The 112964-nt window shown below is 40.9% G+C and overlaps 2 protein-coding genes across 5 annotated transcripts; one reads left to right on the top strand and one right to left on the bottom strand.

Moving 5' to 3' along the window:
- Window positions 1-4638: 4638 nt before the first annotated feature.
- SLC35F6 (solute carrier family 35 member F6) lies at window positions 4639-23145 on the bottom strand. The gene is made up of 6 exons (XM_034421214.3): window positions 22559-23145; window positions 12384-12456; window positions 10791-10962; window positions 9556-9768; window positions 7979-8089; window positions 4639-6942 (listed from the first exon to the last, which is right to left on the bottom strand). Exons 1-6 carry the CDS (start codon window positions 22633-22635, stop codon window positions 6461-6463), a joined length of 1128 nt encoding a protein of 375 aa, XP_034277105.2. The 5' UTR covers window positions 22636-23145; the 3' UTR covers window positions 4639-6460.
- On the top strand, window positions 22745-74836 carry STMN4 (stathmin 4). 4 transcript variants are annotated; one of them, XM_087883351.1, is made up of 7 exons: window positions 22745-23538; window positions 25473-25600; window positions 64948-65045; window positions 68043-68138; window positions 68617-68825; window positions 73243-73434; window positions 74073-74836. In XM_087883351.1, exons 3-7 carry the CDS (start codon window positions 65033-65035, stop codon window positions 74130-74132), a joined length of 570 nt encoding a protein of 189 aa, XP_087739477.1. In that variant the 5' UTR covers window positions 22745-23538; window positions 25473-25600; window positions 64948-65032; the 3' UTR covers window positions 74133-74836. The 4 variants fall into 4 exon arrangements, with proteins under 4 accessions (XP_087739477.1, XP_034277106.1, XP_087739476.1 ...); XM_034421215.2 differs by lacking the exons at window positions 22745-23538; window positions 25473-25600 and adding an exon at window positions 55332-55445 and having other exon boundaries at window positions 68620-68825; XM_087883350.1 differs by lacking the exons at window positions 22745-23538; window positions 25473-25600 and adding an exon at window positions 55332-55445.
- The last annotated feature ends 38128 nt before the right edge of the window (window positions 74837-112964 follow it).

Below are 112964 nucleotides of genomic sequence, written 5' to 3'. Positions count from 1 at the left end.
CTGTAGCTATGAAGGGCAACCAGTTTGGTGTAGTGGGTAAGGCGCCAGCTAGAAACTGGAGAGCACAAGTTCTAGTTCTTCATTAGCATAAAGGCAATTGATGACTTTGGGCCAGCCACTCTCTCTCAGCCCTAGTCAGGGGGCAACAGCAAATCACTTCCAAAATATCTTGCCAAGAAAACAGCAGGGACTAATCCAGGCAGTTGGCAGGAATCTGACTGACTTGACGGTAGAAACTGACTTGAAGGTGAATACGCACACACACACACAGAGGGGGGGAGGAGAGAGAGAGAGAGAGAGAGCGAGCACTATGATTGCCCTTGGCCCTGCCTTTCAAGGCCACTTATTTTGGGGTGCAGAATTCCTCCTATTGATTTCCAAACAGTTGACATTGGGGCAGAAGAAAGATGGTGGCCCTCACAGAAGTGGGACACAAATATCAGGTAAGAAAAATACTCAGCCCATCATGCTTAAGGCATTTCAGCTGTCAAGGGGTCAGGAAAGTCCCCTTAACAAAAATAGCTGTTAGGTTGACTGCAGATGAGAGCTAGAGCTGTGCTTCAACACATCCTAAAAGGGAAAGTGACTTTACCTGTTGAAGCAGCCCCCACCCCCATCCCAAACACTCTTAGTGGCAACTGGTCAAGGGTGGGTTCTACTTACTTTTACTACTGGTTCGCAGCGGGGCTGCGCTTTGCTCGTGCATGCACACTCTTCTGCACAAGCGCAGAAGCTTCTGTGCATGTGCAAAAGCGTTTTGATGATGTCAGGGTCGGTGGGTGGAGCCTCCCGCCAGTTTTACTACCGGTTCTATAGAACTGGTGTGAACCAGGGGCAACCCACCACTGCAACTGGGGTATTTGTGTCCAATTCTCAATGTTTTAAACTCCCACAGTCATAGTTTTTAAATTTTTTGCTTAAGAAAAATCCTTTTTCCATACATGGTAAAACAGCAAAAGGAAAATTAGTGCACTCTCTTAATCCAGAAATCTTTGTGTATGCTTCAAAGGACACATTCCAGTCTTGTTTTCATTGCTCGGATATGGGGAGCAACATTAAAGACAGATTTCTGAGAAGTCAAGTCAAGTCTTCTTTGAATTGCACTCAACTCCTGGGTCATCTTAGCTATAATACAGAAGTGATTTTTCATTACCTTCTTGCATGATTCTTTTTGAATTACCAGTGGAGATTATAGCATTGGGATTTTCTGCTAGTCTCCTATCCAAGTATTAACCAGGTCTGGCACTGCATAAGTTTGGAGCCCAAACACAACTTTGCCCTGATTCCATCACACTACAGAAATCAGGAAAACATCCCTTTTGGCGCAGGAAAAACTGCAAGATAAGCCTGCTCTCACATCCATTTAATTGATCACAGCTCCTATTTGCTTGTGATTTCAAAGAATCCCATAGGAGAAAATTATTCTAGAGGTAATGAGTGTGTCCTTCTAGAATTATGAAATAGCTGTGATTTTAATCTGTGAACAAATCTGGTTCCAGTCTGCCTTCCTAATTGGACCTGGTTAATTCTGCCTGCCTAGATCCTACTCCCTGGTGCTTCTGATTGGGATCCAGTTAAGCCTGGAGTTCATAGGGGACTTGAATGAGTACTGTCTCTTTTTCCTCTGTGTGGAGTTCCCCTGGCCCCAGGTTTCCTCCTGACTTTGGCCATTTTCTCATTACTATAGTAATTTATCCTGTCTTAGAATGCCAACATGTATGGAAGATGTCTATAGACATCTTATATAGATGTCTATAGGAAGATGTCTAATGCACCTTCCATTGCAGTGGAAAAGAAAAACCATTTTTCCCAGAGAGGCCTCTGCAGATCAACAGCCCCCTCATTCTCTGCAGACATGTTGCAACACCCCACATCTTACCTTGGCTTGCAACCTATAAATAAAGGCCCTGAACATGTGTAGAGTTTTATCTCTGGGTGATAGAACTCTACACGTGCTCAGGAGCAAAGCAAGACTATTGGCAAGAGTGTCCAGAATATTGCTTGTTTCATACAGGAACCATTTCTTCACTCCTTTTTAGCATGCTGTGGAAATACAGGCCATCTTAGAATAGAATGGAATAGGAATAGGAATAGGAATAGAAAGAGAAGAGTAGAGAAGGGAAGAGTAGGAATGAATAGAGTAGAGTAGAGTAGAGTAGAGTAGAGTAGAGTAGACTAGAACAGAACAGAACAGAACAGAACAGAACAGAACAGAACAGAACAGAATACTTTATTGGCCAAGTGTGATTGGACACACAAGGAATTTGTCTCTAGTGCATAAATTCTCAATGTACATACAAATAACAAAGTAATGTAATCATAAGGTTTCAATAAGAGAAATAGAAAAGAGAATAATCTTATAGGCCAGCTTATTAAATCATAACAAAGTTTATTTGGGCACTGCATCTCATATATACGCAGAAACTTGGCTTTAGGCTTTATTGTATTTGGATAGAATGTTATCTTTGGGCAATGACCTAAAAATGTGTAATAGCAGACCCTGAGACAGTATGATTAAATAACAGTACACAATTTTGTGGAGGATCTTCCCAAAGAAACATTAGTATACATTTTCTTCTATATCTTTTGCCCTATAGGGATGGTTGGGCGACTACTCTCTAAAGTCCAGAAATAACACGTTTTCCCTGTTGTGTGCAATCATTGCAGAAATATTTCTAAAATACAATGTTTACTTCTAAGATGTTTACTTTTCTAAAAGAAACCTTTTGGCAAATCAGCTCAAATCACCAATTTATAAAAAGAAAGAACAGGAAATAAAACATAAATGCCACTTCTTTTTAAGAATCTCTCCCACGTTTCTGGAAATCACCCTGTTTTCCCTGCTCCATTGTAAAAGGTCAGAAATGATTCTTCCTTCCAAAATAAATTAGAGATATTGGGTGGCTAAGGCAATTAAGGTTTCTAAACCTTCTTTTTCTGCCTCCTGCACTACAATCTGACTATGATTACTGAACTCTGCTATCAATTTGAAGTGAAAAGCTTCTCCAAGTGTAGTACAGGTAGTCCTCGACTTACGGCCACAATTGAGCTCCAAATTTCTAAAACAATTAGTCCCTTTTAATAATTTAAACAATACAGCCAAAAGACGAAGAGGTAGATGCAAGCATTTCGTATTGACATCAGTACCTACATTACATGCACCTAATAACATGGTTAAAATCAGCCTCAAATATAAGATCCCCAATTTTCTGTTGTTAAGTGAGTTTTGCCCCATTTTACGACCTTTCTTGGCATAGTTGTTAACTGAATCATTGCAGTAACACGATTGTTAAGTGAATCTAGCTTTCCCCTTTGATTTTGCTTGTTAAAATGGTGCAAAAGATGATCACAAGATCTTGGGGATACTACAAAAGTCGTGTGAAAAATGGTCATGTCATTTTTTTAATACCATTATAACTTTGAAAGGTTACCAAATGAACTGTTGTAAGTCAAGGACTACCTGTATTTATCTTATAACTCAGGAAAAAAGAACCAATAGTTATTTCACATTAGAGACCCCATCTATATTAAAAGATTGCCCGAATCATGCAACTCTCAGAAATATAGAAATTAATTAGTTATGTCCAGGCTGACACAAAAGCGTTACAAGTTCAGACTGTTATAGTCAGGCATTTGCCCCATTCAGCTCAGCTGAAGAAGCTTCTTGGATGAGAAGCGAAATGTCTCCAAAGAAAAACCAGAAAGTCCAGTTGCCTATTGGAAAAATCACCTTTGGAACAACCCATCAGGAACTTGTGTACCAAACCTTATGCTGACTTACATCCAGAAATCCAGACCAGGGGTGAAATGCTCCCGGTTTGGATCGGATCACCCGATCCGGTAGCGATGGAGGTCGGTGTTTTGGAGAACCGGTAGCAAAAATCCCTGCCCCCCGCCCCCCATGCCCAGCTGAGCCGCACGATCATCAGAGGCTTTTAAAAAAAAATTTAAAAGCATTTTTTCTACAACTTCTTCGGCTGAAAAAATGCTTTTAAAAGTAAAAAAGAAAAAGCCTCTGATGATTGTGCGGCTCAGCTGGGATCGTCAAAGGCTTTCAAAAACATTTTTTCTACAACCTCTTCAGAGGTTGTAGAAAAAAATACTTTTAAAAGCCTCTGACGATCCCAGTTGAGTTGCCTGATCGGCAGAGGCTTTTTTTCTTTTAAAAGCCTCTGACGATCCAAGCTGAGTTGCCTGATCGGCAGAGGCTTTTAAAAGAAAAAGAGCCTCTGCCGATCAGGCAACTCAGCTGGGATCGTCAGAGCCTTTTGAAAGCATATTTTACAACCTCTTCGCTGAAGAGGTTGTAGAAAAAATGGTTTTAAAAGTTTTGTTTTAAAAAATGGCCACGCCCACATTATCCCCCTACCAAGCCACGCCCACAGAACCGGTAGTAACAAATTTTATATTTCACCACTGATCCAGACCCTATTGCATGTGAACATGTTCATGTATTGCCATTTGATTATTGCTGTCCGATGCCTAGTTATCTTTTCATATTGTAGTTTTATTCATTTAGGTACCGCTTTGAGACCCATTCCCCAGCCATTCCTGCAGAGACTTCAGGACAGCTGCGCTGATAAAACATTATTTAAAAACCCCACATAAAAATGAATTTCAACTGAACAGACATAAAAGGACTTCAAATCAGAAAGTATTTTATTGATTACAAAAATTGCATTCTTTTTAGTATCTCCCAACCAGGAGAAACCCAACTGTTACCTCCATTCCCTGCCCCAACTCCATTCCCTGCTCCAACAGTGTCATTAGCTACCAAGGGCACATGGGCAAGATCTGCTCAGCACTTAAGGAAACTGTCAAGCAAAGAGAGGTTGCTCATACCTGGACAATTGATCTCAAGTATTTCGGATGTCCTTCAAAAGAAGACACCTTCTGTGCACCCTTAAAACCCATTGACAGGCCACATCTTATCAGGATGTCTGTTCTACAATGGGCTTTCTTTTGGATGGCAGCCCAGTAGCATCTATGGAAATAGCAATTGTCTGGAAATGAGTCACTATTTTCCTAAAAGTCCCTATTTCCTTATTGCTGCTCAGACATGTGTGGAGAAGTAAACAGACATCAAAGGAGTATATCAACTGTGCCAACTGTTGGCCTGTTTCAGAAAAAAAAATACTTGGCACTTGGCCTTTAAACTCTAGGCCTTTTGAGTATAAATAGCAAAAAAATAGCACATATATGTAACTCTTATGCTCCCTCCTTCCAAACTGTGTAACTGCATGATCCAGGACCAGCTATTCTCTTTAGCAGCCAGAACAGCTTTATTAAATCCCAGATCCTGGGTATAGGCAAAAAATGCTGGACTGTAATTCCAGACTATAAACTGTTGCACGCCATGCCTTTGACTTGAGGTTGCTCAATAAAGCAGCTCCTATCTTACTACTCAACAGCCAGCTTTGACCCAGGTCAGCAGTAAACTTCTCACATTATGAAAGGGAAACAGAAAGCACTTCATTAGACCTCACTAGAGCAGCTCTTACTTAAAAGATCAAGAAAAAGGCAAGGTATATAGTAAACAGGCAGATTAGGGTAACCTTTCCTAGTCTGCTGTTCCTTCTTGCATGTGTTGAATTGCCCCTCTTGCCCATCATCTGGTTGGGGAAGGCCACTTTGGAGAAAGGAGAGAGAGGCAAATATATATGTTCCAGGATAATGTTGCAGGATCTGATCTGAGTTAGTCATCGGGACTACAGGTTTAGTCTTCCAAGCTTTTGGACTCATACTGGAGCCCATACTCAGGGAACTTCTCTCTTTCCAGAATGGGCTCCAGCACGAGTCCAAAAGTTTGGAAGACAAAACCTCCGGTGACCAACTCAGATTGGATCCTGCAGAGTAATGAGAATGAGAAATTATGAAAATTGCATTTCAGGGAAAGATGGTTGCACTTGTCTTTTTAAAATAGTAGACAGAAGCATGAGAATATCCTTTATGCAAGTTGGACTACTGGGGACAAGCAAAGGTCCTCCTCCAATTGCTTTGTGATGTTATTTTAACAGAAGATAAACAATGAAGTGACAGGTACCCACAAGGCAGATGGTACAGCTTAGGAACTATAAGGTTTCCAGGAAATCTTTTCAATTACGTCCACTGTCCCCATCCCAAAATGCTGATGAAGAAAGATAGAGCAAGGCTTTAGATGGCTTCCAAGCAACCCCAGGAGAGAGCCCATAACCACTTGAGGGCTGCTTAGCAGCAGATCGCTACTCTGTGGTTGCTAGAGAAGGGGTAACAAACCCCCTCTGCTTCCTTCAGTAAAAGGCAGAAGAATGAAATAATGGATAGCCATCCAGATGTTTAACGTTAAGCAAAGCATCCCCAGAGCTACAAAGCAGATCTTGAAACCAGTTGAGTGTTTTTAGCCCGATCTCCCAGCAATACAGGCCAATTCATTCAATAAAAGGTCCAAAGTTGTGATGCAGAAGTAAGAGTTCCATTGACATCAACTATCTCCATTAATGGAAAGCTCCTCTGTGGCCAGCAGACCTTCTCTATCAGCATCTCTCACTGCAACCCCTGCTGGTGGCCTCCCCCAGGGCAGACGAGCAAGGAGGGGCTGGTGCAGTTCATTATAAAGGGCAGCTCCAACGAGAAGGATGAGGAAACCCAGGATCTGCAGTCCATGAAAGACCTCCCAGCCAATGGCCAGGCTGACAACCCAGATGACAATGGTGCGCAGGCTATCGAGTACCATCCGGGTGGTGGCGCTGATCTCTTTCGTGACACTGATGCCAGCAAAGTTGAAGAAGGCAATGCTGCTGATATTGCCCAGCAGGGCTACAGCAATAAGTGGCAGATTGCCAATTTGGCAGAAGGCATCTATAGCATCTTCCAGTACCTGCCGTGGGCTACCGCTGAAACTGCCCCCAGGTATGAAGTACATGGGCACCAGGATGATGGAGAGTATGACGAACCCAAAGAAACCTGTTAAAAAGGAAGAAGAAATGAAGATGATTGAAACCCAGGAGGATCATAATCTCCTCCAACTGGTTCTGTCAAAAAGGTAAAGACAGCTTTGAGTTGTGCTCAAGACCTAGTGATCACACTGACATAGTCCTGGCAAGAGTAAAAACGTTGCTTGCCATTGTCTTCTTCAGGATGTTTTTCTAATGTCCCAATCTGAATATATCTCTGGATGTTCCTGCTAGTCTCCCACCAGTACCTTACTTAACTTCCAAGGCCAGGCAAGATTGGTCAGGTACTTTTACCTGCTGAATCTCCAGGAGACATTCAATGTAAAATACTTCCAGTAGTTACAAAGCTGCCTTCTCCAACCTGCCAGTTTCTAAATATGTTGAGTTTATTACCCTCAGTATCCTCAGCTTTACTGTCTGGTTATACTAGAAGCTGTAGCCCCTACACAGCTGTTATAAAACCTCAAGAAAAGTTGACTGCTAAAAGAAGGGGATATTTTTTTCCAAGTAAGAAAGGAAGAAAATTGGTCACTTTAGGAACTGTAGAATTATGCCATGCCTTGTACACCAAGGAAATAGAAATAATCTTTTGGGGAACATTCTTTCAGCCATTTTTTTTTTTTTTTTTTAAATTTGATTTATATGCCGCCCTTCTCCGGAGACTCAGGGCGGCTTACAGTGCGTTAAGCAATAGCCTTCATACTTTTGTATATTTATACAAAGTCAGTTTATTGCCCCCACAAACTGGGTCCTCAATTTACCTACCTTAAGAAAGGATGGAAGGCTGAGTCAACCTTGAGCCTGGCGAGATTCGATCTTACTTTAATTGCAGACAGCTGGTATTAAATTACAGTGCTCTGTCTGTTGAGCTATCCAGGCTCCTCCTAATTTGCGGCTGTTCATGATGATCTTCAAAGAGCATAGAAGCTACCCAATTGTAGCAGCAAATTATTTATAAATCATATTTCCATTTTGTCAGAGATGGTAGCTGTTGATCCATGGAACCCAGGCTCCATCTGTGAACATTCTCAAGATTGCTTACATACCTTCAGTGCCAACAGCCTGCAGAGGGTGAACATTGTGCTTGTAGATAAACTTCTCCTCCAGCACCATCTGAATGGCCACAATAACTTGGGCCATAATGATGAGAAGGTCACCTATGGAGAAGTAAGAAGCTGAGCACTCCATAAACAATACACTCCCTCAACCACTTATTTACTCTGTCAAATCTTGAAAGGAAAAATGTGTGAAATAGTCATCTATTCTATTATATATGCAGATAGACGCCCTATGCTTCTTTTTCTCCATAAACAATTTTATTTTTTATTACATTGTTAATCAGTTTTATGAAAGTCACTTAATTTAATAGAAATGCATATTATAAAATAAGAAACTAGACACTTAGATTCCATTTATTTATAACCTTAATAGATAATAATCATTATACCATTACTTGTTTAATATAAATAACCTAAGCCAGTTGCAATAACGTGTGACATAGAATGCTCTAACTGTGAATTGAAGGAAGAAATTGTTCCTGAGCTCCTTGCCAGTCCATTTCATCAGAGAGCTCCAAGCTTTAAATATCTATCCTACTATAGCACTGATCCTTTAGAGCACGGGTGTCAAACTTGATTGTGTCACATGATGCATCGTGACGTATCATAACATTTTTTGCCTTTGTGGAGCTGGGGTGGGCGTGGCCTGTGTGTGACGCATCTGGCCCGTGGGTCACCAATTTGACAGGCCTGCTTTAGAGATTGTACCTTTGTTAAAATCAATGATGTGGATGCAGCCCATGAATGGAGAGGATGGCTTACTCTCTGGAAATCTCATTAAAATCTATTTTGGAACTACATGAATGCTCTTTTACTCTAGAGCAGGGGTGTCAAAATCAAGGCCCATGGGCCGGATTTGGCCTGCAGAGCCATCCTGGTCTACCCAAAGAGAAGAGGAAAGATCAGGCCAGCATGGCTTCGGCCTGGTCTACCCCGTGCGAAGAGGAAAGATCAGGCCAATATAGCTTCGGCCTGGTCTACCCAGTGTGAAGAGAAAAGATCAGGCCAACATAGCTTCGGGCCAGACTACCCAATGCAAAGAGGAAACATGCCAGCAGTTTGGGGAGTGGTGTCAAGCTGGCCACACCCACCCAGTCAGCTATGCCCCCCCCCCCAACGAGGTCAACCACAGCCCTGATGCAGCCCTCAATGAAATTGAGTTTGACACCCCCGCCCTAGACAGACCATTTGTAGTTAATGATTAATAACATACTGGATAAAGTATTGATTTTATCTTTTCCTATTATATAAATACAAATTGTAAGAGGTGCAATATATTTATGTTATTTTTGGAATGCTATTTACAACATATAAACATGGAACAGCTTTCCAAATGTGCTAGACAACATTGAACATTGGTAGTTCTTCGTAGGTTATCCCATAGGTTGGAAATTCTGGGGGATGGACTCCCACACTGAATCAGAGCGATGAAATCTAAAACAGAAAACACGGGGATGCTGCTTTCTGAACTAAGGTATCTGGGATTGGAGAAGAAGAGAAATGTTTTTAAGCTAATCATCACAATGATTTCAGGCCACTGGTTTTAGAACACCCTCTTTACATACCTGTGATGATCTCACTGAGTTTGTGGCTTTCATCATGACTGCTCAGCAAATCCGCCAGGCCAACCACCACCAGCCCTACAATGGTGATCAGGATGCCCAGCCATTGGCTCAGTACCAGCTTCCTCCCCAGGAAAGCTACTGAGAGCAGACCAGTAAAGATGACCACAGCTCCACGCAACATCTGAAAGCTAGAAGCGCTGGTCATGTTCAGAGCTGGAATCGCAAAAATGGGTAGTGGGGAAAGAGGGAAAAATGATGATTAGAGAAAAATTGGGACGAGGAGAGATGAAGAACAATTAGAAATTGGGCTACGATGGTAGGAACCGATGCTTAAAATAGAAGCGCTTATGTTGGCCCCCCTATTTTTTCCAGATGTTATGGAGTGCTAAGACTCAGGTTTTTTTCCCCCCCTCCCGAGGCAGGAGAAAAAAAAATGATAATAAAGGATTGTATACTACAAAATAAAGAGTGCTTCCATAAGTGAAATCTTTTTATTCTGTCTCCCCCAACTTGGTAGGTGGTTATATCAACAGTTGTTATTTGGCACTCTTTACGTACTCAGTTTCGTCAGATGTAAACTATTTACTTATTCTGAATGGCTTGCTTTTCCTATTATGTTAAGAACAGCTGTTCTTATGGAAGTACTGTATGGTTGCATTTTTAAAACAGACAGAGGGAGAGGGAGGTGTTTCTCAGCCCTTCCAGAAAGGCAAGCAGCAACTTTAGAGATCATACTTTATTTCTGTAGGCTATAATAAACAAACCTGAAAATCTGTCCATTGTCTTTTGACCCCTCTTAAGGACGAGGTCAAGGCAAGGTCATTCTGAGCCTCCTTCTCATACTTTCTACTTTCCCAGGGCTGATCAATTGTTTTTCCTCTCCCTCCTCTTTCTCAAGGCCAGAGCTAAATTCCTCCAAAGTGCCATATTCTTAGCAAAACTCCCTCTCCCCCACTCTTTTACTGGATTTTTTTTTTCTGGGCCATGGTAGCACAGTGTAAGAATGCAGTATTGGAGGCTAACTCTGCCCACAGCCAGAAGTTCGATCCTGATCGGCTCAAGGTAGACTCAGCCTTCTATCCTTCCAAGGTCGGTAAAATGAGGACCCAGGCTGAGGGGGGCAATATGTTTTGTAAATTGCTCAGAGAGTGCTGTAAAGCTATTGAGCGGTATATAAGTCTAAGTGCTATCGCTATGGATATTTTATGAACAAGCAGCCATCTGTAAACACTTACCCACATACATGAGGCTAGTCCCTGTCATATCACATAGTGCTGGAGGCAAGAAAAGCAATCGGTTAAAGGGCTGAGGTGGTGTCATAGTGGGTTCTGCCCTCCTCCGGTCAGTGCAGAGCAGGAGGTAGAAGACAGCCAGGCAGGAAAATTCCCCCAGAAACATGCCCACTGCCTGAAATGCAAACCGAAAGGTTGACAAAGTTTTGGACTGACATGGATAGCAAATCCCCAATAAAAGCCACCAATGTCTCTCAACCTCCTGGCAGAACTTGGACAGATTACCAAATTAGTTTGATTCAACGATTCAGACTTTTCATTGTATATTCATGAATGTGTTTTTTCTGAAAGCCTCAGTAGATGGCAGCATTTCTTCAATTCTAATTGGCTTTGGAGGCTAAACAGGATTAGACCTAGTTATAAGATGGATGGGAGACCAGTAGGAAATCCCAGGCCTGTAGGTGACTTGAAAGAATATCCAAGAAGACAATGGTCCATCATTTGTATTGTTGCCAGGAAAACTGTACTGATGTGCTGAAATAGTCAGCAGAATGAACTTAACTCAATATGATGTTTTATTCTTTTCCTCCCATGATTGTGGAAATCTGCAAGAGGGATCTAAAGGCTTTGGGAATGGACATTAACAACTGGGAAACCTTGACCTCCGATCGTTCAGCTTGGAGGCTAAAGACGCAGCATGGCCTTCTCCAATTCGAAGAGACACTTGTTCGGCAGGCTGAGGCAAAGAGGCAGTCCCGGAACCAGTGAAATCTGGGGGCTGGGCAGGGGACGGAATGTATCTACCCTCAGTGTGGAAGGGATTGCCACTCTCGAATTGGCCTTTTTAGTCACACTAGATGCTGTTTTAGGACTTCTTTCCAGAGCAAGGAACTATGCTCCAGACTATGGTCTTTTGAGACTGAAGGATGCCAATGAAAATGTGAACACTATGAAGAATTTTGCAGATTCGGCACAAAAATGGAAAAGCAAAGCAAAGAGGAATTTTCAATACAGGTAGTCCCCAATTTATGACCAAAATTTCTGTTGTTAAATGAGACATTTGTTAAGTGATTTTTGCCCCATTTTGCTACCTGTTTTGCCACAGTTGTTAAGTGAATCACTGCACTTCTTAAAATTAATAACACGGTTAAGTGAATCTGGCTTCCCCATTGACTTTGCTTGTCAGATGGTCGCAAAAGGTGATCACATGACCCAAGGACACTGCAACCGTCATAAATATGAGTCAATTGCCAAGCATCTGAATTTTAATCACGTGACCATGGGGATGCTGCAATGGTTGTAAGTGTGAAAAATGGCCGTAAGTCACTTTTTTCAATGCCGTTGTAATTTTGAATGGTCACTAAATGAACTGTTGTAAGTCGAGGACTACCTGTACAGAGATTTTGTGAGTCTGAAGAACCTATGCTCTTAGCATCACAGAAATGAGTTTGGCCCAGTGTTTCTTAACCTCAGCAATTTTAAATTGTGTGGAATTCAATTCCCAGAATTCCCCAGTCATCATGTGAGGTGGTTTAGACATAATGAGGTGGTTAAGATATAATGAAACAAAGTAGTGCGGAATCTTGCCAATGTTACCTGTACAAAGGGATGCTGGAAATTGTGTGGTTCTGTCCCATGGCAGCCTGGTGCCTTCAGCTTGTCAGCCCACCTGGAATGAAGGAGTGAGGTGTCAGTTAAAAAACGTGTCCCAAAGCTTTGCATTTACATCATATTTTGGCATTTGGGTATGTGAAACATTATTACAAAAGCTTGTACAAAATGGTAATAGAGGCTAATCCATTCATCACATGGAGAACACAATCTGCTGGAAATCACTGATGTATCAGATTTCTACCTCTCATTCTTGTCATTCACATCTCTTAAACTAGGATAAACCCTACCTGTGGAAGCCACACTGGGGATCTGAGAGTTTAAATATACAGATACCTGTGCTACAGCTGAGTATCTTATGTAAGTAAGGTCTTAGAAGAAGCCAACTTGGAAGTGGAGATCTAATAAACCAATATTTGCCAAATCTTTTCCATAATATTGCTTGGATGGCTCTCAGCTCCTGAAATTGCCATTTGAGAACGCCCCTCTCTTCCTCGCTTCAAGTCGAAGCTGCCTTTTTAATAGATGAGATGGTGGCAGTTGCAAATAGCCATTTTCATTCAGACGCTGAAGAAGATACATACTCTGCTAGGAAGGCCAAGTTGAAAGACAAGAGAAGAACTATTCCTTAAACCCATGTTAGCGCTGCAAACAGCCTTCTCCAACCAGAGCTCGACACATCTGAAGAAAAAGACTGGGGAAAGCATAACCATAAATTAAGCATAGCCAGTTTATTGGCTTCACTCATCTTCTAGGGAAAAAAAATGCTCTGTGACACATTCCTTTGCCTGGACCTGTCCTCAGCTTAGATATCTATCTGCAAACAAAAACTGCAAAGAGTTTATTTGCTGACACCAGGCCAAATCTCTCCCCGGCTGCTGCAATTGGAAACTCTGATATGGCAGACAAAGTAACACAAGAACAGATCTTTCACAGCTCAGGTGTCAAGGCTGCTATTCCCCCTATGCCAAAAGTAACATTTGGTGAAAAAGAAAGACACCCAATACTTACATAATATATAGTAAATTGCTAAAAGTATATTGATGGGGATTAGGCCTGTGGACAAATGGGAGGGGGGGGGAGGGAGCTAGGTTTTTTACATTACAACTTTTCAGTAATGCCAATGGAAGGTAGGGCTGAATTGGAGGGTGTTTTTTCCTCTTTTGATAGGGATTTTTAAAAAATCTTTTTGCCAAACATGGGTGAGAAACAGTGCTGCCACTATTAGGTTGCTTGCAAAATATAGCAACAGGCTCTTGTTAAGCTTTAGAAGCTCCAAGAGCCTGTAGTTAGAAGAGCCTGTAGTACAGTGGACTAAAGCACTGTTATTAACATCTGCTGCTTGCAATTACTGCAAGTTCAAATCTCACCAGGCTTAAGGTTGACTCAGCCTTCCATCCTTTCAAAGGTAGGTAAAATGAGGACCCAGATTGTGGGGGCAATAAGCTGACGTTGTATAAATATACAAAAGTATGAAGGCTATTGCTTAATGTGTTGTAAGCCGCCCTGAGTCTCCGGAGAAGGGCGGCATATAAATTAAAGCAAAAAGAAAAGAGGGATCATAATACAAAGAGCCCTCTTCCCAGAGAATTGGTGCAATATTATTAATTAATAACCCAAGACAAAGTGGATGGAATAAAGAATGCTACGCTACAACTGAGTAGGTGACGGGTCAGCCATTATCTGTGCAGCTTGCAAGCAAAACCACATCTGAAAAGAGTATTTGTGGCATGCTGAGATTAGAAAGTCTTCATATCAGACGGAGTAGCTATAAGAGCCTTTAGTTCCCAACAGGAAAGCTAGATCAGAGGAAAGAGCATAGCTTAGTAGCATAGCTACTCTGCATGTAAAATAAATCCTCAGAAGCTCCAGGATGAGTAGCGAAAATTTTATGTCTGGAAATGTGAAAAGACTCTCTGCCAGTCAGCACCGACATCATTTTAGATAGTTCTAGATTCTAGATAAGTTCTAGATAGTTCTAGTTCTAGATAAGGCAGATTCCTGGCAACATTTGTGCAACAATGCATTGATCAGGTTTTTCCACTAACACTGGGCACAGAGAAAGGGCCCAGCATATATTGTGGGGTGCACATCCCATAAATCCTTATGACTGACCGTGTTGATGGGACTTACTGTGCATCACATCGGGAGGGCCTAAAGTTCCTCTCATTGGCAGAGAGGCCCGCCTCAATTTGGTTGGGAATACAGCTGCTTTATGGGGTATACTTTTTCCCCCTAACCCTTCAAATTCCAGACACACCAATATTTCCCCTTCCTCTTTCAGTCACCATTGGCAGAGCACAGTCATTTCACCATAGAATATGACTCTAAAATGAGTTATGAGGATTCAATTCTATTTTTCACTGAAATCAGAAATCATCTTTAGGAATATGGGAAGGGGCAATTTCAAAGTAAAAAGAGATAAACAATTACTACCAAAAGAGTAAAAACAGACATCATCAAGTGCATAAAAATGTAGGTGTAACATCCACTTATCAAAATGTTGCTGAAAAAATAATATATGCTTTAACAGTCTTGGAATAAAAATGCAGAAACAAAACGTTGACTAAGCCAATTAAATATTGCAGAGCTACTGAAAAGCAAGGGTGATTCCAATTGTGTCATTCAGACCAACGAATCAGTGGTTGAGGTAACAGCCTTTATAAAGCAGCAGCAAATCTGGTGCCCTTCAGATGTGTTGAATAATTCCCAAAATCTTTGTTGTTGTCGTGGATGCTGGGAATCACAGTGCTACAGATATGGTGAGTCCCAGTTTTAAACATTTGGACAGCTTCAAGAATTTAGTTCTCTGAAGGTGGTGTGTTCCAATTATTAAACTAGTTTTTAATTTAAAGCAAGTTTTTAATTTTTTTAATTTATTAAGCAAATTTATATGGCCACCCAAATCATAGATGACTCCAGATGGCTTGCAACATTTAAAAATCCACAACATAAAACTCATTACCACCCCCTCTCCCCATGGCAGCAGAAACACCATCAAATCAAATACTTGATCGACTCCATCTCCATTTATGGCCCCCAGGCCCTGACAAAACCATCCTTTTAGGTCCTTTTGGAAACACAATGGGGTGAATCCCAAAGATGTTTTTTTCACGGACAATCATGACCTGGATGAATGAGAAAATCCATAGACAAGAGGGTGAGGACCAACCATATCTTGTGGGGAATTATGTTCCGTAGAGAAGAGGTTACCACCAAGAAGGCCCTTTTTGTGGTCAAACTGAAGCAAGCAGAAGATGGGCGGGGGAGGTAAGATTTACCCATTTTATTTTTCTCCTCAGGGAGCAGGAAGTTCTGAATGGAAAGACAGAATTTATCAGAGGGACTCATAATGTTAGTCTGAAGGCCGTAGATAGTTAAATCTGGTTTGGTTCACAAAACTCAATGAGAAATTTGTGGTTCAATGTCCTGTGGAATCACTGCCCTTTTTTTAGTTTGTTGTGTGAATTAGGCCATAGTATCAAGCAAAATGGCTGGATTTTTGTGGTACCATTTCAAACTTCTTCTGAATTGGGACTTTAAGGGTGAGGAAGGGATCAAATCTCATTCACCCTACCTAATACCCACTTCCCACAGAAGTTCAAAAACCTCTGATGATATTACCAGAAAGAGACTTAATAGCTGTTCAAAACCTTGATACCTCGCCCATTTCTATATCAACCACAATATGACTTGCTTGGGCATTTCAACATGTAGAAGACAAGAAAATGAGATACAGAATGCAGTAACATGAGAATTAAGGAATGATGGCAAAGGCTACATTCAGAATTTTATTATGAGGAGGGACCAGAAAAAGTTGGGAATAAGAGCCAATATGACTGTTGGGAACTGCTGAAGATTTGAGAACTTGTAAATGCAAAGTCCCTGAATCATCAGCTCTCTCTAGCTTGCGAGTATGTACTAGCAAGCTTATGGAGTACAGACAAAACCAAATCTGGCCAATTATTTATTATTGATTACAGCTTTATATGCCACCCATTTCCAAATTCAGACATAATTGTCCTGCTCTTCCTACTACCACTTCCATCTAAGCTCTTAATAACACTTGGAAAAGGCTATGTAATCATTCAAAAATCATATGAGACTGAGGTACTATAGCACAACATGTGCAAACAAGTTTAAGGCAACTACACCCACAGGTTTCTTTCAGTAAATTAGGAAAATTTCAGAGCACTGGTAAGCTCCCCAAAAATGTCACGACTTGTCATCTTTCAAGATGATTGCTTACTCAGCAACTAGAACTTGCAAAAGGACAAAAAAAAAATCCTGTGGCAGAAATTTAGCTGATGAGATTTGTAAGAATCAGGAAAATAGATACAACTTCTAACAGTTACACAGATTCTTCAATGTTTAAACCAGTGCTGAAATGTAAAATTTGTTACTACCGGTTCTGTGGGCGTGGCTTGGTGGTGGTGGGGTAATGTGACTGGGTGGGCGTGGCCAACTTTTTTTTTTTACTTTTAAAAGCATTTTTTCTACAACCTTAAGAGGTTGCAGAAAAAAAATGCTTTTAAAAGCCTCTGATGATCCCAGCTGAGCCGCGTGATCATCGGAGACTTTTTTTTTTACTTTTAAAAGTATTTTTTTGGCCGAAGAGGTTGTAGAAAAAATGCTTTTAAAAGTAAAAAAAAAAGCCTCTGATGATCGCGCGGCTCAGCTGGGCATGGGGGGGGCAGAGATTTTTGCTACTGGTTCTCTGAACCACCCGCCCCCCATCGCTACTGGATCGGGCAATCCGGTCCGAACTGGGAGCATTTTATCCCTGGTTTAAACCCATCAGAGGAAACCTACAGGTAGAAGAAATGCAACCAGGTGGGGTAGATTTAAGAAGAACAGAAGACTCGGACTCAAAACAATCTTTCCTGAATGGATGGCTCCAAGTAGCTAGATTTGGCCAGATTGGCTGATTTATACAAATTTAAACCCAATCCATTTGGAGGACAGTAGGCTGGGGAATCCAACTATATAGTATGTTGGTCCCAAGCTGAGATCAATAGGGAGATCTGGAGAAAACATTACGATGTACTCTAATGTTTATGGAAAAGTAGGCAAAGAAAAGTTCAGAAATGATACAGTACTAGAAACCATTTTTGCCCAGTATTCCCAGGCTACTTGGGAAGAAGAAGAAGAAGAACAACGACAATGTAGTATGAGCAATCTAGGAAATTATAATGCAGAAAGGGAAATCTTTGAGGAACATGAATACTGAAAGACTATGACAAAAGAAACCACTTAGACTGGAAGAAAGTGAACAGAATTGATATGTGGAATGTCTCAGACATGAACCATGCAAAGCTAAATACCAAGAAAGAAATGACAATGACCAAATAGGCATTCCTGGCATCACTGAGATCATTTTTGGGCAGATGAGTTTATGCAGTATTATTCTGGAAGTGACACCATCAGAAGGAATGCATTGGCACTGATAACGAATGAAAATCACCAATCAGTTGACAGCTTTCAAGCACTAAATGCAAAAATAATGGCTGATCAAATCCAAGCTAAATATCTGAATGTCTCATTTGTCTAAATTTATGCACCACCAACAAAAGTACTGAAGAATAGCTCTATGCTGACATTTAAGAAGTGCTATAAAAAAGCTGAAAAGAGATAGAAACACAGTTATCTCTGTTCAAACTTTACCTGCTGCAGACTATGATTTGGATTATCAACTACTTGTAGCCAAAAATGATTTTAATTGAAATTCTGTAACACACACATACACACAAAAGGATATGGTACTGTACCTAGGAATGTGATAGTGGTAAGATTTCATCTCTATACAGTGTGTAGTTGAAATAAAAAAGAGTTAATTAACCATGGAAAAACAACCTAATAAACTATGGAAAGAAACAACAATTAAAAAATCCCATTTCAAATAAACAGCCCAGAAACATGTCCCATACAAAAATCTAACAAAGATAATCAAATGGCTTTCAGTGGAAATCATCCGAAGAAAAACTAAAGGTATCGCACAAATGATAAGAAGCAAATAAAATATAAATAGAAGGAATACACTGTATTATGGCCAGGGTGGATTTGATTTAAATCGAGTTGATTTAAATCACAATTTAAATCATGAATTAAATCACTAGTAAAAAGGCTTGATTTAAATCAACTCGATTTAAATCATAATTTTTAAAGAGCAACTGTCATCTCTGCTACTCCTTTGACCCACTGTTGACTCACCGATAGTCCCAGTGTTGCAGAATATACAGCCTCATGCTACATAACTAAGCTCCATTTCATGCTGAATAAACTAAATTATTTATGTATCTTAAATAGGAAACTATCTTACGATAGATTTTTACCCCAAAAGTTTTTTATTAAAATAAATTCGATAAAAATAAAAAAACCCGATTTAAATAAAAAAAAATCTGATTTCATACTTTAGCAAAAATTAGTTGAAAATCCTACAAATGGGTCAAACCATGAAAAAAGAGCTGCCCAACACATAGAAGAGGAAGAGGTACGTGAGACCACATTGCAAATGTTGGGACAAGCATGCAGATTTCAAAAGGATGTATATTTATTCTTCATTGACAATATCAAACCTTTTCAAGTATACTAAAATTTTATCCAAGTATTTGTAAGAAATGAATGTTCCTGGATGCTTGATTAAATCAATAAAATCATTATGCAACAACAAAGAAGGTGCTGTCAGAACACAGATTAATTCAAGACTAGAAAAGATGTCTGGCAGAGCTGTATTGTATTCTCTTTGATATATACATAGAGGCAGTTTTAACTACGATGAATCAGAATTGGAAGAAAGATTGGCGGCAGGAATATTAACAATTTAAGAGATGCGGGTGACACCATATTATTGGTAGAAAATGCTGCAGAACAAATTATTCTAAAGGTCAAGGCAGAAAGTGAAAAAGCTGGATTGCAGCTAAATACCAAGAAGTTTAAGGTTATAAAAACAGCTGGAAATTGTGACATCAAGACAAAAATTGACTGAATCAGTCCTGGACTTTTATTAGATCATTTGGTTCCAACAATGATTGAAGACATTTCAAACCAAAATTAAATGTAGAATATCACTTAGCCATGCTACAGTGAGTAGAAGGAAGATCCACAAGGCCATCGGTCTTAATATGAAGTGCAGAATAGTAAATATGATTGCTTTTTATAACTACTTAGGATGATGAAAACTAGACAATAAAAAAGTGGATGGGAGAAATGAAGACTCCTTTAATTTATGGGTTTAGAGATGTCTACTGTGTGTATTTTGGACAATGAAAATAACAAACATGGAGATTTTAGATTGCATCATTCCAGAAATAACACTGAAAGCTAAGATTTCCTAGCTAAGGCCATCTTATTTTATTTATTTATTTATTTATTTATTTATTGCGATTTATATGCCGCCTTTCTCCCTAGGGACTCAAGGCGGCTTACAAAATGACAACTTCATTTTTGACCATGTCATGTGATCAAAGTCCTTAGAAAAATCGCTAATGCTGAGAATAGTGAAAGACTGACAAACGAGGCTGGTGAAGAAAATGCTGAATTGATATTATCAAGCAAGATACTGGTTTAAAGCTTAAAAACTTAAAATAGTAAGATATTGGAAAGAATGAAGAGAGTTGATCTTAAAGGGTCTGCAAGTTGGATGAGACTGAATGCAACAGTTCATTTAGTGACCGTTCAAAGTTACAACGGCATTGAAAAAAGTGACTTATGACCATTTTTCACACTTATGTCCATTGCAGCATCCCCATGGTCACATGATCAAAATTCAGATGGTTTGCAAGTGGTTCATATTTATGATGATTGCAGCGTCTTGGGGTGATCAACTTTTGTGACCTTCTGACAAGCAAAGTCAATGGGGAATCCAGATTCACTTAACCATGTTACTAACTTAAAAAAAAATGTAATGATTCACTTAACAACTGTGGCGTAAAATGGGGCAAACTCAACAAATGTTTCACTTAGCAACATACATTTTAGACTCAATTGTGGTCGTAACTCGAGGACTACCTGCAGATAAAGGGTTGGGGTTGGGGAAGGCTACCTAAACATTATTACTCTCACTTGTCAGGCACAATTAGCATGCTTTCTCTCTTCTTGATAATAAGGTACAGAAATATATATTCATTTCTATTCAGAATTCACCACAATATTGGTGGATCCTCCAAATAAATAAGGCTTTGTTACATTCTTCTTCATTCAAAGAAGTGTTAATTCAGTGTATTCTTCTTTTTCTACTGCAATTCTGATAACAAACTTGAAGGACTATAAACAAGTGATAAGAATGGTCGTTGATCAACAGTTGGCTACCTTCTCAGTCTCAAGAGCCGCTCTTTGTTATCTGCAGCAGCAATCCCCTTGTTTACCAGAAAATCAAGTTTCAGACAGAATAGGTAAAGCAAAGAGAAAAATAGGTGATGAAGTTGAAAGAGAAATCCTTTCAGGAAACTGGAGACTCTTAATATGTGGAGCAGCTTTTTACCTCCAGGATATTTCCCTCATGTCCAATAAATGGAAACAGAAAGACGAAAATTGGCATCTCCACAAACTGATCTCCCCACCTTCTCCTATTTGCACACACACACTGACATAGCTTATGTAGTTATTATTTGCACGTGCTAAAATATCCTTTGGCCAGTTAAAGCAGATACCACAGTAAGTTTAGGTAGAAGGGCTTATGTATCACCTTGAATTTGCTTCTAGTCTGATATCTTTAATTTAACAGGAATGGAGTTGGAAGGGACCTTAGAGGTCATCTAGTCCAACTCCCTGCTCACTCAGGAAACCTGTACCAGGGATTCGAGCCACCAAATTCAGTGTCTTAGCCACTGAGCCACCTAATATATCTAATTTGTAAATAAAGGTCAGTGGTGGGCTGCTCCCGGTTCGCACCGGTTCTATAGAGCCAGTAGTAAAACTGGCAGGAGGCTCCGCCCACCGACCCTGACGTTATCAAAACACTTCTGCGCATGCGCACGGCCCTGCTACAAACCGGTAGTAAAGGTAAGTAGAACCCACCCCTGATCAAGGTGTATACCAAAACATGCGGTGTGAACCCAACTGATGTGGATTATTCAATTAGCCAAGGTGAGAGGCCTGACTTTAGCACAATGTGTAAAATGTGTCTCCAGACAACTTCACTATGTGACAGGACCCTCAGAAGAACTGTGCAGGATCAAATCCTTCTTATTTCACATTCAGTTTCACAATGAGCAAAAATCACCTCTCAGAAGCTACTAAACAGGATGTAATTACCGAAGCTTTATTTTATATATTTATTCATCAGATTTCTACACGCCCACCTCACCTAAATGACTCTGGGCAGCTTACAATAAAACGGTCTCCTGTTGACATTTCCCAGCAACTGGGAACAAACTGTCTCAGTTCATATATTGGCCTATATACCCTGTTTCCCCCAAAATAAGACATCCCCTGATTATAAGCCCAACCGGGTTTTTGAACACATGGCAATAAGGCCAAGTGCTTATTTCAGGGTTCAAAAAAATATAAGACAGGGTCTTATTTTCGGGGAAGCATGCTAGTAATGGGGTTGAGTAACTATAATTCAATGTGAATCCATACAGTACCAGTATGGTAACCATCACATTAAGCCATAACGTAATTTATTTTAGGGGTGTATCAAGTAGATGAACCTAGCAACTTGATAATCTGGATTAATCGGAACTCACCCCAACTCTGAAAACTGCAATTCATGTCTAGCTAACTTGCCCAACAGACACCCCCCCCCAATCATTCTGAAACGAATGGCATTCAAGCAAGTACACACGGCCATGGCAAGAGACCCTTAAAAGAATATTTATAGCTCAGGATTAAAATGAGGGACCCTTAGCATCCTGTGATCTTCGTTGTTTTCTTGCAGACGTTTCATTACCCAGACTAGGTAAACATCATCAGAGAGAGAGAGAGACCTTTTCCCCTCCATGTTTTGGAAGAATGGAGGATCTCGGTGATCTCATCACAGACTATCCCCCCCTCCCCAATTCCTTACACGTCGGTCGATCTTCGGGATCTCTCTCTCTCTCTTTAACGGCAGCTGCTCTTCCCAAACCCCACCTCGCCCCATTATTCCCACTCCGAGTCAACGCGGGCAGAGTGGACGAGACGCTGTCGGGGCTGCCTTCCCCAACGTCCCCCCAACTTACTTGGCGGAAAGCGTGTTGATGGAGCCGGTGATCAGCATCAGCGCCGCCAAGCAGAGCTGGTACCTCGTCCAGGCCATCGCTGCTCTTTGCCGCTCTCAGTAAGCAGCCGGCCCCGAGTATCCCCCGCAGTGGCTCGGGTGCATTTCCTCCTCGGCACGTCACATGACCGCCATCGATCAGCTGACCGTCGGCTGCGCTGGCGAGGGCGCCCGCGGTTCGCAAGCCGCCTTCTCAGCAGCGATCGTGGGGGAGAAGCTCGTGATCGTGTCCTCCTCTCCCCCTCCTTCCCTCCCTCCCTCATTGGAAGTCGAGGGATGCTTTGTGAGCAGGGTTAGGCGGCACTCTTCGGAAGAGAAGCGGAGCCTATGCGCTTTAACCGAAAGCAGGCAGGAGTTCAGCCGGTGAAGCCTCCTCCGCAGTTCAGCTTGTTAATGTCAAGAAGGGGGTTTTTTTTGCCCTTGGTTGCTGGCCTCCCTAACGATCGCAGCGTGCCTTGTTTGTGCTGCAATCCTAAGGAGCGACGGTTGAAAAACTAGTTTGAGCCAAGCATTTTAGGGAAAGGCGCAGATTTTGCTGCTTGTGCGAAGTGACGAATAGCAGAGCTGGGCAGAAATTAGACTTGCTAGTATACAGATACGGAATTGAAACTGCAGGGAAGAAGGAAGTGTTTCTGCTTATCCCATCTTAAATTACTCATCTTAAAAAAAAATAATAATAAAGAGAATTAGACTTGGTTAATGGCCAAACTGAAAAGTTGAAAAAACATCTTGAAAGAAAGCAATGGCAAGCTATAGCAATACTATTGCAAAGAAAGTTCCTTGGATATGCCCACGTAATCCGGAGAAATCCAACACAATTTGTCTTTACTTTACTTGACATGCCATGCTTCCTGATGGTGAGATCAAATCTCTGATTTACCTCAGACTGGAGATTCTAATTCTGAATTTTTAAAAAATTGGCAGCATGAATGAGAGCAAAAGGTAAAATTAATTGCTTTTTTGAGGTTGGTTGATCATCAAGAGGTTTGCATTTTTTGAATGTACAAGGAGATGGTCCAGGAAAGTGTTCAAATAAATTATTTGGATTCAAAAGTCTCTTAAATTACATAACATTCTATGTGTAATTACTATCTATATGCCGTCATCTTTGGCTACTCTCCTACAATTTAATTTTACCAATCATCTCCTTTTACTATTTTCTTCTCGGCTCTAACAAATCTGACATAGCAGTGTATTCTCTTGCAAGGATAATGCTGCACAAATTCAAATGAAGTGATTCAAATGTAGCCAATTTTAATGTTAATATTTATTTTAATATTTTAATCTTGTCTTACTTGGTTGTAAGCTGCATGGAGTTGCCTCTTGATGAGATGGATGAATACATATTTAACAAATATAAATTTGTACTCCAGGAAAAACTATGCTAAATCACTGTTATTTTACCAAATGTCACAAGATTTTTTATTGTTTTCACTGTTTAGTCAATTAACTTGTTTAGTTTAATTATGTTGAATTTAAGGACAAAGATCTGCTTGGGCTTCTTTTTTGAGGGAAGCACACTAGGCCAGTGATGAGTTCTGGAACACCATATTTGGGAACAATAGCAAGGCAAGTGTGTAATGTTTGACCACACTTCAATGTGCTGAGGCCACATATCTGGGAGTCACTTGGGACTTCACAGTTTCTAGAAATCTAACCCAAATATTTCCAGGCACTTGCCTTGCTACTGTTCCAAAGTGCATTGCTATGTTATGGAAAGTCAAAATGTGACCCTCACTTTCCTTTGCATTTGCACTTAGGCTGGAACTAAGAACATTAAGAGTTGACAACATCTGAAACGGCCATCATATTCCTTCTAACAGAAACTGCTGTTTTGATTAATATCCTGAATATAGTTGATTTGCTTGCAGAACTGCGGGCATCTCGGCATGTTTTCTGTTCTGCAGGGTCTAAAGAAAGATAGTGGCAATAAAGGGGTGAAGACAAAGCAAAAAAAAAAAAAAAGTCCATTGGAAGCCTAAGTTAGCAATGCTTGACTAAATATATGATTCTTTTAGTAGATAATATCTATCAAGCATGGTGAAAAAGAAGCGGAAAAATAAAATCCAACAGAATAACAGTGTCTCAGCCCAATTTGCTTCATAGCTTGGTGAAAACACATCCATTGGTGTACACAAGATTTTTAAAACTGCCTTCAAACTTAAAAACATTACATGTGAGAATTTAGATTTTATTGTATTATAGTTGTTCGGATATACAAACATTGAAAGCTCTTTTAGTCTGTTGAGCTTGATGATTCATCTTGAAATTAAAAAAGCTTTCAAAGCATATGCCTAGCTTCTCATAAGAGATTTACCATACCCAAGACAACATAAAAACCATAACTAACATTCCTTCTGGCATTTTGAATTACTGTATGTCTCATTAGGCAACTGAGGAATTTGGCTGTACAGTTGACTTGCCACATCTTCTTAAGTTGAGAACCAGATTCAATACCTGGCACCTTTATTTTTAAAAGTGAAGAAGCTATTATTGGCTTATTACTCCTGAGTAATGGAGTAATGGAGCTGCTTTGCCTGGAATACATGCTGTGCATTAATTTTCCCGCTACAGTATACAATGCATTATATACAGATTGGTGCCCTCTATTTTTTGGGTTTAAAAAAATATTTTTTTTTTTACTAACTGTAGCACTATTTCTGAAATCTCATATAATGTAAGATTTTTGGCTTGGTGTTAAATTTTGGACTGTGCTCTAAAATTGCCTGGGCAGCAGAATAGGCCAAAGCAACTTTCAGAGCTGTCTTCACAGCTGACCAGTCTAAATGCAAGCTAGCTGAAGTAGGTTTCCAACAATATCTGATGTGGACTTTGTCACATATTGAATCAAATCCTCTAATTCTTCTCTGCCACAGCAAATCTCTGGGAGAACAGAGAGAAGGAGTAACCGCTGACCAAGGAAGAAAGAACTGGCTTTTAAGAGGTAAAGGAGAAGCAGAGGCAATTCTTGTTTCAGGAGTCTTGTTTATTTCTATAGAAATAGGTAAGCGTTTAGATAAAAATTTGCTATTAGCATTTTGGTTTGATATGAGTGAGCTAAATCTTTATTGTAATCTTGTGTTTATGTCTCTAAATAAAATGATTAATGTATAATTCCCACAGTTGTCATGTATTTTGGATTGTGTTCAAGAATCTAACTTTACAGGCGTTAAATGATCACCATGTAAACCTGCAGCTGAAGGATAGAAGAGAATATTTGTAGCCCAGAATTGAACCGTGGGATCCTTGGGGCTCTCTGAGCTTAGTTGTTTTCTCACAGATGTTTCATTACCAAACAGTGCCTGATGATGTTACCTAGTTTGGTAATGAAATATCTGCAAGAAAATAATCAAACTCAGGACCCAGGATCCTGCAGCTGAACAGCGAAGTGCTCAACCCTAACAGATAATCTGATAGGAGCAATTGTCTTGTTTCCCTTGAAATTTGGGAGCTCTGTAAGTTATCTTTTTTCTCAGAACTGTTAATATTTAAAGTTTAAAAGGGCTGCTTCATTGGAGTTTTTTCTTTTTCTTTTTTAAATAAAGTTTAATTTTGTCTATACCCCATGAGATTGGTCTATCTCCAAAGATAGAAGGGTTAAACCTCTGGTTATTTGGGTGGCAGATGCCCAGGAGATTATGTTATAGCAATTATACTTTAAAAAAAAAACCTTTTACCTAGTAATTGTCACGAAGTCAGACAAGATATAGAAGCACTGTATTTCTCATATGCCAAGGTTAAGGGGAATAATAACAAGTGAGACACTGTCTAGAAAATAGTTTGTGGCAATGAGAACTAATCCAAGGACAGGAAGCCAGGTCTGAGCGTGAAGAATCAAAGGGCTTTTAGAAGGGGAAGTTCTGTCTAGGTGTTCAGCTGAGTTGCCACAGTGTCACAAGATACTTATTTGGTTTTAGATCAGCTTGTTGTATGATCCCAATAACAGTAATTGGCTTCATACAGCATCAGGTCAATTGAGGACCTAGCAACTGCACTAGCCAAAACATGCTAGGCTTGTTAGGTTTATCTGGTTTTTAATGGCATGTTATATTGTGCAAATTCAGCTTGAAGGCTCAGTGTAGAATGGAATGAGAAAAAATGACTGATCTAGTAACCAAGGTAAATGTGTTGTGTGGTATAAATCTGTTTATTATGGTTTAGAAGGTTCTGTGAATTAGGCATGTACTTCTAAACCTGAGGACCTTTATTCCCATAAAACTTTTTGAGGCTTTTGCCTCAGTCTAAGATTACCTCTTCATTTGTCAAGATCTACTGTACATATCTAAGAACTCTTTTTCATACCAAGAAACCTGAATAGACATTGATGAAACAGCTACATTTTCCCTCTCTTCATCCCTCCCCATTTCACCTCTATGGTTGAATAATTTTATCTACATACAGAATTCTTGCACCAATTATCAATTTTATACCAATTATAAATTTTATAATTGGCTGGTGTTGCTTCAGCATGGATTTTGATCTTTTCTTAATTTGAACACATCAACTATCCCCTAACCCCACCAGTGCTGTGTCTGTCTAATCCTGTTAGAACTCCTAATTTAATCTTAGGAGGGGAGTGAAACCTTATTAGAATTGCTGGCAGGCAGCAATATCTGACTGCTGCCATATTTTGAAACCCCAAATTACAGAATATGAGAATTAAATGCAAAACCGCCGGAGGATCTGAGTTGTGCCAAGTAGTTTGTTTAGCTGATAAAGTATTTGTTCTTCAAGTAGCCTGGTCCAAAACATGTAGAACTTTATGGATCAATCTCAGAATGGTGAACGGAAATACAGATAGTTCTTGACTTACATGAAATACTGATAGTCCTTGATTTACAACAGTTCATTTAGTGACCATTCAGAGTTACAATGGCACTGACTTTTGACTGTTTTTCACAGTCAAATGCTGCAACATCCCTGTTGTCACATGGTCAAAATTTGGATGCTTGGCAACTGGTTCATATGTATGACAGTTGCAGTATCCAGGAGTATGATAATCTTTTGCAACCTTCTGACCAGCAAAATCAATGGGGAAGGCAGCTTCACTTAACAGCCATGTTACTAACGTAACAACTGCAATGATCCACTTAACAACTATGGCAAATAGTGAGGCAAAACTCACTTAACAAATGTCTCAATTAAGAACATAAATTTTGGGCTCAGTTATGGTCGTAAGTCAAGGACTATTGTACATTGACAGTCACCACAGTTGCAGAATGCAGCACTTTGATCTCTATTTCCTACCAATTCAGGTGGCTGCATTCTGTCACAGATAACGGATTCTTGATTTAGCAATTTACAGATGACCATGACAGCATCAACTGAGATAAATCAGATGTCTTGTAGCTTCACTATAGAAAAACTACAGAAAAACCAGGAAGGAAGGAGATGGAAATGGAGGGCTGAGGTGGAGTTGGGAGGGAGGACAGCTAGAGGCTTTCTTCATGTAATCATCTAGTAGAATTCCTCCTTCTCTCTAAAATAGCAGAAAAGATATAGCAATTAAACTCCCATCACCAACTCATCTCCTCCTCCTGATGCACCAGCACAGAAGGAGATTTATGGGGCTAGAAATAGACCCAGTAGTTCTCATTGGCTCTGATCGGAGAATATTATGTCATCGTTACCCAGTCAGGATAGTTCACCTTCCTATCGGACAGATGTCGAAGGCTAGCTGAGAATTAATTCCTTTGTGCTTCTGGAACCTGCTTTGGGTATTTCTAAAATGTATAATTCAGTATCTTATGCAAAACTAGAAAATTTTGGAAAATTCAAATTAAGGACCTTGTATAATTGAACTCTTTTTCTGACACTACTGGTGGAGAAAATTTTTTGGAATGTTGAAACTGGGAAAACAAAGAATTATTCTGCAATAAGGTCTCCTTTGTGTACTGATTTTATGTGGTGTTCTATACCCCCTTTCAGGCGGTTCATTTTCTGATTTATGGTTATGCAATAATTAAATACAGTTCTAAATTCTCCATTTCAGTTAAACTGTCTAACAACCACTCCTTTTAATGCCTTTTTCTTCCTTTCTTTCCTGAAAAGAGGTTCAACCGTATTGGTTCGTGCAGTGGCACTGCCTGTGCTCTTTACTGACACCTTGGCTTTTGTGATATAAATCCCAACAAAGGAAAACCGAACACGTGTTGTGGGCTTGCGGTTTTAACTGCAAAGGGGCCGCAACTAGTGCTGAATTCTAACAATGCAGAAATGTTGGTCCTGTTGTGCACAAACGTCCATCCATTTTCAATGACATTTAAAATATTTTTATAGTCTGGCGATATTTGAATTCTCATAGATGTGAAAAAGTAATTAAGAAATATTAGATGAATGAAATCCTCATCTAAAGCTAAACCTTTGACAGCTAAGATCTGTGCTGGATTGATCAAAGATCTTTCTCAATCAACTTTCCATTCCCACACTGTCGGCTGTACCAGTGGGAAATTCCCAAACAGAAAACGAGAGCCAGTGAGGTGTAATAGTAAATAGTTGAGATTGAGACAGGAGAAACTAAAGGTCAATTTTATCATCAATTATGAAAGCTGGCTGAATTTAGACCAGTCGCTATTATGCAACCCAATCTACTTTATAGGATTCTTGTGACAAAACATGGGAGGAGGGAGTGGATCCCTTAGGATCTTGGAGGAAAGACAGGATATACTGTAAAGTAAGTCAAATGATTAATGACAATAATAGCGACCTCATACTTCAGTAAGAGTGGCCTCATGTCTTCTGCTCTCCAATAACCAGAATTGAGAAAAAATATTCAGCCACTGATATCCCTTATGAGTTTATAAATTTGTGTGGTTTTGGGGTTACACAAACCAACAGCTTTTTGGGCAGTTGTGCTACTATCATTATTCCTTCTTGGCTGCTGCTAGAGAAAAGTGCATGCAATTTATACAATTGGGGAGAATCATGTGGGAATTTTCCATTGGTTCTGTGAAATTGCATAGTTATGAAATCACTAAAGTTGGATTATCTTTGGGTGGGACAATGTCCCAATGTAGAGAGCAGAGGGAATGAACCTGAAGACAGAAAGAAGAGCTACCGCCAAAACATGGTCAGATAATAGGAGCTTGAGCTCGGGCCAAGAAAGAAACAGACAAGCCCCTTGTCAGCTTCTTGAGGTAGTCCAAAAAGAAGCAGAAACCATGGGTACTAAGACTACCTTCATTGTGAAGTTACAGTGACAGAATCCTCCTACAAGTCTGAAAGTATTTCTCCCATCCTTTACTTTTACTTTCCAGAAAATTAGGGAGGGTCTCTTCTGAGGAGCTTCCACATATCCTCCTATTTCTGCAGGCTGAGATGCCTTTTGCATGATGTTGTCTAGTCTGCAGCTCTTCCTCCTGTCTCCCAAGGTTATTCCTACATAGCATCACAAAGATAAAGTGAGGGAATGGGAAGCACATTCAGACTTGAAAGTTACTATAAAAAAAGGCAAAGGTTTCCCCTGTCCAGTCATGGCTTTAGAAGGGGGTGCTTATCTCAGTTTCCTAGGCAAGGGAGCCAGCGTTGTCCAAAGACACTTCCATAGCCATGTGGCTGGCGTATACGATGTTATTACCTTCCCACCAAAGTGGTACATATTTATTTTAGTTGCATTTGCTGTTGAACTGCAGGAGAAGATTGGCAGGAGCTGGAGCAAGTAATGGGACCTCACCCCATCACGCTGTACTTGAGTCTCAAACTGCCAACCTTCCAGTCAACGAGCCCAGTGTCTTAACCACTAGGCTACCATACCCCATTCTGTTACTATTACAATAAAAGTACTTCTGACCTACATGGCATCAGTTTCTAAGTCAGGCCTACCTTGTTTGGCTGACGCCCAGTCGTGTTCCCAGGGAGGTGTGAAAGTTGGCCATATGGTAGATGGAGAATCACAATATATGCTGACATTACATGCATGTTTAAAAAACGCTGTGGTTTTTAATGCAATGCTCCATGATTTAAAATAAAAAAAAATCGCTGCTGATTTTGTTTACCTCCCTATTTCTTCTTGTGTACACTTCATATACGGTTGATATTCCATCCCTCCTTAGGAACAATCCCTTTGTAAAGTTGACCAGGTGTCAAAAGCAACACATTGAAATTTTTCCAAGAGAAATTCTCACACTTACAAAGGTTTGTCAAACTGAGCATTCCACTATTTGCCTCTACTGTATATTCTGCATAAACTATTAGGGAGGGGTTGACTTCGACCTTTTTCTCTATTATGTGAAAATATTATTTTGACATAATATCCAGACTAAGTTTTACTCCTCTGGAATGCACCCTTCCCTCTTGGGAATCCACCTCCTCATTCCATTCCATTGCATCTAGCAAAGTGCTGAAGTGCTAAAGAAATACACATTTGATGTATTTAAAAAAAAAAAAACACACAGAAAAGCAATTCCTTTCTTAACCAGCAGTTCTTCAGAGGAAAAGAGGAGCTCAGAAATGCTGGTTAAGAAATCAATTATTTTTCTATGTTTTTTTTAAAAAATACATCAAATGTGTAGAAATGAAAGTGAACCATGGTCATTGTTCAAAACCAGTCCAGATTTATAAAGGGAAAATGTCAGTGGTGAAATACAAATTTTTTTACTACTGGTTTTGTGGGCGTGGCTTGGTGGGCATGGTGTGGCTTGGTGGGCGTGGCAGGGAAGGATGCTGCAAAATCCCCATTCCCACCCAACTCCAGGGGAAGGATACTGCAAAATCCCCATTCCCTCCCCATTCCTGGGGGAAGGATATTGCAAAATCTCCATTCCCACCCCACTCTGGGGCCACCCAGAGATGGTATTTGCCGATTCTCTGAACTGCTCAAAATTTCTACTACTGGTTCTCCAGAACTTGTCAGAACCTGCTGGATTTCACCCCTGGAAAATGTGCTAAATAACAATCCTGGAATCCTGTTTACCAAAGGATGTGAGCCTTCCTCCATTCTAGGTCTCAATTTCCTCTTGAATATCCCAAAAAAGTGTTGAACTTTTTGACCCCGCCAAAGAGTGCAGAATATAAATATAGAAAAATATTGCTTTAGGGGTAAATGTTCTCAAAAAAGAAAGCAAAGGAACACATATTGTACAGCTAGGACAAATGCTAAGGTTTAAAAATACTCATAAATCCTGGTATGATATCTATATTAACTGTAATTCTGTTAGAAAAGAATAACAGAGTTGGAAGGGACCTTGGAGGTCTTCTAGTCCAACTCACTGCTTAGGCAGGAAACCCTACACCACTTCAGACAAATGGTTATCCAACATCTTCTTAAAAACTTCCAGTGTTGGAGCATTCACAACTTCTGGAGGCAAGTTGTTCCACTGATTAATTGTTCTAACTGTCGGAAAATTTCTCCTTAGTTCTAAGTTGCTTCTCTCCTTGATTAGTTTCCACCCATTGCTTCTTGTCCTGCCTTCAGGTGTTTTGGAGAATAGCTTGACTCCCTCTTCTTTGTGGCAGCCCCTGAGATATTGGAACACTGCTATCATGTCTCCCCTAGTCTTTCTTTTCTTTAAATTAGACATGCCCAGTTCCTGCAACCGTTCTTCATATGTTTTAGCCTCCAGTCCCCTAATCATCTTTGTTGCTCTAAAGTCAATAGATGGGATATCTTATTGGGACCTTTCTTGGTCAATAAAAATGAAAAAGCAAACATCGGAATAGAATAAAAGAAGTTCATTATAAGCGCATATATTTTATAATAAATCTAAAAATGATACCTCTAAAGGAAATCCACCTTGACATCCTTAGGAAGAACAAATGCTGAAGATGAAACTCAAATATTTTGGCCACCAAATGAGAAGAGGATTCATTGGAAAAGCCCTAGATGTTGGGAAAGATTGAAAGCAAAAGGGGAAGGAGAGGCAGAGGATGAGATGGTTAAATGGTGTCATCGACGAAATGAACATGAATTTGGGCAATTCCGGGAGACAGTGGAGGGCAGGGAGTCCTGGCGTGCTGTGGTCCATGGGGTCACGAAGAGTTGGACACAGTTTAACAACTGAACAACAACAAAAATGATACACATTGCCATTTTTCTTTTTATATCCAAATCTTTATAGCCATAGCACTTAGACTTATATACCACTTTACAGTGCTCTACAGCCCTCTCTAAGTGGTTTACAAAGTCAGCATATTACCCCCAACACTCTGGGTCCTCATTTTATCGACCTTGGAAGGATGAGTCAACCTTGAGCCTGGTGAGATTTGAACTGCCAAATTGCAGACAGCTGGCAGCCAGGAGAAATACTGCAGTACTGCACTCTAACCACTGCGCCACCACGGCTCATATAATATAATGTGCAGTGGTGGGTTTCAAAATTTTTTACTACCGGTTCTGTGGGTGTGGCTTGGTGGACGTGGCTTGGTGGGCATGGCAGGGGAAGGTTACTGCAAAATCCCCATTTCCTCCTGGTTAGCTGGGACTTGGGAGGCAGAGAATAGATGGGGGCGTGGCCAGTCAGAATTTTTACTATCGGTTCTCCGAACTACTCAAAATTTCCGCTACCGGTTCTCCAGAACTGGTCAGAACCTGCTGAAACCCACCTCTGATAATGTGCCCATTTATAAATAAAAAATAACTAGAAACCTTGATCTCTAATCATGCTGGGATGGTATTAGTTTTTATGCAAATAATGAAAAAACAACTGGTTAATCTTATTAGTGTTTCTTAGGTTGTATGTTTATATATGTGCCTGTGTGTGAACCAGATAGTTACATAAACCAATTTCTTGGGCAGAAAATTAAATGTTTTTCAAAGGAAAAAAATTCTATTAAGATTCTCAGTCATCCAGATCATGGTTGTCCCAAAGCTGCTTTTTTCAAGAGGCAACTGGACTTTTCTTTGAAGACATTTCGCTTCTCATCCAAGAAGCTTCTTCAGCTTCTTCTTCAGAAAAAAGCACCTTTGGGACAAAAGGAAAGAAAAATTTCTGATAGAAGATATGGTATTAAGACCTATCTAATGTTTATTTTAGTTTTAATATTGCAATAGAGGAAAGATAAATATTTGAATAAATTATTAATACAAGAAAAAATGCAATGGCAGAAGGCTTTCTAGATTAATCACATTAGAGGACACAGTTAACAGTAATCAATCCAATAATGAGCAACTACACTGTTAAAAACCACAATTGCTCAGCAGATCTGATAATTTATACTAAAACATGCAAGAATATAATTCATTAATTTATGGCAAGAGGCCAATAAAACAATGCACAAAAAAAGCAGGATACAGGGGATTAGTAATAAATCTCTAAAGATGCAAAAAATAGAATAACATAAAAATTATTTAAAAAGACAAATAAAAGATAGATGTGAAAGTTCAGTGCGCCCTTAACCTGCATAAGAATGAAATGCATTGCAACTGAGCAGATTCCTCATTTGCCTCATTCCTGGGAATTGCAGTGGAGAAGTCAGCAGGTAAAAAGTAAATAACTTTTAATTTCATATCAGCTTGATCTCTTCACACTGAGCACAACACAGAAAGCAGTAAAACATGGCTTACTGATTTGTTATTGCAGAGTTGGAAAACATGCAGAAACATTGTGCATTGGGCATATTGTGTTGTATCTCCCAGCATTTGGGATAAAGCATTAAACTTTGCTTTTCTCTTCTCCGAGTAGCAGAAATATAGCGGTAATTGGGGTGTGTGAAAGTAGTATGGAAGAAGTCCCTGAGACAGTAGGGTGGACTTTCAGATTTGTCTTTATCTAGTTCAAGGATGCTTTACTCAAGTTTTTGCATGGATTTGCCTTTTCCAAATCGTAGTAGGACCAGAGCAGAAAAGCCACAGAAGGACAAATTGTTGGCAATAATCTTCCAAGTAGAAGTATCCTTATTTATGAAAACCAGTCGGGCCAGCAATTCACCCCAATTGCTGTATTTTAGCCAGTATTTCAGATGACAGATCCTCATTTGAGGCGCTAGAAAGGGGCATCCACGTTTTAGCCAAAAAAATCACATTCTGATTGGATTGAGAGACCCATAATAAACTTCTGATGAGTTTAGATCAAGAATAGAATAGAATAACAGAATTGGAAGGGACCTTGGAGGTCTTCTAGTCCAACCCCCTGCTTAGGCAGGAAACCCTATAACCGTGATGGCGAACCTATGGCATATGTGCCAGAGGTGGCACGCAGCACCCTCTTTGTGGACATGTGAGCCGTCACCCCAGTTCAGCTCCGCCATGCATGCACACATGCCTCCTTCTGGCCAGCTGGTCTTTGGATCTCTGCTGCACATGCGCGGGGGGCAGGGCGTGTGCAGGGGGCTGCGAACGCATGCGTAGGGTGGAGCGCATGTGCGCATGCATTGCATTTTGGGGGCTTTGGACACTCGGTCCAGAAAAGGTTAGCCATCACTGCCCTATACCATTTCAGACAAATGGTTATCCAATCTCTTAAAAACTTTCAGTGTTGGAGCATTTACAACTTCTGGAGGCAACTTGTTCCACTGATTAATTGTTCTAACTGTCAGAAAATTTCTCCTTAGTTCTAAGTTGCTTCTCTCCTTGATTAGTTTCCACCCATCGCTTCTTGTCCTGCCCTCAGGTGCTTTGGAGAATAGCTTGACTACCTCTTCTTTGTGGCAGCCCCTGAGATATTGGAACACTGCTATCATGTCTCCCCTAATCCTTCTTTTCCTTAAACTAGACATACCCAGTTCCTGCAACTGTTCTTCATATGTTTTACCACCAGTCCACTAGATCAGATGGCTTTCAAAATGCAAATACAGGTAGTCCTTGATTTGCAACCATTTGTTTAGTGACTGTTCTACAATGGGTCCTTGCAGTTACTACTGTCACTGCGTCCCCACAGTGAGATTATGAAAATTCAGGTGTTTGGTAGACACTACGTATTTACAATAATTGCAGCTTTCTGGGGTCATGTAATTGCCATCTACAATTTGTTTTCGACAAGCAGAGTCAATGGGGAAAGCCAGATTCATTTAACACATGTGTGATTTACTTAACACCTGCAGTGATTCACTTAACAATTGTTTTAAAAAGGTTGTAAAATTGGGGATGACTCACTTAATAACCGTCTTGTTAAGCAACAGAAATTCTGATCCTAATTATGGTTGTAAATTGAAGTATGCACTAAATTGGACACCAAGGAACAGTAGGCTCAACACCTTAGCACTGAAGATATTAATGGCTACCTGGAGCAATATATTCCCATTGCAGCCGGCTAATCTCATGACTACCAAGGCAGTTTTGTAAGATCAGACTGTGAGCTGTCAGGTTTGCCATATTCAGAAAGTGGAAATAGATGCCGAGATATTTAAATACTTTCATTAGCTCAGTGGGACAGCTACCAATTTCACATACCTGCTGGCTATGTTGCTTGGGGAAAATCAACACTTTCATTTTTGAATAATTTGTTTGAAGTCTCCTGATTTGGCAATGTGCAACTAAGCCCTGATGGCTATGTTGGAGTCCAGTTTGGTTGAGGGAAGAGAATAGTTATTTTTTCAGCATAGAACAGTGAAGGCTAACTTTTTACAGACTGAGTGCTGAAAGCGCATGCATGCGTGCGCGAATGCACTCACGCGTGCCCGAACCCCCAAAATACATGCGCAGCCCCCATGCATGTGCCCCGCCCCTGCGCATGCACGTATGGCCCCCTGCATGTGCCCTACACATGCACCCTGCTGCCCTGCATTCGCATGTGCCCCCTGCATGCGCCCTGCCCCTGTACATGTGTGCCATGCCCCTGCACACGTCCTGTCCCCCGCGCATGCACAGCAGAGACCTGAAGACCAAATGGCTGGCGGAAGGCATGTGCGCATGCACAGCAGAGCTGAACTGGGGCAACGGCTCACGTGACATCAGAGAGGTCACTGCGTGCCACTTCTGGCACATGTGCCATTGGTTCGCCATCACAGGAATAGAGTATAGAATTAGTCTTCAATTTGGGGCTGATAAAAGTCTTATTTGAAAAGCCCGAACTATCACAATAATGTACACGTGATTTTTTTTTTAAAGGGAAGGATGCATTCTTCTTGAAACCTCCCTGTTGTGTGGAGACTGGTGCTGTCAAAATACTGCTGCTATTACTTTAACTTTCATGGAACTACCTTCATCTGTAGGCAGCAGAAGGAATGACTTTGAAGGATAGGAGGAAAAGCTGCTACCAAGGCAGTGGTCAGATAAAAGGGGCCTGAGACTGGGCCAGGATAGTAATATGAATACATGCCTCAAACAAGCCATCTTAAAAGTAGCCACTTTGGCCTTCATATGGTACATTCTTTACTTATGCAGAATTTTGAGGGTTTGGCTGTAAGAGTCCTTAGTACAGGAATAGCATTATCTTTAAGCAGTGGTGAAATCCAGTAGGTTCTGAATGGTTCTGGAGAACCGGTAGCAGAAATTTTGAGTAGTTCGGAGAACCGGCAAATATTACCTCTGACTAGTCCCAGAGTGGGATGGAAATTGAGATTTTGCAGTATCCTTCCCCTGCGACACCCAACAAGCCATGCCCAATAAGCCATGCCCAACAAGCCACGCCCACAGAACAGGTAGTAAAAAATTCGGATTTCACCACTGTCTTTAAGTGATTCTTGAGCAAGTTGCAGTAATTTGAATAGCTAAAAGAGTCTATCCCCAAACTCCTCTTGTTATGCCTTTATCTTCCATATAATAATGGCAAGATGAAGTAGGTTGTTAGATACATTTTATGCATTATAATATAGGAATTTGTCATAAAGTCCCTCATTTGTCTAGCATTAAAACTATCAGCTAAAATCAAAGCTCAAATCCTATATAAAATCCCAAAATAAGTTCTAGGAGGTACTGTTTTGAAAAATTAGCTAGGAGGGTGCTTTGGAAGGGAATATTGACATTAATCAATGGAAGACAAACCCCAATTACTCAGGTAATATCCAGGAAGGTACACATTGTTGGCTTAGAAGTAATTGCTTAAGGTTTGGATGAGATCAAGATAGTTATGCCCTCTAGGAATGCCCTTCTTCAAATTACAGGAAGTGAAAGGGAATAAAACAATTCAGAGTCACAAATTCTTGCTTCTATATTTCCTGAAGAAAAAAAACAGGCTGCTGGCTGTTGAAACTGGCTACATTCCAGTTTGTCAGTACAAGTAGTCCTCGACTTATGACTGTAATGAAACCTTGTCCATCATAGTCATAAGTCATAACAGTTGTAAAATGAGTCAACCATGTGACCAACCCTATTTTATTGCAGTCATTAAATCAAACCAGTGGTTCTGTATAAGCCAGTTTTGCCAAAACCCAGAAATAAATGTTGGCTTTGGGAGAACCATCATTAAACACAGTCACGTGGCCATGGGATGCTGTAAACAGGCATAAATATGGGCTGGTTGCCTAGCACCCGACATACAGTCATGTGACCTTGGGGGACGGGGTTGGGGCAGCCTTTAGAACTTAGAAACTGGGCCGTAAGTAATCCCAGGGAGGTCCATCATAACTTCAAACGATTGCTAAGTGGTTGGTTGTAAATTGAGGACTATCTATAGAGTGTGATCAGGAACTGGTTGGGAGGATATACATATTGCTATACCTGAGTTGGAAAACTTGGAATGGACTTCTTGAGGTATAAAGGAAGCATCCCCAGCTGAATTGCTGCTGAACTGTGGCCCAGAGCAGCTGTTGGAATAGCAGCTAATATTATTTGAATTTTTGCAGAGGAAATGTGATGTTTGTGGGTCAGTGGCTCCTGTAGTCCAGCGAGGATGCACGATCAGGCAAAGTAGGAGAAGAATGAGGTAGAGGTACAAGTGTGAATGTTGGCAGATAGGAATTTCGCAAGCAATTCATCATCAGAGTTTACAGTAATAGAACTTATATTAGGTCATCTATTCTACTCATGAAAGAGTGGGTGTGCGATGGCTCAGCAGTTAAAAATGCTGAGCTTGTCAGCTGGAAAGCTGACAACCCGGGTTCGAGTCCTGAGTGTTGCGCAATGGGGTGAGCTCCCATTCCTGCCCCAGCTCCTACCTACTTAGCAATTTGAAAGCATGAAAATCTTCACTCTGTCAAGGACCTTGGAGTACTCATCTCAAATGATATAAGTGCCAGAGCTCACTGTAGTAGCATTGCCAAAAAGGCATTAAGAGTTGTTAGCCTAATTTTGCGTATCTTCTTCTCCGGTAACATTGAACTGCAAACTAGGGCATACAAATCTTTTGCTAGACCAATTCTTGAATACAGCTCATCTGTCTGGAACCCGCACTGCATATCGGACATTAATACAGTTGAACAAGTCCAGAGATATTTCACGTGAAGAGTCCTCCATTCTTCTGATCGCAACAGAATACCTTATGCCACCAGATTTGAAATTTTGGGCTTAGACAATTTAGAACTTTGCCTTCTTCAGTCTGACCTAAGCGTAATACATAAAATCATCTGCTACAATGTCCTACATGTCAATGACTACTTCAGCTTCAACCACAACAACAATACACAAGCACACAATAGATACAAACTTAAGGTAAACTGCTCCAAACTTGATTGCAGAAAATACAACTTCAGTAACAGAGCTGTCAATGCCTGGAATTCACTACCTGACTCTGTGGTTTCTTCCACAAACCCCCCAAAATTTAACCTTAGACTGTCTACTGTCAACATCACCACATTTCTAAGAGGTCTTTAAGGGGCGTGCATAAGCGCACCAGCGTGCCTACCATCCCTGTCCTAATGTCCCCTTTTATTTATATCCATTTCATGTATTCATATAATGTTTATACTTATATCTGTCATCTAATACATGCTTGATGAAAATAAATAAATAAAAATAAAATAAATAAAAATAAAATGCAAGTAAATTAATAGATACCCCCTTGGTTGGAAGGTAACAGTTTTCCATGCACCTTTGATGTATAGCCATGAGCTGGCCACATGACCACGGAAAATGTCTTCAGACAACATTGGCTCACTCAGTCAAGAAACGGAGACGAGCTCTAGAGTCAGACATAACTGGACCGAGAATCTTACTCATGAAGCAGAATTCCTTTGGTAGCTGGGTAACTTTGCAAGTTTTCTTTAGGGAGGACACTGGAGCTGAGAGAGTTAAATGGTCCTTGAGCAAGTCACTGATATCTGTGTTCAAGGTTAGCTTATCTTCTGATTGATATTTTGGAAAGTAATTGTGTTTGAATAAGAGATTTGGTACAGCACCTTTGTTTTATGTTAGATAGCCAACTTTGATGTTCAAGTCACAAAAAACATGCTTCGGGTAAGTTTAAAAGGACTCCAGATATTTTGAGTAGCAGAAGCAGGATAATTGAAGTTTTGAATTTAATTAAAATTTTGCAATTAATGAATTTAGGAAACCATTCTGTTGTTTCTGAGTCTCTATGGAGACTAGTGCTCATAGCAACTGCCACAAAGCGAGAATGGCTGACTATCGGTGTCGGTTGCTAATGTTGTTTCTAAGAAGAAGTTTGATCCGAGTTGGTTGTAGAGAAATTAGATGAAATGTCAGACAGGATGGAGTAAGTGTGTTTCATTGTGATCTGTGGTCACTTTAGTTTCTCCAAGGAGCAATAAATTGCCCCTTCCCCATCTATAAAAATAGCCTTTCAGTTGTCCAGAAGTCAGGAGAGTAACTTAAAAGGTTGTATATAGCATCATATTTTTTTGTCAATGGCTATAAGACTCAGATAGATCGAAAACACACTGTCAGCTTTAAAAAGAAAAAAAAACCCACCATTTAACCAGCAATTCAGGTTGAGTGGCTGTTAAATTCTTGGTCAGATCTTCTGTGATGGAGCTGTTCAGTAGGTTATTTGACAAAGGGTCTACTTTCCAAGGAGAGGGTTCATTTTTTATAGCTCTATAGGTCTTCAGGTTCATTTTCTGTTAAACTTAGAAGGACAGGTGGGTTATTTGGGGTGAATAAATCATCCCCACATACTGAGATTCAACCCACAGTTGGTATTTACTTCTCAGTCTTATAGTAGTTGTTTTGAGGTTTTCCTGGGATTTGGGTGGCTGGAATTTGTTCAAGCTGTTTCTCCTTTAAAAACTCAAGTTTTTTAAGAGATTAGTTTCCTAGGATAAAGTTAATTCTAAAAAAATGGGATGAAGGAAAATGAAAACAATAAAATGAAACAAAATGAAGCTTATTGATGATAATAACTAGGGGGATATAAAGGAGTAGAACAATAACCATCCCATAAAAACAATATTAAAAGAATGGAAGAGCAGAGAGAACTAAAGCAGCTGTATAGTTCCTGTGCCATCATGAAAAACGAAATAAATAATATAAACATTCCTCCTCCAGTAAAAGCAAAATATGCTTAGTTGAATGGCACAACATGAAGGAGGAGGTAAGGCAAAACGGTGATGTCCCTTTGATTGTTTAATGTAGTTTATGGATAAATGTAGAAATAATTATTGTGGCAACGATAGTCGGGAGTTGGTTGGGGATGCAAACATTTGTGTTCTTTTGTATGTAGTTTCAATTTGTTGCTGGAATATCCAAATGATTTACAGATAAATTACATGATGCAATGAAAATGGACCTGAAAACTAAGAACAAAGGTTTTGGCAGCAAAAAATAAAATGTTGGTAAAATATTGACAAAAGATGAAACAAATTGAGAAATATTAAGATGTGGGCAGAAAGATAGTAGGTAACGTGCTTAGTTGCAAGAAATGTTTGTTGGAAGATGTCATTTTGTTATCTAAATTTATTGTTCATGCTTTAATCCTTGTTTTAAAAATGTAAATTTGTTTGATGCTGTAATTTGGAAAAAAACCCATATAAATCAATATTCTAATCCAATATGAAGGCCTTGACTTTTCACAACGAGCCTGCAAAAATACCTTTGGACAAAGGACTTTGACCAGGAAATCCCATTGTCTTGGGAACCATACAGAAAAGCACCCATCCCACTCTTATTGAAGGTGAGGAAGAGACACTGAGATCATCTCAACAGCTAATGTTTGCATAATACCGGTAGTGAGTCATATGATAGTGGCACTGGGTCCTTTCTCATTTTAAAGGCACCCTCCCCCAAACTCTTTTAATTCCTTCCAGCAAGAAATGATGTAATCAGTGCAGTATCCTCAACACTGCATTTACAGTCTGCCAGATCCAGAAAACACCCTAGCATCTCATTCTAGACAGTGGTGGGTTTCTACTGGTTTGCCCCAGTTTGGGCAAATCGGTAGCCACGGGAGGCTCTGCCCACCCATCCGGATGTCATCACGGATGCTCTATGTATGCGCAGAAGGGCCATGCGCGAGCAAAGCAAGCACGTGTATGCGCGCTCCCAGTTCCGAACTGGTAGCGAAGGTAAGTGGAACCCACTTCTGATTCTAGATCAGTTGTTACCGTATTTTTCGGACTATAAGACGCACCGGGTGTATAAGACGCACCAAGATTTCGAAGAGGTAAGTAAGAAAAAAAGGTTTTGCCCCCCCGGCCCCCAGGAGCACTCCTCAGGCCTCCCAAACCCTGTGCATGCCCCATGTTTTGCAAAAACGGGCCCGTTTTTTGCAAAAACAGGCCTGTTTTTAGCAAAAATGGGACAAGCGAGGCAGGGCTTTGGGAGGCCAAAAATGGCTGTATTCGGTGTATAAGACGCACCAACATTTCCACCCTCTTTTAGAAGGGGAAAAAATGTGTTTTATAGTCTGAAAAATACAGTTATTCTCTTTGAAATAACCATTCGTATGAAAGCAACCAGTATCTTGCTGTCCAGTATCTTAAAGAAAGCATACGATTCTATATCAATCAGTTGCAAAAAATAACAATAAGAATCTAAGAGGGTTTTTCAATGAGCACTTAGAGGGTTTCTCCATTGGTGAGTTGAAATGCTATCCACCCAATTTTGTGTTGGCAGGTAACTGGATTGGCATAAAAATGGTGCTTCCTGCCATTGATCCCTATTCTGCCTCTATCGTATCTATTCCAAATCACTGCCAGTCCCCTAGCTCCCTTCCAAGTAGTGGCATCCGCAGAGAGGAGTTAAAGTCAGGATTTGCATCATGACTCTTTCCCTCTCTCAGCCCTTTGAGGTAGTCTAGACAAGAAGCACCAACCACGAGTACTAACACTACCTTTATTGTAATCTTGCAGCAATAATCTTGCAACTCTGAAAGTATCTCTTCCCTCCCTTACTTTGACTCTCCTGAAAACAAAGGAGGGTCACTTCTGAGATGCTTTCTTCACTCCCAACCCTCTTTCAGACTCAAATTTTGCTTATTAGACCAGTGCCCCCCAATCTTTTGAGCACCGGGGACTGGTTCTGTGGAGAGAGGCTTTTTTGTGGACTAGAAGGGGTGTGGTTTCGCATGCTGCCTGCATCCCACGGATGGGGCTTCGGCATGATTTCTGCCATGCTGTGGCCTGGTGCCGGTCCACGGACTGGGGGTTGGGGACCCCTGCATTAGACCATTAGCAATGCGAGGTCTCTTCTTCCTCCCTCCCAAGGTCATTCCCACATACCATTACATCATCTGCTAACTTGCCGAACAGGACCACCCTTAACACTGCAGTAATAGGTGAACAACTTAACAAATTTTACCCATCTCGAGACTGCCTTGAATGTTAGAATAAGAGGAGAAATGCTACTTTAACACAGGTGTGGTTAAGGATGATTTATAGTTTGTCCTATTTGTTGGATAGAGTTGAGGGAACTATGGGACTACCACAAAGACAAAGATATTGCCAGGGCATCTGAACGTTGTGGTTAAACGCATGCAAGGAAAGGTCTGAAAAGTTATAAGCCAAAAGATCTTGGCAGTATTCCATTATTTCCTTCCTATCGGCTTTTCTGCATCAGGAACAGCACAGCAAAAGATGGGTGGAGACAGAAGGTTTTAAAAGAAAGACAACATAATAAGGATTCTGTATAGGAGGGTTTGGCAGCGGCTGACAGACTGGGTGGTGATGCAGCTCAACCTCCCAACTTTCCAAGGCTGGTTTTTCACCTTTTTATCATCCTCTTCTTCCTCTTCTTCTCAGTTTTTAGCTGCCATGATACATCAAGTTACACAATCTGGATCTTTTGGCAGAACATTTGTGAAAAGAAGATAATCTATTAAGGGAAAGGACTTCTGTTCCTAATGTCTAGTTTCTTGCTGTAGGAGGGCTATTCAGTTATATAATGTACAATGTCAAGATGATACGTTCAGCACAGAGAGGATGAATTCACACTTTACAGTACACTTACAGTCTGCTTAGCTCTGACTTAGCTAAGCCCAGGCAGTTTTGATGCATTCAATAAAACATCCTTAAAAAACCATGCTTAAAGTGTTGTAATGTGGTTGACCATATACTCCTGAAAGAGATTTGATTATTTTATAAAATGACATTCAAGTGGGGAGCCCTTCAAAGTGGAACTACTAGGCTAAAATCAGTGGTGGGATTCAAGTAATTTAACAACCGGTTCTCTGCCCTAATGATTTCTTCCAACAACCAGTTTGCCAAACTGCTCAGAAAGTTAACAACCGGTTCTCCCGAAGTGGTGCGAACTGGCTGAATCCCACCACTGGCTAAAATCCTTATAACTGGATAATTAAGATCTTCCCTTTTGAACAAATATTGCCCTTTGTCTGGATTTATTGCTGATCAGCTGACAGCACTGAAGGAGCTAAAGGTGATATCCACTGAAGCTACCATGCATTTGACCTTCACAACAAATGTGTCCTGTGAAGTAGGCTGGACTAGACAGAGAGATCAGACCAAAGTCATCCAGCAAGCACTATACAGGTAGTGTCAACCCCAAAGCTCTTCTGGCTGTGAAGTTTTTTTTTTCCTTTTCTATAGTTTTCTATTAGGGATTCTTTCACGTGGCTTCGGGCTTGACAAAGCTTGGAGCCGAAGGTGGGGGTGGGGTGGGGATTTGTAACTAAAACAAACTACTTCATTCTTGGGTCAAGGACATTCCAACTGCTGGCTGGCTGGAGGTGGAGGAAGGAGTTGCCAGGTAACCAGCCAGTGCCCGGATTGGACAATGTGATTTATTGTTTTGGAGGAAAGTGAAACTTTCAGTTTTATTGAGGTGGAAAGCCCGGGAAAATTCAGAGTTGGCTTTCCACCAGTTAATGCCAAGATGATGTCTCCTAAATAAAAACTGTTCTTTGAGAATCTGCCTCGGAGTTCTGTTTTGAAATGGGCTCATCACTTGGAATCCTGACAGGTAGTCCACGATTTACAACAGTTTGTTTAGTGACCATTCAAAAGTTACAACGGCATTGAAAAATGTGACTTATGACTGTTTTTTCTTCATACTTATGACCATAGCTGTGTCCCAGGGTCATGTGACCACCTTTTGCGAACTTCTGACAAGCAAAGTCAATGGGGAAGCCAGATTCACTTAACAACCAGGTTACTAATTTATCAATTGAAGTGGTTTACTTAACAACTGTGGCAAGAAAGGTCATAAAATTGGGCAAACCTCACAAATGTTTTACTTAGCAACAGAAATTTTGGGCTCAATTGTGATCATAAGTCAAGGACTGCCTATCATTGAGTGAGGATTTGCCTTGGATCTCCCCAGACTCATTAACATTTTAACCATTAAGCCCCCTGATCTCTCTGAGTTGTAGCATTCATATTGAGTTGCAATAACAAGACAGAGTTTTTCCTGGCTCCCATAGATCATGGGACAGAATCAAGTTTCCACACTGCTTAAGACTGAAAAGAAGAAAAATAAACAATGATTAGTAGAGTTACAATTAAGCACAGATGTTCCAGCTGGGTTTGCAGAACATTTTAGAATTGGCTAAAATGGAATTGAGCAATTTGTGTACTTTTTGTGAATTAGATAATTACATTAAGATGGAGTGTGGTTGATTTCTTTTGACATAGCAGGGAATGTGAACAGAACAATTGTGTTTAACTCAAAGAGTTTAGCTTTCAATTTGTTTGTGAATCAAGTGCTTAAGTTGGAGTCTAAGCCTGAGCATTGCCTACATCCTTGTCAGTGTTAACAATGCCATGGAATGATTATCTTCAGCGTAGCTTTTCAATACAGGCTGATATCAGAACAACTTCACAAAATGTTCTTAATGATCAGAAATGTTTTGATGAACAGACAGATATATTGGCAGTGCAGCTGCTCTAGAGAGATAATAAAAAAACCCACAAATGGCTCCCCATTTGGTGTTATGTATTGAATCTTGTATAAAGACCTGGGGGGGAAAAGGGATGCATAGTGTATCCTTGTGTGTAAAATAGGAGTAGCTATGGTAGCTAAAGACTACATGAACTTTGCTAGATGATTAGATCCATCTAGTTCATTGCTCGATTTCCAGAAACAGCCCTTTAAATAGTTTTGAGAAGTTAAATAGAGCATGAAAGGAAATAATCTTCCTCTACGTTTTTAATCTGGTCCTCTGCCTTTGAACATGAACATTCCCATTATTCTGGAAGGCAATCTTGACTTGGTAAATTAAGAAGGGAAAAATGAGTGAGGTCAAAGAGGAACTGGAATTTAAACAGCATATGTTTCTGTCCAAATCTCACAAAAGTTCTCAAAGATCTTACAGAGAACCTCTGAATCACTGACTAGATGGCTGGAGTTGCTGAAGTCAAAACAAAACTGTTGGCAATAAATTCCCCATAAATAATTTTTTTCTTCCATTCAATTATGTTCAGTTGTTGGAGACTACTTGGACAATTTTCCCTACAATTTTCTTGGCAAAAATTTTCAGAGGTGGTTAGGCATTGCCTCCTTCTTAGGGCTGAGAGAAAGTGACTGGCCCTGTGATGACCTGGGGCATGGCACAGCACAAGGCAACACACTCAGCTGATAGTTCAAACTGCCCCTATATTGCTCAAAATGTTCCCCAAACACTCCCACGTTTCTAGCAAGTCCCAGAGCAAAGTGATCACACCCACCCATCCACCCACCCACCCACACAAACACACCTCCAGCAGCCTCTGGCTGCATGTAATCCAGCACAACACTGTGAGCACAACAGCTGCAAACAAGAAATCCAGCAGGGCAAGGGAATAAGTCAATTAGTCCAGGAAGCAAAGGAACAAGTCAATTAATCCAGGAAGCAAAGGAACAAAGCAAGAAGTCCAGGAAACATCCAACATCGGTAACAGCACACAACACTCTATGAATTCAGTGTTTGTTCCTGACAAATGCCCCTCCCCACAGCATCTCCTTAAATCTCAGTTCCCCAAGTGTGCCTTGTGGAGAGGGGAGGGGTGGTCTCCTGCCAAATAGTTGGGTCAGCCTGTGCTGTTCCGACCTTTTCCACTCTCCGTGTTCGAGGATCAGGAGGAGGTGGTCGTTGCTCATCGCCTGGGCTCTGTCTCTCATGTTCACTGCTTAGCCTCTCTTGGTCATCCTGCCCCCATCCCTCCCTTCCATCCATCCCAATCCTGAAAGGCCCTGGCCTGACTTGGTCTGCTCCTCCCCATATTCCTCTGAAGCCAACGAAGCCACGCCCTTGATCTCCATGGGTTCCAGTTCTGGCTCATCTTCCTCCACAGATCCAGGCACCAACACGGGCATGACAGGCCCAAGATCACCCAGCTGGCTTTGTGCCTAAGGTGGGACTAGAATTAGCAGTTTCCCAGTTTCTAGCCTGATACCTTAACCACTACACCAAACTGGCTGTTATGAATAAGGTATTCTGCAATATATTGCCTCTATTCATTGAAGCTGAAGACACCAGCCTGAAGATGACGAGTGGGACCTCGTCGAAACATCGCCAAGATACTCTCAATCTTACACGGGAAAAGACCCGAATACACCAAAACTTGCACATACACACACACACACACACACACACACACACACACATACACACATATATACACACATATATATACATATATACATATACATATACATATACATATACATATACATACATACATACATACATACATACATACATACATACATATGCATATTCTTTCTAGCCAGGTTTTACCTACGTAAACTAAGTTGTTCTACAGCCCTGGTTCTGTGAAATCTCATTCACAAGTTTCTGGGCCTTTTTTCTGCTGACAAATGGCAACTCTGTGTTGCTCTCTGGGAGACTCAGATAGCTATTTCTGCCTTTTAAGGCGTCATCGTTGAGCCACACCCACTTCTCAGATATCCTCCCTGTAAAGGTACAATGTGTCTTTTTCTTTTTTGTAGGCTTTTATGTGCATATTCTTTCTAGCCAGGTTTTACCTACGTAAACTAAGTTGTTCTACAGCCCTGGTTCTGTGAAATCTCATTCACAAGTTTCTGGGCCTTTTTTCTGCTGACAAACGGCAACTCTGTGTTGCTCTCTGGGAGACTCAGATAGCTATTTCTGCCTTTTAAGGCGTCATCGGTGAGCCACACCCACTTCTCAGATATCCTCCCTGTAAAGGTACAATGTGTCTTTTTCTTTTTCGTAGGCTTTTATGTGCATATTCTTTCTATATATATATACCTAAACTTAGCCTTATTTTATGGACAGCAGCAATTGATAATATAGTTAAATAATACAATGGTATATCAGTCTGATTTATTAGCTGGTAAATGTATTTTACAAAAGAAAGAAACCAGATGCCCCTTAAACACTAGGCCTATAAATGTTGTCTTCCTTAGGTAGTATAGTTAGAGAATTCTTTCCAAAGAGATAAAGGAACTGTTGTCCAGAACCTCTGGAAGGCATCAAATGACTTAATCTTGATTTTTATTTTACAACCAATAAATATGATTGGTTGTAAATTATGGTTATGAGTTTAGGCTGAATTTCTTGAATTGTGGAAAGGCAGAAGGGAAGGACAAATTTGATTACCCTTCCTTCCGGGTAGCAGACCAATATGGCGACTCTTTATTGAATGCCAAGGACGAAGGGGCGATGTCCAGCATTTTCGAGGGTGTTGGGGGGGCAGCTGACCATCTTACAACCCCCGCCCAGCAAGCTGAAGCATAGCCGGCTCGATTGAGCCGTAGATGGAGCCGGAAGAACACCCGGCCGCCGTGGAGATAGTTAGGGATGGCGCGGCGGGCGGTAAACGGCGGCGAACGTTGAAACCGAGGCCCAGCTGACTGTCATAATTCAAACGGCTGCAGGGCTGGAGCGGTTGAAGCAACGGTCAGCGATGTTGCTGTGGCGGTGGCGGCGCAGGCAGCGCCGGCGGCGGTCCCTGGGCTGCTGTAAACTTGATTTGCAGCGTACTGGGCGCTGCGGGCGGCGACGCGGGGCGGCAGCCATGGATACGGAGGCAGAGCCGACTAAAATGACACTTGCAACTACGATGTTGACAGCAACAGCAGCAGCAACACCGGGAGGCTAGGCTATGAGGATGCCCTCTCTAGACAATGGAGAGGGCTTTGCTGCAAGCAGTTACCCCCCCCTCGATGTAATGGGGAGGGGGCCTGGACATTCACTTAATCACCTGAATTCAACTTAATCACCTGAATGGCCCTATCTGAAAGAGCATGGTAGTGGTGGGGGCTGAGAACTGAAGACATTTTTTGATCTTCCCCTGTCTGCTTCTCCCCCCCCACTTACTAGACCTAGGCCTAGTTTGGCCATTCAGCGAAAAACAAACAAACAAACAAACAAATAAACAAACAAACTTGCAGCTGTTTTGATCAATTTATAGCCTTTTTAAAATATCTTTTCCTCCTTGACTATCCTAATTATCCTGATTATTTGATTTCATCTCTTCCACCTGGATGCTCCACTTTTGCTTTTTTCGACCTTATCTTCGGATTTTTGCTGGTATCAGAAAGGGAGGAAGCATAGACATCAAGAGTCTTGAACAATTTATTTGTAATATTTATACAAGTGGATGGGACGGACCATCTTCTCCTTTGTTTCTGTAACTCTGGACTGGTCGCCGTGAGAGGGCGGTCATTGTGACTCTCATCCCCCTTTTTATGACTAACTTATTTTAATCACAAGACTTTCCCATCATTGTAAGAGGGAGATGGTATTCCGATGTTCTATTATATTAGCTTCCTTGTACAATTATCTACTTTGCCCTTTTTGTCTTAACCATCTGTTTTAAACCATCTTTAACACCTTAAGAAGAAAATGGCCTTTCATCGCCTCCAATTCTATCTCACCTCCGATGTATTCAATAACAGAACTCCTAGCACTGCGAGATTCCCCCCTCTCGCAAGTTTGGCCCTCCCAGTTATCTAGGGCCACCCTCAAGGATGGGTTTTGGAACCCCGAGAGGTGGTATGCTAAGAACCGGAAGCTTTGGGGTTTTTTAGATAGTTTTTCAAATTCTATTTTAAGGGGATCTGGGAGGAGGGTGGTTTCCAATGTAAATAATGAGGCTGGGGAGCCTCCCGGGAGGGGGGTGGGTTGTATGGGTTCAGGGATTAACCCGCGAGGGACGGGGTCTAGTCCATCTGAAGAGCATGGCGGAGGAGATGCAGAATCTGGGGCCAAGGAGAGGGTTAGAACTTGTGCTGTTGATAGACATTACATCAGTACTGTAGGTGGGAGGGGCAGATATGGCGGGAGTAGGGGGCCACATCAAGTTGCGGGAGTGCGCGCTCGCTGTCTTCAAGCGGTGGCACGCTCCGGCCCCCAATGCTCTTCTCGTTCCCCAGGTGGCACAGACCCTCAGGCCCTGGGCCTTCGGCTGATGCTATGCAATGCCAGGTCCGTGGTAAATAAAGCCCCCCTCATTTGTGATCTTGTTCAGGAGGGGCGAGCGGACCTGGTGGGTATTACGGAGACCTGGTTGGGCCAGGAGGGTGGAGTCCCTCTCATAGAGATGTGCCCACCCGGTTTCTGGGCATTTCATCAGCCAAGGTCACAGGGAAGGGGCGGGGGGGGGGTGGCAGTTATCATTAAAGAGGGTCTTAGTCCGAGGGAGGCCACTGTTCCTCAGACGGCCGGATGTGAGTCCCTCCTTGTGAAGTGGGGTCATGGGGTGCAGATGGGCCTGCTGGTTACGTACCTGGCTCCCTGCCACGTGGCAGCGGCCTTGCCTGAACTACTCAACGTTATAGCCGCGGTGGCAATTGATACCCCTAGACTTATGGTCATGGGGGACTTCAACTTGCCATCCGTCGGTGAGGCGTCTGAGGTGGCTCAGGAGTTCATGGCTTCCATGACGGCCATGGACCTGACCCAGTTAGTTCATGGCCCTACTCACACGGGGGGAAACACGCTGGACCTGGTTTTTGTCTCTGGTCAGTGGCTGAGTGGTCTCGAGATAGGGGATATAGCGATCGAGCCCTTGTCATGGTCAGATCACTCCCTCCTTCGCTTTGACCTTCGAACCGCCACACCCCGCCGCAGGGAGGCGGAACCGATGAGGTGGTTCCGCCCCAGGCACCTGATGGACCCGGATAGGTTCCAGACGGAGCTTGGGCCATTTCCTGAGGCTCTGGCACACGGCTCGACTGAAGACCTAGTGGCTGCCTGGGATAGGGCGGCCGCTGGAGCTTTGGACCGGGTCGTGCCTTTGCGGCCTCTGACCCGGCGTCGATCTCACCTGGCTCCCTGGTTCACCGAGGAGCTGAGGGAGATGAAACGCCGGAAAAGACGCCTGGAGAGCAGTTGGAGGGCCAGCCGTTCTGAATCTGACCGAACACTGGTAAGGTCTCATATTAAGACCTACCTGGTGGCAATAAAAGCGGCAAAGTGTAACTATTTTTCCGCTCTTATTGCGTCATCAGATAATCACCCGGCCGCCCTGTTTAGGGTGACCCGCTCCCTGCTCCACCAGGAAGCGTGGAAGGACCCCTTGGAGGGTAGAGCCGAGGACTTTGTACAATATTTGTATGACAAAATCGCTCAGATTCGGGAAAATTTGGACTCTGACTGGGTAGATTCGGGAGGGAGGATGGAGGCAAGTCTTGAGAATATTATCTGGGAAGAGTTTGATTCTGTGACTCTGGAAAACGTGGACAAGATACTGGGCAGACTAAGCGCGGCCACATGTTTATTGGACCCGTGTCCCTCCTGGCTGGTGCTGGCCTCTCGGGAGGTTACACAAGGCTGGCTCCAGGGGATTATAAATGCTTCCTTGAGAGAGGGTGTCTTCCCTGCTGCCTTGAAGGAGGCGGTGGTGAGGCCTCTCCTCAAGAAGCCTTCTCTGGACCCAGCAGTGTTGGCTAATTACCGTCCAGTCTCCAACCTTCGCTTCATTGCGAAGGTTGTTGAGAGTGTGGTAGCGCGACAGCTTCCTCAGTACTTGGATGAATCGGCTTATCTAGATCCGTTCCAGTCGGGCTTCAGGCCTGGATACAGCACGGAAACGGCATTGGTCGCATTGGTAGATGATCTCTGGAGGGCCCAGGACAGGGGTTGCTCCTCTATCCTGGTCCTATTAGACCTCTCAGCAGCTTTTGATACCATCGACCATGGTATCATGCTGCACCGGTTGGAAGAGTTAGGGGTGGGAGGCACCGTGTTGCAGTGGTTCTCCTCCTTTCTATCTGATCGGTCGCAGTCTGTGTTGACAGGGGGGCAGAGGTCGACCCCGAGGCCCCTTGTATGTGGGGTGCTACAGGGGTCGGTTCTCTCACCCCTTCTGTTCAACATTTATGTGAAGCCGCTGGGTGAGATCATCCGTGGTTTTGGGGTGAAGTATCATCAGTATGCTGATGATACTCAGCTATACATCTCCACCCCGGACCACCCCAATGATGCCCTTAAAGTGATGTCCCAGTGCCTGGAGGCTGTACGGATCTGGATGGGGAGGAACAGACTCAGGCTCAACCCATCCAAGACCGAGTGGCTGTGGTTTCCGACGTCCCGATATAGTCAATTGGTGCCATCACTGACTATTGGGGATGAGTCATTGCCCCCCACGGAGAGGGTTCGCAACTTAGGCGTCCTCTTGGACTCACGGCTGTCTTTAGAAGAACACTTGACAGCTGTGGCCGGGAGGTCTTTTTATCAGGTTCGCCTGATTCGCCAGTTGCGTCCCTTTCTGGATCGGGACTCGTTAAAAACGGTCACTCATGCCCTCGTCACTTCACGCCTGGACTACTGTAATGCTCTCTACATGGGGCTCCCCTTGAAGAGCACCCGGAGGCTCCAGCTGGTCCAGAATGCGGCCGCGCCGGTAGTTATGGGAGCAGCATGGCGCTCCCATGTGGCTCCCCTCCTGCGCGAGCTGCACTGGCTCCCTGTGGTCTTCCGGGTGCGCTTCAAGGTCTTAGTTACCACCTTTAGAGCGCTCCATGGCTTAGGACCGGGGTACTTACGAGACTGCCTTCTGCCACCAATAGCCTCTCACCGCCCAGTACGCTCCCATAGAGAGGGGCTTCTCAGGGTGCCGTCAGCCAAACAATGTCGACTGGCGGCCCCCAGGGGGAGAGCCTTTTCTGTGGGGGCACCCACCATCTGGAACGAGCTCCCCCCATAGATACAGAAGATTCCGGATCTGCGCACTTTCCGCCGTGCCCTCAAAACATTCCTGTTTCAGCAGGCCGGCCTGGCCTAACTTTCCCTTTATATTGCTTTTTGATTTTATTTTAAACTGGGATGTCTTGAATTATCTAGGACCAGAATGTTTAGTATATTTTAATTGGTTTTTTATTATTAACGTTTGTATTACATGTATTTTTATTGTTCGCTGTTCACCGCCCTGAGTCCCTTAGGAATAGGGCGGTATATAAATTTAATAAATAAATAAATAAATAAATAAATAATTTAAAAAAATCATGTTTAACATTTACCAATAAAAGCCATTTTTTTCTGAGATTGACTGACAAATACTATGTTTTCAGAATTTTGACATTTTGTACCAGTGCTCTGTATTTTACACAATTATGCTTAAGTTCTTAAACAATAAGAACTAACAAAAACTGTGAATATCCCCCCAATATCTCTTTCATATAATGGTATTGGTCGCAATTGTGGAATGTGGGACCAGGATGGGATAATGTACTAATTCTTGCTGTCCTTAATCTTTCAGCAGCTTTTAATGCCATCAACTATGCTATCCGTCTGGATCAATTCTGGGGCTTAGGAGAACAGTATTATGCTGATTCTTTTCCTTCCTCTGGGCTCCATTAAGGTCAGTGTTGGATGAGGGCAGCTAGATCTGTTTCACAGGCTCTCTTATGTGAGATGCCTCGGGGTTTAACTTTCCCCACTTACGTTTAGCATCTATATGAAATTAGTGATGAGATGTTATTCCCAGCTGTATATTCTGTCCCATTTGACCAAGTGATGGTGTGGAAGCTCAGTGTGTGAAGAATATGGGATCCTGGATGGGGAAGAACAGGTTTCACCTCAGCTCTAGCAAGGTGGAGTTACTTTGGATGTTAGAACTTCCTGGATTGGGAATTTTTCCACCCTTAGCTCTGGATAGTGTTGCACTACCCCAGACAACATTGGTGTCCAATTTGTGGGTCCTTCTGGATTCAAAGCTCTTGTCCTTTGCATAATTTCATTCTGTATACCAATTGTGCCCCTTCTTGGAGCAGGAGCCAATGTGCTCCATCATTCGTGTTTGGTCACCTCCCAAATGGATTATTACACTGCACTCTACATGGGGCTGTTCTTGAAGAACATCCAGAACCTTCATTTGCTCCAGAATCCAGTGACACAAACAATTATGGGGCTATCTCACTTTGCCCTTGTTTCTACTTTTGCTCCATGTTCTGCACTGGATGAGATTCAAATGACCGATTGATCCAGCCCTACATAGCATGAGACCAGAGTATCTGAGGGACCATCTTACTCCCATGGCTTCTACTCTTCCCATTAAGCTGGGCTGGAGGTGCATGCATTGAGTTTCATCTATTAGTGATTATCATCTAACGGGACCCAGGAGGTGTACCTTTTCTGTAGCTGCTCCTGCTGTCTGGAACACCATATCACCTGAAGTTCACCTGGCCCTAACTCAGCTCATCTTCTGAAAAACCTCGAAGACTTGCTGAAACAGTGTTTTTTATTTCTTTAATATATTTTGTATTTTTATTATGTTTTAGTTCCTGTTAGCTGTCTGGAGTCACATTGATGAGTTGGGCAGTCATATAAATTGATATACGTAAAAAATAAATAACCATATTTAGCAGGTATGCAAATCATGTTACAGAAACTCATATACTGTATGTAGCAATTCTGACAAATGCTCTTAAAATAGATCTGCTGTGGAGCTGTGATTATTGAGATGTCCTTCACCCAGAATTTCCTATGCTCTCATCCTGCAATACATATAATGTTACATACTAGGGCTGGGTGGGTTCAGCCTTTAATCAAAAAAATTAAAAGCCAAACTCAGATTAATTTATTATGGCTGATTTGGTTTGGCTCATTCAACTTGATAAGACAAAGGATGGATTTCCATAAGATGCTGAATAATTAATTACCCAAGCCCATTTTAGTTTAATATAGCAACTGGGGTGAATTCAGTCATTAAATGTATTTAAAAAAAATCTCCACTCCCACTTCAGCCAATTTCCCCCTAAATTGTAAAATAAAATTCATTTTTTTTCTCCAAACATCCAAACAATCTTGATTTTGTAGAGATTCTTCCTGGATAAAGATGTAGAAATGCAAATTTCTGGTCCAAGCTTCACTCCCCCTCCCTTGTAATTAGCTTGGATAACAATAGCTAGGTTGCCATAGAGGATGGAGGCTTGTCTTGACAGCTGTGGTGTGGGTGGCTTAGATTTCCTATGATGCATCCTTTTGAAGGAGGGCTACTGCGTTTCCTTCTTCATCTGAAGAAAATCACATCTTTTGTGTGACATCATCCTTAACCCACCTGGCTCATCAAGAGATTACTCAGGCAATTCCTTCTTCCCAAGAAGATGCTGCCCAATCAGCTGCCTCATTACCTTAGCCAATCAGCTGGCTCAGAGATGATGTCATGGTGTGAACTTGGCAGCCTGGTGGATGCTAAGTGGATCTTTTAGCATCACTCCCTGAACAGAAGCAAACGAGACGCTGGGAGCGGCTGAACCAAGCATTGGACTTAAAAAAAAGGTAAGTACAGCAGGATTAAGAAAGGGTCCCATTAGGAACTGGGGCTGGGCAGATGGAGGAAAGAATAAATTTTTTACCAAGTGCAGAAATGCTGTCTTGAGAGCTGGATTTTCCAAATGAGAATGTTAATAAGAGACTAGGTATAGACAAGACTGTGATGGGCAGGATCCATGAATTTTACTCTTGACTTTTGGAAAACATCACTTAAGACTCTGGTTTCTTCTGGTCTTCCCATCCCATTCAGATCTTCAATTGCCTTTGCATATTTTACATAATAATGTCTGTTTTAGTACTTTCATAAACACATTCTGTCTCTGTCTCTTGCTTTCCTTTTATCGGTGACCTCATTCTTCCAACTCTGAATATTTAGTACTGTTTTCTTTTTCTTTCTGTGCTGACACTGAATATGTCATCAAAACAGATTTATTTTCTTTTTTCTCCCTTGTCTTCAAAGTCCCTTGTCCTTCCCCTTCCTTCTTAATACTTCCTTGTTTTATATCATTGCATTTCTAACAATCTCCATACCAAGAAATAGCTGCTTCCTATTACTTGTAATTTGTGTAATACACTTCACATAACCTGTTTAGTGTCCTGTGAAGCAATATAAAATCTGAAGCCCTTGGGATGTTGGGCTGTGAGAGATCAGTAATTTTAGATCAGCGACATTGTGGAAAACAGCTCCCAGACCGTAACAAGTAAAGTCTGGTGACATCTTAAAGACAAACATTTATATGACAGCAGCTTTCATGAAATAGAGTTCATTTAGAGACAATGCCCCCATTCTCTGTGAGGTTATATTTTAATCTTAAATGCCACAAGTTTTCCTCAAAAGGAGAACATGGGTATTATCACAGGGACAAATAGAGTTGCTTTGGAGATCTTTTGCATCTAGCCATTTTTGCTCTGGATGGAGGCACTTTTTTGTGGGGGGGGGCAGTGGATAGTTACAGAACATTTCTTTCTTCCTCTTCGCAGCTGTTTCTTCTCTTGCAAATTTGCAACGAACTCACCATGATCCAGACAAACTAACAATGGGCAAGGCTGCTTTTATGGCAGAATGCTTTCAGGGGGCAGGAAAGAATAGCCAAGTTAATTGGATGTGGAATTCAGGTTTCTGAAACATCCTGGCTTTCTCTCTTTATTATTTTTATGTTGATAGAAAGTTTCTTGTCTTCAACCTGGGCTACTTATTGCTGAAACTTGAGAAACCAGAGGAGGAATGGCTGCATAAATTTCCTGTGGTCAAAGGGAGGGTCAGTTTAGTAGTTTTCTAAGCCTGTTCTTACCCAGCAAATCCAATATTAATTTCACCCCACCCCCCTGAAAGAGAAAAGCATTTGGACTTCTTTGTGTCTAAAAAAAAACCACAATTTTTTAAAAAGTAGGAATGGTCAAATTTGGTTTTGTTGGTAGACAACCTAGCGGATTTTTTCCCCAAAGGGAGAATTGTGGAGTTTTTATAGTCTTCTAATATCGGTACAAAGTTAGCACTATTAATTTGGAAATGCTCTTTCTGTGCATTTCCTTCGGCTAAATGTTAATATTCATTGGCTGAATCTTTCTATAGCAATTGTTTTAGTTTTTTTCTCTGCCTACTGCCCCCAATCCCAAAAAATACCTCCAACTGCCTACGGACATCCTCAGACTCTTCCAAAGCCTTTTGATTCCATTTCTGGCTGGAACTTTCCCAATTCATGACATGATCCCTTTTTCACCCCAGATTTCACTGATGCCGATCAGCCCACTTCTATTTTATGCTTTTCATATCTTGAAGTTGCTCTGATTTAGGATAAAAGATGAGAGGGCATCAGAGCTTAATATCAGTCAACCGTCAGAGGGGTTTTCTTCCCGAGGACTCTGTTTTAATCATCATCAGACAACCTTGGTAAATGTGAAGCATTACAATGATAAACCCTGGGATCATGTGCAGAGTGCTTTCCAAATAGCTCCAGGGCAGAAAAGAATGATTGGAAATGACAAGTGCACACATGGGATGCTTTGATTGGTATAGGTTTCCCAACAAGTCACATGTTACCAAATGCAGGTGGACTGCAAATGTAACCTTTCCTGCCTGCACTGAAATTCCTCCCATGTAGGTAAAAGCAATAAAATCAGATTTCTGTGGCATGAGGTAAGTAAGCATAACATGTTCAACAGCACCAACCCTTTGCTCTCTTCCCCTTTCCTTTATATTTTCAGATAATGTCTTTGCTACAGGTAACCTCATGGCAGGAGAGCCATCTTCCTTCCATCACTGCTTCCTTCCTTTTGATTTCATTGGTGGTATCCAAAGGAAGGCCAGCCCTCCATCTTTTCTCCCTCCTAGTCAGTTCTTCAAATGCCGAACAAAAACTGCAATTATTTGTCAGGGGTGGGCAGTGTCTTACCTGGAAAAGGGAGAGGTGCCAAGTTATTGGTAAAAATAGAAACAGAAATGTTTAAAGGAGAGAAAACAGATATTCATACCTGTGTGATGAGCCTGTGGTATATATTAGTAATGGTGGATTTTATTTTATATTTTTAGAAAAATAGGAATCAGCATGTGAGCTTTTCTCTCTCTCTCTTTCTCTCCCACATCTGGAGATGAAGGCTGAGAGGCCTCTCCCACTTCCATGGCATTTATCTTAAATGGGTGTGGGATGGAATAGTTACTGAAGGGGGAGCAACAGCTGTTTTCTCTTTAAATTTTTTAAAATCACTTTTGTGTGGAAATCGATTCGCTTCTTTATTACCTAACCCTGCGGTCTAGCCACCACAGCTCTTGAGAAGGTTTGTACAATCACCAAATGAAAGAACAAAGTCAAAGATAAAAGAAAAGGCACAGAGCAAAATCAAAATAAAGACAAAGTAAAGGGAAATATTTCAGTGAAGGGAATAGCAGCATAAAGATCTAAAAAGTACGAATGCAAGGTTGTTGGGTTAAAAAAAGAAAGAAATTTAAAAGATCACGAAAGGGAAGAAATATATAGGATTTATATATATGACATTAAAAATGTCACAGCGGAGATAGCAGGGTCCTTCTGGGTTATGTCTCTGTGTTTGGAAATATATGAGCACTTAGTTTTAGGAGAGTGAAAGGTGTCCGATAGTTAATGAAATAAGCCCATTTTGTACAGATGCAAAATGTCTGTAAGTTCTCCAGCTTGTCCTTTTTGGACAAGGCTGCAGTGTCAGGTCCTTATCGTGCCCTCCTCTTTCTCCTCCTCCCTGCCTGCTTTCAGCTGCTGTGAGCTCATCCCACATTATACAGTACAGGGCTGTGGCTTCCGCCTCCCTCCCTCCCTTATCGACCAAAGCGCCACAGCATGCCTGGTGGAGCCATTGGTAAGACAGCAGCATTTCAAAAGCCTAGGGCTCACTCACTCTGTGGGTTCGCCTCCCAGCCAGCCCCACACCTCCCAAGCCGGCTTCTTGATCCAAAGCTCTTTCCCAGGAACCAAAGCAGGGGGGCTTAGCAATAAAGGGATAGTGATGAAGAGAGACTGGGGGCAGATCGCAGCCAGTGCCCAGAGCTGCCGGTGAAAACGCTGAGCGCATGATCTCCTAACAAAGGAAAGAAGAGCCATGGATCTTGGGGACTGAATCATGTCCGCTCATAGGTCTTGGATGAAAAGGAAGGGGGCTGCTGCGATGACTCCATTTGTAGAAACAGAGATTTCCTTTACATGAAGGAAGAAGAGGTTTTTGAGGCTAGAAGGAGGTGGGGACAGAGACAGAGAGGCTTGGGATGCTGTCAGAGGAATGAAGTTTTGCATGAAGAACATGTCTTCCAAGCGGAGCAGCAGGAATTTTTCTGAGGTGGTGTGCAAACTCCACTTTTTTCACCTGGAGGAATCCCCAGTCAAATTCTAGAGGCTTAAGATTTAGCAAGAGGACTTTTGGGTGTTGTATTTGTTAGCTGTTGTAATTCAAGCAGGTAAAAACAAAACAAAAAAAAAACATTTTTAAACTAGCATCAATCCTAAGAGGCATCCTTGTCTTTCTCAGTGTCATGGCCCACTCCTGGGAAGTTATCATGGGGAGAGGGGAGGAAGCGATTTGGAACATGTGCTTCCTTTCGCAAGAGCAATCCTCATTGGTTTTGGGAAATAAATACAGCATTGTTCCTATACTCAGGTCTAAAACTGACTTACACAATGTTTTTTGGGAGCAAGCAAGCAGTCCTGGAAATGCCCCCCCCCGCCCACTCCGGTTTAGCAAATTTGAGTTTTTGAATTGATGAGCTAAAATCTAACTACCTTTTTTGGATCTCTACTTCTGTACTCCATCATTCTTTTGTACTTACCCGCTGCAAATATTCTGTCCTCAACGACAGTAGCCCCCAACCTTTTGGGCACCAGGGGCCGTTTCCATGGAGAGAGGTTTTTCCGTGGACCGGAGGGGGCGTGGTTTCACATGCTGCCCTGCATCCCATGGATTTCGTGCGGCCCCATTTCTGGCATGCCACGGACCAGAGGTCGGGGACCCCTGCTCAAGGAGACTTAGCTGAGAATTCCAGGCAAATGGAATTTTTTCACAAATGGGATTACTAAAGATTTTTATTTTTTTTTGAAAGACTGAAAATTACATATCTTCTAATGGTTGAGAAAAAGCCATCTAATAATAAGTAATGGTAAGTTTTTATTGCAGTTCTAGTTTTATTGTAATTTTATTGTAGCCTTGTAGTTCAATGCCCTTGTAGTTCAAAGTCCAATTTATGTGTTGCTTATAGAAATGAATTAAGAGTTCATTTTCCAACCTACACTCACTGTAAACTGGAAAGTTTCTTCTTCACTGCTGCAACCTATTGCGTCTTGTAATTAGTGGGATGATCCTTATGGTTTCACAAAATCTGGGTCAAATCAAATGAACAAAGAATGAACGTATGGAACACTGCTTTTTTCCAGAGTTTCTTGTAGCAGCATCTGGAAGTATCCATGCATATACGATCAAACTAGTCATTGCTGGAAGCAGGGCATTAGTCTACATCAGGGGTGTCAAACTCAAGGCCCAGGGGTCGGATCTGGCCCAGAGGGTGCTTCAATCTGGCCTGCGGGGTCACCCTAGAAACAGCAAAGGACCGGTCTACGGTGCATCTGCCAGCAAAAATGGAGTTCAGGAGGGCCGCGTGCAGCCCTCCCAGGTTCCATTTTCAGCTGTGATAACCTCCTGCTGCCCTCTGCCAGTGAAAACAGAGCTGGGGGGGCTGTGCTGCCCCAAACTTTGTTTTCACTGGCAGAGGGCGGCAGGAGGCCGTCGCAGCTGAAAATGGATCTCTGGAGCCCGTTTTCGCTGGCAGAGCGCTCGGGCCACCACAGATGCCCCCTGATACAAGTGGCATCAAGCTGGCCACACCCACCCTGGCCACGCCCACCCTGGCCCCCAAGGTCGAATACAATCCTGAAGCGGCCCTCAATGAAATCAAGTTTGACACCCCTGGTCTACATTATATGAGAAGGACTGAATCTAAAACATCTCTTGTGTTCACACAGAACTGAATGATTCTTTCAGCTGAAAATTTAAGTACTCCAACATCTTAAACTGGCTTACTGTTAAAAAAAATGTGTTTCCAATTTTCTTGTTATTCCTCCTCCCTGTCTCATTATGATCTGATTCATGTAACCATGGTTTGATGAATAAATTACAACCATCTGAATTTGCATATATACTAGGCCATTTAATGGCTCAGCACCATATCTGTATCCAATGGGCTTTGTTTGCCAGTCCCTTTTCAAGATCACTACAACTTTCTTAAAAGGCAGAAGCATCTTAAATTGCTTCTGGGTGGAGCAGTTCCATCTGTTATTTCTTCTATTGAAAAAGTCTTTTTGTTTGAGCTGCCTTCTCCCTCCCTGCTGTGAGAGCTGTGTTCATGCACTGGAGTCACCCCAGACACGGTGCCAATGTGTTCCAAGACTGATTCAAACTCTCAAATGGCCCCGAGTCAGCATTGCTTAGTGTGCTTCTTCGACTTCTTTAAAAAGGATCTCTGCCACTGAATGAAATCCAGATACCTAATCTTGATAGTTCACATGAGTTTTATTGATTTACAGAATTTGTACGGCTGCCTCTTGAACATAGCCATGGCTGGCTAATAAAAATCCAGAAAAGTATATTATAAAGCCTCTAATCACAAAAAGGAAACAATATTAAAGTAACCATAACACAATAGCCAGGGCAGCATTACAGACTCATGACGCAACTACACTTATATTGGCTCAATATCCCATCCGAGCACCTGAAACATCACATGTCGGTCATCGCAGCCTTCCAGAAGGCCAAGAGAGTTGTGGCCCTCTAGATCTCAGAGGTCAGGATGCTCCATACCAAATGTCACAACAGTGAAGACACATCTCCTAGGTCCCACCAAATAATATTGGGCAGAGGGGACCTGGAATACCCATATTCTATTGTGCCTGGTGGGATGGACAGAAACCCTCAGAGAGAGGCCATCCTGCAAGTTATCTATCCCTTTTCTTCACCACGGACTCCCTTTAAATACCTTTTGTGGCCACAGGCCATGGCAACGGACCACCAAGACTTAATTCAAGATTTAAATCACTTTCACCCTCATTTAAATCATAACATTTCTTCAAGCCTTCATGGACCCCCTATGACAGTGGTTGGCAACCTTAAACACTCAAAGAGCCACAAAGCTCCTAACCAGAAGTCCCCCGTTCAATTCTGGAGCCAACTGGAAGTTCGGTTCTCCACCTAGCATGGTGTCCTTTCCCTCACTATAGAGTCTCCTCCTAGAGCGGTGTCCTTTTTCCTCCACCTGTCCTAACCGAAAGCCCTATCAATTGTGGAGCTGACCGGTGGCAGGGAGCTGTAGCAGAGGGATGAAAGAGCCAATGTGGCTCCAGAGCCGCGGGTTGCTGACCCCTGCCTTATGATGACATCATGGCCCCCCAGGGGTCTGCGGACCACAGGTTGAGAATCACTGATATAGGGTTTTAAACATGATAATTAGAACCTCGAATTGCACCCAGAAGCACCCAGAGAACCATTTCAGTTGGCACAGTAGCGGTGTAGCACAAGAGAACCTTGGTATACCTGGAACAGTGCATGCCACTGCATTCTGAACCAGCAGAAACTTCTGAGTGTTTTTCAAGGACAGATACTCCTAGAGCAGCAGCAGTCCAATTGGGAAGTGACCAAGGCATGAGTGACTATGAACAGAGCCTCCCAGTCCACGAATGGGTGCAGTTGCCACATAAGATGGATTGGTGCAAAAGCCCTTCCAGCCACAGTTGCCACATGTTTTTTGATAGGAGCCATCAGTCCAGGAAGACTCCCTTGATGCACGCTACATTTATCAGGAGATGTGCTACCCTGGGAAGTCACTCTTGTTTTGCTCAGATTGAGTCATGGCCTGTTGTTCACCATCTAGACACTCATTGGTTCCAGACTCTGGTGATGGAATGATGGCATGATAAAAGAAAGAGAAAACTACACTGCTGATGATTGAGGCGACGAGAAGTGTGTCTAAACATATGCCAAAGGCATTTAATTTATTTAATTAATTAATTTATTATTTACATTTTTACACCGCCCTTCTCCCGAGGGACTCAGGGTGGTGTACAGCCATACTAAAACATGTATATCTATAAAATTTAAAAAACAGTTTAAAACAGATTAAATGATTTGGCCCTATATTAAACACTAAAACACCCATTAAAATCCGTTCTTAAGCCAGCCCAGCCTGTTGAAACAGTAGAGTCTTAAGGGCACGGCGAAAGTTACATAGGTCAGGGATCATACGAATCTCCGGGGGCAGTTCATTCCAGAGGGCAGGTGCCCCCACAGAGAAGGCTCTCCCCCTGGGGGTCACCAGTTGGCATTGTTTGACTGATGGCACCCTGAGGAGTCCCTCTCTGTGGGAGCGTATTGGCCGGTAGGAGGCTGTCGGTGGCAGAAGGCGATCTCGTAAGTAATTTAATGCTACCTTTATGAGTGGTGCGGTGGCCTAGAGGTGGAGCTCTTGCCTCACAATCAGGAGACTGTGAGTTCGCTCCTAGGTAGAGGCAGATATTTCTGTCTCTGGGCACACTGAGAATATATCTGCTGAACAAAACACTGCATTGGTAACAGGAAGGGCATCTGACCAATAAACATTCTGCTAGCTCCATTCAGTTGCCCACTCTCCACCCCACAAAGGATTATGGGGTGGTTAAAAGAAGATGATTTAATGCTACCTTTATGAAATATGTTGTGTTTCTCCATGGAACAGAAAAAAGATTGATCTTCAACTGGCCAAATAGGCAGAAATTAAAAGATTAAAGAGACCTTTTTACGCTTGACTTGTTGATCTTTAAATGCATCAAGTAACAACTAGGGAAACAAGTCAAAGAGTTTTGAAATGCATGTAATTTTGGTTTGCATCTAAGAGTTGAAGACGGTTAGCACTTCCACATCAAAAGCCCTGCATTTCTGGGTCCTGTGTCTTTCTGGCCATCCCTCAACTGGAGGTTATCAGTTATTGAAACTTAGTCTTAGCAACTTTAAGATATGTGGACTTCAACAGCTTCAAATGCTGACAGAGGAATTCTGGGCATTGAGAAACATGGAGTTAAACTATTCATATTCCAGCAGACCAATACTGGGCCATTTCACAACATGTTATACTAGACAAAAATAGGATTGGGTCCTTTGTTGTTCAGAGTTAAAATGAGGAATCTATGCTTAAATGGAACATAGGAAAATTGGGGAGATGATACAGAGCTGAACTGAATCTAATGCCAGCTGGAAGGATCGTGAAGCTGCTGAGGTGAACAGCTTGAGATCTAGTTCTAGGTTAGGACACAGTTCTAGATTGTGTAAAGAGAGGGATAGAATCAAGATCACGTGAAGTGTTAATAGCACTTTATAATGCCTTAGTAAGGCCACACTTGGAATATTGTATTCAGTTTTGGTCGCCACGATGTAAAAAAGATGTTGAGACTCTAGAAAGAGTGCAGAGAAGAGCAACCAAGATGATTAGGGGACTGGAGGCTAAAACATATGAAGGACGATTGCATGAACTGGGCATGTCTAGTTTAATAAAAAGAAGGACTAGGGGAGACATGATAGCAGTGTTCCAATATCTCAGGGGCTGCAACAAAGAAGAGGGAGTCAAACTATTGATTATTGTAGGATAAGAAGCAATGGGTGGAAACTAATCAAGGAGAGAAGCAACCTAGAACTAAGAGAAGTTTCCTGACAGTTAGAACAATTAACCAGAGGAACAACTTGCCTCCAGAAGTTGTGAATGTTCCAACACTGAAAGTTTTTAAGAAGATGTTGGATAACCATTTGTCTGAAGTGGTGTAGGATTTCCTGCCTAAACGGGGTTGGACTAGAAGAACTCCAAGATCCCTTCCAACTCTGTTATTCTATTCTATTCTATCTTTGTGGGAAATTCCCTTTTGACCTGTAGTGTCTTGCAGATTGTATCCCCTTGCAAATCCCTTGTTTCCTTAAAAGGACAGAAGCAAACTGAAATTCACTCATGTGTCGCTTTCTCTTTTGCTTGTCTCCTCAGGTTGCTGGTAGGCTCTTCTCCACCGGTTGCGATCTTCCCCCTTGACAGCCATCAAAGCAGCAGGATACTAAGAACAGCAGAAACCATGACACTGGCAGGTATGGGAATGCTCCCTTTTCAGGGCTTTCCTCCATTGGCCTTTGAACATAGTATATATCCCCAATAACACCTTTACTCTGCTATATCCTTATAATGTTGCCGTATGTCACTCTTAGTTCTGCAGGTGTTAGAGTAGCATGACCTTTTAGTAGGGTAACCCTTTAGACCATGGGTCTCCAACCTTGGCAACTTTAAGACTTGTGGACTTCAACTCCCAGAATTCCTCAGCCAGCTTCAATTCTGGGAGTTGAAGTCCACAAGTCTTAAAGTTGCCAAGGTTGGAGAGCCCTGCTTTAGACTGACTTCAATGCCCATGCTTTCAGTGGCACAGGAAAATGGGGTCAGCTCAGTGTCCATTGGCCAATTAAGACTTGTTTTGGCACCACTCTTCCATCTCTGGTTTTTCTTCTATATTATTATTTCCACTCTTTTCCCTATAGGAACACTGTAGCTGGAGATTGTGATTATTGGGTTTTTGGACTTTTGCATGACTATTGGCCATGTAAGACTACTGGACAGCCATTCAGCAGATTTACTGGATCAGCAAAGAGAACCAACCTTTTTGGTTCCATATAACAGGGAAAGTTGCTACCTCTCCAACCACATGGCCATCTTATCTCTGCATTGTTTGTGGGATGGGAGGAAGGTTTCCCACTGGATGGTGACATTTGGAAAGGGAGAAGACACAGAGCCTAACAGGATAGGGGCAGCAGATTTCACATGGATGCAGTTTTCTGTTATCAGATAATACCTAAATTTGGCGGTTGGGAAATTTAAAAAGAATTCATATGAGAGAAAATGGCTCTGTTTACACCAGGGGTGAAATCCAGCAGGTTCTGACAGGTTCTGGAGAACCGGTAGTGGAAATTTTGAGTAGTACGGAGAACCGGCAAATACCACCTCTGGCTGGCCCCAGAGTGGGGTGGAACTGTAGATTTTGCAATATCCTTCCCCCAGGAGTGGGGTGGGAATGGAGATTTTGCAGTATCCTTCCTCTGCCACGCCTACCAAGCCACGCCCACAGAACCAGTAGTAAAAAAATTTGGATTTCACCACTGGTTTACACACTGTGCCCACACAAAGGGCCATTAATCTAGTGTTTAGAGTAGAGTAGAGTAGAGTAGAGTAGAGTAGAGTAGAGTAGAGTAGAGTAGAGTAGAGTACAATAGAATAGAATAGAATAGAATAGAATAGAATAGAACGACTTTATTGTCATTTTGAATGTACACTATTGGCATACATTAAAATGAAATTTCATTGCATACAGCTTTCAAAGGGTTACCACCTCCAATATACAGTATACAAACATGACAACATAAACAAACAAACAAACACAAAATTATGCATATACCCACATATATTATACGACACAGAGAAACAACACAGTCTAGTCCAGATGGCGAGAAAAATGAATCTTGCGAGTTTACCGGATGGGTGGCATAGAGAACAAAGCTGTTACAGAATCTGGTAGTCCTGCTAGAAATACTTCAAAACCTCCTCCCAGAGGGGAGCAACAGAAACAGAGCATAAAGTGGGTGTGTGGGGTCTCTGACAATGCTTTGAGCTCTAAGCATATAGTGCTTATAAACAGTATTCTTCTTGGTTGTCCTTACCACTCTCTGTATGGACTTTCTATCTGAGGCACTGCTGCCACCAAACCAAACAGTGGTGCAGCTTGTTAAAATGTTCTCAATCGTGCCTCTGTAAAAAGTGACTAAGACAGAAGGAGACAGATGTGCTGCCCTCATCTTGAAGTTACTTGAAGATGCATGAACTTTAATTCCCAAAATTTCCCAACCAGCCACTGCACTAAACTAATTAGAGAGCAATCAGATCGACACTAGCTGGCAGCAAAGAATTCTTTTCTGTATCTTTTTTTTTTGACTTTCATTGAAAAATTGTCTCGACAGAGAAATTCTCCAATTTCCTCTACCAGTTCTTATTTAATTTGATGCTGGCAAATTTGCTTCTGCAAATCCTTGCAAAGGAAAAGAGAATCCTAGTGAAATTCTCTCAGCTGGAGTATAGTGCTCATGCACTGGTTTAGTTGTAAAGTAGCCAAAAAAGGAGACAGCACGCCTTAGTGTCGTGTCTTTCACTCTTCCATACTCACATCAGAGATCTGCTGTCTCCCTGGCTTCCCATGCTTTAGTTAAATCCCCAAGGAAGATATCAAGAGTAAATGTTCCCCATGGGATATTTTAGCAGTAATAAAATTGGCATAGCTCAGAGGAAATGGAGAAATCATTCAGGGATTTTTTCCTCCTCCCATGCCTAGAGGAATTCAGATCAATCATCTATTTAAATTCTCTCCTTGCAAATTTGCTGGAAAACTTCTAAACACCATGGGGCACCAAATCAGTGGTGGGCTGCGGCCGGTTTGGACCGGTTCAGATGAACCGGTAGTTCCAACGATCAGCTGGCTCCACCCACCTTCCCCTGCCCTATCCTCTCCTATATTTCCTTCTTTTTGGATCAGCTGATTCGCGCGACACAGCTGATTTCTGCCCCTCCGCTGTTCTACTTACCGGGGCTGCCTTAGAAGGTAAGCAACTGAGTTTCAAATTGCTGTATTTTGAACTCTGTGGGCACGCGAAGTGCACGCTTACAGAACCGGTCGTTAAATCAGTTGCAGCCCACCACTGCACCAAATTAACTAATAGATTTGTCTACTGTCTATATGGGTGCATGTTTCCTGTCTTTCCCCAGTTCCAGAACTTCCTTTTGAGATGCAATCACCAGGCGTGGACACACAGCATTTCAAGTTCAACTGTACTATGAATTTTGTATAGAAGCATTAGGAGAACTCAGCATCTGAAAATGAAGCCAATAACAGCTCTCCCTCTCCCCCACCTCCTCCATTACTTTTCATGTCTGCCATGAGATGAGCAAGAAAGCGGGGAAAAACTCCCCACAGGCCAGGAACAAATGCCAGGGAAATTGCTAATAAAGCCTCCTTTTTTGTAATTGTGTTTTAATGTTCTTGTTTCACACAGCCTACAAAGAAAAAATGAAAGAGCTCCCCCTGGTGTCCCTCTTCTGTTCCTGCTTTCTCTCAGATCCTTTAAATAAACCGTCATATAAATATGAAGGTAAGTGGAAACTAATATTCTTGCTAAGAAAGTTATTATTTTGGGGTTTTTTTGGTGTGTGGCAAAAACAGCTAAGCTAACCAACTTTCATGTAGCTCTAGTGCAGCTGCTAGATTTCTAGCTGAGCCAATAAAGTGAGCTATGTGAATTCAGTTTTTAAGAAGAAATATACTGCTTCATTTTTATCTCTGGCTCAGTGTCGTTTGCCGGCATGATGGAAGAATAGGCACCAAAGAAGGGATTTTGCACACACTGATTTCCAAACTTAGAAACCTTTTCCTTTCATGCCAGTTCTTTGCTGATGAATCCCATCATGTCTGTACCAAAGGACCTCAATGTTGCAGGAGAAACTTCAGATCCCCTGAGAGATACAGATTTCCCTGTAGTTTTCTCTGTGGCCTAGAGTAATTAAGGCCATTGCTAGTTTAACAGCTTCTTGGCACATTGATTCTTCAGCTTTTCTCCCCCTTTTGTTTAGTAGACACTGTAGACCTGACCTGGTGTGTCATATCTGACATGGAGGTCATTGAACTCAACAAGCGCACCTCAGGACAATCCTTTGAGGTTATCCTTAAGCCACCGTCCTTCGATGGAATCCCTGAATTCAATGCCTCCCTGCCTCGGCGGCGTGACCCTTCATTGGAGGAGATCCAGAAGAAGCTAGAAGCTGCTGAGGAACGACGTAAGGTGAGAAATAATTTGCACCTGCATGATATCCACAGTGCGGTTAAGAAATTTAATGGGCTTTATGGTAACAGCAGGCCACCTCTTTGGATAGTAAAGCATATTATTCACTCATTCAAAATCCATTGAACTAACTGTCCTGTTTTGAGGATTCTCCCTGTCATTCTGTAGAGTAGGGCTTTAGTCTTTGCCTTTCCCAATGGCATCAACCTTGGTAAATAGTTTAGACATTGTAGAGGACAAATTGATTATGTGAATAAACCAACAGGGAATCTGCCCACTCTTTTTAATGCCAGGAAAAATGTGAAGTGTTGTTCTAGAAAAATAAAGATGGTTCTCAGGATTATATCAAATTACTCCAGAAAAAAAATCTCCCCTGTTTGGATGTCTTCAGAATTATGGACATCAATTTATAGAATTCTTCACAGAGCCATAGTGGTTGGGAATTGTGGAACTAAGCCCAACACCTGGAAGGGTCCCAAGTTGGGGAACTCTGCTGTAGAAGACAATATATAGTTTCTAATTTCCTGTGTTCTAACTAAACATTACAATGAATTTGAAAAAGTGACAATTTTGCATTCCCTGGCTGAGTTCACTCAATGTACTAGATGGATCAGGTAAGGGCTTAGTGTTTCCATTAATACAGTGGTTCTCAACCTTCCTAATGCCGCGACCCTTTAATACAGTTCCTCATGTTGTGGTGACCCCCAACCATAAAATTATTCCTAAAACCATTGAAAATATGTGTTTTCCGATGGTCTTAGGTGACCCCTGTGAAAGGGTCATTCGACCCCCAAAGGGATCGTGACCCACAGGTTGAGAACCACTGCATTAATAGAATGTGCAAAAACTGATTAATTTTAATCTTGATTAGAGGATTCCCACCCACCCCCATAAAGTGTTGTATAAACCCAGCTTCTTTGGTTAGTTTAGGGTTCAATATATTGTCCCTCTGTGAAGGAGATGGGCAGTTCCAAAATGTGAAAAATAAATTATGCAAACCAGATTAAGTATATTGTACAAATTCAACCTCTCTCTTAATTGATACTATTCATATACACGTTTTATTACAGTTGAGATATTTAAGCATTTGCTTAATCTAATCATTGAAAAGTTACCCTGTAGAAGGCTGCTCCTAGTTCAGTGCCTTAAGCTCTCCAGTTCGGCACTACAGCAGCTTAGCTTTCCAATATTGGCTAAATATTTGGCTAAATTTGGCTACATTTCCCCATTGAGTGGGGAAATGTGCTCTTAAAGCACACTTGCCTTGTTTTATTAATATTCAATAGTCACTAAAATAATAAAATAATAGAAGAAAATCATGTCTAATTCAAATGAATGTCATTCATGGGTGAAGTATAAAAGAAATAATTCCATTTGTTCATAACATGAAATATAATACAGTCTTGTAAATAAGCATAATAATCGAAGTCTTAGGCATGAGCTTTACATAAATGTATATAGAAGGGAGCCATTTTTAGCTTCTCCTGTGAACAATGAGGAGGAAAGAAATTCAAGCAAAATGTTAGCTAGCTCTTCAACTGCTTACAAAGCAGTTCTGGGGAATGGGCTGATCTCAGGAAGAAAGAAAGTGGCGGTGCTTTCCTGTTTACAAATTATTGATAATCCATTAGGAGGCATTATTCATTCATCCTTGTTCCTGCCTGACCTTGATAGGTAGTCATGAATAGCTTCTGGACTACAACTGTGGGGGAAAGAAATGAATGAATTCCTTTTCTTGGCTCAGCTTAGATCCCTAGTTAACTCTTTCCCTTTCCCCTTGATCATAAGAAGTGATCTTATCCACTCTTTTCCTCTTGGAAATGCTTTAGGAAATATTTTGTTAGAGCCCTGGGTTCCTTCCAATATATCTACTGTTTAGGCTGGAAATTACATCCAGGTTTACACATTTGAAGTTTGGAGTGACTTCCCAAGAAAGGGGCTTTTCTATGGTAGCTGTTAAGTCACAGGAGGCTTCTCAGATTACTGTTAACAGGCATTTTTGATAACCCCATTCTCAACAAAGCTTATGCATAATGTAATGTTCCCCTAAAAGGGACGCAGTGGCTCGGCAGTTCAGTGGTTCAAATCCCTAGTGCTGCATAATGGGGTGAGCTCCTGTTAGTTGCCCCAGCTTCTGCCAATCTAGCAGTTCGAAAACACGTAAAAAATGCAAGTAGAAAAATAGGGACCACCTTTGATGGGAAGGTAACAGCGTTCCATGCGCCTCTGGCGTTTAATCATGCCGGCCACATGACCATGGAGATGTCTTCGGACAGCGCTGGCTCTTCGGCTTTGAAACGGAAATGAGCACCGCCCCCTAGAGTCAGGAATGACTAGCACATATGTGCGAGGGGAACCTTTACCTTTACCTTTAATGTTCCCCTGTAAAGACAGGCCTTGTTTGGATCATCATGAATGAAACCAGAGGTGATCAAGTCAATCTCCTGAAAACTGAGTAGAAAAATCAATTTGCCCAAAGGAGAAATGGCTAAAATAAATTAAAGTATTCATATTTGGGTGTCTTTGACTGATAAACCCCTCTGTGTCTCTGCGTTACCCATGTAACAGATTCATTCATGTAGTTGATACGTTCAGATAGCAATAAATAAACCTCTCTTTTGCCAGCCTCTAGGTGTAGCTTTATTTGGCAAGACACAAACAAATAATACCTTCAAGTATCTTTCCCTGATCTTCTCTTGAAAACTTTTGCAAGGTTACATAAGCATAGAATTTATCAGGAAAAGGACAAGAACAGGAAAAGTTTCAAGTATGTGAGGCAGGAATATAAATATACATGGGAACTGTAGACCCATGACAAATTAAAGTTTGGATTTCAGAGAAGATTCAAATATAGGGCCAAACTTAACCCATGACACCAAGTTTGCAATGGCTTCTTTGGTGAGATACCCTTTGTGCCATTTTTGTTATATTTTTGGCACTGGGCAAAGGCATTCTTCTTCTTCTTCTTCTTCTTCTTCTTCTTCTTCTTCTTCTTCTTCTTCTTCTTCTTCTTCTTCTTCTTCTTCTTCTTCTTCTTCTTCTTCTTCTTCTTCTTCTTCCTCTTCTTTTGAATTATTTTGTAAACCACTTTGAGATTTTTTAAAAAATGTACAAATAAAACATGCAGATATTTTGTATCAATGAATCGGGTGCCGTGGTTTGCCACTGATTTCTAGTAGGAATTGAAAGAAATGAGGTTCTTTCAGATCTAGTTTTCACATAGACTTGCTATATTGACAGAAGCAGAAAACAAAACTCTGGGCAAATTTTCTTTAAAAAAAACCCAAAAAACTAGGGGAAGCAATCTATCCCAAGTGTTATCATGAGGTCACAGACAATATTTTTTTTAAAAAAAATCCTGTGCTGCTGTGAATAGGTTACTTGTTTTTGCACTATGTGATCTTTGAAAGGTCATATCTGATCCATCTCATTACAATTACTTGACATTTTACAAATTAAAAGCCAGGCTAGCCTGTCTGAGCTGCTGGTTAATAGTATTCTATAAAGTAGCCCTTAGGATACTTAGAGGGAAGTGAGATCCTGACCTGCAAGGGAAACTGGTATAAGTTAAATTGAAAGATTTTGTCCCAACAGTGTTACTTTGACCAAAGAGAAGAAGACTTGGGATATAAAAAAATCAGCATACGTGACACTGAACAGGTTTCCTGCTGTATTTAAGCATTCAGCAGGTGAAAGAAGACTTCCCGAATGTATCTTGATAAACACAGATTACAAAAAAGAAATGTGGTTGGAAAATTGAGATTAACAAATGTCAAAATCCCTATAATGCAATTGGAAATCCGTCTTCTTAGCCATTTATCAATTTAGCTATGTACTGTTGGACTACAGTTCACATAATCCTAAACCACCATAGTCAGGTTGAACAAAAGATTTTAGAAAAGGAAAAGAAGGAAATAGCGATACAACATTTGGGAATGCCATCTATCCCCAATTTTAAACCAGGTAAAACAGAAAGTTTCTTATAAAAGGAATGATGCATACTTCACACACATATATATTGATATTTGTGCCATGACATATTCCAGCTGTGTTCATCTAGCTAAGCTCTTAGCAATAAACATCTCCAATTTTGGTTTTGGGCCAGGGCAGGAGGCAACGGTGCAGAATTTAGCCAACTCTGACATACACAGCAAACAGACTACTGAAACCCACTACTGATTTTTGACTTTTTAACACTGTCTTTGTATCATCAGTCATTTAGGTGCTGGAATTTCTTTCTTTATCAAGTCATCAGATCCAGTCTTGTTATCAATGCAAAATAGCCCAGTAAAGCATAGATTTTATTAGCAGAGTTTTATTTGGAGCCTACTGTATCTAATCTAGGATCTGCTGCATTGTCCTTCGGCCAATGCACCCTATATATGTATATCATTCTCATATTATTCTATGGGTGCAGTACCAGGAAGCAGAACTCCTGAAGCATTTGGCAGGAAAACGGGAACATGAACGGGAGGTCATCCAGAAAGCCATTGAGGAGAACAACAATTTCATCAAAACTGCCAAGGAGAGGCTGATACAGAAAATGGAGTCCAACAAGGAGAACCGAGAGGCACATTTAGCTGCTATGTTGGAACGTCTTCAGGAGAAGGTGAGAGGTCAACACTAGTAAGGATGGAGATGGAAGCTGTGAGTTGCACCGGATCAAGACACGTGTGCTAGACTACAATGCGTGTGAAGAAAAACAGGATCACTCCTTTTTCAGGATTTTTATCTTCAGTTCAAAGAGCTAATAGCTGCTAAAGGCCCATCAGATATATCTTGCGTGAATCCAGGAATTGTGCTTCTATGGTAGCCAACTAGCTGTCTCTAGGGACATGAGAGTCATGACCCTATTTTTCTTTCATGGTTATTGATATACAGAGATATTCAGCTTCTCAAGAAGATTAATGGAAGCCACGTGAGTCCTATGCATGAGCAGCATGGTGGCCTAGAGGTGGAGCTCTCACCTCACAATCAGAAGGCTCCGAGTTTGATCCTAGCAATAGATATTCTCTCTGGGTGCAGAGAAAATATCTGCTGTGAGGTCTGCATAGGTGTCAGGAAGGGCATTCGGCTAGTAAACACTCAGCTCCTTTCAATCACCCTGACTCCACCCCAATGCAAGGGATTACAGGGTAGTTAAAAGGAAAAAAATGGGAGTCTCATGCATGAATTTGCCTATCCCACTAAATTGATGACTCTAGCTAGCCACATCTTGTGATGTCTTTTTTTTTTTTTTTTTTAAAGGATAAGCATGCTGAGGAGGTCCGGAAGAACAAGGAATTAAAGGAAGAGGCCTCAAGGTAAAGAGGCCCTCAGGCAGATAACAATTTGGACTGACAGCTCCAAGGAAAGATGGCAGCAGGCGGCAGTACATGGTGGAGGCTGCCTTAATGCAAAGTGTTGACTGAGGAACTGGGATTGTCCTCTGCTTTCGTTGTTTGTGAATGTAAAGAATTGATGGGAGAAGCCATCTCGTGTGTTTCAGGGAGGGAGGGGGACATCAGGGGAAAAGGAAGTTGTGAAGAAGAAATGTGCTGTATCTGGGGAGGGAAGAGGGTGGGCATGGATGAGAAGACACCCCCCAAACAATGAGACAATTTGTTTTTTGTTCCCACATGGGTCCTTGATTCTGAAGATGGAATCCAAATCCTGGAGGGGTGGTAAGAATACCAATTTTGGAGGGAAGTATTCAAGAAGGGGTGGGGGTGGGCTGGGGCGATGAAGAAGAAGGAAAGGTAATCTAATTTGGTGATGAGCCCAGAGCAAGCAGAGGAAGTAAAATCACCTCTGGGGTGAGTGTTGTCTTGTGTGTTTTGCCATTGTTAGTCCCCCGTGTGATAAAAACAGTCCTCATTTCTGTGTCCCTTTGTAACTTTCCATCGTGTCTCTTAACTCCAAGGTATTACAAGCCTGGTATTGCTTAACTAAAAGTGGCTGGGGTGCTGATTTTGACCCCACAGGCCTCTGTTTTAAAAATAACTGTAACAATAAATGCCTTTTGCCAGAGATTCACTATGTTCAGCTATGGATATAATTTCCCCTGCTTTTCCATTCAGACCTGTAGTGGAGAACCAGGTTCTTTGAAGGATTATAAATTTAGGACAATTGAAACATTATTATGGATACGTTCTCAAGTAGAAGCTATGAAACTATGTGATAAAACAAGCAGAAGCATGATTTAAACATATACACATACACACTTGACTTCAGAACATAAACCTATAGATCTTTATACTGCTAAGAATCTGAGGAATTTATTCTTAAAATAAGACTTTGAGATTTAAGAGTTCTTTCCAATGGTGAAATCTGAACTGGTTTGCCACTGGTTTTCTGTGCGTGCATTCGCAGTGCATACCAAATGGCAGAAAAAGGAGGCTTGGGAAAGTAAGTAGAACAGTGAGGAGGGAGGGATCAGCTGTGCCGCGCTATCTAGGTTCACTAGAAAGCAGGATTATCTGCTTTCTAGCTATTTTAAATTGTGCGGCACAGCTGATTGTTGGAAATACTGGTTCGGAGGAACCGGTAGCTTTTTTTTACTACCGGTTCCCCCAAACCGGTAGTTTTTATCACTATCGGTTCGCCCGGTAGCATTTCACCATTGGTTCTTTCATATATTCCCCTCACGTCTACACATTGGTTAGCCTTTTCTTCAGCTTTACAACATTCCTCTTTAAGAAACTTGTTTGATAAACTGCTTTTAGAAAGGAAAGCCATCTCTTGAAGAACATGTTGCATTTGATAATGTAATATTTAACATCATTTTAAGGAATACACTAATAAGGCAGGGTTAATAAGGCACTAAGTGTGAACAAATGATTTTAAAGCCATACAGCTGATTTGGCTGTGGGAAAACAATGTTAACAGAGAGGAATATATGAGTGACAAAATGGTAGGACTAAATAGGGTGTTTAATTCCTTATTGCTTTTCATTGAGGAGTTAAACACCCTATCTCTACTTTCCATTCTTAAGAAAGAAAGAAGTCACTCATCTTTCTTTCTGATGCGAACTCAGCTCGCCCCCATGTGGCACACCTTGAAAAGCACATGAGTGTGTCCTACAATAGGGGTCTCCAACCTTGGCAACTTTAAGACTGGTGGACTTCAACTCCCAGAATTCCTCAGCCAGTGGCTGAGGAATTCTGGGAGTTGAAGTCCACCAGTCTTAGAGTTGCCAAGGTTGGAGAAACCTATCCTACAACACAGCTGGTAAATTGGCAGCCAAACTACTATTCTGCAATAGCATTGTGGTCTCCTGGCTAATTTAACAATGCCATATGCTAACAACAACAAAAACAGCAAAAAGAACCAGCGTTGATAAATACTACGTTACACATTTCCCCCAAATGGTGCTCTTTTGTTTGGAATAGTGTAGGTGTTCCTGTTTGTGCAATGCTGGGTTCCTGCACATTCTGAAGCATAATTTCTGGGGGAAAAAAATCTGAAGTATGGACAATCCTAATGTTTTATACTACAGTATAGGCTCCCAGTTTTTGTGGTCCTCAAACAAGAGAACCAGTGTACAAATAAAATAAGAAAAGAAGCTAAGTTGGTGAACGTAATGCTTATGTCTTCTCTAAATCTTAGAGTAGAAAGAACATAGGCTGATGTTTTCTCTCAATTTTCAAGTAGAAAGGATGATTCTGTACAACATAACTTGACTAAAATACTGTCTAATTTGTAACTCAAGGTCTGAGTGTAGTCACATTTATCTTTCCTAATGTAAATATAGTACACAATGTACAGATAACAGCAACCAAACGGATTATGTTGTGCAAATGCAACAGCTAAAATGTAAACTGACCTCCTCAAGCATGTTGTATGAACCCACATAATTGGATTATTTTATTAAACCTTAATTCAGTGAAGTCAGTATGTTGTGCAAATACAGCCATAGAGGTTTTTACAGCAGCTCCTTTCTGGGATGTTGTATACAAGCCATTTATATTTGCAATGTTTGCTGAGTTAAAGACTGTATTTTGGGCCGAGTGCCCTGTTAATTTCATTCATTGACATATCAGCTAATTAAAATGTAATCAATTTAATGTGATTAGTCGGCAGTCCTTCAGCCCTTTCATCATTAGGGCGCATTTAAAGTTATAATCTGATAAAATCTTTTAAAAGTCTTGGGAGGAAAAGAACACCAAAGAACTTTTTGGGAAGCACATGGAGCCCTCTGTGCACTTTTAACCAATTCTTATGGAACAGATATCAGAATACACTAAGGGGAATACCGCCTATCCCAAACTTGCAAAACCAGAGAACAATCTTCAGGAAATGTATTTTAAGTGAATAAAATTCCAAAAACCATATAATGAACATTAAACTTGCTGTAATGCAAGAGAAAACTGACAGTTATTGTAGTGAATAACTATACGTTAGTGACTTGGTGGATGCTCTATATTGAATTAAAAACTTTGGTATACCACCAGGGAACACTAAGCAATGACCAATGATTACTGAAAGGTAATAGCAATAGCAATAGCAATAGCACTTAGACTTATATATTGCTTTACAGTGGTTTACAGCTCTCTCTAAGCAGTTTACAGAGTCAGCATATTGCCCCCAACAATTTGGGCCCTCATTTTACCCACCTCAGAAGGCTGGAAACCTGAGTTAACCTTGAACCTGGTGAGATTTGAACTGCCAAATTGCAGGTAGCCAGCAGCCAGGAGAAATACTGCAGTACTGCACTCTAACTACTGCGCCACCGTGGCTCATGCATATTTTGCTGGAATTCCAAAGGCATGGGGGAATGCTTCTTTAAAGACATGTCAGAGCAATTCACATAGTCATTCCTAGTGCTAGAGCTCTCGGTGGGAATACCATCCCTAATAACTTTGAGAGTGTCCACCTGCTTTGAGAGTTCCCTACCACCCTTCCAGCCCCCTTGGTCTGATCAAACTTGCCTCCAGAAGTTGTTAATACTCTAACGCTGGAAGTTTTAAAGAAGAGATTGGCAGCTATTTATCTGAAATGGTATACAATTTTCTGCCTGAGCAGAGGGTTGGACTAGAAGACCTCAAAGATCCCATTCTATTCTATTCTATTCTATTCTATTCTATTCTATTCTATTCTATTCTATTCTATTCTATTCTATTCTATTCTATTCTATTCCATTCCATTCCATTCCATTCTTCTAGGTCAGCTGTCAGTCTGCCATTACTCTCCCCTGTGAAGCAATTCCCCTTGCTTGGCAGCAGATGGCACTGTAAGCAAGCCAGATCTGCATTTGCACTTTTCCTTAAGGGAGATGAATTGTTTTTTCCCAGCTTTCTCCCCAGTCTGTCAATGCTTACTTCAATCTAACAGCACTGGATGTAATAATTCCCTAGAAATCTCAACATCCAGTGGACCATTGATAGTGTTCTTCTTGACTCTAGGCCACCACAACCTCCAATCATGCAACCTCCAGTTACCTCCGCTAGCGAGACTAGCCTTGCTAATAAGACAACAATAAAATAAAACAATAAACCCTTATCCTAGAAACTGCCACACCTTGCAGATGTCTATAAGAAGCTATAATTGAATTGCATACATCATTACATTATTGCATGGGTGTACTGTCATCAAGGGTTCTTAGCAGTGGTGAAATGTAAAATTCTGTGGGCGTGGCTTGGTGTGTGTGTGTGTAATATGACTGAGTGGGCATGGCCAACTTTTTTTTTTTTTTACTTTTAAAACCATTTTTTCTACAACCTCTTCGGCTGAAGAGGTTGTAAAAAAAACTGCCTTTAAAAGCCTCTGACTATCCCAGCTGATTTGCCTGATCGGCAGAGGCTTTCTTTTTTTTTTTAAAGCCTCTGACAATTCCAGCTGACTTCCTGATCGGCAGAGGCTTTTTTTCCTTTTAAAACCATTTTTTCTATAACCTCTTTGGCTGAAGAGGTTATAGAAAAAATGCTTTTAAAAGCCTCTGATGATCCCAGCTGAGCTGCGTGGTCATCAGAGGCTTTTTTTTACTTTTAAAAGTATTTTTTTGGCCAAAGAAGTTGTAGAAAAAATGCTTTTAAAAATAATTAAAAAAAGCCTCTGATGATTGCGTGCCTCAGTTGGGAAATGTGGGGGGGGGCAGGGATTTTTGCTACCGGTTCTCTGAACCACCTGCCTCCATCGCTACCGGATCGTGCGATCCGGTCCAAACCGGGAGCATTTCACCCCTGGTTCTTAGGGACACTTATGATGAACATGGCTAAAAATGATGGCCACATCTCAATAGGGGGAGACTGTAGTGGTAGCCATCTGATGCTGGAGTTTGTCATTAGTTGAGATGAAATCTCAGTTTCTTCAAGAGAAGAGGGTGGAAATGTAAGGTAGATCTTCTAGAGCAGAGGTGTCAAACTCAAGGTCTGCGGGCTGGAATCTGGCCCATAGTCACTGAAAACAGTGAAGGACCAGCCTGTGGTGCCTCTGCCAGTGAAAACAGAGCTTGGGAGGGCCACTTGTGGGCCTTCCAGGCTCTGTTTTTGGCCATGACGGCCTCCTGCAGCCTTCTGCCAGCGAAAACAGAGCCAGGGAGGACCGTTTGGCCATGCTGCAAGAGGCCGTCATGGCCAAAAACGGAGCCTTGATGAGTGACATTGAGCTGGCCACGCCCCCCCACGTTCCCCCCCACCCCCCCGAGGTCAAACACAACCCTGATGTGGCCCTCAATGAAATTGAGTTTGACACCCCTGTTCTAGAGGGTGTAATGATTCCTACCTTTCCAGGAATATGAAACTACCCCATCACATCTCGTGATGTTAGAGTTCTTCAAATAATACCAGCCATTCTGTGATTATCACTGAAAAAAGAGAGATGAGGGGAAAATGTACTTCTCCTTAGTGGCCTTGTCCAAAGCATAGATTTGAATAGTATGCCATGATGGTTGAGAACTGACTAAAGTTGAGTTCTTATACTTAACCTGGTTATTGAATTTTCTGGCCAACTGAACCATAAATTAAACAAATAGGTTGTGTTTGCACAATATGCCACGACACAAAAATCTAAAGTTAACATAACCTAAATTAGTTGAGTTGGATGAACATAGGAGAAACAGACAAAATCTCCATCTTCTCCTAGATCTCATGGGTGAATACTGGTCAATGCATAGCACTGACTCTAACCTACAGTATACCCAGGGTGAAAGTGGCACAGGGCATGCTTTTCTCATGGAAGATTCTTGATTCAATCTGTCCTAGAAAACTTACTAGGTATGACTAGAGATCACGTAGAACAGTGTTTCTTAACCTTGGCAACTTTAAGATGGGTGGACTTCAACACTCAGAATTCCCCATCCAGCCTTGAAGTCCTTACATCTTAAAGTTGCCAAGGTTGAGAAACAGTGACTTACATTGTCATTGTAGCACCTCAAACCTTCAGTGGTGAAGAGATGTATAGGTGAAAATAACTGAGAAGTTCTGGGAATTGCTTTCTACCCAGATGCAGCTTTTAACCTAGAGCTCTCCAGATGTAATGAACTACATGTCCCATCACTGCAATCAAAAATACCAGATAACATGCATACTGATGCTTATGGGACTTAAAAATGAAGGCATTTGGAAGGTACTATACTGGAGAAGAGTATTTTCATTCTTGTTTGAACAAAAAGTAGCACTCTCTGGTGACTTCCAGGGTTCATTTTCCCTAACAAGGGTCATCTTGGAAGTGCCCACAAACTCCCTAAATGCTGCTCCATTTGATGCCCTGGTGGCCATGGAGGCAAGGGTCAGTTATGTAGGACTAAGGCCTATTCAAGCTTGGCTTTGCATTATTATCAACCCATAGGCTACACAGCATTGCTATTCTTAAAAGATGGGGAAAATAGAGTTGTTGGACATGACATAGAAGATGGGAAAAATAATTCTTTCAGAATGGATAAAATTACTGGGGGGAAAAACCCACTTTGCTTCAACAAATCAATGTGGCACATTCCCTGAGCAAAAACTAGGGCTCAAGTCTTCTGACCAACTCCCTTAAAAGCTGCTGCCGGGCTAATTGTGCATTGGCAGCCTGAAGTTTGATGGATCCTGAGTTGTTCCCCTTTTAGGCAACAGGGTAAGCTTTTAGTGAAAGCTTACCTAAAACACTGCCAAGAATTTCTGCAGAGAATACAAGGACAGTTGTGATGCTCTGATCTTGCAATTAGATGCTTCTGATAGTGAGAAGCTGGGCAAAAGGAAAAAAAGAGAAAAGAAACAAAAGAAAATAGCAGAATCTAAGAATAGCATTTTAAGGAGAAAGTATAAATTAGGGGAATTAATAAAAAAGGGATATAATCTCCAGTGAAATCTGGCTATCCCGGATCTGTAGTACATCATGGTACAGATGGACCTGTTGCTTAATGACTGAAGTTATGATGGACCCCCCCTCCCAAAAGTAGTTATTATAACCCAGATTTGAAGTTGCGATGGTTGCTTCCCTTCCTGATCATGTGATCATATTTTGGTCACTTGGCAACTGGCCTGGATTTACAACTATTTGCAAGATCCCATGGTTATGTGACCATGATTTATTTATTTGCATCCCACCTTTACTATTTGTACAAATAACTCAGGGCAGCAAACATATCCAAATATACCTTATTTCTCCTATTTTCCCCATAACAACAACCCTGCAAGGTAGGGAGCTTGAACTGAGAGAGAGTGACTGGCCCAAGGGCTTTCATGCAGTGGTGAGTTTCAAAGTCTTATTGCTGCTGGTTCTGTGGGTGTGGTTTGGTGAGCGTGGCTTGGTGGGCGTGGCAGGGGAAGGATACTGCATAAAATCTCCATTCCCACCCCACTCCAGGGGAAGGTTACTGCAAAATCCCCATTTCCTCCCGATCAGCTGGGACTTGGGAGGCAGAGAATAGATGGGGGCAGGGCCAGTCAGAATTTTTACAATCGGTTCTCCGAACTACTCAAAATTTCTGCTACTGGTTCTCCAGAACTGGTCAGAACCTGCTGAAACCCACCTCTGCTTTCATGGCTAAGACCTGAACTAGAACTCACAGTTTCCTGGTTTCTTGCCTACTGCTTTAACCACAAGACCAAACTGGCTTTTTAAATGACGTTTTCTGCCAGAAACCAGTGTTTACTTCCAGTTTTTTTGGGGAAAAAGTGCCCATGCATTTTACAATTGTGATGTTTGCTTTATGACCTTGGCTTTCACTATATGAGCGTTGCAGAAAAGAATATAAAATTGGGTGTGGTTAGATGATGACCTGCTTAACAACCAGCATACTGATGGCTGTAATTCTGGGCTCAATTATAGTCATAAGTCACTTCTATCAGTGGTATTCCAGATCACCTGTATGAGTGGAAATTAGGAACATCCAAATCCCATTTATTTTAGGGATCTAGTGTGGTAGAATGAAGCTGGGTGAAGGATTATGCTCAGATTTATTCCTGGCAATTCTGAGATCAGTGGTGCCTTTATGCTTGGATAGAAGCAACTGCTTTTACGCAGATGAAGGATGCAAATTGCAGAGTTATGCATTCAGATAGACTCTCTAAACAAATTTTGAATTCTAATGTCTGGCAAAGATCTATCAGTCTTAATAACCGACAATATCGTTTCTTTCTAAAGCGACCAAACGTTCATCATCATATTGAAATATTTGCCTTTTCCTCTCCTCTGTTTGTGGGGAGGTTTCTATTTTAGTACCCTCAAGTCACCTAGAAGTGAAACAGCATGGCTTCCTTTCTAAACAAATCAAAGGCGAGCTATTTTTCATTTATAGTTTAATCAGCAAAAGATGATTGAATTGTTAAGAGATAATTGCAATTAGTGAGGTCAAGCACATATTTCTGGTTTTTGAAAAAGGTGTTTGAGGTTTTGCTATGGAAATATCACTCAATGTAACTGATTAATTGACCAATACCATTTACTTATTTGATTCATTAATATTTACAAATTTCCACACCATTACCTCTAATTCCAAATGTCTGTGGGCAGAGATACATACTTATACATTGCACACATTAAAAACTACGCAATCAGCAGGCTAAAGAACTTGAAAATCTTTAACAGTCATGAATAAAGATTTATTCCACCAAGAAGGCCACATGATGGAAAAAGACAGATTTAACTGGGGTAGGAATCCCTATGGATTTTACTCCGCTAGTTGTTGCCGACTGTCGGGGTTGGTATTCATCTCCATTTCATTAACTGGGGTCGGACCCAGTGGTGAAATCTAATTTTTTTTATTTCCGGTTCTGTGGGCGTGGCCTGGTGGGCGTGGTGTGGCTTGGTGGGCATGGCAGGAGGATACTGCAAAATCTCCATTCCCACCCCACTCCAGGGGAAGGATACTGCAAAATCCCCATTCCCTCCCCACTCCTGGGGGAAGGATATTGCAAAATCCCATATTCCTACCCCACTCTGGGGCCAGCCAGAGGTTGTATTTGCCGGTTCTCCGAACTGCTCAAAATTTCCGCTACCGGTTCTCCAGAACCTGTCAGAACCTGCTGGATTTCACCCCTGGTCGGACCTGCAAAAAGCAGAGAGTGCAAAATATAATCTCTAGGGTTAGGTTATTCTGTGAATAATTTGGACCTAAGTCAAGGTATCCATAGGGGGAGATAAAAATAATCAAGATGGCAACTGCAATGTGTAATTAATGCTCTTCTGAATTTCATTGTGAACTCCTGTCTTTCTTGTTCCAGTCCCCCATTTCTTTTCCTTTCTACTCCTCAAATCCAACCCAGCCTCAATGACTATGGAGCCTCATCAGAGCCTTAGGATTTTGGTTATTCTAGCTAATTTGCTTTGATTTCTGCAAGCCAAGCCTAATGAAACTCTCCTCATGCTCCCAGCCAAGACTAATATTACCCAAGATCTGGATGACCACTAGAAGGCAGCAAAGCAATAAAAATAGTATTGGTTATGGTGTTTTTTTTTTTTTTGCCACAATAGAAAGCTTGCTTACCTGCTTATCTGGCATGAGAATCTAAGCCTACAGCTGTGTTTTTCATCCTTAATAGGCAACCATGTCTTGCAGATTTTCCTGTTGTGTGCAAGGATATTGGGGAAGAAACAAAACAAAAACAGAAGGATCCTTTAGAGAATATTTACTTTAGTCTCAATGCACAATATGGATATAATTTAGTTTGGGAACATTTTAACACGTAGCCTGCCCATCATGTAAATCCATGGATCTTCTGTGTACACTGAAAAGGATAGTTTGACCTACAAGCAAGTCACAAGGGGGAATTTACATAGCCCTAGCTCTGGTCTGCAATATCTCAGCTGGCCCAGGGATAAAAGCAGGTCTAAAGAACAGGTGTTTTCAGAATCCCTCTTCAACATCGCATTGCTTTTCTCAAAAGCCATGTAAAAATCGTGATAATTATCAGTTATTCGCTCCCTGCCAAATCCTTTCCAACCTGCAACACATGGGCAATGTTTTACATTTGCTTTGCATTAATTGTGTTATTTTGTAATATGTTTCCTACTTAAATATTTCTGTTAGAAAAAAACTGGGAATATTCTCTTGGCAGAAACTTTGTTTTTATGTAATGGTAATGTTCAAATGAGATGAACACTATTAAATTATTGAACTATTTCATTGAGTTATATGGGACACTCTCATGCACATAGTGACTTCCTTCCTTCCTTCCTTCCTTCCTTCCTTCCTTCCTTCCTTCCTTCCTTCCTTCCCTGAAATGGGGCAGGCCAGGGCTTGCTGATGTCCACTGTCTTGTCTAATACTATTGCTATCAGCTGTCAGAGATCTCTTCAGCAAGTAGCAATTCAGTTAAGCCAGGAAAATAAGGGTTTGGATCACCATCCTGCTGGGTCTCAGAGAAAGCTTCTTAGTGCTTGAAAGGGGAACAAGTTCAGTCAGTAGGATATATGATAGAGTCCCTCCTTCAAATGAATGAGAAGATCTTTCTCCAATCTTTAGGAAGTATGTTGTCCCCCTGGAGACTACTAGGTAAAACATCCTTAGAGGCATATTTGCAGTTTGTGGCCTGCCCTACCTAGGAACATCTCCAGAAGAAAAGAGACAGGTTGGTTATATTTGATTTCATACAAAGATGATTCCTGAAAGGAACAAGACAGCCAATTCTACCAGCCTCTTGGTTACCTTAAGTGAAAAGAAGCCGTTTGAAAAGGTAGGCTGATTCAAAGAAATACGAGGGGCTTATTGCACTTGATCCTCTCGTAGCACTATAAATAGTGAGAAATGCTCTTTTAAGTAAATTGAGACAAAAAATGATGACCACTGGAGGCTCAGTTTGACTTTCTGGAATTTTAGCAGCAGCAGAAAATATTATGCTGGCTGGATCCAGCTGTTTCTCTTTCCCAAGCAGGAAAGCAGTGTCACATTTGTCAAACTAGCCAACCTTTCATTCTTTACAGTTGACTTTATTTAGCTTCAAGGTCAGTTCCACGATTTTATTATTTTTATTAAACTTATTATGTAGCTAACTATCAAGTGAAAACTTTATTTATTTATTTGTTTATTTGTTTATTTATTTATTTTGTCAAGCATGTATTTTATGACAGATACAAGTATAAACATACTTATAAATACATGAAAAGGATACGAATAAAATAAAACATTAGGGCAGGGATGGTAGGCAACGCTGGTGCGCTTATGCACACCCCTTACAGACCTCTTAGGAATGGGGTGAGGTCTACAGTAGACTGTCTAAGGTTAAAGTTTTGGGGATTTGGGGAAGAAACCACAGAGTCAGGTAGTGCATTCCAGGCTCATGAAAACCTTGATCTCTGTTTCTGCCGTTTCTCATCTCAGAAGGAAGAATAGAAAGCTGGAAAGATGTTGAAAAAGACAAACTAGAGAGGTATCACGAGAAAAAAAAAATTCAGCCTTTTTTTTAAAAGAGAGAAGCCATCTACCTCCTTCACTGGGAAGATCATTTCCATCCATATTTACATGCTGCACATCACAAGCGGTGCTTTCTGATGTGTGCTGAATCTGATGCAGGCAGTGCTGTCTGGTTCACCTGTTGTGCCTCATTTGCACAATGGTCAGCACTCCTGCTTTTCTTCAGTTGTTGACTGATGCCCTTCCTGGTCATATTGCCCTGAGCTACTGATCAGTTCTCTTCTAAGAGTCTGCAACTAGCAGTCTCTTTTAGTTTTTTGCATTTCACTGGTGGCTGAGCTTTTTTTTCTACAGATACACAGAAGACAGAAGCGAGACAGAAGACTTCATTTTCTCTACCCATGTGTAAATGATAAGAGATCTGCCACTTCCCCTTCCAACCCAAGTGCCTAGAACAAGCATAAAACTGTGAAGCCTCTCCTTCCCTTTGTAGATAATAATAATAATAATAACTTTATTGTTATTGTACGTGTATATACAGTTGTAACCAAGTTGTATTAGTAAGAGATTGGACAGTTTTCCCTTCAGCTCTTCTTTTTAACTGGTTTACCAGTGGATCTACTTGAAGAGAAGGTGTCAAATACAAGAGGGGAATCAAGACTGGGCAGGAGAGTCCTACAAAAGGTCTATCAGTCAAAACCGTATGTTCCCAAAGGCCCTGCCTCCCAAAAAGGAAAGCAGCTGGTACTTATTTTCTTGGTGACCAAGTAAAGAAGTAGCACTAGCACTAGAATTTAGACTTATATACCGCTTCACAGTGCTTTACAGCCCTTTTTAAGCATATTGCCCCCAATAATCTGGATCCTCATTTTGCCCACCTCAAAAGGATGGAAAGCTGAGTCAACCTTGAGCCTGGTGAGATTTGAACTGCCAAATTGCAGTCAGCCGGCAGTCAGCAGAAGTAGCCTGCAGTACTGCACTCTAACCACTGCGCCACCAAGAAGGAGACTCCACCAACGGAAAGGAGAGGACAGGTGCTATAGTAAGCGGGGTCTGGATGGAACACCAAGTTATCATGGTGGACAAAGCCAAGGAAAGGAATGAAACCTGGAAAGATATCTCTGATGTTTTCTTCATTTCTAACCAGTTTTTGCATGGGAACCAGGCAGCTTAAAGCTGCATTGCTGAAAAGGCTTTATCCTACTGGAGTGTTTTAAAACAATTAAATACGTGGCACACAGACCACCAACTGCCAGTATCATATTTACTTTCAACGATGCCTTTGAGTCTACAAAGGTCCCACTGGGATGTTAGAGGTACGAATGCATCTTCTGGTAAATGGGAATTATATAATGGGAAGCAAAATGTTAAGTTCTGGGTGAAGAATGGAGGCGAGGCCGGAGTGATTTCTAACAGTTCTTTATTCAATACTCCCTGTGAGGCAAAACTGTCTCCCTGGCTGACACAGCTCCTTTTATATTTCACTGATCAGCCACACAACCGATTAGGAGAAAGCATTTTTCCACTCCAATAGAGGAGCAGAATGAGAACTTCAACTGACAACTTATACACTATATACAATATATAGCACAAAACATTTTCAATGAAAAAGAAAGTCCAGTTTATACACACACACACACACACACACACACACACACACACACACACACACACACATCAGTGGTGGGGTTTCAACATTTTTTACTTCCGGTTCTGTGGGTGTGGCTTGGTGGGCGTGGCAGGGGAAGGATACTGTAAAAACTCCATTCCCTCCCCAATCCAGGGGAAGATTACTGCAAAATCCCCATTTCCTCCTGATCAGCTGGGAATTGGGAGGCAGAGAATAGATGGGGGTGGGGTCAGTCAGAATTTTTACTACCGGTTCTCCGAACTACTCAAAATTTCCTCTACTGGTTCTCCAGAACTGGTCAGAACCTGCTGAAACCCACCTCTGATACATATATATACAGTATATACATATATATAAAGCTTTCATTTTGTAAACAGACAAGTCACCCACAGAACAGTGGGTGTAGGGAGATTTATATGCACGCAAAGAAGGTCCTATAAAGAATATATTTATATCGATATAAATGTGAGCCGTTGATTGCCAAATGGAGAATACGATGCTGCTGCCTTGAGGGATTTTACACTTCTTTTCCTTTTTGTACATGTAATTGTATTAATTTTTTTACCACTAACACCAATACAAATTTTGAAAGAGAAAAGTAAGGGGAAAATGTAATAAATAATTGAAAAAAGAGAAAAGAAAAGTAGCTTCTGATTTTCTTAACAGCAGTTACACGTACACTTTTATTTTACCCACTAGAATGTTACAACATATTTTCCTTCTTTCCATTGTCTACCCTTTTACCCTTTCTAATTGTCAAAGCCATATAAGTTCATTTTCTTCTTTTTTTCAGCAAAAATTCTATGTATGTGATAAACACAGTTGCAACATCATATCATCTTATAAATAATTTAAGTGTAAAGTTAACCACTGAATTTTTCTTCTAGCAACTACATTCATGCAGTTTTCATGGCATTATGATTTGATATGATTAAGCTTAAATATTGCTTGTCTTCCCTCTGGAGTTGCTAGTGGCTTTCATATCAGTGCATTCCTTTTTTCTAAAACGAGAATTCATTTTGGATAGCTTTATATCAAGTTTTTGATTGTTCTGTTTTTTTCCCCTTCGTCATTGCAGCTTCCTGAGGAGACATGCAACAAGTAAATTACTTGTTTGAATGTAAAGGTCATCACATTCGTCTTTTGAGAATGAATCAGACACTGTTGGCCTGGGCTGAGAATGAGTCAAACTCACGTGGAAGGGGGTCTATATTCAGTAAATTCAAAGAGATTTGATGCAAATTACAAAAGTGATGAAGATCTTCCCCAATCTCCAATATGTTGGAGTGTAATTTCCGTCATCACTTCCAGCCATCACTGTGATATATGTTACTACATTTGTAAAGAAACAGGACATACTTCTTTTTCTATTTGAGGCTCAGCTGGCACTCAGAATCGAGCAGTTAGAAAATAGTTCTTTGTTTTGCAGATGTATTAATAAAACCCACCCATAGTCAGTTTGGAATTGGGCGGTAGCTAAATTGAATACATCAAATCAAAATATTTTATGGTCTACCCATCTGCAGTTTGGAAGGGTTCCTGATCTACAGATCTGCATTACAAGTTCAGAATAAATTGTTTCAGAGAAAGCATGACAATCATGATAAGAGATCATGGGAATTGTAGTATGGCATATTGAAAGAGTACCCAGCTGAAGAGGAGCTGATACAGACACCTCCTTTACTATCTAAGCCAGTTTATAATTACTGAACTGGTTGAATGTTTTCAAACTTCTACATTTGAAGATATTTTTTCCCCATCAGACCAGGTGGATAAAATTAGGAGAGGAAAGAGATCTAGAGGGGTAAAAAAAAGGCATGAGGAGAATATGGATAAACTTGGCCAGAGTAAAGGAGTAAAGGAGTAAAGGAGAGTCTACAGCAGTGTTTCTCAACCTTGGAAGCTTGAAGATGGGTGGACTTCAACTCCCAGAATCCCCCAGCCAGTGCTGCTGGCTGGGGGATTCTGGGAGTTGAAGTCCACCCATCTTCAAGCTACCAAGGTTGAGAAACACTGGTTTACAGGAAGTCCTTAACTTAGAATAGTTCATTTAGTGATTGTTCAAAGTTACAACAGCACTGAAAAAAAAACTTTTGCCCATTTTTCACACTTCTGACTGTTGCTTGGCAACCAAGTCATATTTATGACAGTTGCAATGTCCCAGGGTCACGTGATCACCTTTTTTGACCTTTTGACAAGCAAAGTCAAGGAAGGAAGCCAGTTTCACTTAACAATTGTGTTACTATCGTAACAACTGCATTGATCCACTTAACAGGAAATGTTGTAAAATGGGGCAAACTTACTTAATTTAACAAACCTACTTAACAACTGTCCTTGCCTAGCCACATAATTTTTGGGCTCAATTGTGGTCATAAATCGAGGATTACTGTATTTATATATCCAGAAAGAAAAGGTTTAGGAAACTTAGAAGTTGGAAACTTTGTGTAAGTCTCCAGTATGTTTAATAAAGTTAATGCCTCAATATGATTTTGATCTATGAGTAGTTTTGTTTAAAATTTCCTTCTGTTGTATAGGTGGATCTTCTATATCAGGGGTGTCAAACTCGATTTCATTGAGGGCCACATCAGGGTTGTGTTTGACCTCGGGGGGCTGAAGTGGATGTAGCCAGGGTGGGCATGGCCAGCTCGACATCACTCGTGTCAAGGGCGCCTGTGGCGGCCTGAGCGCTCTGCCACAGAAAACGGGCTCCCAAACTCCATTTTTGGCTGCGATGGCCTCCTAAAATCCTCTGCCAGCAAAAACGGAGCTCGGGAGGGCTGTGTATAGCTCCCCCGAGCTCCATTTTTCCTGCCAGAGGCACTGCAGGCCAGTCCTTCGCTGTTTCCAGGGCAGCTCCGTGGGCTAGATTTAAGCACCCCATGGCCGGCCTCCGGGCCTTGAGTTTGACACCCCTGTTCTGCTGAATTATTTGAAGGGCTGCACTAAAACTTGAGAGGAGGCGCATATTCATATAGAGTACTAGTTGCTCATCTCTATGATTCAGCTATTTTTCTAACTTTTAGCATCACAGTCTTCTGCCCTTTACAGTGTGATCTACTATCCTTCAACATCCCTCTGAAAAATCATTTCTTCTTTCATAGGTTTATTGCTATTCAGTCATTTCCAAATAATTGTGATAATGAAATATCACCTTGCCAGGATTTTCTATCAAAAATGCACTCTTCGAGTTCTTACAAGCTCCTGCTTAAGTCATCAGTGATAGAATCTAGTCATTTTATCTATTGTGAGCTTGAATTTTTCCAAACATCAGTGCCTTCTCATTATTTTTAAAATATTTGAGATCTAGCTTAATGATTATTGTTTCCACTGAACAGTCTGGTTTTATTTCACCCAGTACTGAATTATTTGTTTTTCTTGATGCTCAAAACACTCCATCTTTCAGGATCATGTTGATGTCTTGATTGTGAATGTCTATAGTATTTGGTTTTCTTGGTGGGCTGTTGGAATGGTTGCCATTTCCTCCTCAGAGGGAAGGACAAGATTTGTAATTTGAACTTTTAGGTATAACTTGTTGCAGTTGAGTTTCTGACAATGTGCATTTCCAATCGCACAGCTCATAGCATCACTAGGATGTATAAGCCACTTCATCAGTACAAGATCACAATCCACAAAGTAGGAAGCCTTCATTACAGAACTTAATGCACCGCCTGCAGCATGATCTAAGCATAGTATACAAAATTATCTGCTACAACGTCTTTCCTGTCAATGACTTCTTCAGCTTCAACCTCAATAACACATGGGCAAACAATCGGTACAAACTCAAGGTAAACCGCTCCAAACTCAATTGCAGAAAATACGACTTCGGCAACAGAGTGGTCAACGCCTGGAATGCTCTACCTGAGTATGTTATTATATCCTCTAACCCTCACAGTTTCAACCTTAAACTTTCTACCGTGGACCTCACCCCATTCCTAAGAGGTCCGTAAAGGAGGCGTGCATAAGCGCACCAGCGTGCCTACCGTCCCTATTTATTTGTATTCATTTCTTTCGTTCATATCCATGTTTATATTTATACATGCTATCTTGTACATGTTTGACAAACTAATAAATACAAATACAAATACAAACTTGAATTCCAGTGCCCCAAATCTGTATCCACGCAGTTGGCCTGTTGGAGGGTGGGGGGTGGGTGAACCAACAGGCATATTCTTTCCCTGTTTGCAACAACCCCTTTCCCCCTTTCCTTTACTGTTTCTCTTGAGCTGAATTTTATAGTATAATGTGGCTTATAATGAAAGGGAATAGTGTGATGGATATATATGTATGATATTATTTACATATTGCTTTCCTCAGTTTTATTTGGAATGCTCAGAATCGTCTTAGACACAGACCATTTTTCATGGAGTATTTAAACATGGTCAGTGTTATATCCCAAGGTATGGTTTTAGAGACTTAATCACATCTGACATATTTCACTTTAAATGTATTACTTATAGAGACACACATGCATGTGCAGATAGTTATTTGGCTGCCCCAAGCAGCTCGGGAGTTCCAAAGCTGCCTCCTTTTTATGATTAATGATCAGCCTCCATCAATTGCAAGTGATTAGGTTAAATTCCCCCCTATAAAATCCATTACCATCACCTTTCTCTTAAAAGGAAAAACTGTATCTCCAGTCTTTCAAAGGTGCTAATTTATGTCCTTTCCCAAGACTTTTGTCATATTGTTCTTAGGCTTCAAAATAGATTTGACCTCCAACTTTCCTGATTTTTAGCTGGTGTTTCTCCAACTTTCATAGTTTACCCTTAAACTAATGAAATCTAATGGCTGCTGTGCAGCACAAACAGGCCATGAGAATCAGAAAAGCTCTTAGTCCAGCAATTTCTTCCTGCTTTTAATTAACAACTCACAATGCAATGTTGAGATCAAAGTCCTTTCTCTACATCCATGCTGGTAACTACCCACTTCAGCTAAATTAAGCTGGTGATTCTATCTCTCAAGGGAAGCAGAAATCGATATTTTTCTATCCTCCATTTGTGCTCTGAGTTGTTTGTGCAGCATCCAGAAGAAAAAGGAAAATAAGTGAAATCAATGTAATGGTTCTTTGAGAATTTTAGTCAAATGGAAAAATTCTTGGGAAAGGTCAAGGACCAGTTGTTGTCTCTCTTTTATCTACTCACCATCTTACTTAATTGCCTAAATCATCACTAATGGGCACTTTAGTATTTTGGAATCTGATTTTGCAAGTGCGTAGCACAAAACAAGTTGTAATTGATTAAAGTCAAGCAAGATTCTAGTCTTCATGGTTTTAGAGAATAATATAAACATATAGGTAGTTCAGTGAACCAATGGCAATCACTGCTACTGATTTGGCCAAACTGGTCCGAACAGGTAGCATTTCACCCCTGCTCTGATCCATCCCAAATCAGATATACCTCCCACTTTTATGTTACTCTCCAAAGCCAGATTGAAAAAGCCATGCTTTAAAAGTTTCCTAAAAAAAATAAAAAAATAAAAACTATTAGTAGTAATGAAGAGCCTGGTGGCGCAGTGGACTAAGTGCTGTTAAAGTAGTACTTAGTTGAGAGCTGCCTGCAATTACTGCAAGTTCAAATCTCACCAGGCTCAAGGTTGACTCAACCTTCCATCCTTTCGAGGTAGGTAAAATGAGGACCTGGATTGTGGGGGCAATAAACTGACTTTGTATAAAAAAGAACACCACTTAGGGGGCCCCGAAAGCCCTACTAAGCAGGTATATACAAAAGTATGAAGGCTATTGCTTAATGCATTGTAAGCTGCCCTGAGTCTCTGGAGAAGGGCGGCATATAAATCAATCAATCAATCAATCAATCAATCAATCAATCAATCAAACAAACAAACAAACAAACAAACAAACAAATAGTAGTGAGAGATCAGAAATAGCCCTGAGAAGTGTATTTCACTCTTCTGTTAAAATTCTTTTTTCTGGTTATCAAGAGAAAAATTATCAGTAGCAAAAATTCAGACAGTGGTCTCACTGTGAGCTTCTGTATTGAGAAGTTGACATCAGTGACAGAATTGCCATGAGTGGAAACAGCTCCAGATCTTGCAGAAAAAAATCCAGTTAAGGGAGCTTGTTCGCCCTCTCACTTATCCTCTGAATGCTTGAAGTTCTATAGGAAGGACATAATGCAAATCAGAATGAAAAAATAAAAATCATTATATCACTAAAAATAATTTAATCTTATCTTTCTGTCCTTTTAGCTGAAAATGCCAGAGCTTATTTTCAATATTGGAAAGGAAATGTAAGCGGGAATATTTGGATACAGAATATTCTGGCTGTTGCATCCTAGCTTGTATATGTCAAGCCCAACTAAAGTGATATTTTGCCAAGCTCATTAAACACTTGTTTTTCCAGCTAGATGTAGTCTTAGAAGAGATATATAAAAAAAGTTTTAAACCAATGACCTTTTCATTGTTGATGTTCTCCTGGATCTATGCCCAAGTGTTTGTTTAAGTTCCTTCTGTTTTTATGTGTCACACTGCTTTTTTTGGAAAAAGAAGAGCTGATGCTTCATATCATCATAACATCACAATAAAGAGGCAAACAAGGAAATTTATCTTTTTAAAAAGTAAAAAAAGCTACAGATGCTTTTGAGGCAAGCTTGACTTTTGGTGACTACATGAATGCGACCATGCTACTTTTTTGGCAATAGTGCCCAAAGTATTTTGCCATTCTCTTTCCTGCCATTGAATACTGGTAGTCCTTGACTGAGGATCACATCTGAGCCCAACTTTTCTGTTGCTAAGTGAAATGGTTATTAAGTGAATCACTGCAGTTGTTAAGTTAGTAGAATGGTTGTTAAGTGAATCTGGCTTCCCTGTTGACTTTGCCTGTCAGAATGTTGTAAAAGGGAATCACATGACCCTGGGACACTTCAACCGTCATAAATTTGAGGCAGTTACCAAGCATCTGAATTTTGATCATGGGTCCATGGGGATACTGCAATGGTTGTAAGTGTAAAAAACAGTCATAACTCACTTTTTTAGTGTCGTTGCAACTTTGAACAGTCCCTAAATGAATTGCTGTAGTCAATACTACCTGTATTATTCAGTATGTGCAGGTCCTCATTTTAGGTTGCTTGATCTAATATTCTCTCCCTTAATGAACAAGCTCTGCTTAGCTTCCAAGCCAATAATAATAATAATAATAATAATAATAATAATAATAATAATAATAATAATAATAATAATAATTTTATTTCTATACCGCCCTTCTCCCGAAGGACTCAGGGCGGTGTACAGCCTATTTAAAAACACAAGACAAACATCAATTTAAAATTTAAAATTATTAAATAAATTGGCTCCATTTAAAACCCCAGAAATTTAAAATACCCCAATTTAAAATTATCATGTCGATAGCCCGGCCTGGCGGAACAACAGGGTCTTCAGTGCACAGCGAAATACCCGGAGGTCGGGGATCTTACGTATTTCCGGGGGCAGTTCATTCCACAGGGCTGGGGTTCCCACAGAGAAGGCCCTCCCCCTGGGTGTCACCAGCCGACATAACTTGGCCGATAGCACCCTGAGGAGACCCTCTCTGTGGGAGCGAACTGGCCGGTGGGAGGCTATTGGTGGCAGAAGTCGGTCTCGAAGGTACCCAGGTCCTATGCCATGGAGCGCTTTAAAGGTGGTAACCAGCACCTTTAGGCTAACCAGGTCATGCTACCTGCCAAATCCCTTGGAAAAGAAAGAGTAGCTAAAGTTTATTCCCTTCAAAGGAAGGTAGGAGAAGCACCAGAGACAGTTTTAAAATTTTTATGATAAAGGGAGCTGTTGTTCCTGCATATATTGTATTGCAGATTTTAATGCTTTAACTCTGAATATAAAAAATTAACCTGCTATGTTGATTTTACAAAATATTAATTAGTTTATTTTATATTCTACAGTATATGTATGTGCATTCTAGGTACTTGAATATACGAAATGAAATATTATTGACTAAGAGTAAAATATTGTTGACTAGTAAAACTTGAAAAAATACAATGCAAAAGTAAAATCAAATAGATAAAATGCTAGCATAACAAATGTAAAATAACAGATAAAAATGGAGCATACACTACTATAATAATATGTTAATTACCTATGCAACAGTGGTGGGTTGCCCTCGGTTCGCACCGGTTCTATAGAACTGGTAGTAAAACCGGCGGGAGGCTCTGCCCACTGACCCCAATGTCATCAAAACGCTTCTGCGCTTGCGCAGAAGAGCGCACATGTGTGCGGCCCCGCTGTGAATCGGTAGTAAAGGTAAGTAGAACCCACCCCTGCTGTGCAAGTGTAATTCTAAAAAATTGCGATCTATAAAATAAATATATATACCATCTAAAACACAACAGCTAAAAATTAAACCTGAAATGATGAATAAAACAGAAGTGGTTATTTTTGTGACCAGTTATATCTTATTTTCATCATGGCCACACAGAATTTGGCTGCTGGAGATGATCTGAGCATCTTCCTTGGATTTTGAAGCCATCAGATATGAAGATTATTGTGGCTCGTTTTCATGAAATGTTGGTGGTATAGGATAAGGTGACCAGATTTTAACATTGGTAAAGAGGGACATTGTGGGCGTGGCTATCTGGTCATGTGACTGGGTGGGTGTGGCTATCTGGTCATGTGACTGGGTGGGCGTGGCTAGCTGGTCATGTGACCGGGTGGCCATGGCTATGTGTATAGGGTAAGGTGAACAGATTTTAACATTGGTAAGAAGGACACCATTGTGGGCGTGACTTATTGTGTGGGCGTGGCTTGGAGGCCATGTGACTGGGTGGGCGTGGCTAGCTGGTCATGTGACCGGGTGGCCATGGCTATGTGTATAGGGACTACTCAGAGGGCTGAAAAGTCATTTCTGACAGGTCCTCACACTTTTGACTGGTCCTCACACTTATGACCATCCTCACATTTATGCCCGTGCAGTATTCTTAACAACCATGTCACTCATTTCACAACTGCTTCTCTTCAACATGGTGACAAGATAGGGCAAAAATGTAAAATGTGAGGACAGTCGTAAGTTCGAGGACTGGTCAAAAGTGTGAGGACCAGTTAAAATAACTTTTTCAGCCCTCTGAGTAGTCCATATGCACAAAAGGATTAACCAGAGGGCTGAAAAAAGTCATTTCTGACAGGTCCTCGCACTTTTGACTGGTCCTCACACTTATGACCATCCTCACATTTATGCCCATGCAGCATTCTTAACAACCATGTCACTCATTTCACAACTGTTTCTCTTCAACATGGTGACAAGATAGGGCAAAAATGTAAAATGTGAGGACAGTCATAAGTTCAAGGACTGGTCAAAAGTGTGAGGACCAGTCAAAAATAACTTTTTCAGCCCTCTGAGTAGTCCATATGCATTAAAGGATACAGCAATAGAGAGGGATGAAGGAATGGAAATTAGAGTAGGAGTGAGGGTAAGAGAGGGAGGAAGAGAGGAGGAGAAGGAGAAAGGAAGAGGAAGTAGGGAGGAGAAAAAGAGGGTGGGGGGGAAGAGAAAGTAAGAAGGAAAGAAAAGAGAGTGGTGGTAGGTTTGAGGAGAAAGATTGCTGTACAATAAAAAAGATGAAAGGGAAGAAAGCCAACCCCAAGCAAATATAAAGATATTAAGATTAAGAATGAATTGTTAAACTTTAAAGAATAAAAGAGAACAAATATGAATAAATAGCAATAATTAGAAACACACATACAAACATACAATGTATTTTCTTTGAACAGAATATTTGGCTGGTTCACAAATTTAAACAGCGTTTAGTCATTTCAATTAAATTTACAATTTCTATATTTCCTTTTTGCCATATTTATTCCTCATCTATTTTTTAAAAAAACCAATATTACCCTTCATCCTCATCTCTAATCTTAATCAAATTCAATTTTTCCCTTCTATTCTATATTATACCCCTTCCCATTGTCATCTATTTTTATATCCATCCTCACATTGGTTAATTATGTAATTATGTAATACAGTTGTTTAATACAAATTCAACATTTTAATATAAATCAATTAGTTATATAACTATCTTTTTTGTATATTAATCAATATGAACATGAATATTCCAATTATTTCCATGCAATCCAATTTCTTACAAATCAATTAATTATATTTACCAATAATAATAAACCAAATAATTTCCCCTATATTCCTCCAAACCACAACTTAACCATTTCTGCTTTCAACACAATATACAATTATTAATAGTATCTCAATTATTACAATTCCCTAGTTAAATAGAGCTTTTTTTCTTTTGTGTTTTAAAATCTTAAACTCTCCTCTTTTGCCCAAAATTTCCCATTGTTTGCAGTTTTGTACCTACCTTTTTTGGTGAGGAAAAAGAAAAAGAAAAAGAAAGAAATCTCTCTCTGCCTCATTTTGTCACCTTGCAGGTTTAGTTTCGCTTTCGCCTTTGTTTTCAGTATAGCTAGGGGGGGGAAATCTGCTCCAGGAACTTTTTGCAGCTTTTTGCAGCTAATTAACCTAGCGGAAGCTGTTAACAGGGGCTGTTTTTTCTATTTTTGCAGACATGGGTCTATTCATTTTTTTTTAACACTGATCAGCTGTAGGTCGGCCCTTTGAAGCCCCCCGGCAAGAGTTTAAAGACTTTTTTTTTCCCTCTAGCCATCAGCGGGGATTCAGGAGGCAGCCGGGAGTCAGGAGCAGAATGAAAAATCGGGACTTTTTTAAAACGCCGCGGGACGCGGGACAAATTGCTCAAAAGCGGGACTGTCCCGCCAAAAGCGGGACGTCTGGTCACCTTAGTATAGGAGTGTCCTTCATACAATAGTGGGGAAGAGCTATAATTGTCTGAAATTTTTTTTAAAAATTATCTGGTGGGAAAATAATTTTAAGAAAATGAGTTCGAGTGTGTGTTGAATTTTCCACGATAGAGGTAGGTATCAAGCTGATGAGACAGAACACCCATATAGCTGTTATTGATATCATTCTGTTCTGCTTCATCTGATGAAGATTTGGCCAAGTTGGTAAGCCGATATTTTTTTAGTCATAACTCCAGAATCTTGTGGAACCCTCTATGACAGGACAACTTTCCAAAGGACTCTGCTTACATTATATACAGTAGTTAAAATCTGGAGTCAGAAACTTTGGGAGAAATGAGTCTAGAGAGAATTGGGCTGTCATCCTCTGCAGCTACTAACCAAGGCCATTTGAGAAAAATTATAAATCCATGCTCTTTATAGATTTTTCCTTATGATGTATGTATGTATGTATGTATGTATGTATGTATGTATGTATGTATTTATTTATTTATTTATTTATTTATTTATTTATTTAATTCAATTTTTATACTGCCCTTCTCCTGCTGGACTCAGGGTGGTGCACAGCCAAAGATAAAAACAGCGCATACAAAATTTAAGTTTTTAAAAGAATTAAACTAGTATTGGCCCAATAAAACTTAAAATTATCCCAACTAAAACCAATTTAACAATTAAAAATATCTAAGGGGGGGGTGGTCAAGCCAGCCCAGCTTGATGAAATAAAAAAGTTTTAAGGGCACGGCGAAAAGCACGGAGATCTGGGTTGTTCCAAAGGACCGGTGCTGCCACAGAGAAGGCCCTCCCCCTGGGGGTCGCCAGCCGACATTGTGTGGCTGACGGCAACCTGAGGAGTCCCTCTCTGTGGGAGCGTACTGGCCGGTGGGAGGCCGGTGGGAGGCTACCGGTGGCAGAAGGCGGTCCCGTAAGTACCTAGGCCCTAAACATTTGGACATTTTAAAAAAATGTCCAAAGCAATAATAGTCTACATCAGGTGTGTCAAACTAGATTTCATTGAGGACTGCATCAGGGTTGTGTTTGACTTTGGGGGGCCAGAGTGGGTGTGGCCAGGGTAGCATGGCTAGCTCGACGTCACTCATGTCGGGGGCGCCTGTAGTGGCCAGTGAAAACGGGCTCCTGAGCTCTGTTTTCGGCTGTGATGGCTTCCTGCAACCCTCTGCCAGCAAAAATTGAGCTTGGGAGGGCCACCCACGGTCTTTGCAATCTCCATTTTTTGCTGGCAGAGGCACTGCGGGCTGGTCCTTTGCTGTTTCCAGGGCGGCCCCTGGGCCAGATCTAAGCACCCCACAGGCTGGATCCTGCCCCCAGGCCTTGAGTTTGACACCCCTGGTCTACATAGCATAATGACAGATTATATCGAGTAATATTCAGTAGCTACAAATAGAATTTCAGTTTCCTGAGGCAATCCATGAACAGCTTAGTTTGGAATATGCTCATAAACATGAATATACCCAGAAACAAATCTTTTGAGGTAATTTCTTGTTAATCAATTTCACATCTTTGTACATTAAGAACAGCTAATGCACTAACTACTGTTTTAAAGTTGAGTTCTAAAAAACCTCTAATCAGGCAGAATTTACAATGAATTACAAATCTACAAACCAGACTAAATTGTGATAGCATGGAAAGCAGTGTGAAGCTCATTTTTTCATTTTCATCTTCCAAAGCAGGGGTGAAATGCTCCTGGTTTGGACTGGATCACCCGATCTGGTAGCGATGGCCGTGGGTGGTTCGGAGAACTGGTAGCAAAAATCCCTGCCCCGCCCCCATGCCCAGCTGAGCTGTACGATCATCAGAAGCTTTTTTTATTTACTTTTAAAAGCATTTTTTCTTCGACCGAAAAAATGCTTTTAAAAGTATAAAAAAAAGCCTCTGATGATCGTACAGCTCAGTTGGACAGAAGGCCTGAAAAGGGAAATGGAAATCCCAATAGACTCCGTCTTCCTGAACTACAAGTCAACGCTGATGATAACAAAAGACCCAGGTGGCCATAGAGGGAGAGGTTAACTCTTCCCTGTTTTTCCACCCTTCTCTGTAGTGTACATATCAGATCAGGTTATAACAATATTGTATGCTTTACTCTGTACTGACCTAGCATTCAACATCAATATCAGTTGCCCTGAGGCAAGCAACCAGGTAACTAACCTATGGATGGGGGAGGGGAATGGGAATCAGAAGAAGTAATAGGCATAAAATGTCTATTCCCACTTTCCTTTACCTGTCCAGTTGACTCTCCAATGTTATATCTTCCCCCTACCTTTGGCTGTAGTGGTAGGGGAACTCATATTTCCAAGTGACATAATTAAAATATGATCACACAGAGTTTAGGAGACTGAGGGGCCAACCTGCTAGCCTTGAAGAATTAGCTGAAGATGGACTTTGTAACACGATCACTTCAAATGAAGATTTTGTGATGTGATGCTTTGTAAAGATTTAGCTTGCCTTAAGATGCCGTGGAAGCTTACGAAACCTACCTTTTCCCCTGGAAAGGTCCTGAGAACAATATTGTGCTGTCTTGTAGCACAACCATCACAACCTGGTGCCATTCAGTTCTATCAGTCTATGCTTCCCGGTAATTTCAAACCCACATCCTCATGTGGGTTAGAAGATAACATACTTTGTTTTGGGGGAAATGGTAGAAGAAAAAAAATCAAAAACTTCAGCCTCTCTTGCAAAGCTATTCTCTGCCCAGTAAATATAACTCTTAAGCATTTTGGAGAGGAGTTTTCTAAATTTCATGAGGATTCCCTTCACCACAAAGCTCAGTTGAATGAAGGGAAATGTTGGAAGAAATAGTCAACAAACTTCTAATGTATTTAAATTGCTTTAATTTCTATTTGCTTTCTGTTTCTCAATATCTTTACCTAGACAGTTTTTCAGATCTTATCCTTTTTTATTTATGCATTTATCTATAAAATGTATTACTCTGTATATAACTGATAGGGCATTTATAAAAAACAAAATCAATATTGATAAAATATTAATAAAATCAGAACAACATGAGCAAACAGCAGATTAGCAATTAAAAGCAGTGGAGATGAAATAAGCTCTTCAAGAAAATCTAAAATGCTGTTTTTAAAAATACCCTTGCAACACATATCAGATTAAGTTTAAAAACCTAGTGATTAATCTTCTTTTCCCTCCATGCTAGGATTTGTGACATACCTGTAATTAGAAGAATATTTTTATCTTTTTAAAATATTCTTTTGCAAGGATTTTTTTTTTAAAAAAAGATCATTTTTAGGTTGGCCTTTCCAGGCATTTCCTTCTCCCTCCTCAATATCTAGCATTTTATGATGATTGCAAACTGATGATAAAAAGTGACATATAAATATTGCATATGAATGCTGTTGATAATGATGAAGTATTAACATTGACAAACTTCTCATCACCATCAATCCTTTAGCTGTGGGATAAAAATCGATGGGAAATTGCACTACAGTAATTTCATGGATTGTCAGTTTTTATCTGTGCAATGTTGGGAGAATTCCATGGGTTTTCATAATGGGGTTCTTTCCCTTGCAACCCTCAATGAAAACCAGTCCTGGGTTATGTCCTGCAGAGAGGTACCATCATTATAATGGCTTATTGCTATTCTTTTGGTTGTGTTTTGTGGCTGCCAGATGTTTTGTGGTATGGGAAATAGCAGGATAAGGCTCCATAAATCATGATCTGGAGACAAGACAAGGCAACTTCCATGGAGAAAGGGTACAATTCAGGTTGCTAGGGCATTCCAAGGATGCTTAAGTGATTAAAGAAGAAAGATTTTAAATGAAGCCTGAAGTCAATTAAATCCTTTTTTAGCTTTTCTCCTGGTCCCTCTATATTTTGAAGTGAAATCTATGACACATTATTCAAAGCACAAAAGGTGGTGATGTACTGTATTCTGCCTTTAGATAGTTACCGGCAGGGGAAAATATGGTGCAGAGGCGTCTTTGAGAAGGAGGTCTGAATCTGGAAGGGGGATGGGGGTAGTGTTGCAACCGAAGTCCCACTCCTTTTCTATATGCATGCACAACCCAATCACAAAGATATACACTGATATATAATGTGAAACTCCTTCGATGGTTGTACCTTATAATAACAGAGCAACTCTAATAGTGAGAGTTGGAGGAAGACTGAAGAGAATTAAAATGTAGACCCAAGACAGGGTATTAGTTCCTTGGTTCGAGAGCAGGAAGGAAGAAGGAACACTACATCCTGGGCTGGAAGTCAAGGTAGGCAAATGGGAGAGAGACACACAAAACTGGGTAAGTGACGCAAGATTGTGGCAACTGGACCCAGATAGGAGAGAGGGATATGGGGCAAAATGTCACAGAATAACTGAGTTGGAAGGGACCTTGGAGGTCTTCTAGTCCAGAGATCCCCAATCTCTGGGCTGCAGTCCACTACCAGGCCATAGCCTATTTGGAATTGGGCCATTTGAGTGGCTGGAGCATGCGCCCACAGTTCGACTTGCACGCGTGCAGCTCAATTTGCGCAAATGGCGGGCTGGTGGGCAATTGCATGCATGTGCCCCATCCTGCCATTTGTGCAAGTCAAACTGCACACATGCGCGCCGCCCTGCCACTCATGTGGCCCAGTTCCCCTGCCCACCCCCAGCCAGGCCAGCAAACCACAAAAGTTGGGGACCGCTGTTCTAGTCCAACCTCTTGCTCAAGCTTGAGACCTATAGTATTTCAAACAAATAGTTTTTCAGTCTTTTTTTATTTTATTTTTTTTTAAAAAAGCTTCCAACTTCTGAAGACAAGCCTTTCCACTGATTTATTGTTCTGTCAGGAAATTTCTCCTTAGTTCTAGGAGAACTAATTATTAATTAATTAGAAGGTAAGACAAGAACCAATGGATGGAAACTAATCAAAGAGAGAAGCAACCTAGAACTAAGGAGAAATTTCCTAACCGTGAGAACAATCAACCAGTGGAATGCCTTGCCTTCAGAAGTTGTGGTGCCCTATCACTGAAGAAGAGACTAGACAGCCACTTGTCTGTAATGGTATAAACTCTCTTGCTTGAGCAGGGAGTTGGACTAGATGATCTCCAAGTTCCCTTTCAACTCTGTTATTCTATGTTCTATTAATAATTAGCAGGGAGAGGCAGACCCATGGGAGTAGCTGAGAGAGAATGGCAGAATCTCATGTGGACAAGTAAAGGTTGAAGATGGAAGGTTCCAGCCTTTTAAAAAAGATAAACCAATATGGAATCCTGCAGATTTACAATCTTTTTAGATTCCAGCCTGGATAAACTGTTAATAGACCGAAAGACAGATTTTTCTAGTTCATAACAGCTATAACGGTAACTCTTATTATTACCACAGATTTGGGAGCCTTAGGTTATCAATGGTGTAAACAATATTTTCCCTCTCATTATTCTTGTTTTCTCTTGAGATATTCTGCATCTGCTGGAGTTGAACTGAATGCATGAAGTTCAACTGGATTGTGAAGTTTATTTACACCCAATGCCTGTCTCTTAATATAATGTTGTCCTTCTCCCAAATGCTATCAATTACATGGCTGAGTAATCCAACACCCCCATTACTTTTACAGCACTACTATGTCAACAACATGTGGCCTTTACCCAGGCACCCTCCTCTCCTTATTAGCTTCAACATTTGCAGTACCTTAGCTAAGAGGAAATGGTTAACTTGTAAGTTAGAAGGCTTTATGATTTTATGCCACACTCAATCTAATAAAGATCTGTTAGGGCTGTCGGATTTGGCATGCAAACATCCAGGAGAATGGAACTCAGTATAAGCAAATAATTCATTTTTTCCCCTGTGTCTCTTTTAATATAACAGAATAACAGAGTTGGAAGGGACCTTGGAGGTCTTCTAGTCCAGCGCCCTGCTCAAGCAGGAAACCCAATACCCATTTCAGAGAAATGATTGTCCAATCTATTCTTTAAAACCTTCATGTTGGAGCACCCACAATTTATGGGGGCAAGTTGTCCTGCTGATTAAAAGTTATGTCAGGAAAGTTCTTCTTAGTTCTACATTGGATGTCTCCTTGATTAGTTTCCATCCGTTGCTTCTTGTCCTGCCTTCAAGTGCTTTGGAGACTAAGTTGACCCCCTCTTCTTTGTGGCAGCCCCTCAGATATTGGAACACTATCATGTCACTCCTAGCCCTTCTTTTTGTTAAAGTAGACATGCCCAGTTCCTGCAACTGTTCTTCATATGTTTTAGCCTGCAGTCCAGGGGTGAAATCCAGCAGGTTCTGACAGGTCCTGGAGAACCGGTAATGGAAATTTTGAGTAGTTTGGAGAACCGGCAAATGCCACTTCTGGCTGGCCCCAGAGTGGGATGGGAACGGAGATTTTGCAATATCCTTCCCCCAGGAGGGAGAGGGAATGGAGATTTTGCAGTATCCAAGCCATGCCCACCAAGCCACACCGCACCCACCAAGTCACGCCCACAGAACCAGGAGTAAAAAAATTTGGATTTCACCACTGCTGCAGTCCCCTAATCATCTTTGTTGCTCTTCTCTGCACTCTCTCTAGAGTCTCAATATCTTTTTTATATTGTAGCGACCAAAACTGGGTGCAATGTTCCAAGTGTGGTCTTATCAAGATATTATAAAGTGGTATTAACACTTCATGTGATCTTGATTCTATCCGTCTGTTAATGCAGCCTAGGACTTCGTTGGCTTTTTTGGCAACTGCAGCACACTGCTGTTTCATATTTAAGTGATGGTCCATTAGGATTTCCTCTCACAGTTACTACTATTGAGCCAGGTACCACCTATTCTATACCTGTGCATTTGGTTTTTCTTGCATAAATGTAGAATCTTATCTTTCTTTTCGTACCTCTGTGAGTCATCTGGATTTTTTGCAGTCTATTTCTCAAAGCTCTATTGGAGGAGAGGCTCTGTAGTATGAGTCTGTTCTATGTTTCTTAAAACAGCCTCAGTAGTGGGTTGCTCCCGGTTCTATCCGGTTCTATAGAACTGGTAGTAAAAGTGGCGGGAGGCTCCGCCCACCCACCCGGATATCATAACTGATGATCTGCGCATGCACAGAAACTTCTGCGCATACGCACGCACGCTCCCATTGCAAACCGGTAGTAAAGGTAAGTAGAACGTACCCCTGAACAGCATATTTCCAAGCACCAGTGTTAGAGTAAGTTACAACTGCCAGTGTAGTTATCTGTTGAATATGGAAAAAATTAGAAGAGGACAGGGTTTGACCTGGTAACAGCTCTCACCTATGAAATAGTATTTTCAAATACTATTTGAAATAGTATTTATATCTGTTGTCAGACATAAAAATAAAAGGGGAAAAAAGAGGAAACAATATTTATAATGAATCTGGCCATGTGGCTTAAGACCTGTACTAGAGGATTCAGCCATTTCTTGCTGATAAACCAATCTCATATGAGATAAACAAAAACAAACTTTGTTTTTTTTAAAAAAAAAAAACAAACTGTAAAACTTTTTAAATTTTATGCATTCAAAACGCGGACGTTCAACAAAGAAATTGTTCAACTACAGATTGCAGGCAAATAATAATTTTATTTTTGAAAAAAATACAATGTTTCTGGCAGAAGATGCTGCAGATCTGCTTGCAGTTTCAAATTAATATAAGTCACCGAAAATAAAAAGGAGAATATTCTCATGCACACTCTGGGATGCATTGAAAGGCAGATGTGAAATACAGTTTGCTAATTTGTAAAAAAAAAATAAAGAACTGTCAACTAAAGGCACATAACAACAGAAATGTAAATCCTAATGCAATATTCCTGGTTCGACAGATTATTCAACTTTTGCAGAAATAGAAGACTTCCTGAAACAAAACTATCCTTTTCTTTCAAGTTTTCGGATTGTTCCATCTTGGGGTTCTAAACTTTTTTTCAGAGGTAATTGGGGAGATAAGAGCCTTTATTTCATATCCAATCTCTTCCCCCAGCTTCTCTAGCCTTTGTTTAAAAACCAAATATTTTTTCTATTTTCAGCAACATTAAAGAGTATAAGTATTTGATTTTCTGTATGACCTCTAGTCTGGCATGCAGTCTACCTTCATAATAGCCCCTTACTTCAGTAGCTGGATTGATTGGGCTATTTTTCTAGGCAAAATGGATTTAAGAATAAATAAGTGAGAAGGACATTAGAGTGCCAAGTTTAGGGTGCTGAATATGCCTATCCCATATAAGCACTCAAGCATGGAAGTAATAGTTCAAATTCTTTTTTTAAAAAAATAATGTTTATTAAATTTCCAAAGATTAAAATACACAGTACAAAAAGAAACATAATACACAAAAAAAGCAAGAAAAACACACACACACACAACCAAAAAATATAAACAACCAAATATATATATATATCAAAATTTCAATACTAATAACAACTTTTCTGCATCGGTATCTCTAGCCTATTTAACCTCTTTACACAAATTCTACTTCTAAATATCTCTATCTTAACCTTACATCTTTATCTAAATTATCTTGACTTCTATTTACAATTCGATCTCGTAACAAAAACATCCCTTAAGTTTTATGTTTACTCTCCAACCAGGAATACCATTTATTCCATATTAAATAGTACTCGGTGTCCTCCTTCTCCTTCATTTCCATAGATAATCTATCCATCTCTGCACATTTGTATATTTTTTTAATTATGATTTGATCTGGAGTGGAATAGTTCAAATTCTTAATTTATTAATTATTCAGCATTGAATAATAGGCTGTTATACCATGAAGCGTATCAGTACCCAAAACAATGGTTTGTTTTAAGCATGTTTGCTGGTACAAGCCAGAGTAATTTTTGCGGACAAGTAATCTTGATTTTGATCCATTCATCTTTGTTTTAGCTGAAGACAGTTCTGGTCAGCCAATAACAAACCATGGCTTTGAATTGATTACTGATTTTAAACAACTACGGTGTTAAATCAAAAGTTTAACATGTACATATTTCTCATATTATGTGACAAGGATAAAATATATTTGCAGATGAAGAAGTGAAGGATAAATGTTTTTCAAATTTTAACTAAATTGTGGAGTCCTTGGTGTTCTCTGAGCTTGGTTGTTTGCTTTCAGAGTTCCATTATCTAATTAGGGAACATCATCAATAATATGACAATTGTAGCCCAGGCATCAGAAAAGTAAGTAGTAAGAGGTAAGGACTAAGGATGAATATATGTCTGGTCTTTTCTGCTCAAACTTTAAAAATAGAAGCAATCAAGCAGAAGGATGGCAGACAAAGCTAAATAAAGAGAAAAGCAGGAGGGCAGGAACCCTGAGTCCTTCGGGAGAAGGGCGGTATAAAAATTCAATAAATAATAATAATAATAATAATAATAATAATAATAATAATAATAATAATAATAATATTAACCCAATTTGCACATAGACTGTCAAAGTGGTTAAAACGTGACTCTCTATCTCTGCATTCCATATCGAAATTCTTCATTGCTCGGAATGTCATCCTTTTGAAACTGATTTGTTACTACCAGTTAGACACCCAAACTACTTTCTGTTGAGATGTGCAAAGGTGAAATTCAAGACAACAGCTTGGACTTTGATTGGGCCCGTTTTGACTATCCAAATAGCCCTCCATCAAAACATAATGTTTCCCAGGATAGTTCAGGCTGCTAAAATTGGAAGCCCCTAATGCTGGCAGTGAATCTTCCACTGGCACGAATTCCCTACAGATAACTTCTGCAAGGAATGATCTCAAGCAGTCAGCCATCTATCTCTGAAAATCAGTGTCAGTTAAACTAAATTATCATTTCATTCTAAAATTTCAACTTCTCTCCAAGGTTATGGGATATTTATTTACTTTTTTTTTGGTGCAGGGTAGCAGTGATAATAACCTGCGAGAGTCTTAGCCATATGTAAGCATTTTTATGACTCATGTATTTTAAGGCGAAAGATGACTAATAAGCAACTTCACAAGTGAAATCACATATACAAAATTGAACTTCTCTTGTATTTTACTGCTGGGTGGGGGCAGTTTGAAAAGTCAGGTTGCGAGTGTTTAAAGTACAACCTCCTTTTAATGTGTTCCCCTACTTTCTATTTTAATTTATCTTCTACAAAGATATTTTTTTCTTTTTTTCTTTTTTTTTAAAAAAACTGTTTATTTTTCTCCTGTGCTTACATACAGTACATTTCTCCATTTCTGCTTTGGGCTCCTATGGCCCTTAAACAGTCATTCTCAACCTGATGTTCTCTTGATGATTTGGAAGATTCTTATAATCCTGCTTCTTTCACATATGCTGGCTGAAAATGTTAGTTGAACTCACCCAGAGGGCATTGGGTTGGCAAAGGCTACTTTAATCCACAAAAAGGGTTACTAATGTCCAACTTGCACATTATGCCATTAAGACTTCAACAAAAAATTAAGACATTTAATTAGCCTATGATTTAAACTTGCTCCAGAATGAGAATTTATAATCATTTTCTGCTCAGTAGCTCCTTTTTCTCAGCTCCTGTTTGCTGTAGAGGTATTTAATACACCCTCCCATGAGGACTGTGAGTGAATATTGCTTCCAGAAACTATATGTCCTTGATAGCAGGGGTCTCCAAACTTGGCAACTTTAAGCCTGGCAGACTTCAACTCCCAGAATTCTCCAGCCAGCAAATTCTGGAAGTTCTAGAAGTTGAAGTCCTCCAGGCTTAAAGTTGCCAAGGTTGGAGACCTCTGCTTTGTAGGAGAGGATGAATTTGAGATTTATCCCTATCCTGCTGCTTTCTTTTGGCCAATGTGAGGGACTGGAGAGATCTGGACTGAATCCTGAAGGACTTTAATCACACTGAATCCTTTGTTTTGCTTTAGGTACTCCAATCTTATGCCATTCAGATCTTTAAAACAAAAATCTGAGGACGAAACTTTCAACTCTCATCCTTTGGGGGTTGATGAGAACATTTGAAATTCTGAGAACATGTTTTGGGCACTCTCAGTTTTGGGCTGTCATGGAGATTGTTCATTCATAGAATGGTTGCATGAAGGCTGAGCTTAAACAGTTTATTAGACTTCAACCTAACAGCCTCTCAGATCTCCCCTCCTTCAGGAGGCTCTTTACAGGTCTTGCTTACTTTTGACCTTTTCCTGGACAGATGTGCATACTTCCAAACAAGGAGCTAGATTGTAGCTGCCTATCACATCTATGCCTTAAGAAAGCTTATGAAGTTTGTTTTGGTATTTGGGGAAATGAAAACAATGTTAGAGGCTGGTGCATTGTACTGTGGTATGATACCCCCATGATTCCCCCATATCTCTTTTTCTCAATCTTTAAATTAAAGCTCCCCTTAAAGTGTAAATACAAGATGGAATAATTAGTCACCCACAAGGACTCTGAGGGTCCTAGACTCTAATTCTCAAAAGCTCAAATCTCTAGGATCGTATCCAGTGGTGGGTTTCAAAAATTTTTGCTACCGGTTTGGTGGTCGTGGCTAGGTGGGGAGGCATGTGACTGAGTGGGCGTGGCCAACTTGATGTCACTCACACCCACACCCACTCAGTCACATGACCCCCCCACCTAGCCACGTCCATAGGAAAAGGTAGGAAAATTTCCACCCCCTGCTCTCCCTTTGCCAGTTGCCCCCTTTCCCCTCCTTTAGCAGCCCTGGCCCTAGCTCTGCTTCCTCCCCCACCACCTCCTCTTTGTTTGTGCGAGCGAGCAGCAACCGGGGGACCAGTTTGGGGGCGTGACCAGCCGGTCATCGCTACCGGTTCGGTGACCTTGGCCAAATTTCCACCAATGGTTCACGCGAACTGGTGCGAACTGTCTGAATACCACCTCTGATCCTATCCAAAGCAAAAGTCAGGAGGCACTGTGGCATTGTGTTCCACTCAAGATGGTTCTTGGATTTACTGGCTTGTGATTTTTAGCAGCCTGTGGTCTTAAGAATAAGAAGGTAGTTAGTTCACCTACTGAAAGAAATTATTTGATCAAGGACCCTATAACCTGGGTGTGACTAGAGGCAAAAGATTACACTTTGGCTTGGTTTATATTTCTCTTAACCCCATTTTTCCTTTTGAAAGGGTAGCATTCTCTGCTTTTCCAAAGTGTCAAAATTCTTGGTATGCTTGCTTCGTTTCTACCACTGCTTTAAAGAAACAAAGAAGGAAAGAAGAGAATGAAACCCCAGGCTTGCAAATAAAGTCAGTAGAGCAAAAAATAATAATAAAATAAGTGAATTAGAGAGGGCCATTAGACGTTTGCCTAAAAGATTCCCCCACCTCCACCCACCAGGGGTGGGTTCTAAATTTTTTTACTACCAGTTCTGTGGGCATGGTTTATTTTGTGGGCGTGGCTTGATGATCATGTGACAATTCTTTTTTTAATTTTTATTATTTTTTAAGAACAAAAACAAACATAAAAACATTATCATTCCAAACAGGTACAGACAGAGTAACGGTTGGTGACATTTTTTTGTGCTCCTCCTCTCTTCAATTTATCATTAAACATGCTAGCTTATTTCCAAAAATTTCAACATCCATTTATACCATAATTATCATAATTACTCCAATTTTTATTCTCTATCCATTGATAAAATAAATCCCATATCAAATAATATTGTCTATCTTCCTGCTCTCTTATTTCAAATGTCAGTTTACTCATTTCAGCACACTCCATCGTTTTCTTAATAATTTCTTCATCATTAGGTAACTTTTCTCCTTTCCAGTTTTTAGCAAATACAATTCTGGCTGCTGTCAAAAGATTCACAATTAAGTATTGCAATTCTTTGTTATATGTCTCCGGTATGATCCCTAATAAAAATATCTCTGGTTTAAAGTCAATATGTCTCTTTATCATTTTTTCCAACCACGTGTGTATCTTAGTCCAATATCTCCTTGCTTCAGTGCATGGCCACCACATGTGGTAATAAGATCTTGGGGTCTGATGACATTTCCAACACTTCTCTGATTTATTCTGGAACATTCTGGCTATCCTCGTCGGGGGTAGGTGCCACCTGTAAAACATCTTATACAGATTCTCCTTATATGTTGTAGACATTGTCATTTTGTAATTATGTGACCACAATTTTTGCCATTTCTCTAAATCATAACCATAACCAAAATTCTTCCCCCATGCTATCATTGATTCGTTAATTTGTTCTTCTTCCAATTTTACCTCTAATAAATAGCCATATAGCTTTTTTATTACATGATCATCAGAACCCATTAAAATCTTATCTAAGTTAGTCAAACCGTTATAAAAACCTTCTTGTTTGAGATCTTCTCGGTATCTAGAAAGTATTTGCATATATGAAAACCAATCCATCTTATATCCCTGATCTTCTATATCTTGCTTTAATTTAAGTTCACTGGATATGAGAAAGCTTCAACTGTAGTTATCCAGACCAGAATCTTCAAATAGTGATGTTTTTTAATCTTCTCCCAGTTCAGCCATAAGACTTCACGTATTTTGTGTCTTCTAAAATACCCCTGTATTTTAGTTCCTTCATACCACAAAAAGGCATGCCATCCCAACAACAAATCATGTCCCTCCAAGTTTAATAATCTGGTATTTTTTAATAATATCCATTCTTTGATCCATATTAAACTAGCTGCTTGATAATAAAGTTCAAAGTTAGGCAAGCCAAAACCACCTCTCATTTTAGCATCTTGCAATAACTTAAATTTTTATTCTTGCCTTTTTCCCTTGCCAAATATATTTCAGTATCATTTTATTCAATTCTGTAAAAAATTCCTTATCCAGCTTTATCGGAATTGTCTGAAATAGATACAAGATTCTAGGCAAAATGTTCATCTTAATAGTTGCAATTCTACCAATCAAAGATAATTGCAAGTTTCCCCATTTTTCCAAATCTTGTTCTATTTTTCGCTTAACCGTATTATAATTATTTTCCTTAAGAGAACTACACCTCGCTGTCAGTTGTATCCCCAAATATTTTACCTTGTTCGTGACCTGGATCTTTGAAATCTCCATTAGTTCTTTTTGCTTTTTCAACATATTTTTAGTCATTATCTTTGTCTTATCTTTATTAATTTTCAAACCAGCTACTTTCCCAAACTCTTCAATGCTTTCTAACAATTTATTGACATTAATGGTTCTTCAATAATAAAGACCAGGTCATCTGCAAAGGCTTGTAGCTTTTGTTTAGAGCAGTGGTCCCCAACCTTTTTATCGCCGCGGCCCGCTGAGCGCGCGCAGGGGTGGGGGCACGGCCCAGGAGCTTTTGCGCACGGCCCATTGCGCACGGCCCAGGAGCTTTTGCGCATGGCCCAGGAGCCTTTGCGCTGCAGCGTTCATGTCCCCCGGCCGCTGCGTGGCCCGGTGCCAGGTACTCCACGACCCGGCACCTGTCCGCAGACCAGGGGTTGGGGACCACTGGTTTAGAGTATATAGCTTCAATTGCCTGGCAGAATTTCTTAGCAAAGCCCATCTCTTCCATTTGTATCAAGCGTGGCTTGATGTTCATGTGACAATTCTTTAGGATTTATCAGAGGTACTGATCTACCAGGCTTTTAACTGCTTGCAGAGCTATACTGGTCTACTCATTTATTTTTGCAGGCACTGGTCTACTCATTTATTTTTGCAGGCACCGGTCTACTCATTTATTTTTGCATGCACCAGTCTACTCATTTGTTTTCTTTTAACACTGATCAGCTGAAGGGCGGCCCTTTGAAGCCCCGCGGCAAGAGTTTAAACAGTTCTTTCCTCTCTAGCCGATCAGCTGGGATTCAAGAGGCAGCAATAGATTGGGGGTGGGGCCAAATAAAAGGTAAGAATAATGTAGGGGGGGCGGGGGGTAGGGGGCAGAACCGGTTCAGTGACATCATATCATCACCGCTACTGGCTCAGCCGAACCGGGAGGAACCCACCATTGACACCCACCCATGCATATCTGCATTATAACACTCCATAATCAAAATTCTCTGTTAGTTCCATTACTGAAATATTCTTAAATTTCAATCAAATGTATTCTCCCCATCTCTCATCAATGAAGCGTATTTGACAGAGTTTGCCCTATGGGGCTATAGTAAATAAATCCTTGCCACCGTCTGTTAACC

This window comes from Pantherophis guttatus, chromosome 1 (genome assembly GCF_059756535.1).
Source record: "Pantherophis guttatus breed Tessera chromosome 1, ASM5975653v1, whole genome shotgun sequence".
NCBI classification, from domain to species: Eukaryota; Metazoa; Chordata; class Lepidosauria; order Squamata; family Colubridae; genus Pantherophis; species Pantherophis guttatus.
The sequence above is the reverse complement of the archived record's forward strand: the minus strand, read 5'-3'. Positions and strand labels throughout refer to the sequence as shown.

Bases quoted from the DNA above. Each gene is read 5' to 3' on its own strand.
- SLC35F6 (XM_034421214.3), bottom strand. From the start codon at position 22,635: ATGGCCTGGACGAGGTACCAGCTCTGCTTGGCGGCGCTGATGCTGATC. The intron at 9,769-10,790 runs GTAAGTGTTTAC...TTGCGATTCCAG, and splicing joins GACTAGCCTCATGTATGTGG to CTCTGAACATGACCAGCGCT. The intron at 8,090-9,555 runs GTATGTAAAGAG...ACTTCTCCATAG, and splicing joins ACTCAGTGAGATCATCACAG to GTGACCTTCTCATCATTATG.
- STMN4 (XM_087883351.1), top strand. The intron at 68,826-73,242 runs GTGAGAAATAAT...CTATGGGTGCAG, and splicing joins CTGCTGAGGAACGACGTAAG to TACCAGGAAGCAGAACTCCT. The intron at 73,435-74,072 runs GTGAGAGGTCAA...TTTTTTTTAAAG, and splicing joins TGGAACGTCTTCAGGAGAAG to GATAAGCATGCTGAGGAGGT.